The sequence below is a fragment of the Pantherophis guttatus genome, chromosome 2 (assembly GCF_059756535.1).
Source record: "Pantherophis guttatus breed Tessera chromosome 2, ASM5975653v1, whole genome shotgun sequence".
Classification (NCBI taxonomy): domain Eukaryota; kingdom Metazoa; phylum Chordata; class Lepidosauria; order Squamata; family Colubridae; genus Pantherophis; species Pantherophis guttatus.
The window spans coordinates 53,353,308-53,497,486 of record NC_142064.1 but is presented as its reverse complement, the minus strand read 5'-3'; the positions used below and the strand labels follow the sequence as shown (position 1 = coordinate 53,497,486).

The 144,179-nt window shown below is 37.1% G+C and overlaps 2 protein-coding genes across 4 annotated transcripts; both read right to left on the bottom strand.

Moving 5' to 3' along the window:
- Positions 1-37,273: 37,273 nt before the first annotated feature.
- On the bottom strand, positions 37,274-97,899 carry HSD17B4 (hydroxysteroid 17-beta dehydrogenase 4). Its single transcript, XM_034432826.3, has 24 exons — positions 97,578-97,899; positions 94,232-94,285; positions 84,293-84,400; positions 82,915-82,974; positions 81,676-81,697; positions 81,524-81,570; positions 81,316-81,400; positions 79,739-79,926; positions 79,539-79,630; positions 77,676-77,700; positions 76,561-76,689; positions 71,016-71,122; positions 68,970-69,206; positions 67,691-67,742; positions 66,469-66,540; positions 64,365-64,468; positions 63,743-63,808; positions 54,457-54,526; positions 52,841-52,947; positions 51,278-51,364; positions 48,990-49,076; positions 47,437-47,575; positions 39,737-39,864; positions 37,274-37,775 (listed from the first exon to the last, which is right to left on the bottom strand). Exons 1-24 carry the CDS (start codon positions 97,633-97,635, stop codon positions 37,686-37,688), a joined length of 2,214 nt encoding a protein of 737 aa, XP_034288717.1. The 5' UTR covers positions 97,636-97,899; the 3' UTR covers positions 37,274-37,685.
- A 6,865-nt stretch (positions 97,900-104,764) lies between these two features.
- TNFAIP8 (TNF alpha induced protein 8) lies at positions 104,765-143,391 on the bottom strand. Of its 3 annotated transcripts, none has more exons than XM_034432824.3 (2): positions 143,286-143,391; positions 104,765-107,009 (listed from the first exon to the last, which is right to left on the bottom strand). In XM_034432824.3, coding segments are annotated over exons 1-2 (567 nt in total). In that variant the 5' UTR covers positions 143,287-143,391; the 3' UTR covers positions 104,765-106,443. The 3 variants fall into 3 exon arrangements, with proteins under 3 accessions (XP_034288715.1, XP_034288714.1, XP_034288713.2); XM_034432823.3 differs by lacking the exon at positions 143,286-143,391 and adding an exon at positions 124,240-124,453; XM_034432822.3 differs by lacking the exon at positions 143,286-143,391 and adding an exon at positions 124,151-124,363.
- Positions 143,392-144,179: the final 788 nt, after the last annotated feature.

The window sequence follows — 144,179 nt, the reverse complement described above, 5'->3', positions numbered from 1 at the left end:
GTATTAAAAATCCTCAAAGAAACAATAAACTTGACATTTGGCAGCATGTAAAAAGCAAGGAAGCATTTCCATAAAAATGTTTCCTTCATTTAAACTTATTTGGTTCATGCTTTAATTCTAAGTTGTATACTAATACATACAATTACATTTCCTTTGGTTTATCAAAGTGATCTTTCACAATATTGCCAGTGAAGCCAATCAATGAATCAATGACTGGATGGGATAGAAATTTATCATATCAATGAATCAATGATATGAATTATTTGACCTAGTTCTTTTACATTATCCATGTTTAGATATTTGTATGGTATTTTTGATGCATCAAAATAAAATACTAGCTGTTATTAAAATCAAACTAGGCATAAAATTACTTCCAGATTTAGCCTTATCACACTTAAAAACAACTACAACATAGACAACATGGAAAAGCCCAAACCAGATCAGAACTACCACATGAACAGAAAAAGACAGATTATTTTGTGGTGCCAAGGCATCAATTTGGATCTTAGACCTTCATGCTAGCGGGGGGGGGGGGGTTAATGGGAAAATGACTCTAGTTTGCAATCAAAGGGTCATTGGCATTCCATAGCAACTATTTGAGATATTTTTTTCATATAAAAAATAAGACATATAAATATTTTTTAAAAGCATGCATGTCAATGGATAGCACTTTGCCTAATTTGAGTCTTACATCATCATTTTATAATTATGATTTGCTCCATTTCAACCAATACTAAATTGCTTGTCACAACTTCAGGTTTGATAGTGTCTTTAGCTACTGCTTGCAAATAGTCTGTAGCAACAGACACCTAAAATTTATTATTCTCCCCACTTATTAGGTTGCAATATGTTTATCCGGTATCTAGGCAGGCAAAAGATAATATAGACAGGAAGAGAAATCAGAGGAAACTGTAATGGGAAGAGGTAAGGAGGTGGATTCCCAAGAGGGAGGGGGAATTCTAAAGGAATAAATGGAAACTCAGTCACAATATTATGTGTGAGAGAAAGAGGGTGAAGACCAGAGGTGGGTTTCAGCAGGTTCTGACCAGTTCTGGTGGAAATTTTGAGTAGTTCAGAGAACCGGTAGTAAAAATTCTGACTGCCCCCACCCCCATCTATTCTCTGCCTCCCAAGTCCCAACTGATCGGGGGGAAATGGAGATTTTGCAGTAACCTTCCCCTGGATTGGGAAGGGAATGGAGATTTTACAGTATCCTTCTCCTGGAGTGGGGAGGGAATGGAGATTTTACAGTATCCTTTCCCTGCCCCGCCCACCAAGCCACACCCACCAAGCCATGCCACGCCCACCAAGCCACACCCACAGAACTGGTAGTAAAAAATTTTGAAACCTACCACTGGTGAAGACATTTCTGTGATAGTTCACAGAGTATATTATAGAACAGACAGTAGAGTGTTCAGTTTGGAAATATTTTCTCTATAGGTGTGAAACAATAAAGAACTCAGCTTGGAAAGCATCACATGTCTTTCTTGGGTTTGGGTCCAACAGAAAGAAAGACACTGTTTAAATTTCTTGGCCACTGCAACAAATAATAAGTCTATAAGTTTCATTATCTTCACCAAATATTGCTCTGTTGAAGATAATGTGAAGATTTCTACTTTTGAGCATATGATGGTCCTGTTGTAGTATATATAAAAACAAAGTTCTGTGACTTTTTTCCTAATTGCTTGTCCATTAGTCCAAAAGAAAAATCTCACTTGTACTTTAATCTTTAAAAATCTTCTGAATTAATGCATCCATTTGTATCCAAAATATTTTGGCTTTTTACAATCCTTCATGTTATTTGCATTTCCAGCAGTGATTCAAATTACCCTTATGCGTTGTAGAAATTTCTTTTGGACAAATATCAACAATGCAACAATTTATAAAAAGTCTCTTTAAGATTTACATTATAACATAATGTAAATGTCAATCCTTTCAACTACAGAGTTTCCCACTGGTCTATTTGTATATCCAACAGTTTTAGTCCATCTTAAAATACATTCTTTCACTTATTCTTTTTCTGTCTCATATTTCAATAGAAATGTATACATTTTAGATTCATCATTAGTACATAATTCTATTTCAAATTCACTCAAACTCTGTTCAAAATCATACAATCTTTTATCTGATTAAAACCTGTTAATTTTACATAGAAAAACCATTGATACGAATATACTTCTGTTTCATATCTTATCTTGTTTCCATTTTAGAAATTTTCCTTTAGAAAATTCTAGTATGTGTCAGGAGGTTAGCCATTTATGTTGTCTTATCATTTCTCGTCTATAAAAAGCTTCTAGTGCTGAAAGCCATGAAGGTGTTTTCTGGGGAAATCTAAGTTTATATTTATTCCATACTGTTCGGAGTAGCCCATTTGTTTCTTTTTATCCCAGATTACTACTTCTTAAAAAGCTGAAGCCATTTTGGTAAGCCCATTCTCTCATCAGGTTTTCTCCTTCTGCTTCTAAAGAAAGGTGAATTATAAATATAACAAATAAATAAATTTCTTGTCATATATTTTATATTCCTTCTTTACCTAAAAGCACACTGCAATATAAAATTACTAGCATTCTTCCCAAACTGCTACCAGTTTGAGTCAGCTGAATAAAATGAGATCCATTGAGTTATTTCTCTAACCAGAAACAAGCAACTACTTGCTGTATGTCTATAGTATATTGAGTTTTTAAAAATATTTTGAATCATGCTGGGATATTTGTGTACTTTTGCAACTTCCGGTTATAGTATTTGCCTACAACATAAAAGGTAAAGCAAAAAAGAAGAATAGGTAATTGTAAGGTTGAAAATGAATAAATTAAAGATATTCAGAATGAATAAATTAAAGATATTCAGAGATTTCAAGTTCATGAATTCATCTTATCAAACCAATAGGTTATTAAATGCACTCTAATTAATTAATTAATCATTTTTATATGCAGCTGAGGATTTGAGGCAGCTCAAATTCAATAAATAGCATAAATAAATATCCCATCTCATCTAATATAATCTAACATAAGATATCCATACACTTTCCAGAAGGTCTTCAAATGGTTCTTTAAGGCCAGAAGATGGGAAACATATTTTTGCCTCTTGAGGAAAGTGATGTTTCCTCAAGAGGCAAAAATATGTTTGAAAACAGGAACAGCCATTTTATCATATCATTCTATCATAAAGTCCCTTACCTCTCATAGGGTATAAACTCTCAGTTTGTCCTTAGATGGCCATCTCTGCATAAGAAAGATTATGCCAAACCATGTAGGATTTTCCTAGTGATAATCAGCACTTCGAAGAGGATCCAGAAGCAAATTAATAAGCAGTTCAGCAGCTATATGGCAGCATAAAAAGGAATGATCAGATTCATGCCACTCACTCTCTTTAATATTAAAGGTAATCCAGCAGTGAAATGCACTTACCTTCGCTACCGGTTCGGGAATGTGAGCACGCACGCCTCTTCTGCGCATGTGCAGAGCCTTCTGCATATGCAGAGAGGATCAAAAATGGGACGTAATGATGTCCTGGTGGGTGGGCAAAGCCTCCCGCCGCCGGTGCTACCGGTTCGTGCAAGCCAGATAGATCCAGCCAGATAGATTCGGCCAGATCCGCTGAGGTAACCCCCTCACAGGCTACTGCCTGGTGGTTTAATTCTGAATATCAGTTACACCTGAAATGTGCAGTCCCAGCCTATTCTGGCTATGTGGACATGAAGTAAAAGTTAAATAATTCTTTCTCAGGAGAAGATAAGTGTGAGTTTATCCTAAGCAACCTTTCTTGTCCTGCTATCCTCCTATATTAAAATTTACAGCCCATCACTCTAAACTGAATAACATGCTAATCAAAGATTATGGAAAATGTCACATTGGATTCAACCAAATTCTGAAAGGGTGGGCCAGAGATTGAATTTATATATGAGGCTAATGGAGATCTAATTATCAAGTAGATGCAATACTTAAAGGAAACTCACTTAGAAAAAGCACTAGCCACCGGAGAGGTTTGCATATTCCATCACTATATTCCCACCTCCTTTTTTTTTTTTTAAGCTTGACACAAACCTCAAGAGGAAGAGTCTCAGATCAGATGTAGTTCACCTGCAATTTTTTCTTTATAACATTCAAATCTCCAAAGTTCTAACTGGAAAGTTCAGTACCTCAGGATAAAAGTAGACATGGCATGAAAGGACCATGATTAGAACTACTCATGTCTTTTTCTGCTACAAAAAAAGCAGCTGCCAGAAGAGCCCCTGCTCAGTGGCAGCATATGTGACTTACATGCAAACAATCCTATCTCTGGCAACTCCTGAGTGATATCTGGAGAAAATATCAGTGTAGAAAATGAACAAGGCTGTTCCTTGTTCAAATCAGTAAAACTATCACCTTTATTCAGGGCTCGATTAAGATTTTGCAGCAAAGGGGAGTGGAAAAAACCTTTTCCTTTGGGATCTTAGATGAAAATGTTATTATTTCCAAAGCTTTGTTTCTCCCCTGTCAATGTAACTAAAAAAGTACTGCAATTGTTCCAGTCTGTCCAACTGCATTAAATGGCAGTTTGGGGAGAAACAGCATTTTCTATAAGAACATGATACATTTGGAAAAACAAATGTAGCGCCTCTTTCATTCTCTAATCCAGACTAAAATCTCTGAGTATATTTTTTTGCTTCCCCAAAAAATAAGGGTACCTAAAAGCTTCAATCCTAAATTTACAATGTTTCATCTATTTTGATGGCCGAATTACATTCATACAGCCCAATTCTTTTCCAGTATGTCACATACAAAGTAACTTCATCTATCGAATGGTATGGAAAACACAGGTGGGAAATTGCTAGCTATTACATCAGATCAGATCAGAAAATGTTTTGATTACAAATACAAACAGGAAAACTTAGTCACAATAATGTAATGGTTTAAAATTATAATTATATTACACTAGCTGGACGCCCGTGCTTCGCTACAAACCTATGTGATCGGGCGTGATAAATTGACACTTAAAGCCTGAAACTTAATGTAGATTGTGTAACTCCATAGCATCAGAGCATGTTAATATAAAACAACTGGCAGTTGGAACAGAGTTCCTTTCAGGTGGGGAGGGGAGTGGAAAATCTAACTCCTTAGCATCAGAGCATGTGAATATAATACTGTATATGAAATACTAATGATCTGATGGTCATTTTGAAAAATTCTTTCTTAGTGAGCACCTAGAAGCTAATAGGAACATACGTGCCAAATTTCAAGTTTGTAGGCTTTACCGTTCTGGAGATTTCATGATGAGTGAGTGGTATTTCGCTTTTATATATATAAATTCTAGATCTCAACCTGAGATTAAACTCAAATTCATACCCAGTACAAAGAAAAGGCCCTTCATTTTGATCAAATGTTTCAGTTGCAACTCGGTGGTGCCGAGGACCTCAGCTGATGCCTCATTTAATACCACCATCATGCTAAGAATTAAGAAATGCCACGACTAGAGAACAGAGTTAGTAGGAATGTATAACTACCAACCATTCCTGGGTATTCATTCCAGGGATTTAATTTCACATTTTTCTCTGGAACTAAAGTAGATCATTCTAAATTGGTTGGATTGTTCCTGGAGAGCTGCGTCTTTCTTTTTCAGAGTTCTATGTACTGCAAAAACTTTTACTATGCAAAAACTTTTTTGTAACTATTTGCTCTTTCTTACAGCAGTTGTAATTCCTTGATCTGTACAGGAAGCCAATAAGATAAATACCATTCCAAGAAAAAGGAGTAGATCAGATAATCTTCTTGAAACTTTGTAGTTGTAAAGATAAAGTAGTAATTTGTGAAAACTCCATAGGCATTGTATAAATAACATTGATCCAGAAATTAAAAGCCTGGTATTTTGTTCCAAGTTAATAAGCAAAAGAATGCATTCATTTGGGGCGGAGGGAGCTAATTTCATATCTAAGTAAAATTCACATTTTTTAAAGATAGCAAGTGAAGGATTAGGTAAAATCATAGATCAAGGTCATGAAATTTTTACATAGAGGATCATGAAACTAACTATATATGTGAAATCAGAATGCAAATATTAAAATGGTGTTGCCGTTTTCATTTTAACAAATGTCACGGGAAATCAGCCTTCATTACTATGCATTCTTCATCAGCTGGGTCCAAAAGAGTTCAAGACTTATCTCATTTTCATTGCTTTGTAGAGAAAAATTCCCTCTGGCATTTAATAACTGTATAAGATGTGCATCACACTTCATTTCAACTAATTTGATTCCATTACACTCCCCATTCATCTGTCAAATATAAGGAAAGGAATTCTAATTGAGGAAATAAAGTATGTGTGGATATGTATTTATGTGCCTGAAAGGAAGAAAGAAAGATTTTTGATAAAATGAAACCAAGTTTTTTTTTTCCTGTTCTTAGCTGAAGCAGTATCCAGTACTTGTTTTTCACTCAAGTGCTGAGAACTCTTCAGTTTAGGATGTTTTTTTTAAGAGAAGGAGGGAGGCGATGAAACTGTAGGTCTGTCATATTCAGTTGAAAGATAGTGGAGTGTCTATTAATTCAGAAGTCTACTAATTCCAAGCTAAATCAGCTTTGTCTTTTGAGGGTGCTGTGCTCACCAAAGAGAATAGATGTACAACTTGGAAGGTCCTTCTGTTGTTTCCAGAGCAAAAGGGCCTAAATCCCCATTTTTAAGTAAAATGGGGGGAAGGGAAATCACATCTGAAATTCTAGAATTTTCTGTATATAAACAATGCTAAATTAGATGGACCAATAATAGCTTTCAGTAAGGTAGCTAACTTTGTAGAACTCATGATACTCTACCACCACTCTAGCATAAAAGTAATTAGTATTTCTTGGAATGATTTTGAGCATCCACATGGATCAGAGGTGAGGCTGGTGATGATCCATTCCTGGGATCTTCTTACTTATGCAGTTCCACCTGCTACAAGTAATTTTTTGAAAAATTTTCCTGCACCCATTCTGATTTTCAACAATATTTAAATTAGACAACAACTAGTTCTAATGTTAATTTGCAACTGTAAAATTATTAATAAGCAAGCCGTTGCGCTTTTGGATCCAAACTGTACATTAAATGGTAAATTAATATATCACAATATATTAGTAGTAATAGTAGTAAAACCAGTAGCAGTAGTAACCAGAGCAGCAACCATTCTTGTAAAACATCAACAAGACCAAAATCCCAATTGTAATAATGAACTGGACTGATACGTTCACATGTATTGCAGATTCCTATAAGAAATTAAAGGAATTATCTTGTAAAGCATAATCCCACAATTGCTAAATGCATATTCTGAAAGATAATTACATAATGCATAGTATGCAATGTACTAAGCCATTAATGCGACATTGTTTCTGATCAAATCACTAGTTCTTACTCTAACAGATAATGAAATTAGTATCTGAATCTATGAAGGTTGAAAATTAGATATAACTGCTATACTTACTAGATGCATTATAATTAGGCACTCAATATTACTGTCAAAGGACATATCCCATGGACTAAGAAAGTCAGTTCTATGAGCTATAATCTAAGAGCTATGTATTTTTTTAATTATTTTTTGAATATACATCAATATCAATACATGAACAGTGAGGCATTTGGGTATCATTCATTGGAATACAGGTAGTAATGATAGTATTAATATTATCTGTTATTTAAATAATACTTATGTAATTGTAATAATATTTTATACATATTTGTATTAAAATATAAACCTTCATTATTTAATTAAGAAGAGCCTGGTGGCGCAGTGGACTAAGTGCTGTTAAAGTAGCACTTAGTTGCCAGCTGCCTGCAATTACTGCAAGTTCAAATCTCACCAGGCTCAAGGTTGACTCAGCCTTCCATCCTTTCAAGGTAGGTAAAATGAGGACCCAGATTGTGGGGGCAGTAAGCGGACTTTGTATAAAAAAGACCACCGCTTAGGGGGGCCCGAAAGCTCTACTAAGCAGGTATATACAAAAGTATGAAGGCTATTGCTTAACGCATTGTAAGCCGCCCTGAGTCTCCAGAGAAGGGCAGCATATAAATCGAACCAATAAATAAATAAATAAATAAATTGTTGAACATTTTAGTCCCCCATTCTAATAACAATAAGAGTATCATTAGAACATATATAGATCACCATCTTTCAACCTCTAATCTTTGTGTCTAGCTATTACTTTTAATATATTATATTAAAAATGTGCAAAAGAATATTCCCGCTATTTATTGTGTCTGCCTCTATACTAGCCCCTAGTAAAGCCAATCTTGTATTACAAAACATTTCTTCTTTATGTCCCACAATTAGTCAATTTAGCTCTTTTTAGGTAATCCAGGAAAATTTCCAAATGTCTCCTTAAGTCCCCACTATAAGTTCAATCATAACTCCTGATATTTAAAAGTCACTTTACTTAGATGTCTTACGTATTTTCAATGTTAGAACTCCAGTAGTCATAAAATAGATAAGTATAAAGCAATAGGTAACACAGCAGTCCTCCAGGTATTATTTCCACTTTCTCCTCTGTCTTATCAGAATATTTTTCTCAGGGTTGTAGAGATGTAATCAGAGGTGGGCTGCTATCAGTTCGTCCCGGTTCAGGTGAACTGGTAACGACAGTGGCAGGAAGCTCCGCCCACCCGCCCAGACGTCATCACGGATGCTCTGTGCAGAAGCACTGCATACTCGCGCTCCCAATAGTGAACCAGTAGTGAAGGTAAGTGAAACCCACTACTGGATGTAATGTATTCCATTCACCAGTAGATGGCACCTTCCGTTTAACCCTTATGGGGCGCTCCAATGAAGGGATTTGGCATGAGTTTGTGGAGCCCCGCTTTTCGCATCTGATAGCACCGCAATGTCAACTGGAAGTTGTCTAAAAGCTATGTATTGATGGTTGGCTTTTCTCAGCTCCTATATCTTTTGCTATAATTTTATTAAGTGTTTTTATTTTGTTTTTAAGTATTGTTAGCTGCCCAGAATCATGAATTTGAAATGGACATCCATGAAAATTTAATGAATGAATAATGGTTACCACTAGGATTAGACCTATTCCCTGTCCACTTTAAAATCTACATGAAACAATTGTAAGAGGTTATCTAACAGTTTGGGGTGAAATATCATCATTATGCTAAAGTTACCTAACTATATTCACCCCCGATTGAGAAGAAGAAATGGTGGAAGTCCAGATCTGGCACCTGATGATTGTGAAAGACTGGATGGGATAAAAAAAGGGCTTAGAACTGGTATCAGAAAAGTAGAGGTACTGTTTATACATGCACCTTCAATATCTGTAACTCCTCTATGTTTAATTCTATAAAGATTAGCACCTTATCTGGAAGAGCAGCTCTGAAAAGGTTCTCCAGAATAGATATTTTCTTCTGCTGGAACATCATGTGGAAAGCCTGCTAGGATGGCACTTGCTCAACTTTGACTGGTGCGCCTTTTCTGGATCAGAAAACTGTAGCAACAGTTATCTATGTCTTCATCATCTCATGGTTAGCCTTACTGAATTTACTTTAGGGACTACTTGAAAAATATTTTTTATTTTATTTATTAGTTTTATATGCTATCCATCTCACTATCCAAAGTTTGATATTGAATAGCTATTATTCCCAAAAAATATTGAGAGGCTACAGCTGGTTCACAGTGTAGCTGCCTGCATTGGACAGCACCAGCATGGCAAATAACATTAACTGCAAAAACTAAAATGCCTGCCAGCGTAGTCTATTTATGTTGCTAGTTACCAGCTAAAAACCCTTTATGGCCTTTGTCATGGTTAAGACAATAAGTTGAGAATCCCTCTCAAGATGCCATGGAAAGTTGTTCTGAAGCAAGACTTCAGTAGCAATCCCACTTCTGCTAAAATTCAACTAGCCCCTTTTCTGCCATCAATTTGGAAGACAATGAAGACTGTTTTCTTCCAAGAAGTGTCACGTTGGAAGATGAGAACTGCTGAAAGGCTATATAACAAGTAAAGGGCTGCATAATATATTATATTTGTTACACTGCCATAAGTTAGAATGTGTGTTAATTATTTGATATATAAGCTGCTATCTATAGAAGTAGTAACACACATATACATTTTTTTAAAGGCAAATCAGGTCACTACACCTTGTTTAACAAATCAAGCTTAAACTAAATCATGGTTCAGCATAACATGAATGCAACTTCTGCATTTAATCTAACTTGCTTTGATTATTCTATTTATCTTTTCCACTGAAATCAGGTGCGGTTGTAACCTCATTCACTCATTTGCCCAAATGTGAGGAAAATATAAAGGGAGAGGGGATTTGTAAATGTTTCTCCAACCTCTCTATATTGAGATAAATGAATTGAAAAGGAACTGTGCTCAGATTCACTTGAATGTAGGTAGAATGGTCTAGGGCTTTAATGTTAGATCCTGTAGAAAACTATACTCGCATGAAACACAGTGTAATACTCTTCCAGAACATCTGTTTGGTATAGAAAGGTTGGGTAATTGTGGAGATGAGGACTGTGTATATTATTCCCTAATTTTTCTCCAGATATTTAAGAGACTGACTAAATTGACCTTAGGCAGTAACTTAGTGGCAATCTTAGTCTGAATAGGAGTTAAGAAAATGGAGATGCTATGGATTGACAGTTTCCATACCCAGGAATTAGGAAGGCAGCTTGACTTAAGACAATTAGTATTCTTTCTTTAAAAAAAAAAAAAAAAAAAGTAAGTCTTAGACCAGGAAGTCCAAATAATTAAAATAAAGGGAAGATCTTGTTACAGCTTTGGCTATGGACATTCCTAAAAAGGGATAACCTTTCCATAACATTCCATATTCTGGTAATCTTTCAAATACCTTATAAATGAAAGAGAATTCTATTTATTTATTAAACTTCTATGCTACCCACAAAGGATTGTTTAGAACTTCCCAACACACCCCAAAATCTAGTCACAGCCCCATCATCCCAAAAGAATTGGCTCATGTTTACAAATAGACAGAACTCTACATTAAAACTATTATTGGTAGATGTAGGCGCAAATTTCAGGATTATAGCAATTTAAATGGAAATGCAGTGAATATCATTACAAAGGAAGTTTTGATAAGGTATTCAGCTCAGCATGTAATCAGGAATAATTAATGGACAGTTCCAAAGTTCCTAATGTCTGTGGTTACAGATTTTGTCTCTCCTTGAGACCTGGACTATAACAAAGACAAATTCAAATAAAACACTATGTTCGGAAGTAGAACACATGATGATCTTAGATCCCGTCTAAATAAAAATCCTAGGTGATTCAAATGTTAAAGCTTCTCTTAGAAGACTGATTAATGGATCCTTTTTTCTTGTTACAGTTAGTCCTTGAAAAAATATATTGCATGCAAGATTTTAAGTTGACCTTAGAAAAGATATGAAACAGCGGTGAGGAAAGGAAGAAGCATTAAACAGACTTACACAATACAGAGATTGAAGCATGGGTGAGAAGAAAACTCAAAATAACTCTGATTTGATTTTGTTTAGCGTAACGTAAACAAAATAAAACAGTGTTTCAAGATTGTTATTTTACCTTACTGCAATAAATCCCTGCCATTCCCGTTTCTTGACCTGACCTACCTATCTCACAGGGATGAGAGTTATGCTGACTGTTATTCAGAGTTTTCACAAGCTCTGGATGTAGTAATAGACTGCTGAGAATCAGTACAATTTTGTAAGATACTAGTCATTTGCACATAATGCTACAACAGGATTCGTTAAGAATAATTCATGATCAAGTAAAGGACTCTATTTCATTCATAACCTTAAATTAGAGATGTAAAAAAATGTGCAGCTTATTTGTGGACCCCAAAGTAATGGATTTGGCCAACAATTTGGCCCTTAGTTTTTACTTTCTTGGGAGAGGGGAGGGAATTAAGACATGGAATGAGTGCCTTGAGGCTTATAAACTACCTTTAGACATAAGTAGAAAATTTATCTAATGAATATTCTATATTACCATTAAAGCAGTGGTGAAATGTAAAATTTGTTACTACCGGTTCTGTGGGTATGGCTTTGGGGGGGGGGGGGTTAATGTGACTGGGTGGACATGGCTAACTTTTTTTTTTTTTACTTTTAAAACTATTTTTTCTACAACCTCTTCAGCCGAAAAGGTTGTTAAAAAAATGCTTTTAAAAGCCTCTGACAATAAAACAATTCAGCTGGAATTGTTAGAGGCTTTTAAAAGCATTTTTTCTACAACCTCTTTGGCTGAAGAGGTTGTAGAAAAAGTGCTTTTAAAAGCCTCTGATGATCCCAGCTGAGCTGCGCAATCATCAGAGGTGTTTTTTTTTTAACTTTTAAAAGCATTTTTTTGGCCGAAGAGGTTGTAGAAAAAATGCTTTTAAAAATTAAAAAAAGGGTCTGATGATTGTGCAGCTCAGCTGGGCATGTGGGGGGCAGGGATTTTTGCTACCAGTTCTCCAAACCACCCTCCACCATCACTACTGGATCGGGTGAGCCACTCTAAACCCGGAACATTTCAACCCTGCATTAAAGTAGGTCTTCTCATGTATGAGTGGATTTCTCGGCTTGAAAAAAAAATGCAGTCAACCTCTGATGAGCATTGGCTTCCATGAATACCTCTTCTAATTTCAGAGTTCACTTAAGATTTGTTTATGAGAACAAAACCAGAAATACACTGAAATTTATGCAGCTCCAGCCAGCAAATAAGCCAAGCATTCTCCCATGTTTTTGTAGACTATTGTTTATTACATATTTTAGGCCTTACTTACAGATAAGCTTTCCTTCAAATATCAAGTGTATGATCTCATTTATCTTGTAATAAAAGCAGTTTTCCACCAGGCCATAAAAAAATTACTTATTAAATATCAGGTTTTCCTGAAACTTTATCTGAAATAACCAAATAATTTATGGGAAATAGTATCCGCATTTTGTTGTGTTGTGAATGAGAAGATCCTGGAAACTGGATAGTATCCAAAATATTACTTTGATTTAAGTACCCATACACCAAGTAAAGCAACATTTCTACAATGTACTAACTTTGCAACAGATTGCTAGAAAGATCATAATCTGCCTTAACTTTCAATCAGCTCAGGAACATTGTGTTTGACTGTTGTTGTAATTGTCTTTATGTAAAATTGTTGTAGCTTTAGATTTTTAATTTACTTTTAGTCTCCCGTAGTCACATTTCCAAATGAACATCCAAAAAATCATCTAAATGCTAACTTTTTTTAATTCATCAATTCCAATGGCAAATTATGATATCCTACTCCAAGAGTGGAAAGATGCTTACATATAATGAGAACATCTTATATTATCAGTTCTCATTAATTAAATATAAACTGATTTCCATGGACTTTTATTCAGACATTGAGAAGAATGCTTTCTTAAATATCTGTAGAAACAAGGAATGGTTCTGTTAGATGAAACTACAGTATGTATTTAGGAACTAGTGAACAGTCCGTACTTCTTTACCTACAGATGTTTATAAGAGCTTCTTTAAGTGCAAGTTGGAATCCTGGACAAATCAGGATCCCATCTTGCATTGAGGACGACTATATTGAGCTGTAGGGCCAATAGTTATATAACTGGAATGTTCATTAATAGTTAGCCAGAGGCTAACATATTTTTGCATATTTTAACTACTGAAGGGATTTGTAGGTATTCATTAAGTAGTGAATTACTTTCTTCAGTGAGAGAAAATGGTGTCCCACACAGAGCCAAAACCATTCTTGTATGTAATTACACGTTGCTGGTGCCCATAACCATCCAGATAGTTGTCCTTTATGGTGAATATTTTATATTGCCCATTCCCCTGCTAAATGCTCAGTGAAGTATATTATGAGTAGACCTGCCAATATAAGCTCATCTTACATAAAATTAAATTAAAAGGGAAGATCTACATAAAATAGTTGCATGTGGAAAATTCCAAGCACAATTCTTGATAAATTCCATTAATAGGGTCAGATAATAGACCTATTTTTGCCTGAAGTCTAGCACCAAGAGACTCCAATTTTGGAGCTAGTGAGAACATTTGGAATGTGTAGATCATTTTATAGAATTTTCATAAAATTGCCTGTCCACAAAACAACTGTGTGTGGCTAGTTACAAGAGTAAATGAAAGCAAGTGAATGCAGTTACTGCATGGTACTCTTTCTAGTTCCTCGGGCTACTCTGTACCATGCCAGGTTAATTTTTTTTCTTTTTTTCCCCTGAGCAAATAGACCATTTCTTCTAAACATAGCACTGTGTTGAAGCCACCCCATTGGTTTTATTTTCTCAGAATGTGCATTGGAATCAATGTGGAGCTCCTAGAAGATCTTGGAAATAAAGATGATGCTAGAGGCTAGCTCTTGGCTTTACAACTGCCAGCTTCCCATTAAGAATTAGTAGATGTAAACTATAATAAAAGAAGTCAGATGAAATGGAGAGTGTGATGGTAATCATCCAAATATACAAAGGACATATAGTTTAACCTTGGAAATAGCAGTTTTCTAACTTGAAAACTGATCCTGCGATGGGGGAAATGTTTAGGAGGTATCTGAAAACAGATTTGAATAAGGATTTCAAGCTGTCCTAGTTCTGTTAATATTCTAAATGCAGTTACAGAGATTATTTGCCACAAGGGAAGAGCAAGGACCAAGTCCCTTCAGAAATTTTAGGAAACACTAATCGGTCATTCTCACAGAAAACCAATTTTTCACCTTTTGGGAAAGGGCTGGAAATTAATTTCTATGGATGTATCCCTTTTTATTATATTCACAAGCCTCAGAAATAAATCAATATTTTCAAAGTAATTCACTGATTAATTACTCTGATTTCTTAAATAATACTTATTCACTAAATTAGAATTTCCAAATGAATGTTTATTTGCCCCTTTCTTTCTTTCTTTCTTTCTTCCTTCTATCTGGAATGAACCAATTATCTTAAAGAATTCTCAGTTTCAATTAAAAAAATAAATAAAAATCAAAAAGCAGAGATACAATATTTCTCATTAATACAGGAATCATTATTTAAGACATAGAATGTATTAATTACTGATAACATTCACAGTGTTATTCTCAGAAGGATATAACTTAAACAAAATACCTTGTAGAATTATATTTTATCAACTTTATTCTTCTATGCATATGTATATTTATGTTGTTGTTGTTGGTCGCAAAGTCGTGTCCGACCCCATCGTGACCTCATGGACAATGTTTCTCCAGGCTTCCTGTCCTCTACCATCCCCCGGAGTCCATTTAAGCTCACGCCGATTGCCTCCGTAATTCTATCCAGCCACCTCATTCTCTGTCATTCCATTCTTCTTTTGCCCTCAATCAATCCCAGCATTAGGCTCTTCTTCCTTCTCATTAGGTGGCCAAAGTATTTGAGTTTCATCTTCAGGATCTCGTCTTCTAAAGAGCAGTCAGGGTTAATCTCCTCTACGAGTGACCAGTTGGATTGCCTTGCAGTCCAAGAGACTCATAGGAGTCTTCTCCAGCACCATAGTGCAAAGGCTTCAATTCTTTGGCGCTCAGCCTTTCTTATAGTCCAACTTTCACAGCCATACATTGCAACTGGGAAAATCATAGCCTTGACTATTCACACTTTTGTTGGCAGGGTCATGTCTCTGCTTTTTAGTATGCTTGCATATGTATATGTATATGTATATGTATATGTATATGTATATGTATATGTATATGTATATGTGGATGTGTGTTTATCAAAGTAAATGAATGTAATTTTCCCCTACTACATATGCAAAACAACCTGGCAAAAATTGGAGTATTAACTTTGGGTGGCCAGTGGGATTTATTATGGTATTTTCAACAGACCACTTAAACTTTTGCATAGCAATCGTAATTCCATACTTTTTTTTGGCAAACTCATCTTCTGCCTCTGATTGATTGACAGAATTGATTCTGTCTCTGCCTACCTCTTTCAGCACTGTCCATTCTTTAAAATGTGAGGGAGGGGTGGGTTCTGCTTCATCTTCTTTTCTTTCTGCTTTCCTGATTACAAAGGGGACATGAAATAGGAGGTTCTAGAACTTGGCATGGGTTCTTGGCAAGGATTTCATCAACAATTCCAAATCTCCCAATTGCTTCAGTTCCAATCAGTACGTATCATTCCATTACTTAGAAGAATGAAATGAAGAGGATAAAAGAGGGGAAAAAATTAAACAGACTTCACAGCTGCTGTAATTATCCTTTTTAAAGCTGTGATCCATAGGAAGGGAGCCCAGCATTCTTATTGGAATCTGCTTGCGATTTTCCAATATGATTTGCAGCTGCCACACCATACCTTTGATTAAAGAAAATGAGTAACTGTAAACCTGAATAGCATAAAAAAGAACTTTTACAGGGAAGGGTGGAGATATTTGGTACTACGTATTTTCTTACTTTTAGGTGGAAAAGTTATCATAGAACTGATTTGCACACCCCATTTAGTACACAGAAAAGTATTTCAAAACAGTTTGTGTGGATGGTCCTTTCTGAAATTATAGTTATTTCAATTACATTTTAAGCTCTACAAGAAGTAAAGAGAAGAAAATGGCATGGTTCAACTGTAGCTCAAAAGACCTGGATAACCACTTGCATACCTGTTGATGTAAATGAGTGTTATTTCTTTCATGTGTTATGTCTTTGAAACAAGAGAAAAATAGATAGTGTATATTCCAGAAATTATTATGTTACAGTATGTTTAAACCAAACACAAATGAAAGAGACACTGTGCCATGGAATTAATAAGACCAGGGTAGAAATGGGAAAACCCTCTTGGACCTAAACACTCAATGGATTTCTTTTTGCTCTGGTAAAATGAGTTGGGTTACACTTGAGCTCAATGACTGAAATAATAGCAGTAAATGAAATAAATGTATGGTTTTTAAAATGCACACACACACACATACACACACACACACACACACACACACACACACACACACACTGATTCAGTGGACTGTCTCAGCATGGTTTGTTTCATTGCAACATGACTGTTACCTTGCAGAATCCAGTGAATATAGGCTCTTTAGGAATAAATATCAGCCCCTGCCACCTGTTTTAATGGTTGTCCCAATACCCATATAATAGTCTATAATGGCCCTGCTTACCATGAAGTGCTGTCCATGGACTGGTTCATCCTTCGGCAGCTGTGCATACAGTACTAATGGAATCTGTGTCCTGCATTATAACAGGGTTATGTTAATTCAGAAGCTTTCTTAGACTCCTAATTTGAAATCAGATAACATGAGAATGTTGATGGGCAAATCTTACAATGACTAGAAAAAATATGTTAAGTGACTATAAATATAATTAAAATATTATAAGTTTGCACCCAACCCCCAAAGGGCAAAACTGTGAACATTTCTTGACTGGTTTAAAATTGTTATTCTTCCTAGAAGAGAATTAATTCTCATTCAAGAATTTATTAAATCTAGACCAATTGTTTTGTAGTTAGTAAAAAGAACTTGATTGCATTGAAATGTTTGGCTAGGATGATATTAGTTAATATTAATTGGAGAGTGAGCTTAACTCTTGGTTAGTCATGTTTGTTGTTTGGTTTTAGTCCTGTGTTTAAGTGGTTCTATATTTTGCTTCCTATATTGCTTTTCAATCATTATTGTGTGTTAATTTTATTGTAAATATTTAATAAAGATTATTTTTTTTTAAAAAAGAATTTATTAAATCTGAATGGGATTTTTATTCATGCATATATTTTACTTGAAATGTGAATGTGGTTATATGCATCCAAAACATATATTGAATGGAAGTATCTTGTCCATTGCATCCAAAATTTGTTAAAGTTTGCTATACTTTCCTCTAAATTTATCTTTAAATTGTAAATGTTATTGTCATTGTGACCATCCAGTGCACCATCCAGTGCAACAGGCGTACAATCAAACACATGTGCTCTTTTCTACATTTTGGTCTGGACCTAAGCAACAACAACAAAAAAAAGGTTCTTTTTTTTTGCTGTCAAAAGGGAGATGAAGAAATCCCTTTTGTACAAGTTTGTAGCATCAAAAGTTTCCTGCTTTAATATCTGATAAAAATAAAAAGCCTTTGTAATAAATAATGAAGTGTTGGTTTTGTAATGCTGTAATTATGCAAATTACTTCTTAAGTGACACTGTCCCCTATTTGGCTTCACGCAGCAAGATTTCAATGATTGGGTGATAGGAGTCTGTTACTGAGATGGATAACAATGAAAAGGACTCAAAAGAGGCTTTCAATGGAAATTGCAGCCATTTACATAACAAATAAAGTGTGTGTCCCCATACTTTGTATGTATAAACTGTATCCCACTAACCGCTGGGCTTCCTTTGCTTTTCCATGTAATTTTGAGACTTTGGTTGGCTTTAAACAAACTCACATAATCCTTATTTCCACTACCTTAACATGGTTGTTGACCCCTTATTTATCTAGTCTGTTATACAAATATGCATATTCATAAATATGCTGTGATTGGTGCAGCTGGCATGCTGCCATTAACTGTGTCAAGTTTCTTTCCATTCTAGTTCAAGAGGGTGTATGAATAACTCTTCTTCTTGGAAAGTACTCAAAAAAACCTCTGGGCATTGTCAGTATTCATCAGAAGCAACTAAACAAAATTCACAGTCTTAATTTATATCCCATGTTTTCACCAGAAAAGGCAGGGCTAATGGCCTTAATCTCTTTGTGTCTAGAACAGTGGTTTAAAAAGCATGGACTTATATTTTCACTTATATTCTATAAATAAATATACTCTAAAACCTATATAAATAAAAATACCCTAATTTATGGAGTGTAAATATACTCTATAACTACTGATTCTCTACTGGATAATTTTCTCTGCAGAATGAACTACAAATCTATCACCCTGATAGAACATGAAGTTTCTGGGCCTCTTTCAAACTATGTAGAATCAGTTTAATGGGCAGACAGGCAAAAATATGGCCTCCATTGCTTTAAATTTGCTTCCCTTCTTATCACCTAATGTTTAGGTGGGTTGGTATTTTTCTTTGTCCAAACATTTCATTTTTGGAGATCACAATGTCTTATCCTTTGGTCCATAAATTTTCTCATGGATTCTGCTTGTAAATTGTTGGTTCACCATATCTTACTTATCCAATCTCTTCAGTTATTTGCTGTCCTTAGTTCCTAGACTTTTCTGTAACAATATTTGCAATATATATACACAGTTCTATAGTGGCAACATGGAAGACCATTCTTATTCCAAGGAGTTTAGTGACATATTTTGATTTCTCCTTCATATTAAGAAAGGCCTAAAAGTTTAGGGCTCATTCTGAGCTAGCATGCTTGTTTTTCATTCTTGTTTGTCAAATAAAGGAGGAAGGGGAAGGGGGACTCTTCACATAGCTGCAAAGTTTTTTTTATCTGTGAAAGTCTCTGTCTTTCTGTTCCCATTCTTCATTCAAGAGTCACCTGCTCAAGGTCAGTTTTTGTAGTCTCATGAGCATAGAAGCAGGGTCATAAAGTCTTGGTGCCAAGTTTTAATAAAACTTTAGAACTGATCTTGAGGCTGGGAACTTCTGCACAGAATCTAGCATTGGGTACTGTAGAAATTTGCCACTCTTGGGATATGTCTGCTGACGCTATTAAGGAGCTCCTGACCACTTGTGAGAGATTTGGGTATCATCTTGCTTGGTACGTATGCTTTTTATGTTATGCGTTTAGATCTGTTCAATTGAATTAATAATAAAGCTTAAAATTTCTTTATTCGTTGGTGCTCATTGTCTCTGGAACCAAAAGAATAAATTGCCTGGGCACCTGATCACTGCCCTAACACTTGGCAAAATAACACAGTAGGTCAAGGCTGCATTTGACTCTTCTTCTAACTCCTCCAGAAACTGTCACCAAATGATACAAAAGTGGAAAATAATTAAACAGGTGATTAAAGAGTAATCCAATATACAACTTAGATTAACGGCAGGGTTGAAATCCAGCAGGTTCTGACAGGTTCTGGAGAACCGGTAGCAGAAATTTTGAGCAGTTCAGAGAACCGGTAGCGGAACTTTTGAGTAGTTTGGAGAACTGACAAATACCACTTCTGGCTGGCACCAGAGTGCGGTGAGAATGGAGATTTTACAGTATCCTTCCCCTGCCATGCCTACCAAGCCACGTCCACAGAACCGGTAGTAAGAAAAATGGATTTCATCACTGGATTAACATGTTAATAAAATAAGTCAAATGACATTTCTGTCCTATTTATTCCTTTCTAGAACAGAAGAAATGCGGATCTAAACTTTAACCTATTTTTCTACTCAAGAAAAGAATAAACTACGTGCAGAAAATACTGGAATGATTGTGTGAAAAGTGTTTAATGTTGAATGTTTTGGATAATCTCCAGAAAATAATCAAGTTACTCAATCAATGAAAAAAGAGAACAATGTCATATATAAAACTGGAATGTTTTGATCTTGAAAAAAAAGAATAGCCTGCCAAGGACAAAGCAAGGGCAGCACACAAATCCCAGACAGGCAAACATTAAAAAGGGAAGCAATACTCTGCTCTTTCAAAATTTAATTATCTCTGAAATAGCAAGTGACATGCACTGCAATCAAATTCCCTATGCCAAGCTGAAATTGGTTTGGTGTGTACTACTACAGGCAAGTTCTTTTTAAAATAATTCAAAAAATACTAACAAGATTGGGGAACCGAGTATAAAATTAAAACACTGGTGATTCTTCTAAGATTGCATAAATCTGATGGAAAAGATTTTTAAAAAGCAACCAAAGAAAAGAATTTTCTTATATAGCAATTCCTAAACTTCTTTGAAAAAAAGTGCCAGAGAATCTTTCTTTATGTATATATCAAATCTAGTAATTAAGTTAGAAAAGTGTTCTTCAGAGAGAACTCAATTGTTCAATACCAGCATTCATAATAAAATACTAATATACAATCAGTAGGTTGTAGTCTACACTACAACCAGAGTAGTGTAGAATGCAAAGAATGGACCTCATACAACTGGTGCAATAGGATAGAAGTTTCTAAATATAGAGATAGATAGATGAGAGATAGATAGATGAGAGATGAGAGATGAGAGAGGGAGGGAGGAAGGAAGAGAGAGATAATAAGTAGATGCTTGCCTGTTTATTTCCCCTGCAGAATCTAATTTGTTCCACCTATTGTTACAACTGCAAAGCAGAGAGAGTCAGAGGGAGAAATATACAGTAAGAGCTTTCCAAAAGAATCAAAATTATTTTGGCACACATGTAATTAATCCAACACAGACTTGTTTCTGCATTCCATATTCTGTAAACAGTTTGAAAGAAGATTACTAGGAGAGAAAAGAAATAAATATTGAATGATTGGAGACCAGTCAATATAATAAGTAAAATGATTCAGAATAATACATCAATTATTACATGCTATAGAAAAGGAAAAAATTAGAACAGAGTAGGGTGTAAACACACACACACACATATACACACCCCTTCATGAAGAGATTTGTTGAAGCCAAACCGGCTGCAGCCCAACATGTGCACTGTGCAGCTAGTATTGGTTCCCGACAAGAGAAATAAATCTCTTACTGTGATTCAGCATGTGTGATCAGTTTCCTTTCGAGAAAAATGACATAATAATGGCACCCTGGACTTTAAATGCAGTTTCAAGGATCTTATTTTCTATAGTTTAGAATAGTATTTTCATTTATGAAACTACTGTAACTGCTTTACTTTAAAAACTTTTCATTCTCTAAAGCCAGCATTTCTTATTTTTAAGTCCTGGGAAAGTTTGTCACCTATATGACCTGCTAGGATGGAAGAACTTAGGGCATTTAAAAACCTTAGTTATTAGTTTGCAATATTGTAGTAATAGTAGAATGATTTGTTTGACTTATTTGGCCACCAGATTGGAGGAATTCATTGTGGCTTGTATGTTTCAATTTTATAAAAAGAAAAGGAAAAGGAAAAGGAAAAGGAAAAGGAAAAGGAAAAGGAAAAGATACTTTGCCCTAGATTTTTAAAATATCTTTCTATAGGCTATATGGTCCAGGGGACTTGTTTTAGATTCCATATGAATAGTGTTACAGATTTATTTAAGGCTAAGGAGCACTAAATCATCTAGCCATATATCCCAAATTTCTGGGATATTTATTACAGATTTAAAAGTCATATTTTCAGGACTGAAAGTTTTCTGGAAGAAATGGTGGATTAAAGAAGGTTCTTCAAAGAAGATGGTGACCATGGTAAAAAACAAAGAGTCATGAGTATTCCAGCTTTTTGGAACGTCTCTGAACAAGAACAGAATGGGAGATCACCCACATGTGCTCCAAGCAGGCTTTCCTCATAAGGAGATTGTAAGATTACCATCGCCATTGGGTTTTGAGCAGTGGGACATAATGGGAATAGCCATCTTGCTTGCAACAATGGTAGGTATCTTTAAAGGACACCAAGTTTGCAACTTTCTTTTCTAATCATGTTCAGAATTTGAATCATAGGCTTAAAAAAATTTAAATTTTGAAATAAACAGCAAAAAAGCTAAATAAGGCTTTGATCCTAAATATATATATATATAAATGAATTGATAGTCCAGATAAATTTGGAATAAAGTTTCAGATTTAATTATAAAGAATCTTACCCATGGGGAAATTATTTGTTTGGATTTTTTTTTTTTTTTTGCAAGACACAATAAGTAAATTTTGAAAATTGGACATTAGAGGAAACTAAAGATTTTAGTTAAAGGAGAAAAATACCCAAGTTTGATTGACAATTAATTAAGTGGGACTAATTGTCAGAAAACCTTATAACTTTGAAAATACTAAAGAATACTTTTGAAAAATGAAATCAGAAGTTAGTATCAGCAATAGCGATACTTGACCATGTCCAAAACATGTTATGGAAGCAATGGCAGATAAATAACAAGTTTTATTTCATAAGATATATTATTTGTAAAAGCTACAAGAATAATATGAAAGAAGATCCATCACTGAACATATAAAATAACCTGCTTGATGTTTCAAAAATCAAAAAGAAAACACAAATAATAAACCAAGTGAGTGATTGGGATAATTTTTTTACATTGGATTTAGGACAAAGAATAAATGAAAAGAAATCAAATTCTATGACATTTGAATGGACTAAGCCTGTGATGGCGAACCTATGGCACGCATGCCGGAGGTGGCATGCAGAGCCATCTCTCTGGGCATGCGAGCCATCACCCATTGCTTTTCCGGGTATCCGGCGTACCGGCCAGCTGGTCTTTGCGCACGCATGCATGCCAGAAACCGGAAGACCAGGTGGCCAGTGTGCATGCGTGTGCCGGAAACCAGAAGGTCATTTTCCCTGAGCATGCATGCGCACTGGGCAGCTGCTCTTCTGGTTTCCAGCATGCACGCACATGCCCCTGTTTTGGCACTCGGTGCCGAAAAGATTTGCCAACACTGGACTAAGGGTTAATACTTAGAAGTAAAAGAAAGGATCGTAAAATTGGTTTATTTTATCAAGGTTAAAATAAGATATGTTGTTGTTTCTGGTAAACTTTATTGAATTTTCTTGCTGACACGAAGCAGGTCTGAAAAGATGATGACACGCAGGCACACAGCCACACGCACAACCTGGATCTAGATGTCTGTTTCTTTCTTCTTTTTTTAAAAAGTTTTTTATTTTGAATACATTAAAAACAAACACAAAACAAACAACACATATATACAAATTATTTTTCCATTGTTAACAGGTCGTTTAAGGTGATCCATTCTTATTACTTACATATATTCTAACTTTATCTTAATCTACTTAAATAATCTAATTTCCTTTGTGTCGACTTCTCTTTACTTTGATCTTCAGCACATTCAATCCATATTATCACAAAAATAAACAATAGAGTATTATTTCCGTTCCCCCTTTTTTCCTTTATTCCTTTTTTTTTTTTGTTTTTCCTTTTCTCACACCAATCATACCATCTAAACCATACTCTATAGTAATCTCTTTCCTTAAGTTCCTTTGTAAACTTGTCCATCTCTGCGCATTCGAGGATTTTTTTGATTAAATCCTCTTCTGTTGGTGGATATTCCTTCTTCCAGTTTTGCACGTATATTATGTGGGCTGCAGTTAATATATGTAATATTAAATATTGAATTTCTTTTGTATAGTTTTCTGTTTGAATCCCCAATAATAATTGCTCTGGCTCTCCCTTTACTGGTTTCTGTATTATATCCTTTAATAGTTTTTTAACTTTAGTCCAAAATTGTTTTGTCACTGGACACGTCCACCAGAGGTGATAGTATGTTCCATAATTATTCTTGCATTTCCAACATTTTGGTGAATTACCAGGGAACATTTTTGCTATTCTAACTGGCGGAAGCTGTCATCTATGAAACGTTTTCATCGGATTTTCCTTGTATGCCATTGATACTCTCAATTTCATATTTATTTTCCACATCTTTTCCCACTTCTCTAACTCTATCGTGTGATTAACATTTCTTGCCCATTTAATCATTGTGTCCTTCACAGTTTCCTCTTCCATTTTATACCACAATAAAAATTTGTAAATTTTACTAATTAATTTTTGGTCTTTTCCATATATAATCTTGTCTAATTCATTTTGTTCCAATTGTATCTGATTAATCTTTGTATCCTCTGTGTATTTTGATCTGATTTGCAAATACGTCCACCATTTTACTTCCCTATTCAAATCATGCTCTAATTCTTGTTTCGTTTTTAGATTTCCCAATTCGTTAAGTATATCTCTGTACCTAATTATTTTAGTCCAATCTAATAGAGTTGGGAGGGTTAATATTTCATTGGGCAAAATCCAATTTGGCATTCCCATATAATGTTGTTTTTTAATTTTGTTCCAAATTATTAATAGTGAATTCCTGATTATATGTCTTTTGAAATATCCATGTAATTTGTATTTTTCGCCCCATAAAAATGTATGCCATCCAGCCTGTAGGTCATGACCCTCAATTATTAAAGTTCTTTTATTTCCCAACTCAATCCACTCTTTTATCCAGGTCAGGCATGCTGCTTGATAATAAATCCCCCAATCTGGTAGGGCAATTCCTCCTCTGTCCCTCGTGTCCTGTAGAATTTTCAAATAGATGTCTGTTTCAATAGATTCAGTGCAGTGTATCTAAAATGAGTCTAGAAATCGTTTTACAGTTTCTATTAAAATCTCTTTATCTTGTAAATCAAAACATCCATTCAAGTTTTTTTTTTTTTTACTGGACCTTGTATGCCATCCAGGTTTTCTTGGACAGTTATGGCTTGTTAGTTCTTGTTGTCTCATACAATTAAAGATGCATTTAATTTCTCATTTGCTTCAGTCTTACCTTTTTGTTCTTTTAACTGCTTCTTGAACTCATACCTCCTCTCAATCTTAACAACAGGGTAAGCAAATTTTAAGAGTTCACAGAAAACTGTCAATTTAATGAAAACTGTTTTTAAATTGTTTACTTCACAAAAATAACTTCAGACAGAATTGTGGGTGTAAACATTTCTTAATTGAATTGGGATGTCACCCAGAGTTCCCAACTAGATTTGGAAAAAAATTATCTCTTGCATAAAACTTCACTCCATGTAGGAAGCCAGGGAAATGATCTGGGAAATAAAATTCAAACATAGGTAGAGGTAAATCAGTTGCAGAAGATACAGGAGAATATTACAGAGACTTAGAGGTATACACCAAAACACACGAATCCCCTGGGTATAAAAGAGAGAGAAGGCAAACACAAAATATTGGCAAGAAACTGTTACTGTTACTGTAGCTATTTCTATTAAGGACTGTTCTCCATTTCCTGATCTGATCTATTTTGAAGGACTGACTTTCCCTTCTTTTGCAGCTCTATAACATCTCCAAAGCATCCATGTTGTGAGGGAAAAAAGGAGTGAAAAGAAGAAAGACTCTGTTTCCTAGATTTACATGGCATTAATATCTTCTAAAAGTCTAGGATAAGCATAAGGAATTTGATTAACTGTTATACTCTGCAATCTTCAAATGCAGTCTACAAATTTTATTTTGCAGTTGATTGGGTAGAGAGAAATAAACTGGGTCTTAGCATATCTTAGCATTTTCCCATCATATTAGAAGTTACATTTTTTCAGTAAAGATGCTGCAAGGATTAGCATATTTTTCTTGAGGTTTCTTCCAAGACTGAAGTGAACTTTCTTAATCTCACCTGCAATTATTATACCATAGTTGTTGTTCAGAGATAGGGCACTCGAACGGGTTCAGGATACCACCTTAAAAGATGGAAGGCCTGACTTCTTAAGATATGGACTGCCTTGATGGCATTCATTTTCTGCACAGGAACATAGGGTGTCAGCGTTCCAGAAAAAAACCCAAGTAAAAACTCTGAAACAAGAAGTTCTATTTACTAGAATAGGTAAACTGGCACATCTGAGAAAACCCGAATCTGAGAGGTCCGGGTTTTCCCTCAGTAAATCAAAACTCCCCAAACCATCCCCTCACTCCTCAGTCGATCACATGCTCCAATCACCCCCCGTCCCATCTCGTGACAGCACTCCGACCACTCCTTCTCCAGATGCAGGATCGGCCTGACCTTGACCAACAGGAAAAATGCTATTATGTCTATAGACAATCCCTCTACTAAATCCCCCTCCTACTTTCCCACACATGAGAAAGTGGCAGCATGGAAGCTTCCGGCCTAATATGGCTTCCAAAGCTGACACAAGGTTGACATCTTGTTCCACATCTGAAAAGTATTTGTACATGACAAAATTGAACATCTAGAAAGGTGACTTTGCTGGTCTCACACATTCCCATTGAGGAAGCATTTTTGTAGGCATATAACAGATTTTGTCACCATAGATTTTGTAAGTGGGAAAGTTATGGGTGCATGCCAGGGAACCACACTTAAGAATATGGCAGCTATATGATATTTAAAAGAATACCTTTATGTCTATAAAAGGAACAAATTAAGTAAGTGTTTAGAGAGTTCTTGCATTGCTATCTTACATTTACAAATCTGTGGGAATTGCAGCAGGTTACCAAATATGACACCAGGGAAAATACTCACTTTGCATAGTGTATGGAAGTATTTCAAAGGCCCACCCTTTCAAAGCCCGTTGCAGCTCCAGGAGTTCCAAGCTACAAAGTTTTCGTCCTTTTATCATCACATTCATTTTTAAAGTGATTCATTAATATGCAATGCCAATTCCTGAAGACACTTCTTAGGTGCCAGGAAATCTTCCAGAATAACCTAATTAAGAGCCAAACCAATGGCTTGAAGGCATAATAGTCAGCAGCATGGAGCTAGATTAAGCTGAAACAAATGCATTAAAAGCTTTAGTTCTCTTTTGCTTCTCCTATGTTATCTAAAAGCCATTACATGGATTACTTAAGGGAATGGTCCATTGCAATTCTTCTACTGATTTGCCGAAAAGGAGTCACAAAAATCTCTAGAAGTTCATAACATTGGCACAAAAGAAAATACAAAAAAGCCTTGATACAGACAGCAGGGACATTTTCTTTTCTTTTCTTTGAAGCTTATACCTTGGGTCAATTCATATCTTTCCATCTTTCAGAAGAAGAAAATGTGATTTAGCAAAACTCAATGCACTGACTTTATGAATACGTTTGCATTGTTATGTCTTGATACCTAATCAAGCATCACTGGTTCTGGTCCATTTTCAAACTCAAACTTTCTCATTTTAGCTTCTCAACCACACCAGAATTTGTCCCATTCTTTTCTGTTTTCAAAGACTTAACCTGATGATGGCCACACAGATGGTTGGACAGAATCCTGAGACTCTTTGCATAATTCATTTCCAGCATTCTGTTGGATTGCAAAGAATAAAAACAATGCAAAAAAACCTACTCAGATGAACAATGGAAAATTAATGCAAAGCTAGCCACAGAGCAGTAAGCCTGACAGAGAAAAATGCCAGCAATTCTTCTTGGCAACACCATTTCCAGTACATATTGAACAAATAAGAACCCAAATCCTGTGTGTAATGGGTGATTTAAAAGTGCAAGAAACAAATTTGATTGTGACATGCTAAGACAATTGAAACATTTAGTTTTGTTTAGCATATTTTACATCCTGGTTATTTGGGACTCTACAGTGCATACAGCTTCCAACTGAAATACTTTGTACTGTGTTTTATATCCAGAGTCTTAAAGAGACTAGAAGTAAAGTTCTACTTGCAAAAAAGTGGGCATAAACTGATATATTTTCTGTGATGTTTCTGAAATATGAGGGACAATAAAAAGACTATAGCTCATGTAATTTAGTAGGAACATAAAGGAGCAATATTTATTGTATTTATTTATTAAACAAATTTATATAGCCGTCCAACTGACACACTGACTCCAGGCCAGTGGTGGGTTGCCCCTGGTTCGGACCGGTTCGCAAGAACCGGTAGTAAAACCAGTGAGAGGCCCCGCCCACCATCCCAGATGTCATCATCAACAATCTGTGCATGCGCAACATGCAATCCCGTTGCAAACTGGTAGTAAAGGTAAGTAGAACCCACCCCTGCTTCAGGCAGTATACAATATTAAAAATTCACAGTTAAAAAGCCACAGTTTAACTCTCCTCTCCCCTCCCACTCCATGGCAGTGACAAGAGAATTGGACAAACCACTTGATTGGCTCAAAATGGGGTCCCCAAACTAGCTGACAAAATCACATTTTCAAAGCCTGGCAAAGAAGCAAGAAGATGAGGGCCAATCTTATCTCTGGGGAAATGATGTTCCAATATGCTTTTAAACAGCTAAATTGGAAAACAGCTGAATTCTTAGCTGAACACCTAAGAAACTAACACTGTTCTTTAAGCAGTAGAAGAAAAATTATATACTGTATTGTCTCTTTGTCTATTGTCACTTATGAACAACTCACCTTTTTTGAATATAGGAAATTAGGAACTGACAATGTTGTTCTCCATCCAGGGCCAACCCACCATAAATATGTCTCTGATTCTGCTTCAAATGCACATTTACACCCTGGGTTGCCTTAACATTTCCATATTCTTAGACTATTGTACTTCATTCCACTTTAGCGATAACCACAGCATGGACTGTCTGCTGTGATTAGTATGACTTTCTGGATCTGACTGGTGCCTTGTACAGTTATTGCATCGTGGCTACCAACTGCTATACAAGTAATTTTTGAGTTATGACAGTTCACTTAGCGACCATTCGGAGTTATGACATTAACCTTCCCCCCGCCCCAAAGTACTTAAAGTACCAAAGTTATGAATGTTGCAGCACCACGGCAGTCATTCATCCTTACGAACAACCATAGAAACACTGTAACATTTGCCCTGCCTATTTCCCCCACTCCAGCCAGAGACACTGGGAGATCTAATGAGCCTTTGGTTTGCTGCTTCAGGCTTTTGGTGCGTTTGCAGGGAATGGAGGCCTAAAGTACCATGAGATCACACAAGTCCCATGGTGAGTTGACCATGTCAAGTTGGCTGCAGCAAATTGACTGTGGCAAGATGGCCATGGCGAGTTGGCTGCAGCGAGTTGTCCCATAATTTCCTTACAATCTGTGTATTCCATTAAATCTCCTTGCCACCAGTTTTTTCATCTCTTCTCCTAGTACGTCTGTCCTACATTTACACCTCTCGGTGAGCATCCTTTTAACATTTTTCACTCTAAGAGCTGTGGCACACCAAGAAGCCCCTTTGCACTTGCCAGAGCACAGGGTCTTTGTGCCATGCTGGGGTGCAGTGGATTTGTGCTGTGCTACTGGGCCAGATTGGGGTGACTAAGGCTTCTAGGGGTGGCTGCCTCTTTGTACTTCATTGCAAAGCCCCAGAACCACAGCATATGTTTTTCCCCAGCTTCCTATACTTGCATACATGCATGCAAATACCCCTCCATATTTTCTTTCCCTGGCCTCCTTAAAGTCACACTGTAGTAACCCACCCCCAAACTCACACATGCTTTGTGCCAGGCTTTCCAGGGCTCCCTCCGCTGTGGCACTCCACGCTTCTTATCTGGCACTTCCCTCTTCCAGCTTCTGTTTTCCTGCTTCCCATTTAACAACCCGTACATGTGAAGTTACAAAGGCAATTGGGGCATCATGCTTTTTTTTTTTTTTGGTCAAGCATGCATTTTATGACAGATACAAGTGTAAACATAATTATAAATACATTAAAAGGATACGGATAAAAGAAAACATTAAGACAGGGACGGTAGGCACGCTGGTGTGCTTATTCACGCCCCTTACAGACCTCTTAGGAATGGGGTGAAGTCTACAGTAGACAGTCTAAGGTTAAAGTTTTGGGGATTTGGGGAAGAAACCACAGAGTCAGGTAGTGCATTCCAAGCGTTGACAACTGTTACTGAAGTCGTATTTTCTGTAGTCTAGTTTGGATCGGTTTACCATGAGTTTGTATCTATTGTGTGCTCTTCTATTGTTTTGGTTGAAGCTGAAGTATTCATTGGCTGGTAGGACATTGTAACAGATGATTTTATGTACTATGCTTAGATCAGACCGAAGATGGCGAAGTTCTAAGTTGTCTAAGCCCAAAATTTCAAATCCAGTGGCATAAGGTATTTTGTTGTAAGCAGAGGAGTAGAGGACTCTTCTTGTGAAATATATCTGGACTCGTTCGATTCACAACTGCATAACTTAGCAACAAAAATTCCAGTCCCAGTTGTGGCTGTAGTTGAGAGATACTTCATTCAGCCAGTATGAGGAATCTTTTACACAGGATCCAATCTGGGTTGGTCACCAGGAGCAGAGGTTTTGCCTTCAGAGCTTTTGGACTCCTGCTGGAGCCCATCCACAGGGAACTTCTCTGTGTGTGGTATTTATATGGTGGCTGTTGTGTGTAACTTTTTAGAGGTAGATTAGGATGCTTGGAATAACGACTTAATAGCCAGCAACCATACCCCAATCCACGTCTAAAACACAAAACAGCCACCATCTAAACACCACACACAGAACAACCCAGAGCACACAGAGAGATTCCCTGAGGATGGGCTCCAGCACAAGTGTGAAAGCTCAGAAGACAAAACCTCTGGTCCTAGTGCCTGACCCAGATTGGATCCTGCAACACTATCCTTGGACACATATATTCGCCTTCAATCTTTTACACACTTCAACTAGAGCATTGTCACATTGCAGTCTAATGTTCATCATGCAGATGTACAATATATAAAGAGTTTTCTCACATGGGGACACTGAGGAACGTATATAAAAGCAACAGCCACCATGATTCACAGATCCTGGAAAAAGAAAAAAAAAAACCTGAAAAAGTTACAAAATAGTATTCATGGGCTCAAATAAGCAGGAAGTGCTTGGAATGAAAAACTAAATCAACTGTTGCTTTATGCAGCGTTCCCACAAGGCCGCTCCTGTTCATATACCAGATGTTAGAATAAGAAAAGGACATATGGTTTAATTTATCTTGATTATATATTATGTGGTATAAGGATTAAAAGAGAGTCATAAAAAAATCCAGTCAAAAGTTGCCCTCTCATCTACAGGACAATACATATCTGTAGCACAAGTTTGTCAAGAACTAACTTGGCTGTACAAACCGAAATTGCATTTTAAGAAGAGCCAAAGCTCACAATTATGCACAGGGACAATAAAGTTGAATTCCGATTTCCAAAGCAGAGAAAATTATTTCCCGTAGAAAGTACTTTGATATCAAGTATCATTATGTGTGAAGTATATAGCACAATGGGCTGGTTGAGCTGAAGTGCTTTCTTTCTTCCCATAGAAAAGATAGAAGATATACTTTGATTAAACTAATATTCTCAGGGGTTTTCATCACAGCTCCTCTGCCTTGCTCTTCAGATCTGATCTATGCAGTTCAAGTATTTACCCACTAGCTCTCTTTCCATAATAGAGGACAGCACATTTTAGCCGTAGTACTAAAGGTATGTACTCGGGTTTTCCTATCTCTGTATTGTTGCCTAAATCAAACTTATCTTTTTCTTTCACATTACCACCAGCCTCACTAACACTTCATTTAAAAGTTATACACCTAACTTTAGTCTTTCGCCACACATTCCTTCTGCTACATATAATTAATTATCTGCTATCTGAAAAATAGAATTACATATTCTCCGTGACTGTAATTTCATTACTATCCTCGTGTTTTTATGAGGAAAACATGTCTGTTTTTGTTACAGATGGTTAGAATGCAGTACTGCAGGCTATTTCTGGCTGCCAGCAGTTTGGCAGATCGAATCTCACCAGGCTCAAGGTTGACTCAGCCTTTCATCCTTCTGAGGTTGGTAAAATGAGGAACCATTTGTTGGGGGCAATATGCTGACTCTGTAAAAACGTTTAGAGAAGCTGTAAAGCACTATGAAGCGATATATAAGTCTAAGTGCTATTGCTATTGCTATTCTACTGTAATTCATGTAAAACTATGTAAAGTATGTTTTAAGGACCTTAAAACAGAAACCTCTGATCTTAGGCTCAGCTGGATCTACACTGGGGGAAATAAACTTAATTATTACAGATTTTTCAGCAGAAAAAAAAAATCCACGAACCTCCATACAAGAGATTTAGAGAGCTTCCATCAAACAAAAGATATAGTTCAAAAATGATTCCATAATTTTTTTCTGTACTCTTAGCATTCATTTCATTCATCTATTAAAAAATATAATGTATTTGACAGCTATCTTGGAATTGCTACTGTAAGTGGTCAGTAAAAAGACCAGTTTTAAGAACAGTTAATTCTCCTGTGACTGTTGTGTCATCAACCTGCATAACATAACATAGACTTCTTTAAAAGTCATACAAGCTCCTTATTTTTAGCTTTTTAGTTAGGTTAAAGTCCCTTTTGCTTCAAGAAGTAAAGAAAATTGGATATTTGGGGGGAGGGGGTCTTAATAGTTCACTACCAATGTACTTTTGCCTTACAGTTCTTCTATGTTGTTGCATCCTTAAGGCTTGGTGGTGGGGGTGGGGGACTTATGTTTCTCACTACAAAATTCAAAAATCCCAGGGCATTATTGTTAACCTGCAAGATTATTGTATAATTTCCCGCTATAAACAAATAATCTGAAGCCCTCTGTAAATGGCTATTCCCTTTGTCTAAAGTATCAAGGTATCAGAGCTGTGCAAACATTTTGAAAAAGGCTCTTCAGAATATACGGGAGCCTGTATTAAGAAGGACTTCTTTTCAAACGACTGAAGTAGCTACCGTACATATTTTTCCAAGCATCTATGCTGACTCTGAAGGCTGTTCCTGGCTGTTCCAAGGCATGTGGCTTGGAACCGGCTTTGTTAAAAGAATTTGTCATAGAAGACATATACGTTTAAATTGGCTGACTAGAGCTCTGAAATGCCAATGCCTATGGCCATGATGGCGAACCTATGGCATGCATTCCACAGGTGGCACACGGAGCCATATCTGTGGCCATGCGAGTGTTGCCCTAGCTCAGCTCCAGTGCGCATGTGCACACCAGTCAGCTGATTTTCAGGCCTTCCAGTCCCGGAAGTCGGGAAATGGGATGTTTCCAGCCTCTGGAGGGTCTCCGGGGGATGGGGAAGGCTGTTTTCATCCTTCCCAGGCTCCAAGAAAGCCTCTGGAGCATGGGGAGGGCGAAAAAGCGGCCTACCTGGCCCACCATGCCATTGCGTGCCAAAAGCGGGTAGAGCATGGGGGGCGTGCACACATGCACGGGGGGCGGGGCGCATTGAATTGTGGGCAACCACCCCCACTCGTCCGCTTTTGGCATGCGACAGCAAAAAGGTTAGCCATCATTGGCATATGGCATTGCCACTACCATTAAGTACTGTATTTGTATCCTTTTCCCAAGCAGAAAGAAAGGGGGAAAGATGCAAAAACAGATTATAAAACATATAAAAGACAAGCCAGTTTTTAAACATAGCTATAAACTATGAGCATAGGGAATAATATTGATCAAATTTTCTATTACATCAGTAAAGAACAAGTTCATAAGCAGAATCAATCAAAGTTTTAAATCCAGGGCCCAGTAATCCCATCATAATTTTTTTTTTTAAATATCCCATGCTAAATAAATCCAGTCCTTCATATATTGATATATTCCAAAATGTTGGTATACAGTTCAAAAGCATATTCATGACTTTTTATTACTCTTCCTAAAATCATATTAACAAAAAATGTAAAATTATACTTCTATCCCAACAGCTTTCATATATGTCTTGCAGTCTGTAATGCTGGAAATCGAATTCAATTTTGACTAAGAAAAAGAACCAAATCCCTGCCAAGATATAGAAGGTTATGGCACTGCTTTCTAATTATGCCTATTGTGGTTACTGAAGTTGAGCTCTTGGATCTCACAGAGAAACAAAGGTCAAAATGAAGATATTTTCCATATTCAATATTTTCTTTTCCTGTCCAGTGAGACTACCACTGGCAATATTAGTTTTTCTGAATGTATCTTTAAAATATCAATTATTGTGTACTCTAATATATTAGAAATTGGTTACTCTATTGTGAAGCCAAATTGTTTGGGAGGGTCAGTAAAAAAACAGTATCATCTGCCAGGACAATCTACATGTAAGGATAATTATTTAAAAAGAAAAATTTCCATAATCAGCAGTCTTTCCCAGAATTCAAAATTAGTAAACCACATTAAACAAAGCTGGAGAAGCTTTATTAATTCTTTCCAATTCTTTATATTAGCTGTACTCTTGAGTATCAATTTATATGTGCTCAGAAACTTGCTGATTGTTCCATTCCATTCTTATGCGCTGGGATGTACTGGGGGGAGAGAGATTTTGGACACATTCTGTACTTTAGCTCATTTGAAGTACCTTGGTCCAAATTGTTGCCCTAGGATGTATCATTTTGCACAGTTAAAGGTCATGAGGAGAGTTTTAGTAGTATATAGATAAAGACAGCGCTTGCTGAGATCAATGCAGAATAGTAGGGTGTACTATAGATTTTTGAAACGGGGCAAGATTTTTGTATTCAGTGGAAAGGAATAAAATGGATGCCTTTGGAATAAAGTTTCAATTCACACTTGTAATACAACTTTGGTAAATGTAAGTAATAATAACATAGTTGGAAGGGACCTTGGAGGTCATCTAGTCCAACCTCCTGCTCACGCAAGAGACCTGTACTAGGGATTCGAACCACCGACCTTTCTGATTGATAAGCTCAGTGTTTTAGCCACTGAGCCACCTAGTCAAGTACATACACTTCTTCCACAAAGATTGTTAGAGACTTTTTTTAGTTCAATATTGTGAGAAATGCTTAAGAATTACAAGGCGGACTCTGTAATGAAGTCACTTAATCTTGACAACTTTGATTGTAACACAGTTTTAAAATCTCTAGCACTTTAGTAATATTTCTAGTCGGATTATCTCTATTTTCCTGTGAATCAATCACTAAGGATTTTAATTATTTTCTGATTGTTAAATTCAAATCTAAGACTGCAAATGATGGGTACTTTTAAAGTGGTAAGCAACTCTATATAACTCTTTTCCTCAATTACTTTGGACCAGGAATAAATTCAGCAGAAGCTAAAGCTCATAATTGTTCATTTTATTCAAAAACTTTCATTTTCTTTAGATCCATAATTTATCACAACAGAGTAATTTAAACAAAGACAAAATGACTTTTCTGCTAAGTAATTAATAAAAAAAACAAAGATATAAACCCTGGAATAGAACTGAGTTCATTGATTTGTCATCATATCAAGTAAAGTTAATTATTTTTTATCAGTCCCAATAACAAGACCTTCTAGATGGATTACTAAATTATTAACCTAATAAAGTACCAAAATTTGAACAGAGATTTCTTTTTGCACTCTGCACTTTTGCACTATACATTCCTCATTTACAACCATACTATTTTTTTCTGATCCTGGTAGAAAAATCCTTTATCCAATATCTAGTTTTTAAGAATAATGATTTTAAGTCCTTTTCTCCCTCAGATTTGATGTATTGAAGCTGGTTCTTTTCTTAGAATTTATGAATTGCTTTGCAATTTGAAGACTAGCACCTATCTTGTTTTTCTTATGCATCATACCAAATCAAGATCCCTTCCTCCAGCTATTCCCTGTTTGTCTTTCTAGGAGGGTGTGGCTTGAGAATGAGGGCTTAGTATATAGGTCAGACACAATCAAGCAAATTCAAAAATAAACTTCTAGATACCAACAAACAGCTAAGTCTTTTTCCTTAACTTTGTCCATGCAGAACATCCTACTTGGTTTCTACTCCATTAATCCTAACAGTAAACCTAGTTGCCCTTCTCAATTTATTACATATTTGCATTTCATCCTCCATTCTTCTGAAATGAAAGCAACTTGTCCTTTTCACCATCCAAAATCCTGTGCAACTAACCAAAACAGCTGTTTTATGTGCTACACAGATATTTTTTAAAGTATACCATCCATTGTACCTATTGTCTATTGCTTTTCCCAGCTAGAGCAATCTTAATTGTTGCGGCAAACTACTTTTGATTAAAGTTCCAAGTATGTGCCTTTAGATACAGATGCGAGTATGTGCTACAGATACAGAAAGAGTATGTGCTAAACCACTTCAAATAGATGTGATCTGAGCGCATCTGCATATTTTGTTTTATTTGTCAAGACCAATTTTAATTATTATAACATTGAATGGAATAGCAGAATGAAATGCTTGATGCTACAACAGAAGCCAGAAAGAAATGATATGACATCCAGTAACTTCAGATCAATCCAATGGCAGAAATTAATCTCCAAAACTATTGCATGTTTCAAAAATGTACTGTGATTTTTGCTGCTGGATTACTTAAAATTATTTATGACGACTTGTGTTCCCGAGCTATTAAGCTAACAAATGATGGCAGCTTCTCTATTGGCAGGGTTCACACATTTTGCTAATCCATCATTTAATTAACTTTGATTTAATGAACAAAATATTTACCAGAAGTTACGTAATATGCTAAATAAATCGCATTTCAGTTTAGCAATATATGTGAACTAAATCTATGTCTTTTTGACAGAAATATTAGAAACTCAGATTAAGAAATGAGGAGTAACAAAACAGGACATGGCAAACTATAACATGTAGCATGACCAGAAAAAAAATTAATAATCTCAGAATTTCTTCATTTCTTCTATATGACTCAATATTTTAAATTAGAAATCTGTGAGCAGAACCAGTTATATAATTACCTCTTCTGGATAGTATCTAGTCAATCAAGTTAGTTGGTAGTTCCTAGGATCTATCATAGACTAGCACCAATCTCCAAAATTCTTCAGTTTATATAATTTTTTTCTAAATAACAACTTAATTCAGTTTAGTGTTTTTGCAGGTTGCAGACTCACCAAGCGTATCAAAGTAAAATACAATAAAATACAGCCCTCTTATCCCCTTAATATAACCAGTAATCAATCCCCAGTAATTTGCTTTTTAGCAAATGATGAGTTCTATAGGCTAAGGAACTAATTAACTAAGAAATCTGTTTTACATCACTGATAGGAAGAAGAAACAAAATCAGGCGGTTAGTATCAAACAAGGTTTATTTACTTCCATAAGAAATATATTAATTGCATTTTTAATTAAAGAAGAATAAGGAAGAGACATAAATCAAATAGCATCCCCTATAAGATGCTCTCATAATGAATTGTATAATAAAACCCCATCATCTGCAATATTATGGATACTAGCCAGAGGAAGTCTGGTACAAAGCCTCACAATATAGAATAAAAGAGAAGAAACAGTAATAATCGACTGTCTGAATCTGCAAGAATCAAGACTACTTTCATCTTAGCAATAAAGTGTTTTGGAAATCATCTAATACAGAATTAGCATAACATTTCAGGTTGTTCTAAAAATGAAAGAGCTGCTTCTTTCTCCTTCTTGCTGAAATTGTTTCTTTTTTGCTTCAGAAGGTAAATCATTTCAACAGGGAATTCACAGCTTTGCATATTGTTGGAATATCGTCCCCAGTTTCTGGCTCAGCATGATGTTTCCTTTCACTTTTAGCTTACCAGTGAGGAATGCCTATAAGTAGGAAGAGGAAAGAAAAACAATTAAATGTGCCTGAAAGTGGCACCTTAGAAACAGTTAAAACTGACTAAGACCAAATTTGCAATAACCACAATTATGCACATACTTCAACTGCAACCAAAGAAATAAAACCCAATGACCTAATGACTATTTTCAATATCCATTGTGGTCACCTTCATTAGATAATTTGACAAGATTATGGAGAAGACATAAGAAGTAGGAAAAAAAGCAGCAGAGAGGGAAGAGTTGTTCCTTTTCTTCATTGTGCTTAGAACCCTTTATACACAAATAGTTTTTACTGTACCAATAGATCTAGAAATGAGGAACTTGCCTTCATTTTGAAAATATGAGAATAATTTCATTTGGGCTTTAAATATTATGCTTTACAGCCTTATTACCCGGAAAGCCAAATCACTGTCATGAAACTCCTATAATTGTGAACACAACTCCCCCCCCACCCAAGAGGGAAGAATTTGGGGGGAGGGGGGAAAATGAGATTTGTTGCATACTGTATATGGAACACTTGCAAGTTTAGGTTTACCAGATTATATGAGGTTAACAAGAGATTTCCATATATATTCCTTTTTCCACAAAATAGTCCTTTTTCAGTTAAAAGAACATGAATATATTGCTCCCTCCTTCCATTTCCCCCCAAAATAAAAATCCTGGGAGATAGTTTAGGCCAAAAGAAAATGATTTGCCTAAAATTATGTATTTTCTCCCCTACTTATCTTTTTTTTAAAAAAAATTTATTCCCACTTTTCAAGTTGAAGTCATGCAGGCCACATGACTGTGGACCAGGGGTGAAATGCTACCGGTACGGACCAGATCGCCCGATCCGGTAGCGATGGAGGCAGGTGGTTCAGAGAACCAGTAGCAAAAATCCCTGCGTCCACCCCACATGCCCAGCTGAGCCGCACAATCATCAGAGGCTTTTTTTTTTACTTTTAAAAGCATTTTTTCTACAACCTCTTCGGCCGAAAAAATGCTTTTAAAAGTAAAAAAAAAAAGCCTCTGATGATCGCAAGGCTCAGCTGGGATCATCAGAGGCATTTAAAAGAAAAAAAGCCTCTGCTGATCAGGCAACTCAGCTTGGATCGTCAGAGCCTTTTGAAAGCATTTTTTTACAACCTCTTCGCCGAAGAGGTTGTAGAAAAAAATGGTTTTAAAAGTAAAAAAAAAAAAAATGGCCACGCCCACCCAATCACATTAACCCCCCCCCCTCATCAAACCATGCCCACAGAACCAGTAGTAACAAATTTTAGATTTCACCACTGCCGTGGACATGTGCTGGCTCAACAGCCCTTGAAACGAAGATGAGCACCACCTTCTACAGTCGGCAATGACTAGACAACTAAAATCCGACTAGACTCCTTTACTTTTACCACTTTGCAAAAACAGGTAGTCCTCGACTTACAATCATTCATTTAGTGACCATTCAAAGTTACAACGGCACTGAAAAAAGTGACTTATGGCCGTTTTCGTACTTAGGAACATGGCAGCATCCCAGTGGTCACATGATCAAAATTGAGACAGTTGGCAACTGGCATGTATTTATGCCAGTTGCAGTGTCCCTGGGTCATGGGATCCCTTTTGCGATCTTCTGAAAAACAAAGTCAATGGAGAAGCCAGATTCATTTAACAACTGATTTACTTAGAAACTGCAGTGTTTCGCTTAGCAACTGTGGCAAGAAATGCCGTAAAATGAGGCAAAATTCACTTAACAATTGTCTCACTTTTCAACAGAAATGTTGGGCTCAGTTGTGGTCGTAAATTGAGGATTACCTATACATCCAAAGTTGGATCATATAATTTAAAACAGACTTAACATTATCGCAGTATACAACATGACTAATAAAATGTTGGTCTCATAGCAGCAGCTAAGTACAAATGTATTTTAATTCTGATGTTCTAATTAATAAGTCACAGCTTGCTGCAAACATTTGTATGTATACCTTTTGTGGATTGATCTTGCCTAGTATTAAGTTCACAAAGTCTTCATCTGAGGCAGTGAAAATAGTATCAGCTTTTCCACGGGCAGGTCCTTGGTATATCTCTCCAGAGCCATTCTTTAAGTCTATGGCTGGTGGCAAAAAAGATACCAAAAAGAAACATTAAGAGAAGGAAGAAATGTGGACTTAATTATTTAAAACTACCGCATTTTTCTGTGTATAAGATGCACTCTCCCCCCCCCCCAAAAAGTGGGTGGAAATGTCTGTGTGTCTTATACAGTAAATGTTGCCGAAGCCCCGCCCACTCACCTGCCCCCACCCTTTGGCCTCCGCCTGCTAGGAATTTGCCTCCTTGCAGCAAACAGCCTGGTCAGCTTCAACACAGCCTGATTTAGCATGAGCAGATGATTGGCGGTTGGATCGGCCTCCCAAAATACCATATCTATCAGCTGTTCAGGCTGCGGGGATCGTCATTGCCCATCGCCACTGCTGCCTATCGCCGCCTCCACGTGCCCCATTTTCAGCCCATTCCAGGCGGCAGGGATCAGCCACTATATATGCTGCAAGGAGGCAAATTGCTGGGAGGCAGATTTTTTTTTTCTTGTTTTCCTCCCCAAAAGCTAGGTGCGGAGCATCTTATAGTCTGGAACATCTTATAGTCCAAAAAATACGGTATATATAGTAGCATTGGAGGGAAAAAAGTTAATGAAGAAAATTAGAGGACAAACTGCTTGTTTCCTGGGAAACATATTTTTCTACCCAAAAACTTTAGTTCAAAATGGGTGCTACAGTAAATGACAAAATACTAATAACTAAACAAAATGAGTTTAATTTAAACATTGAATTAGTCTTAACAGGGTTTTTAAAAATTAAACATTAAATAGGAAATAATATAGTTACAGAAACTATGAAAACCACTCTCTTACCACTTAGTTTCAAACTTCTAACCATAGACTTCTTAAATTAATTTAATAAAGCACAGAAGTAATAACATATACCTAATTATGTGCATCCTCTGCAATAATTCTAGTCATTAATCATTCTAATTTCTGTATTAATGTGCTAACAGAATGGTTGGAGTTAAAGCTTTCTATATTGACTTTTCCCCAGGTACTCAAGCCCTTTAGTCTCATTCAGATCATGATATGCTGTTTAAATCTCCAATTTCCCAGAGACTACCTTCAATTCAAATATCTTAATAAAAATATTGTACATAAGCTTTAACAGCTATATATTCAAGAAAGCTTTCAGAAAAAGCACTGGCATGTTCTAAACTGATTAAGACAGATATTGGGAACATTTAAGGCATTTTGTTTCCTAACCAATCTGAGATATGGGCTGAGCTGTGATTGGTATCTTTTATCCAACTGGAATCAATTCAAATTGAATTGAATCTTGTCATCTTTCAATATGAATCACAAATTCCAATTGAATCTTAGATCACTTTCTAATTTGAAATTTAAATAGCATCTTTGCTGATTTATCCATTCACGGGGTATGCACCATATTATGACATGAACATACCGTATTTTCCGGCGTATAAGACGACTTTTTAACACATGAAAATCTTCTTAAAAGTTGGGGGTCATCTTATACGCTGGGTGTCGTTCTCCTGTAACCAGGCAGACCAGCCCGAAAGGCTCTGATGATCCTTAAATGGCTCTGACGAGCCAAGCTCTGACCATCCCAGCTGAGTTGCCTGCTAATCAGGCAACTCAGCTGGGATCGCCAAAGCCATTTAAAAGAAAAAAACTTTTTTCCTTTTACATGGCTCTGGCGATCCAAGCTCTGACGATCCCAGCTGAGTTGCCTGCTAATCAGGCAACTCAGTTTGGATCGCCAGAGCCATGTAAAAGGAAAAAAGTTTTCCCCCTCCAGCTTGCTTACCTTAGCTGCTAGTCGCAACGCTTGCCTTGCTTCACTTGCCTGAATCCATTCCATCAGCAAGCAACTCCCTGCCTGCAATCAAGCAGGCAGGGAGTTGTGGACTTCAACTCCCAGAATTCCTCAGCCAGCAAAGCAAAGCTGGCTGAGGAATTCTGGGAGTTGAAGTCTACAAGTCTTAAAGTTGCCAAGGTTGGAGATCCCTGTTCTATTGGGTAAGTTTTTTTCCCCTTTGGGAGCTTTAAAAAAATAGTTAATTGGGGGGTTTTTTTAGTTGTTCTTTTTTATACCTAGCCATTTAAAGTTTAGGAAGTTTTAAATTTAGCTTTCATATAAAAATAAAAATAAAATAAAATAAAATAATATTTGTGCAGCTTTCTGAGATTTAGTGTGTTTCTGTAGTGTTTCACTCTAACTACACAAACACACAAAATCTCACAAAGCTGTATGTGGAATTTTGTGTGTGTAAAGTGTGAAAGTTGGGTTTTTGGGCTTTTTGTGGCTATGTAAGGTTCCTGCTTGTTGCAGGGGCCATTTTGGGTCTAGCACAGCTGCTTTTACATTGTGGGTGAGCCAGTTGATGTTTTTTAATTTTTATTTGGTGTGCATTGGAAGAGGGGTAGTCTTATACGGCAAGTATAGCCCAAACGCTATATTTTAACAGGAAAAGTCGGGGGTTGTCTTATACGCCCAGTCATCTTATACGCCGTAAAATACGGTACTTTTCTCTTCTGTAACCCTCTAACCAGTGAAAGTGACCAAATGGAAATAATAAAGGAACTGGACAGGCTTTTCAGCCTTAAATGTGACTGTTACTCACTGGGTATGCACTGACTACAGTTTCCAATTAAGTAAGTAAATGACAAATGCCTTAAAGAGAGGACCCATGAAATTCATAAAAAAAAGATTGTGTTTTGGTTTATGATTAATAACTGTAATCAAATAAACAGCTAAACAGATCTTCCAGTTCAATATGCCAATATCAACTACTTCAAGAACAATAGTCATGGAAAGTCATCTGACTTGACCTGCAAGGGGAGAACATAGGACAAAGCCCAACCCACACCATAGGTTCTTTGTACCTTCAAGAAGCAAGTGCTTTTATTTAAATTTATTCTATTTAAAAATGTTAATTCTTCTTCATGGACTTTTTTTGCTGGTACTTTTCTAGATTATCTAGAACGTAGTAGGGAAAGTATTATTTCTAGTTAAGAATGGATTTTAGGAGGACCCCTTTTATTCTCTTACCTCTTATTATATTTGACAACACAGTATCAGCAGTAGAGTCCTTCAAGTTTTTGTACTCTATAATCTCCCAGGATTTGAAATGGACACCCAACATTAGAACCATCATTAAAAAGGCACCACAAAGAATGTTCTTTCTGCATCAACTTCAAACTGCCCTAGGAGCTGTTGTTACAGTTTTACAGAGGAATTGTTTAATGAGCCTGTCATTTGTACTTCTGTAACTGACTGGTTTGGTATAGCAACCAAACAGGACAGGTACAGCCTCCAACGGATAGTTAGGACTGCAGAAATAATAATTGCAGTATGTCTTCCATAGTAGATCTGTATATTGCGCAGACCAGAAGAAAGGCTGAGAGAAATAGCTATAGACCCTTCACATCCTGGACATAAATTGTTTCAACTCCTCCCGTCGGGATGCTACTATACAACTGCGACTACAAACAGGGACAGTTTTTTCCTTTGTGCATCACTGCTAAACATCTAACTTTCACAGTACTGTCTAATGTCTATGCATATTTATCCATGTTGTATGACTGTAATATTACTATTATCCTTCTTATCTTCTTTACTACTCCGTCTTATTGGTATTGGTATTGATATTCTGTTGCTTTGCATGTACATTGAGAGTTTCTGCACCAGAGACAAATTCCTGGGGTGTCTAATCACACTTGGCCAAATAAAATATTCTAATTCTAGGTGTGGTTAGAATGCAGTATTGCAGGCTAACTCTGTCCATAGCTAGGAGTTCAATCTTGACCGGCTCAAGGTTGACTCAGCCTTCCCTTCTGCCGATGTCAGTAAAATGAGGAACCAGACAGTTGGGGGTAATATGCTGACACTTTAAACTGCTTAGAGAGGTCTGTAAAGCACTATAAAATGATATATGTCTAAGTGCTATTGCTATTGATAGTCTATTCTAATTGGTGCTCACAAATGCTGTGAAACTGCAGAGTGGAAAAGAAATACACAAAGGCATTTGCTCAGATAGTGGGCATAAACTACTCAATGTTAAATCTTATATTTGAAAAAGAGAGACATGGCTCTACAAATTATTAAATATTTTTTATCATTCAGCCTCACAGAAATGTGCTGGATTTTCTCCACTGAATTCTTACTGAAAAAGACATAACCATCCAAGATTCTAATCAAATAGCATATTGAAAAAGTGTTTTTTCACAGTTGTGATTGGGAAAAACAGAAAGCAGCATACATTCATACTTTTATAAATATTTAAGGAGAAATTATTATTTAATTCTGATTTTCTAAACTCCTGTATATTACAGACTTTCTTTAGTGAACACGCATGCAATATTGCAGTATTTTTTGCTGTTGTTTTTTCTTTAAAACAATCAGTTTCACGAGTATCCTGAATCTCAGCCAAGTATATCTCCTTTCTTCAAGAAATACCACTATTTCTCAAAGTGTCTGATTTTCAAAGTCCTATTTCCTGTACAAGATGCACTGCCAAAATGATCTACTGCAAGGTACCTAAGTTGTCAGGAATCATGATGTTAGCAATGGAGAATGTTATGACAAAATTGTGTTCTGTCAATTCATTTTCATGTCTTGCAGATTTTCAGAGCTATTTTTTTCTCTCACCCCATATAAGGAGTGCAAAACCAAAGACAGTGTCAATTATTATTCTTGTATGGACCTGGCAGATTTATTATGATGTTGTGGGAATCTTGCCATCATAAGGCAACAATTTGGAAGCTGCTTTATTCTCTTCCTACAAGTTATATTTTCATCTAAGCTAATTTTATTTTTTTAAAAAAATTAATATATAATAGTTTTACATTTACCAATGCACATGAAAAATCTGCTTTGACCTGATTGATTAGTTTGTTTAAAAACCTGCTCCACTTTACCATAACAATTTCATAATACATATACTGAAAGGGCTAAATCATGTTACTCATTGTGAAGAACAGAGCTTGATCAAGGTTAATGAAACAGAAAACAATTATTTTCTGATAGAGACATTTTGTTAGAGGATGTATGGGTAGAAATACTGGAACTTAGCTGAATATAAATTGTCTATGACAAGCACATATTGATAATTTAATGTTTTGGACAAGAGTATAAGCAACAGTTAAAACACTATTGGGTAGTATTAAGTTTCAGGATTTAGTGACTGTGGTCCAGACAGACTTTGTGAAGTTTCACCAGCAATTATGACTACGCAGGCCAGACTCAACAGTTTGGTGCCGATTGGTGAGGACTATCTCTGATTGGTTCTTTGTGCCTGATCTTGATTGGTCATTTTAATGGTGTTTATACCTGATTCGTCCATTGTCCATGCTGGTTGGTTAATTTCACCTGCACCAATTGGAAACTAACTCAGCTACAGATCAGTCAAAAGTCAAATCACCTGGCTATAAAGCCCAGTCAGTTTCTGCTCAGTTGCCTGTGGTCTATGTAGAGACCACCTTGCCTCTGAAAAGGCCAGCCACCCTTGCCTGTGAAAAATCAGAAAAAAACTACTGTCCAGATAAACCTGGAAGTTCAACACTGCCCAACAGATACCAGCCATGAAAGTCTACACCAGTACATACTCAGGAAATCCTAGATTCACATTTCACTTTACCCACAAAAACACTAGGTGACTTGCTCTCTGCTAAACTATAGTCTCTGCTTATCATCAGCAGTATGGGATCATATACTAGCACAGGCCAACTATACATAGTTTCTGTTTAATTGAATTTACAGTGCATATGCACAGTACTGGTTTATTGGTGTTCATGTACACAAAGTTCTGGACACTTCAAAGATGCTGCGTAAATATAAATGCTAAAGAGCCTCACAAAGCTAGTCCATCAGGGGAGGAAAATGGTCCTGATTTAAACAGGGTATGCCTGTTTGGGAGAGGAGGGAGTGGAGACAACGAATTGTCCTGATATATCAAACACATTTCTGTGCAGCCTGCAAATAAAATCTTGTTATTATTAAAATAAGCTGCTAAAAGTTTTACGGTGAAGAATTCCCACTCCCATTGCAAATATTAATTCTAGTTCACATACTCCAGCCGCTAAGGGACACTAATGAAATGAAGAGGTTGGCGTGATACGAGGGAGGAGGCTACAGACAATTGCACAAAGCAATAAAAGCTTTTTTGGCAGTCATGAATTTGGGAAGAATAAAATATTGGCCATGTCAACCGGAACTGCAAATCATTTCCTTAAGGGCTTTCTCTCCCCCATCCCCTTCCTGATATGCAGCCCAAGGACATCAGGCAAAGTTGCCAGAGTTTCAATCACCGCCCACAACAGCTACAAACTGCAGGGTCTCTGGAGGTAGCCAGAGCTGTCAGCAGCCACACGGTCCAGAACAGCAGAAGGCCAGGCGCAACGGTGGCAAGGCAAAGCCAAGGTAGGCTGCAACACATGGTTAACGATACAAACAAACCTATCAGAGCAGGCAGGAAAAGAGAAAGTGCCAGAAGCTAATATATGTAGTTAAAATTCAGTTTTACTAGCTATTAACAACAGAGGAACCAAGAAGAAAGGTTGTGGGGAATGACAAAGATTCTGGGAAGTAAAAACAAGCAAGCAAGCATTAACCAAAGTTAACGAACAAAAATGAGAGGGGGGGTGGAAATTACACTCAGGTTTGTTATCATAAAAATGCCACTCTGAAAGGGTAAATTATAGCTAAAAATTAAGCTTAGCCAACTGCCTTTTCCAATTGCTGCATAAATTCTCTGTGGATATTCAGTATGAAAGAAAGGCAGAATTTAGGACACAATAATGTTTGGGTCAATCTATCTCATGTCTGAATTGAAATATAAACTAGCCAGAACCTATGCAGTTGTTTTTTTTCCCATCTTCCTCAGACAGATGCTGACCTAGAGGTTTGGCATTCGAAGCTTTGCCTTTTAAAATGGAATGGGACTGCTCAAAAGCCAAGGGTGGTTCCAGAAACATTTCTGCTTTGGGCCTAAAGACAAGGGAGCTCAATTCCCTATGCACTTACTATTTTTGCTCACATAGAATATTCTATAGAGACTGTTTTAGGTTTCTTCTTAAAGGTAACTTCTGAATTTAAATCTTGGCCGCATATAAAATATATCATAATAATATTAAATGTTTATGATCTTGTGGCGCCACATTACTAGCTGTCCAGGGCCACATCAATCAATATTATTATACCTTGGTTAAAAGCAGGTTTTAAGCAAGTCAGAATCTACTTAATGTGAGGACTGCCAGTATACAATTTAGCCCTGGAAAACAAATTATGATAACAGCAACACAAAACATGGCATTCATTCAATTATTAGATTGAAATGCTGCCTTTCCTTCATAAGTTCAAGGTTGCATAAACCTTGTCATATGCCCCCCTTTTTTTCCCTGCAACAAATCTATGTGACAAGTTGAGCCAAGAGATAACAACTGGCTCAAACTTATGAATGTCCGTGGCCGACAAAGGCACAATTACAATTACAATTGTCAGTTCTAGGAGAAGTGAACATTATGTCGCTGCTTTTCAAATAGCGGGATTTAGAAACAAGATTCGCTAATTCTATTAGAGGACATAATAAGACACTCCATAAATTAATTAATCTTGCAACTTACTCCACTGCACTGCAGGCTTGTTATCCTTATTGATGTTCCACTGAAATACAGCATTTATTTTCTTCACCAGCTCATTTCCAACTTCTTTGATACGGCGACCAATTTCTTCAAAAATAAGATTGCTCTGCAACTCTGTTGCCTAGCATATAAATTGAATGTTCTCTGAGAGATATTGCAGTTACCAAACCACCCAAGCCCCCCTCACGTCCATATTATTTAAATCAGCCACTTTTATATAACATTATAGCACCCTACCCCACTAATAGAGAATAACTAAACTGAAAGAGAAAAGAGATCAATATGCTGCTATTCACTAAACAGTTCAAGTCATTCACAACCTGGTCATCTTGTGGCATTATCTATAAAGCCTTATATGGCATAGGATACAGCTACTTTGTGGCACTGCCTATCTTCCCTAATATGTGCCTGTCTACTGGGGGGCAACAGGGTTTCTGTACTCTTTCCTTCAATTGAACATCTGGAAGTGTGCCTTCTCTGTCGCAGTTCCTGTCCTATGAAATGAGGTTCCTCCTGAGTTCCAGGTAACTCTCATAGTACTAATACCTTGGAGGGCCTTGAAGACTTGGCTATTTACGCAGGACTTTGGTTAGGAAGGGCATAGTCACTTTTGAGGAGTAAGTGTGTAATTTGTTGCTGTCTAGTTTTTTCATCCATGTTGTTTCCATTTTCTCATCTTTTGCTGTATTGTTTTATAATTTTAATATTTTCTTATGATCAGCTCAACATTGGCAGTTGAGCAATGTATGAAATAGAAAGATGTAAGAGAATAGTAGAAACATACCAGATTTTAAGCTAAATCATTATGGAAGACTATTGGGTAGATAAACTTTTTACCTATCGTACAGTCTAAAGACAGAGTATTTTTGAACGTTGTAGCAACCAAATATATTGGTCGACTTACAGAATGGCATCTATCAATAGAATGCACTCTTCATATTTTTGTCATGACTCTATAAACCTCTAGGATTGAGGAATATGCAGGGTGTAGATATCTGAGTCTATTTCATTAATTGTAATGCTCTGATACACTTTGGGATATAGCCCATTTAAGTAATATGGAAAATTTTTGAAGTCTTTTTTTAAAACCTGAAATATTCAGATTATCCTCCCTTTCAATTTACGTTCACCAAAGAAAATGCCAAGTGAATGCCAATACTATTGGATTAAGAATGCACCGTTCTGATATGTTTGAATATTGTTAATAAGCCTTGATGCTCAGATGTAGAAAGGGTTCAATTCAGAGAACACAAGAGTTGACTACATAACTAGAAAGAAGAATATGAGTGGCTAAATGAAAGTGGCCTCAACAGTTTAAATAAATCTCTTTTTTGTCTAATGCAGAGGCAGAATTCTCACAGAGCAAATAAACAGATATTGACTACATGAAAACAGGCAATACAATTTGGCTTTTTTGTGAAAGAGTAAATGCTATATACAAAAGTTATTGCTATTGCTATTTCTGACAGAAAGCAGACATAAGAAAACATAAATCTGGAGGCCATCATACCAGAGGCTACTCGTGTTTTTCCTACCTTAGGCTCTTTAGCTGAAGGCTGCATAGAAGATGACACTAGATCCACATAAGCTCCTACGATTGCAACATTCCCAGTTTCTTTGACCTGTAGAAGGAAAAAAATGGAAGTGGGTTTTTCATCTCCATGACATCACAATTATAAACAGGGTTAATTGTTATGCTTTAAGTCAATTGAGAAATCCTCTCCATTCCTTTCATTGCACAATTTAGGTCAAGAAACAAAGCAACAGTATGAGGGGAATGAAAAAGTGAAGTAATTAGAAATCATAAAAAGCAAACCTTCCTAAACATAAAACAATTGTTCTTGCAACTATTCATTATGATAATTCAAATATCAGTTAATGAAAGAAAATCTACAACTCCTGACACAATTACAGATAAAACCCGCATGCACAGAAAAGAATTTCTAGTATTAAATGTAAATTTATAAAGAGCAGGCTGCATATTTTAAGCAAACTGCAAATGGAACAACAAGCTTCTAGCATTTAATAAACTGCAGCCATTTAACTTGGAATCTGTTTTTGTTTGTTTCAATAAAATACACTTTACGTTTTTCAAAATCTTTATTTACTTCAACAGCTCCACAGCAATAGCTCTTCTCAGTTTGCTGTGGGCTTTTTACGAAAATACAGGAAGGAAATGTGTTTTAGAAAAATTGAGATGAATGAAAAATAAAAGTTGGAGGGGGTGGGTGATGCCAAGAGACTCCAAGCCAGGGGCAATATCAACAAAGCCTATTTACATGATTTTTTTTTTTAAGGCCAACAAAGTCTGAGTGCGGCTTTTAAGAGAAAAGAGATTCAAGCACATGAAACAGGAGCTTTTAAAAGCTATTCTAATTCTCTCCCCCACCTTACCCCCATTTTTAATGTAAGTTTAAAATACAAGATAAACTTTTCAAAGCAACGGCACTTCAATTGTTATATCAAGTCCTATGAAGAGAAAAAGAGAAGTGAAGGAGATTATCTAGCAATATGGCAGAACACTTAAGGGTTTCCATGGCCAAAATCCTAGTTTCTGGTATCTCTGCTTAAGGTAGGTAAATTGAGGACCCAGTTTGTGGGGGCAATAAACTGACTTTGTATAAATATACAAAAGTATGAAGACTATTGCTTAACACATTGTAAGCCGCCTTCAGTCTCCGGAGAAGGGCGGCATATCAATCAAATTAAAAAAAAAAATAAATAAATTGGGGAAGTGATCAGAAAAACTTTCTTTAAACCTCAGATTGCCCCCACCGGTTAGTGAAGTAAGGTCAAGTATCTTATGATATAAAGTAACTCTAAATTCTCGATTCCTTTTATTTATTTATTTATTTAATTAATTAATTAATTAAAAAAAAACATTCATTGGTGGGAAGACAGCAGCATTGACCAATCAGTCAGTTTGGAGGACATAACAGAACGTCGAGTGGAATTTCCTCCAGGGCTTTACTTAGTGGCAAGTCGGTCAGGAAGCTGGAGAACTAGTTAGAAGACATGCAGAGAAGGCCACCATGAACCAGAGTTCCATCCCACATTGACTTGTGCTGCCCTTGTCTTCATTCCTATGTTTGCCCATGGCCTAACACAAATCATGCCTAAGAATAAATGTCATTATGCCTCCAACCCAATTTTATCAATGGCCATACATGCATCTAGACACAAACAGGAATAGAGAGGATTGTCCAGAATGCCAGAGATAAGAAACTATTCACTTTTGAAACTGAAAAAAATAAATATTGGTGCAAGCAAGCCACCTCAACCTAATACATATACTGGGCAACTTGCACTGTTCTTGGTCATGATGACTGGAATTGTAGCACAGCATACCCAGAAGACACAGTGTATGGTTAAAACAGGTTTCAAAATGGAAAAATGGAAAAGGAGTTATTGTAGGATACACCATGTACAGTAAATGCTGGTAATTAAAAGAGAATGTTCAGGGAATAAGAAATCTTCATTATATTCTAAAAGTGTTTTCTACTTATATTTCTACGTATATTCTAATTATGTTAGTATTAATTATCTAAAAACAAGATATGAATAATATGAATGTATCAAGATAGATAGGCTGAATTTAGATACATGGCTACATGATTTTTCCTTCCACTTTTCATCACAATATTCCTTATGCGGTATCTAAAATTCTCCACATGCAGTTTTAAACAGTTTTAGACACTAAAAGAAGTTTAAGTTTATATGTTTAGGAAGTCTGCATACAAAAAGAAGCATGTTAGTTTCTTCTGTTTATTCCCCAATGAAATCAGTGAGATTTGTACAAAGGCTATACTTTTGAGACTCTGACCTTGGTTTGAATGTGAATTCTATTTCCTTCCTTCCACATTTCTGTTTGCAAAGTTTGCCCTGGGAAAACTGGTTTTGCAAAACGAATCTGTCATAAGAAAAAAAAAATCAAAGAAATCAAATATAGATAAAACATAATTGCGTAACACAAACATTAACATTTGCAACTTCCCCTATTTTTGCTACAAGAAGTCACATGTAAGAAAGAAAGAAAATGCAGACAACTTTGTTGTGAAGATCCTGCATAACTTCATCAAGCCAGTAGTATGGGCATCTAAGGTATTTTAGGTTAGGCGTTATCTGTGCCATGGAGATATGGCTAGGACAATTGGCAGAGACTATCCTACTGCTATGACCTTCTCTTTTTTATATAATAACCAAATATCAGCATGCAGAAGATAAAAACTGAAACCAGTTTTATGGAAACTGTTCATAAGGTACTCTGGAGTATGTAAACTGTATTTTAAGAGTTAATGAAGGGCAAAAAAACCATCAACAGTTCTAAAAACATGATTGATGCATATGTATACATTTGAGGCAGGTTTGAAAATTTAATATTAAGAAAAGTGTATAAAAGTTGTGAAGCTACTATCAAAATTGTCTCACTGTGTAATAATTGTCATGATTGGATATTATACTAAACTAGAATTGTCAAGTCTTGAATTATCAAGAAATCCAGGAGAAGCTTAGAAGTCATTACAGTTTGATTCTTGCTTTATCACCTAGGAGTGGAAAATCTATGGTCCCAGAGTCTGCTGAATGACATCTCAATAATGGATCAGCCAGCGTGGCCCATGATAAAGGGTGCTGGCAATGATAAGTCAGAAACATTTTAGGAGCCCTAGGTTTCCCCATAGCAGGGGTGAAATGCTCCCAGTTCGGACTGGATCGCCTGATCCGGAAGTGATGGCAGTGGGTGGTTCGGAGAAACGATAGCAAAAATCTCTGGGCTCCCCATGCCCAGCTGAGTGGCTCAATAATCAGAGACTGTTTTTTTTTACTTTTAAAAGCATTTTTTCTATATCATCTTTGGCCAAAAAAATGCTTTTAAAAGTAAAAAAAAACAGTCTCTGATGGTCGCGCTCAGCTGGGATCGTCAGAGGCTTTTAAAAGCATTTTTTTCTGCAACCTCTTTGGCCGAAGAGGTTGAAGAAAAAATGCCTTTAAAAGCCTCTGACAATCCCAGCTGAGTTGCCTGATCGTCAGAGGCTTTTAAAAGCATTTTTTTCTGCAACCTCTTTGGCCGAAGAGGTTGTAGAAAAAATGCTTTTAAAAGTTAAAAAAAAAAGTTGGCCACGCCTACCCAGTCACATTACACCCCCCCCAAGCCATGCCCACAGAACCTGTAGTAACAAATTTTAATTTCACCCCTGCCTCATAGGATGTACCAAATTGGAAATTGAGCCTTGTTTGTTTGTTTGTTTTTAAAGTAACTTAAAAACCAAACAATAGTTTACAATTCTGGCTTGTTCAAACAACATAGCATACCATTTTTGTAATTTTAAGAACTGTATTTAAGAAAAGTAATCTTCTATACTTAATGAAAACACGAACACGTACAGACCTTAATTGCCTTGAATTTGGTCACATCGTTATTAGCAAAGTGTTTCAAAACATGCCTTCCAGCAAATCCCAAAGTACAAAGTCCATGCAATATGGGCTTCTGAAATCCTATTAGGAGAACACAATTTTTTCTAAGAGTTTATTTCTTATTTTACATTCCTCGGTTTAAACACAGACTCTACGGATCATGACTATTTATTGTTTTGCAAACCTACTCATATGCACACACGCACACAGAGTTAGAATCTGTCTGCCAGGAAAAATCCTGAAATTTGTACAGATGGCTACATGAAATCATTTCAATATAACACATTGCTGGCTAAAGGACTGTAATCCAGTCACTCTCCAAAGCCTCAACTGGTGCATAACACAGCAGCCAATTTGCTAACCAGGATTCACAGTGTGGAACTGGAGAGAACAAAGGATATATATCATCAGATCAAAGCCTGCCTTATATAGTTTTTCGATCCATGAAGATACCAACAGAAATCCAATAAACAGGCCATAACTATAATAGCACTGCTTGTGGTTTCCAACAGTTGCCTATATTGTAATATATAGCCTTGTAACTAGGGCTTAGAAACAGCTTTATCCTCTATGAATGAATTTGCTCAATCTCCTTTAAAGCCATCTGAGGTTAAAGCTGGCAATATATCTTGCAGTAGTAAATTTCCTTTATTTTTTTGAGAAATAAAAGGTACTGTGCAGAGTTAATTCTGGTTGTATTTAAATGCTGTGATCTATAAATGTCTTGACCTCCAGTGTATGAAAGACAATATTCTCTTTTAGGAAATTTCCTCTTTATTACATTCTACTTCCACGGTGTTCCCATCTAGTAGAGAAGCCGAAAAAGTATCTAAAAAATCTGCTTGGTAACTCCCTGTTCATGGACCATCTTTTCCACGAATGCAGCGTTCCTTTTTTTGTTCTTTTGGTATTAGATAAAATAGTCATTTCTCCACCCTTCAACGTTTCATTGTTTTAATCACTACGAGTTAATTGAAGATAAATTTATTTTCTCAATGTACTCAATATTTCTTTTGATGACTGTCTCTAATCTTGAAGAACAATAAAAATATATCTTTTTCAAACGGTTATTACTGTTATACATTTGAAACATTCTTTCTTTTTCTTTTTCTTTTTATTGCATTTTTACCATTAAACAAATCTTACATCTTATGCATAACTGCGACCATTTACATACCATAACATTCCAATTCAAATGCACTCTATACATTTTTACTATACATTTTAATTTTACTTCTATTTTGTCTATTTCTTTTCCATGTTTCTGTTCTCAATCCAGCTGTACCACTTATCCCATATTGCGTATATTCCAAAACTATTTGTCCTTTCTGTTCAATTGTTAAGAAACATTCTTTCATGCCTCTAAAAACACCACCGTATTTTACATAAGGGAAAAACAAAAGTAAATTACATTTTATACCAGGGAAAGAACACTGTTTGCAACAATTCAAACATTCTTACACTTAATTATATATATATATATATATATATATATATATATATATATATATATATATATATATATTAAAAATGACTTTAAAAAAAAAAGCAATAGTCATTCATTTTCTTAGAGAAGCTACTCAAACTTACCTCCAAGGGCTGCAAACCCAGGCTCAATGTGCAAAGGATTCCAATCGCCACTAAGCCGATACAAGGCAGCCTACATAACAAAAATCGTTTGAAAAACATGATCAACAAATAAATTAAAAGTTTACTTTTCTTTCTTGTGACTGAGAGCAGAATCTGCTCCAAAATGCATTCATTTGCAAAGCAGTCTACAGTTTTCATTTCCATACTGATAGAAAATAAAGCAACTAACATCATAAAACAAAAGTTGTTAAAAACACACAACAACAAATTTCAAGAAACAGAAGCTGAGCAGGAGGTGTCTGCCACAAGCCACATCACTGGTGCTGTAATGTAACCAAACAGGCTCAATTCAGTTGCATTTCTTGGCACGACAATCAAGCCAGAATGAACACAGAATGGAAAGTCTTCTGTGTTTTCATCCTCCAGAACAGATTGATGCAGTGTGTCGAGTGCATGTCTCCTGATTTGGCTCAATGGGCTGGGATGGTACATAGAATGAGAGATGGAGAAGGTTTCTATACAACTTTATTTTGAATCAACTACCCAACCACAACAATTTGTAAACAAACAAACAAACAAACAAACTGAAGCATGTCATTTGAGGTACCAATTACAGTGTCAAAATCTGAGAGGAAGTTAATTCCAGTTCTGTTTTAATACTATTTAATACTATTACTTCTACCTCTCTCTCTCTCCCTCTCCCTCTCTCTCTCTTCACAATGTTCAGCAAAGTAATAGTATCTTATCTAACCTGAACTGGGGTCAGGAAAAAAGAAAAGCAGCCAAGAAAAGTAGAATCAGTTAATAGAGTAATTAGATGATCGTGCCCAAATCCTAGGATTTCAGGCTACACAAAGAAGTTCCAAATCTTGGAACAAGGCAACATCAAGCCACTTCTGCATTATTGCAATGAAACCACATAAACATCATGAGATTGCTAACCGTGAAACCCTGTTTGAAATAATCTTTGCTTTTGGATTCATAATAATCAGGAACCATCTCCTGTCCAAGGAGAATGATTAGTATTCATTGAATTTAGATTTGAAGAAGAGACCAAATGTTATTTGGAGTATGACAAATCTTAAGATTTCCTAAACCTTCAGATATATGAGTAATTTGTTTTTGTTTTTTGCTATAGGGGCTGGCACCTGGAAAATGAGTTTGCTATTGTTGCACACACAAACGTGTGTGTGTGTGTGTGTGTGTGTGTGTGTGTGTGTGGTGTTTATGTGGGTGGAGGTATATAGTTGTACTAAATCCATATTTAAAAAGACACTTCAAAATCAAGAGGGATGCTCTAAATATCACCAACAGCAACATTTTGGATTCTTTTTCTTCTATGAAAACCTTTAGCATTTATGCCAATTTCTTTTCCACCTTCAGACTGCCCCTTTGGGCAGAGAATATTCTTTAGGCACATATTAATATTCTTTTTCCATAAGCTATATGTGCAACAAAACAAAACTTAAATTTATGCATCATGTTTCTTCCTGATAATCCAAATGCTGTTTGTTACTGCATATTTATATCTTTTCAGCTTAAGAATTGCTATTAATTTTGGAAAGCTAAGATTTTGGTTTTGCTGTATAAATTTTTGACAAGATGACTGACACATGAAAGAACTCAATAGGATCAAATCTGCAATGCTGTTAAGCTGTGAGGATCCAGAAGAATCACTTAAGTTCTTGCATGTGATTCTCCACAGTTCATTAAAAAAAATTCATATTACAGTACAGTAAGGTCAACGGCATCAGGATATATATTTACTAAATTCCACATCTGAATAAAAGAATTAATTGTAAATATAGTGACATAGTAACTTGGTCCAAAGAGACATATTCGGGCTATGTCTTTGATCTACGAACTGCACTGCCATTCAATGGAGGAAAATGGCAGTCCACCATATCTGGAGGTTGGCGAAGGCTGATGTACAGCTGTAGTGAACCTGCTCATCTGTTAGTATATGTTACTTTGCCATATAACTGAGACATTTGGGACTGATGGGTAGCAGGCAGCAACCAGATGTTTCTTAAGGTAGAACTAGAGTTTATAAGAATGCAAGCGCACACACACTGATCATTTTGGGGAGAATGCTGAGCTCCTTTTTGGGGGTCACAGTTCATGGCCACTGCTTTGGCCTCCATGTCCCAGTCAGCACTTTCAAGTTGCTCACAGCAACAGATGGATATCTTCACCTAAGTGCCAATTTTTAATATTCGTTGTACCGGGGTGCCGACATTACCTCCCTCTTCCTAACAATTAATACCCGAAAACTCTCTCTTTGTAAGGTGTATTTGGGGGGATTAAACAAAGATGCAGGACTGTTTTAGAAATTCTGGTTTTAAAACCCTAAGTAAAATGCAAATATTCTGTCAAAAGAAAAAAGAAAAGAATGCAGAACTATTCCAGAAGCACACAAGTCACTTTTTATAAATTGCTATGTACAACTTGGGTTCATTCGCTTGTTTATATCCTGCCTTTATTATTTTTGTAAATAACTCAACATACTGGTACCTAATACTCAGGGGTGGGTTGTACTTACCTTTACTACCGGTTCGCAATGGGGCCACGCGCATGCATGCGCAGAAGCTTCCTGATGACATCGGGAGCCTCCTGTCGGTTTTACTACCGGTTCTTGCGAACTGGTCCAAACCGGGACCAACCCACCACTGGTAATACTCCTCCCTTCTGGTAGTTTCCCCACTAAAGCAACTGTCAAAAGTCACCCAGCGGGCTTTCATGCCTAAGGTAGGACTAAAAATCACAGTCTCTGGGTATCTTAACCACTGGACCAAACTGACTTTCAAATTTGCAGCTTGCTTAGTTAATGTTCATACTTCCAAAAATCACTTTGCCATGGCGAATGAGCCTTTCAAATTCTTAGTTAAAAGTAATTTAAAGCACAGATAAAATTGGTGAAAGAGAACTGAAAAACAAAAGAAAGAAAACCCCCAGCAACTTTTGCATGTCTGCAACAATGGTATTTCCTTTCATTTTCAATATCATGTAAAAATGGATCTCTCTCTCTGGACCATGACAAAAATCAAATCATTAGGAGCAATAGACTGAAGTCAGTTGTGGTATGGTTGGATTGTTCTCCAATTAATAACAGAAACAGTCAAATTTTATTTCCTAACAATTTAGACGTTCTGCCAGATCAAAAATGGAAAAACAATATCCAGCCTGTCTGTAGCAATTTTTCAGTATTGCTAGCTGTCAACAATAAAGGTTACATGCAAAACTAACATAAATTGAAGCCAACAATACCATCATGCATTATTTTATGAATGAGAGAAAATGAACCAGTCTCTCTCTTAAGTAAAAATTGCTCTAATCAAATATATTTTCAAATCTGGAATAAAGCAAACATCGTAGTGGAATAGTATAGATAAATAATTAACAAAGCTAAATTGGAAGATTATGTAGATCCACAACTGAATTCTTATCCCATTTCACTTTGTTAAAGAGCCATTCTGCCCTATCTGGTGGAGGATTACAGTTCTCAAAAGAAGAAAACAGTGAACACTTTTTCTTGCAGTGTTTTTTTTTTTACAAAAGCACTGAAAATTCTTCTCTTCCCTTAATTACAAAATATAACACATTATAGCAATGCAAGTGTACACGTGGCATTTTATAGAGCTCTTGATAATAAAAACTGAAAGAAGCTCTGTGGATGGGAGTATCAAGTGCACATTTTTCCCATTTATCTATTCTTGTGTGAACACCTGCGCAGAACTAGGTTCTCATTAACCTCTTGCTATCAATCTAAAACATACCTATGAAAAGCTACATTTACTGTAGCCAAATTCAAGTTAGTCTTGAATAAAATGATTAGGACTGTTATTTGACTTTCTGCTTCAGCACCAAATAGATTCAAAAAATATTTATAGTAAAGAAGAAAATGTGTGAAAACTGATCTTTCTACTACAATCATAAAATAATACATATAAATGTCTTGAAGGTATCAAATATTTAAAGTTTAAAATAAAGCTCTTTAAAGTTTGGTATATATGGAGAGAAAAACTATCAGTAACTTCACACACACACACATATAAAAGGGAATGTTTGCTCTGAAAATTGATATAACAAGGGATGCTATAAAGATAAATTCTGTTGTCAAATATTAAACATTTGTGTAAGGGGGAAAAAAACAATGGTCTGACAAATCCCTTAAGCTACAGTTTTATCCTCTATCATCTAGAAATCAACACACTGACCAAAGGACACTTTAAAAAAATCTCCAAGCTAGAATTAGGTCTGCCCTTCTGCAAGATTAATCCCTTACAAGATTATTTTCTATAATAACAAACAGCAGCACTGTGAATTAAGGCCAGCCCTCTTGTTTAACTCCATAACCCTATCAAAGAGCAGCTGAAATAGCAAGGGAAGAAAAACAGAAATAAAAGAACACCGAAGCATCCAAGGATGTGTAATTTGTGGAGGAAAAATCAATCTATGGCAGAAACAATATACACACATTTGCGGCATGTCATGTTACCAAATTAAAAGCAAATATTAAAACCCACAGGTTTCACTTTGACAATGAATCTCCCTCCCCTTCCTTGAAGTTCAGCAAAACCTTGAGATATGGAAGAATAAGGAAGAAGAGAATTAAACTAAAGATGAGGTAATGAAATGATGTTCAAAGCACATACATCCATGTTCTGAAAGTGCTTTTGTTTCCCTGAATCACAGAATCACAAGTATCCTTTTAAAATATTTAACAGGCACATATTTCTATTCATAAATTTCTGCTGTAAGATATATAGTCTTGGGATGCAGCTGCTGCTGCTATTGAGTTGGCAAAAGATCCGTTTGGTCTGTTAAGTCCTTTGAAATCTCCCTTCCTTTTATGTGACTAGGCTGCTGTCTGGATTCTTGGCTTTGCTGTTTGTTGCTATGCTATTCCACTGCTTGTTTATGCTTACTATAAGAACTGAAAACAAAGAGGCCACCATATGTAGAGCTGCTGAAGTGTCTCACCTCGTCCAATCTTTAATAATATACTTTATGCAGTATTTTAATATCCAGCACAATTCAATGCAATTACAGTAAGAGACGTAATAACAGAGACCAAACTGACCCCAGATTAGGAATAGTATGAATTGTACAGGTCACCAATGAATAAAGCCTAGAGGTAGGAACATTTAACTGGCTGAAAAATGGTACCTACTAATGGAACCTCCTATACAAGTATCTCCTGGTTCTTTTCTAAGCATGGGTTCAGTGGCAGTGCAAAGGTGTTCATGTGTTTCTAAAACAGAGAAATTCTCTGTATGTACCTTTGTCTCAGTAAAGGTGTTGTGGCCACCAGCGGCCAGCAGAGCTGGCAGCAGATTTGGACAGTGAGAAAGTTGGGGAGGAATGTGGGGCAGTCCTGGAGTCTGGGGAAGGCTCAGACGAGGGCCCTGAGTCGGAGGCAGAGAGGGGGCCAAGGCCATCCGATAGTTCTTTGCTGCCTCCGGAGTCCGACATCAGCGAGGCAGAAGAACAGTGTGAGCCTGTTCCCAGTGTGCATGTGCAATTAAGAAAACAGGGTCGACTTGGGAGTAAGGCTTGGAGATGATTCGCCCCTCTCATAAGACATAAAAGAGAAGCGAACAGGACATGAGCTTTTACAGGAAGCAATTAGTTCATCTGGCCGATTCAAGATTTGAAACTTCCGTTTGTGACTCTGTGCCAAGTTTGGCCTTGCTCTGTGTCTAGAAATTAGCTTTTTGACAGCGTTCCATGTGAGATAGGTGGGTGTTAATAACCTTCCTCTGAAAGACTGCAGGCTCAAAATTGCAGGCTGTAAATTACTTTCATTTATGAATTAAAGAAGTTTGCCAGGACTAAGTTTGTGCTGTTTAATTTCTAAGGAAGCCTAAGTCAAGACAAAAGGTCCTTTCACATTGACACAAAGATGTAGTTCTGTATGTCCGTCCTGTTTAATATATAGAGGTGCAGCTATTGATAGATCCTTTCAATCTCTTTCATAATCTTCTCCACCAAGAATCATTTAAAAACTATTGCAATGCTGAGTTTGAATTGCTCTATTGTAGAGTAAAGAAGATGGCATTGAAGAAGAGGCGGGAAAACCATTCCCAAGAGCCCGAGAAGGAAAATTTAGATTGAATCTATCACATGTAGAAAGTGTACTCAAACTTCTCAGCCACCTTCCCTATTTACCCTGTTATTAAAAAAGGAAGAAGGAGAAGCTCAATCAACTTGCAAGATGATTTTACTATACCCATTCTAAATAAAAATAGTTTTTAGCTTTGTGTGAAGTTTATTTCTTGATATTGTCTGCCTTGTAGCATTGACATCTATGTTGTATTATTATACAAATCTGTATTCAATCTTAAGAAGAGCATCCAATATGACAGGATATTTGGACCATCCTGATGGGGGAGGTGCTCCACCTTTAGACCTGAGGGGGGGTTGAACTGCCCTCTTTAGGGCTGGTGCATAATTTGAGGAATCTTGTCAGATTTATAGTTCCAGCTCAAGGAGGAGGTGAGTGGGGGCAGCTGGCTGAAACCAATTTAGGAGATAGTGTTTGTTTTCTCTGGACATTGTTTTTGTACTGTGTGGAATTGTTTTATTTAAATGCTATATATTGTATCCTGCCCAGAGTCATATTGGAGTTGAACAGTTCCTACATTTAATAAATAAATAAACTTCTAACAAAGACTTAAAAAACTCTATTCTTAAATAGCAGTATGACAAAAGATGGAAGCTGAACAGTGAAAGTGTTACACAACAAATTTAAGGGCAAAACTGTTGAAAATTCAGTATTTAATGGAATCTTGGATGTGCTTTATAACAAAGTCCTTGGTGCTTTCTTCTCCTAGGCTGAAGTTGTTACCTAGTTGGCTAATGAAATGTCTAGAGGAAAACAACCAAACTCAGAAAACACCAAGCACCCCAAAGCTCAATTCTGAGCTATACATATTCTTTTCTAGTGGTTTATAGTACATATTGAGAAAACACTGCAATCCTAATAAAAATGCCTTTTTAGGTACTAGCTTCAACCAGCTTTAGGAATGTTGTGTATATTCCAATATATTTGTATAACTACAACAGCTGAAATATAATTAATTCTTAAACATGGATAGAGATATTTTATCAATCAACACTTACTAGGTCAATTTACAATATTTGCACAATAAATGGTGAAAGAATCAAACAGAAAGGAATTAATATATATATATATAAAAACTGAGAATATATCATTGTTATATCCGTCATTAATACCGATATATTTTGTATTCTGAGGAAAAAAATGGAATTAAAATTCCATTAGATTAACCTTGGAGGAATACAGAACATTACATTACCAATAACACAACTGTTGTCTCAAATGGCTGCCTGTGGTCCTTGCTGTTATTCTTTGCCACCATTTATTTTCTCCTAACTGACTTCCAGTGATAGGAGTTTCTGAAAATTGATTTCTTATTAACCCTTTTCCAAAAGTGATCACGTACAGATAAAGAGATAACTCCCAATAGCAAAATGAATCCCTTGACAAAATATTTATCTTTTTGTTGATTTAAAACGTCATTCTGATCAGTGGCAGTATTGAGAAGCAGCTTTTAAATTCTGTAGTCAGAGCATCCCCTTGTGGGACTGAAATGGGTATGTTCATCGGTTCACAAATTGTTAACAATTAAATGCTTTTAGATTTAGTTTAATCTTCTGTCAACACTTTTGCTTGATGCAAAGATTAAACAGAAGAAAACACACTTGAAAGAAGTTCACTTTACAAAGAAACAATGGGAAGAGTAGGAAAAAAAAGGCAGCATCTTCGTGGCTGAAAAAAAAATCTCTTTTAAAATGAGAGAGAGAGGGGGGGAGAGGGAGAGGGAGAGAGAGAGAGCGAGAGGGAGGGAGGGAGAGATATAAAGAAAAGGACCTCAGGCTTCTGATGTGACAGCAATCCCTGCTACCTCCATCACTCTCTCTTCATGCTTTTCATGCTTATGCCAGTTGTGACAGATGATGGGGATTTTCAGTATAGAGTGAATGCAAGAAAGGTTTTGACAATGACACAAACATCTGCCTAAGAACATTTCCTTCATCCTCTGACTCCTTCTGTGTCTCTGGGTATGACTGAGGCAAAGAGAGAAAGACTAATTCCTGCCAATAGTTATTCAGCCATATATTAGAAAAGTGCACTGTGAATAGTTAAAGTCTCTGCTGTTAATATCAATGCCATGGATAAAATATGGTGCAGATGAAATCCTAGATTTTCCTAATTCAGAGAGTTGTTGACATGAACTGGTATCTTTTCTCATTCCTGGGGGAAACCCTGGATTCAAATTTGCTTTCCTTCATGGAAGATCGCTCTGTGACTTTGGGCCTGGCCTACCCTAGAGGGTTGTTTCTGAGGCACTTATTAAACAAAGGAGATTGTTAGAACTGTATCTGACATCCAGCTTCTGGGGAAAGGTGGTGTACTAATCTAAAAAAATAAATAAACAATACAACCATATTGTCCTTGAAAATGAGCAAGTCCTTAAATAACACACTGCAGTACATCAACAAAAATGTCTGGATATACAGGTAGTTCTCAACTAACAACAGTTAATTTAGTGACTGTTCAAAATTATAATGGCACTGAAAAATGTGACTAATGACTATTTTTCACAGTTACGAAGTTTTGCAGCATCCCCATGAACATGTGATCAAGGTTCAGCTGCTTGGCAAGTGGTTCATGTTTATGACCGTTGCTATGTTCCAAGGTCATGTGATCCCCTTTTGTGACCTTCTGACAAGCAAAGCCAATGGGGAAGCCAGATTCACTTAACAACCAGATTACTAATTTATCAACTGCAGTGATTCACTTAACAACTGTGGCAAGAAAGGTCGTAAAATGGGGCAAAACTCACTTAACTAATGTCTGATTTAACAACAGAAATTTTGGGCTCAATCATGGTCATAAGTTGAGGACTACTGTACTTCATATATGGACATACCCTAAATAGGACTCTCTTAGATGTGAATATTTTTATTTAAAGAACAAAGTTCTATTAATGGATGTTTAAGGCATGTTTTAAAAAGCATTGGGGAAGGGGGATGTTTGCAGTAGAATACAAGACCTAAGTTAGTCCAAGATCCTAATGGATTCAAGCAGTTAGCTACCAGCTGGTACTGCTCATAAACTCTGTATTGCAAAATTATAAAAATCATTAATTGACTCCACTAAATTAGTAGTAACTTAGTATTTCTAAAAAATACGAACTGAGACTCGTCATAAGAAATTGTACAGAAGAAACTTTTCTCTAAGAAGTAAAGTATTTACCTGATCTACTGTAGTGGCATCAGTGATTACAACATCTGGTGGCCTCTTGGGGGCCTCCACTGTGACCTAAAAGAGAGGAATGAATAAATGAATATAGAAGAAAGAAAGAAAGAAAAAGATTCTTTTTCTTTATGAAATGTTGGATGTTTGATAATTTTACACAAATTGCTGAACTCTGAAGTTTTAACTAGAGTGGACAGTTTCTCAGGTAGAGTTGTACAGTTGTACAGAAAATGACAAGAGGTAGTACTTAGGATATAGATTCCAGAGGGCAACCAATTGGTCATTAGGTACACTGCAAAATCTTAAACTGAGGTAATAATATATCAAAGTAAAATCAATTCAAAGATCAGCAACCTGACCACCCTCCCTAAATAGCAAATGTTGCCAGGGAGTTTACTTGCAGTGCCTACCATCAGCCCGACTTAGCACAACCAATGAAATAGATATGTTTTGAGAGACTGATGGTAGGGAGCATATTACAAGCTGAACAGAACTTAGTGTTGAAAAAAAACCAACTTCCAAGTGAGTGAACTGAATTCAGGGAGTAATTACTTTTATGACTGTTAAGTAATTGGCAGTACATTTGAAATTCAGTAGCCTAACACAAAACTCATATTACCTTGGCTTTCTCAGATGATCGCTTTCCACCAAATCCTCCAGCTCCAATAGCAAAGACAGAGAACTGATTATAGCACAAAAGATCCTTTCCATGGTATGTGTGTACTAGAGAGGATGAGAAAGCCAAAAAAGATACCTTTTTAAAATTTAATTTTAACCTTGTTTTTTTTTTAAAAAAAAATGAATAGAGTGGCTTGGGTGTAATAGACTTTTCAAAGGTAGAAACCTAAAATCATTGCGAGACCATTAACTTTGCTGAAGGTTCAATCTGGAAACTGAAATATTCACGTGCTTTGAGCTTGTATTATTTTTCTATATTGTTTTGAAACTGATATAACTATGACACTAAAATGATTGATGATTCTTAGAGATGCGTTTGCTATCTTGGATTCTATCATTGGCATATGGAATATATCATCATGACTAGAGCTATGAATGAACTGAGTATTGGGTGAGCTAGTTATAAAACACTAGAAGGGGAAGACTGGCTTTTATTTTACAACACTGATAGGCATAAATCTGGCTTATGGCTCAGGAATTCTGGGAGTTGAAGTTCATAAGTCATAAAAGGACCATCATTCCCCACCCCTGGCATAAGTAATGTGTATAGCAGATGCTGGTTCATTATAGTATTGAGTTATATTGTATTATATACATGAGTTCAGGGTTTTTTTTAGTTCAGTGAAGGGGAGAAGAATGAACTAGAGTTATTTCTCTGTCCTCAGAGGGAAGATAAGGAGGACATGACTGTTCTGGCAATGTCCAGTACAAGGACTGGACTAGGATAAATCAGAATTATTATAGGTTTAGTTTAAATTTAAAAGGATTTTTAACCAAAGTCACTTTGTTTTTCTAATACTCCCAGGATCTTACTTATTGATTCCATTGAGCTAGAAATGATAAATTTCACCCCATTCATTTCAGATGACAACCTCAACTTAAAACCACAATTGAGCCCAAATTTTTTTTGCTAAGCAAGACATTTTTCAAGTGAGCATTGCCTTATTTTATCACCTTTCTTGCCACATTTGTTAAGTGAATCACTGCAGCTGTTAAGTTAGCAACAATAAGTGAATCTGGTTTCCCTATTGACTTTGCTTGTCAAAAGGTCGCCAACGATGATCACATGACCCTGGGACACTGCAACCATCGTAAATATGAGACAGTTGCCAACCATCTGAATTTTTAACATGTGACCACAGGGATGTTGCAATGGTTGTGTAAAAACTGGTCATAAGTCACTTTTTTTAGTGCTGTTGTAACTTTGAACAGTCACTAAATGAACTGTTGTAAGTCAAGGACTACCTTTATTACTCTATTTCTAGCTCTTACGTCAAGGGTTGGCATGTTCAATTAAAGCCCTACAGAGCTAATATTTTGGGACAGCTGAACATCCCTAGCACATCTAGAGGAATTTAAGTTACATAAGGCTTTTCTATATGCGCTATCACTCCTCCCTCTGAGATCGGGAAACTAGCTACTGGTGAATATACAATTTTGTTTCTATAACATTTTTGGTTTTGAATTTTTTTATTTTATTCTGGCCAGACTATTTATATCAACTGGATTAAGACTTTATTCTACCCATTTGTTAAAATTTGTAGTTTGTTTTCATTGCTCATTTTAAGATTGCAACAAGCTATTGTAGGAACAACTGAAAGGAATTGTAAAGGTATTTTAAAATAGTACAGTAGATGACTTTTAAAATATATCTACAAATATATAGGGTTATGAGTGAAAACAAGAAGAATGTTTAGGTGAGGTAAGAGGAGCTAGGCTTCAAGATGCCTTCTAAAATTTTGGACTTCATAACTGTAAGTTTTCCAGTTTTATATAAACACGCACATCACTACTTTTTCAGATTATTACCTAGAATTGTAAAATTGAAAGAGCCACAATATTACATTGTGGAAATGAAATACTATGGTTTGGAAAAGCCAGGCAAAACTGAAGCTTCTGATAAAACTGAGTGTTTCCAATTCATTTTATACAACTTTCCCCTGAGATGACTTCCGGGCTTCCAAGTTATCATCAATGAGTTTTCAGGGCAGTTTCTATCCCAACCCCTCCAGCTATTTATCCATCACAAAATCCAAGAAAATTACCATCTAAGAGTATAAGAGCTCCTGAGCCTTTATCAAGAATGTCAGCAATAGTGGCTTGTGAAGTCAGTTTTCCTAAAATGTAAAACAAAATAATAATTAATTTAACAATAATTTAGCAATAATTTAACAAAATTGGATGACAAATAAAGTTGGATGACAAATAATGATAAATAAATACTCAAAAAAAAAAAAACCCCAACCATATATTTTTCTATTTTCTTCACAGAGTATCAATGATTATTATTAATACAGCACAGAGGCCGAAAATGTGACGCTTGGAGGCAAAAGTTCAATGTGCGGAGGCCAAAAATGTGACGCACGAAAGCCAAAAATGTGACGCATAGAGGCCAAAAACACAACACGTAGAGGTGGCGATGGACTGTGGTGAATCCTGCAGCCTGGAACAGTTGATTGGCAGTATTCTGGGAGGCTGATCTAACTGCCAATCAGCTGCTCATGCTGAATCAGGTTGCGATAACGTGCTGAAGCTGACCAGGCTGTTTGCTGTTTGCTGCAAGGACGCTAGCCAGATGAATACTGATGGATGCTGGTAGGCAGAGACAGAATTTTTTTTCTTGTTTTCCTCCTTAAAAACTAATGTACATCTTTTACTCTGGAGCGTCTTATACTCCGAAAAATACAGTAACTTTATTTGAACCAAGGACATTTGAGGACAACAACCAAGTACAGTCAAGAGGACAAGTGCAACCATGTGATTGAAGCCCCAATACTTTTTCACTTCCATTGTGATACATATAAAAAGAAGGCAGGGTTTCAACTGGAGAGTGGTGGCAATCATTTGAACAGTTTGGCCCCCTTGCATGCAAAAGGAGTATCCTTCTGCACAAAAACACTAACTCATCCTACAAAAACCTAGTCTTCAGAAACATTGGGAGTTTTCACTTCCATTATTTCTAGGTGGCACCGATTATTTGAACCTTAACCAATTTGGAGACACTAAATTGAAGAAGATTATATTGAATACTTGCTCTGCTCTTTGAGGCATGATAGAACATCTCCCCTTAAGGGCAGGAAGAAAAGATATATCTTAGATATAGCTTTATAGTATTCAGAAGTGGTTCTATTCCAGTGAAACTACTATTCATATAACTACAGAGAGAGAAAAACAATAACTAGAAGAGAAGAAGAGAAATAGTGCGATACATTTATGGGAATACAATATATTTCCTAATGGAGCTAATTAGATATGTAAAAGTCCAACCTGATGTAGGAAATGGTTTGTACAACTCCAAATATTGTTCACCGTGTAAAACCTAAAAGGGAAAAAAAATATTTTTCACAGAATATAGAACTATTTCACTGAAATATCTATCAAACTATTTTCTTAAATACATTACCAGTTTAATTTGGCAAAGGGGGAGGGGCAGGATTAAAGTTCACATTGAGGATTTTCCCAATAAAAGGCATTACTTTTTTATCTGTTGAAAAGTAATGAAAGTAATGAGGCATTACTGTTTTATGGCCTTGTAAATCTTCAGTGTCTGGAAGTGAATATGCCATTAGATGCAAAATATCCTTATCTCTTCCAAGGGTCCAATTTAAAAAGTAGTTTTCATTTAATTCACTTCCTTTTTTTCCCTTTCACTAAACTTTCAGTGACTTGGGTATTTTTTTTTTTAAATCATATCAGTATCCCTCGTAGTTTGTTTATTTTTTTCTTTCTTCTGAAAGTAGAAATTAAAGTGTAAAATACCTCAAGCTCATTAGTACTTCAGTCTGGCTTCAAAGAAGTATTGAAAAAATGCCTACATGAAATGTCTAGCAAAGCATATCCAATTACTTTGTTATTCCATCCCATTAAAATTATTGTGACGGCTATTAGACTGCTGTGATATTGATATCAATCCTACAAAATTGAGTACATCTGACTCCCAAATTTCCATGTTATCTTGGATACTGAGGAAAAATGGGAAGCCAAACTATGGATTTGGTACTTAGATTTTAAAGTTTATATATATATATATTTGTTTGTATGTAAGTCTTTGGTTATTCGGGTCTTCTCCCAAGTAAAATTGGAAGTGTCTTGGCGACGTTTCGACGAAGTCTCATTCATCATCTTCAGGCTGGTGTTCTCGGCTTCGTGCTTCCAGGAGCAATGTGAGATCGCAGCTGTCTCTTCCTTTTAACTGCTAGTGGGGGTGTGAGCTGATTGGGTGGGAAGCCGAAAACACCAGCCTGAAGATGATGAATGAGACTTCGTCGAAACGTCGCCAAGACACTTCCAATTTTACGTGGGAGAAGACCCGAATAACCAAAGACCTACATATATATACATATATACATATATACATACATACATACATATATACATACATACATACATATATATACACACACACACACACACACACACACACACACACATACATACATACATGTATATATTTAACACTCTATTTCCTCATTTTGTACTGGTAATGAGCACGGTTTTCTAATAGGTTGTAACATAAAACAAATTAGTTGCTATAATGCATCCTTACTCTTGCTACATCAATATTGAGTCCTGGAATACTGAATATGCCACCATCAATCATGGAAGCTTGAGCTGGTATGACTGCAAAAGTAGGAAGGCAGCAAAACTCTTCACTCCCTTCAAACAGGAATTTCAGATTGTCCGGATCCTTGGTGGACATACCCACTCCAAGCGCATACAAAATGGGCTGCAAATGAGTGTATTCATACGCATACTCAGGGAGCTTCTGGCCAATGCACTTTGCCTGTGGGTATTAAATGCACATGTTACTTGTTGATTTAGACGTTCAGCTAATAATATTTGCCATTAGTTCAAGGAACCTAAAGTGATTAAAGTTTGTAAATAAATACTTGCCATAAGTGATTATAATCATCTCTAGTTCTTTCAATGTATGCATACTTACAGGAAAACACTTGGTTCACATTTCTCAGACAAGGATTTTACATATTTTAATAACTCCTATTTTATTTATATAAATAACATCACACTAAGCATTTTATTGACTAATAGGTTTTGCCAACTAATTATAGGGCAACATTGTCGCTGAAACCCCACTGCCAGTAATTCTAGTCAGTGTAAGAGTGAAACACTTCTAACGTAAATGAAGGTATGAATGAATTATAAAAATCATTTTAGAAATTAGCGCATAATCCTAATAAATTCTATCAAGACTTAAATCATTCCAAACATAACAAATTATTTCTTTGATTCTAAGCATTAAAATCCAGACTGATGGAAAAGATGTTATGGGTTAATTATAACCCCAAAGCCAAATGCACCCTTATTTCAATATCTCTATGTAAGGTATCAGTTCAGACCTCTGTTAAAAACCATCTGTAGAAGATGCTGTCAGATAAATAACAGAATAACAGAGTTGGAAGGGACTTTGTCCAACCCCTGCTCATGCAGGAGATCCTATATCAGTCCAGACAAGTAGCTGTCTAGTATCTTCTTAAAAGCCTCCATGGATGGAGCACCCACAAATTCTGAAGGCAAGCTGTTCCATTGGTTAATTGTTCTCACTGTTAGGAAGTTTCTCCTTATTTCTAGGTTGCTTCTCTCTTTGATTAGTTTCTATCCATTGTTTCTTAACTTGCCTTTTGGTGTTTTGGAAAATAGATTGACCCCCTTTTATTTGTGACAGCCCCTCAAATATTAAAAATAAAGGATAGAGGACCTCAGTGCATCCACATTCTTTTTTATCTGGCTCATTACTTAACCCACATTTGCTCCCTGCCTGTTTATCTCTAACTAGATCTGGCCATTTTCAAAATCTAGTGTTCTCCTTCCCCAGTCTCTCAACTGAGAAACATTTACCAAAATAGATATCTCCAATTAACAATGCTTGTTATAGGAATTATTTTATTCAGCAGAATGGTCAAATATTTCCCAAAGTGATGATATTTGATTGTGGAAGTCTGGGTGGGTGGGGGATGTCTATAGAAGTGGGGAAAGCAGGGGAAAGTCCATTTGTCAAAATAAAAGGCAGCTAATGTGTTGGGATTCAGCCATATTTCTACCATGTCTTCTTTAACTCAGTTTTTGTATGATTAAACAAGGGGTTCCACTTTCCTGTTTGCTAGGTCCATTTTTCAAAATTATCATATTCTGCAAAATGAAAATTGTACAAGGTACAAATAACCCTAGGATAATAAATGTTCTCTCTATTCTTTAATTGTTTAAAAGACATTGCTACATTATATTGCCTGGAATATTAAGTCACAATATTAGAATTATAAATTAGAATACTTTTATTTTGGGCAGAAACCATACTTTGTATTAAGAGAAATTAAATCTATTTAACAAAACAAACATTAAGAGTCAGAATTTTCCAGAGCAAAACCAATTCATTGCTCACCTAATCAATGTAATGGTTCTTATAAATGCTATTTAAAGAATAAAACAGTTAAGAGTGACAAAGAGTGTTGTTTTAAAATTGAACTTTTAAGACTATACACTGCATCTTCTGATTCACATCTGTAACAAGTTTCTCGTGGTTTGAGGCAAGTGGAATGACTTCAAGTACAATAATGAACATATGCATTTTACTTACAGGGTCAATGCCTGAAGACGATGTAGGCGCACTGTGGCTTATGGGATTTGGAGAGACATTCTGAGACTCTATTTGATTCAGCACTTCATTCAGCATAACAAGAGATTCTGGAAATAGAAAAAATAGTGGTTTCAAAACTATAAAAAAAGAAAATAGTCTTTCCAGAGCTATCTCTGGAACTGTAACACAACCAACACAAAATGTTAACATGGCATTTGATTTCACACGCAGAGGTGTGTTTTTTTTTAAAACTGCGTCATACTTGGAATGTCAGATACATTTTGTAAATTGCAGAAGTGTTACTTGATTCGAATGAATAAGCAACTGTCTACAGTTAAGCAGGGATGGTGTAGGAGAGTCTGCTATTCCTGTATGTTGTGTTATTACAACATAAATGAATGGCTAATGTTCACATGGGTGCTTTGGAAATTGTTTCTGTCTCCACAAAGGAGGACAGCTGGAAGCAGATTCCGAAGAATCACACTGAGGCTAAAAATAATTTGGAAAAAAGGGACTCTGTATTCCTAAACATTGTAAAACATCTTTCAATACTTTTACAGGCGTGGTGGGAAGCAAAATCATTCTTTTTTAAATGAGAGTGGTGTAAGAATATTTAGCTGTAGATTGTACATATATATTGTATTTCTTAGCCAACGCTATCACAATGAGTGACAGGTTGTACTTCAGTTTGGTTTAATTCTATACCTTGTTGTTCATATTGTTTGTGTGAAGTGAAACAAAATAGGGGTTCAGTGTGATCAATAAAAAGATCTGTTTCAGAGCCCTATCCTGCTTATTTCTTTAAATACAATTGGACAAAATTTACCTTGCGCAAATGGTTATGGTGAGATTTTGTATTAAAAGTTTTTGAAGTGTGTAACACTGCCTCTTAACTTTACAAATCTTCAATTAATAGCCCCATCTGGCCCAAAATGTTTGATACCAGAGAAGAGAATGCCATGCAGGGGGGAAAAAAACCTTCTCAACTGTGTCTGGCTACCCTATTTGAAAAGCTATCCAGCTTCATATGTGATGTCTTTACGGTGTTATTATTACCTCTGTATCTCATCTTAATTCAAAAGTTCAGCATGACCTTCTAACCGAACACAATACTTAAGACACGGCAACTTGACAAATGAACTAAGAGCTAAGAATATTTCATTCCCAAGCATGAGCCAACACAATATAATTGGCTAGTTTTAAGATATGGCAGGCCTCCATATAAGCATATATCCAAATGGAACATTATAGTAACTTATTACATCATTGATTATTTACTTCTTTAATAGTATTTTTTTGACAAAGATGCTATAATTATCTAGCAAGGAAACATACATAACATTGACCTATTATTAAGGCTTATAATCATTTTAATAAGATCCTTACAAAAAGAAATTACTTTTGAAACGATACAGCACTCAACGTTTCACAGTTGTTAATCTCAGGAAAACAAAAGTTTAGATTATGCATTCAGAGACTAAATATCTGCATATCATTTTGAGCCACAATTTATAATTCTATAAACTACGGTTAGTACGGCCTATGCTTAGCATCTTTCTGGGAGAAAACAGTATCACAGTTGATATGAGGCACCAATTTGGAGATTTAGTAAAAGAGAAGAATGAGAAGTGGTCCAAAGTAAATGCATAAATTCAATATTAGCCTTATCCCCATGTATACCAATAGCAATGTTGGGATTACAAGTGGGCCTTCTATCAATAAATGTAAGGGAAAGAAAGCAATAATTTTATATTATAGGAATATGCCTGATGCTTATTTGGCACAACAATGCTTCACAAACAATTTAATGGTAACAGATGGATGAATTAATGTCTAAAACTACTGTCACAATTCTCACTAGATCAGGAACGTCTGAGTGATATAAATTAGCATACATTATTTAAGAACTATTTATTTTTTTAAAGTTTTTAGACAAGATATAAAGAGAGTATGAAAGCTTAAGTTAGCTAAATGGTATCTTTTTTTTTTTAGAAAAGGACATGGAATGTCATACTATTTAGTCTCTTATATCTCTGAGAGAAGCCTTCACAGAGTTCTGTTTTCAAAGAATGCCTACAGTTTATTTGGATGGAAGATAAAAAGGATTACCAATTATACATCACTTATACGTGGTGGCTCAGTGGCTAAGACACTGAGCTTGTTGCTCGAAAGTTCGGTAGTTCAGTGGTTCAAATCCCTAGTGCAATGTAATGGGGTGAGCTCCCGTTACTTGTCCCAGCTTCTGCCAACCTAGCAATTCAAAAGCACGTAAAAAATGCAAGTAGAAAAATAGGGACCCCCTTTGGTACAAAGGTAACAGCGTTTCGTGTGCCTTTGGCGTTTAGTCATGCCAGTCACATGACCACAGAAACGTCTTTGGAAAGTGCTGGCTCTTCGGCTTTGAAATGGAGATGAGCACCACCCCCTGGAGTCGGGAACGAATAGCACATATGTGCGAGGGGAACTTTTACCTTTTTATGCATTTGTAATAATTTACAGGTTGGAGATTTGATCTACTGTGCAAACTTTATCAGGAACCTAGAGCTAGATTCACCCTTGTTAATCCAAGTGAATCAGTCTAGTTTAGAAGAAAAAAAAATCTGATGGAGACAAATGTAACAAAGCAAATTGCTTTGTTTACAATGGTTGCAAGGAACATTGCACACCTTGGCAAATAGTACTGTTAATATTAGAGAGCATGTATTGAACGGCTGAAATTTTATATGCATTTTGCAAATAAATACAACTCTAGATAATCCTTACAAATGATAGGTAAAAGCTTATGCTAATTGATATTTTTGTATAATTTTGTATATTAGCTGTTAGTGTATAACAGCTTTTCACAACATTAATTTACTTACATTAATGCTGTAATAGTTTTTAATGAAATCTAGGATAGCTTAAATTTGCAGATATAAAGAATATAGACTTCAATTTTAATGTTAATACTCTAATTAGTTTTCCTTACTTCAGTGTCTTCAGGCATTAAGGGAGAAAGTTTTTTTTAATTGTCTTATTTTCTAATGCTCTAATACAGAAAAATTAAATAATCTCTCAGGTATGTACAGCGTTTTTCTCTTCCTCTTTTTTCTTATTCTCACAGGTGAAGATTCAGAAGTTTGGTTGTCACCCAAAAACCATGCAGAATGCCTTATTTAGTAGAAAACTAAAACTCACACTATATATAACAAGCTACTGTTTCCCCCAAAATAAGACATCACCTGATAATAAGCCCAATCGGGCTTTTGAGTGCATGGCAATAAGGCCAAGCGCTTATTTCAGGGTTCAAAAAAATATAAGACAGGGTCTTATTTTTAGGGAAACACAGTATATTCTTATTGATGTGTCAAAATCAAAATGAATAATGCAAAGCAGGACTAATAATTTTTGTATCAAATAGCATACATATCAGACTTTCAAAGTTGATTATATGCCATGAAGTCAGTTTTACCAATCTGGCCCTACTCTTAAAACATTTGCATATTTACTTAAGATACCTATTTATCATACCTAGGTAGCAATGGCCTGTGACAGATTGACCTATCTGGAGTCCACCTGGATTTGCTAGAAAGGACACGAAGATGGGGGGAAAGTGCTTGAAATTGTTCTTTTCTGCATTAAGTAATCAGAGCTTAAAAACATAGGAAGCAATCTTACATTAACTCAGATCATTCATAAATTTAACCCAATACTGCCCACACAGACAGTAAGGATTTTTAAGGATTTGGGGGACATCCAGATCCAATTCTTGAGCTTACCAAGAGGACTTAATGCATGCAAACATGTGTTGTATTCCTGAACTATCGATCAACTATTTAGAAATAAATTATATTTTGTTAATGAAACAAATTAATACCCAAGGTGTTTATTTGAAATGAAGATATGGAGATAAAAGAGAGTGCCATCATCTTTGCACCTCGATATGCCTTTCTCCCCTAATTCTTCCAAAAAATTAGTACCTGTAGTATGTGCTTAAGCTTATTTGTTCAAATTGTCCCAGAAACCTGGGCCTAATTCCCAGCATTCAGTCCCCAATTAGGTGCATAATAAATGCCAAATGATCAGCCCTAAAATAAGGTTGTAGGTAGGTGGCTTTTTTTTAATTCAATCAATTAGAAGTCTCTTCATGGCCATTCCCAATCACAGTAAAAATGATTTTCACTGTTAAATAAGGAAGGTAGGATTATTGAATTGACAGGCAATGATTTATCAGCAATTTCTTAGTTGTCATTTGATACTGGCTGCAATTCTGAAAAAGGATGAGTAGGTGATCCTTTTGGATAATGTATATGCTTGCTATCATTTTATTGATCTATTGTTGGAATTATACACAGTAAATTGTACATCAGTCTATATGAATTGATAAATGATTAAGCATATATTTACACATAGACCCATCTGATTAGCTTGTTGCCAACAATTTATTTAGCATCAATACAAATTAACTCCCAAGAGTCTTACCTACTACCTACTTACTACTATCATTCCTCAGGAAACAAACTTTAAAAAATTGCTTTATACCTTGCTGTTTAAGTCAGTAAACTCCTGTGACAGAATTAAATTTCACCTCTTTTGTAATGTAATATATTTGTATACAGGATGATGGGAAATATTTGGGTTACATGCAGTTCTCTAATTTTAAAATTTCCTTTCAAACCTGCTATTTTTAAAATAAAATGCTACTAAATCTTACATTCCCACAAGGTATATCGAACTAGTTTTGTACACTGCAATCACAGCAAGGATATTTTACTTTTGTTATTGGAAAGTATATGTAGCTACTTATGCAGAAGAATGTTTAAATAGGCTGTGAGAATATGCCTCAATGTTTAAAGTAACCCTGCATTTGAACAATAATTTTTCCTAAAATTTAATTTAATTTGTAAATGATTTATGGATTATAATTCCCTGTATGAGATTATACCATTTCTTAAATTTAGGCTCCCTTAACATAAAACATTAATATTACAATTTTCAGTTATCTGATAATTCAAGTTACAACTCACAAAGATCTATGCTACTTAATAGCTGTTGTTAGTCAGAAAATGTGTTACCAAACTCTTCCTAATTTTGGCCACCATAAATTAACATCGTTCTCCCTTTTTCACTATTAAATATAGATCTGTGTTTTTCTTAACAGCAACAAGTTATAGTTCAGACCTGGAACTACATCAAAGTAGACTGAAGGTTTGGGATGAAACTTTGGACTTTAGCCTTTATGGAAAAGGTAATTTATAAATTAATAACATTAAGGAAAGAAAATGGAAACGTTTTGTGCAAACTGGTATGACTTTATCTACTTATATTATAAAAAATTTATGACATCTTGAAAAATTCAAAAACTTTGGGAAAAATGAAATATTATGGAAAAAAATTACTCTCTAAAGCTATACGGAGGACATTAGTAGATGAATACACACACATAAACACACACACACATATATTAAAATAAAAATAAATCATTATGCACTTTTATTTTTACATACTGTAATATTAAGAGTTTTTAACTTTACAAAATATGTAATGAATTTAAAGTTGCTTTTACCTCCAATTTCTTGAGGTGCTTGGGCATTATCAAAATTACAAATCTTTTCCCAATTATGTTCCACAGCTTCTGGTGTCATTAGGTGGTTCTTATGCCTAACAACAGCTCCCAGGGATCGTTCCCAGCGTACTAAGCAAATAGCAATTAGAAAGGGTATTAAACACCAATTAAAAATAGCCATTCAGCTGTAGCTGCATCACTAGTTCCTTTTATAAATGTAAATTTTTTTCTGATCAAAACAAAGTATGGATTACTGCTGATAGCAAATTGGAATTTAGCAAACTGTGCATATTCTTGAGGACTATGAATAGAATATGTATTCCAATCTGAATATGAAACTGTGGCAGGTTTTCTTGATTTGTCATCAACACATTGTTTGTTTGTGTTGGACACCAGAACTATTTTGACAGCTAAGAATAGATAACAGTAGAATTTTTTAAAAAACTAACTGTGGGCCCTAATATAACTCCAATAGAAAAGAAAGGAAATAATAATAAAAACAGAGGTATGAAAGACCAACTTCTGATTGATAAAACAGTTCTGTAGAATTGAAAAAGCAAATAATAATAATAATAATCATCATCATCATAGAGTTGCGGTGGCACAGTGGTTAGAGTGCAGTACTGCAGGCTATTTCTACTGACTGCCGGCTGACTGCAATTTGGCAGTTCAAATCTCACCAGGCTCAAGGTTGACTCAGCCTCCCATCCTTTCAAGGTAGTTAAAATGAGGACCCAGATTGTTTTGGGGGCAATATGCTGACTCGGTAAACTGCTTAGAGAGGGCTGTAAAGCACTGTAAAGCGGTATATAAGTCTAAGTGCTATTGCTATTGCTATTGCCATTAAAGCAAACTGCATTTACCAACTATCTATGATTAATCTCTTTTAACCAAACCAAATAAATAAACAAATGAACAAAATCAAATCCTAATATAGTAAGAAAGAGAGCAAGGGCAGGAGGCTCAGATGGAGAGTCAGTGAAATTATCTTCAAATTCTACCACTCTTAAAATGAAATGACTTAATGTTATTATATACTAGTTTAACACATTAGTTTGGATTTTGTGTCAAATTCAGATACTTTCTCACTAGATCAAATGAGCAAGAAGACTTACATTTTCCAATCCAGCCAGCTCCAACCTGCAACATAGTTTTAAAAATCAATATAATTTACAAAGAAAACTGAAAATGAAGTGTGAAGCAAATCAAATAGGAGTGGCTCCCATTTAATCACAACAGATTAGTTCCAATAGATCAAAATATGCATTTACTTTTTACCTCCATATGAAGTTGATTCTTACAAAAGGCACTATGATTAGATTAAGTTCAAATCAATCAATACATGAGCAGCTTTAAACAAGGCAGGGTGTTAGCTTCTTATATTACAAAGCATTGATCTTATTTTTGTGTCCTGTTTCCTCAGTTTCTTCTACTCAACAGTCAGTCAGCTTTACGTTCTGAGCATGTTCATTCTCAGGGTTTTAGTCAGGGGTGAAATGTTCCCGGTTTGGACCAGGTCACCCGATCCGGTAGTGATCTGGGCGATCCGGTAGCGATGGCGGCGGGTGGTTTGGCCCTGCGCCACCCCCTATGCCCAGCTGAGCCACGCAATCATCAGAGGGTTTTTTTTAAACTTTTAAAAGCATTTTTTCTACCAACTCTTTGGCCGAAAAAATGCTTTTAAAAGTAAAAAGAAAAGTAGTTGGCCATGCCCACCCAATCATATTAGCCCACACCATCAAGCCACACCCACAGAACCGGTAGTAACAAATTTTACATTTCACCAGTGGTTTTAGTGTTTCCTATTTAAAATTATTTTCTAAAGTTTTTCATATTTCTGCAAAAAGTGAGTTTATTGCAGGTCTAGTAATATTTTTCTCTTCCCCATGGTCCTTGACGTTTTGGATGTAGTGTTATCTGGCGTATGGAATTTAGAATATAAGGTGATCATGTAGGATGAAGCCATCAACGGATTCCTTCTTCTTATAGCAATTATTGCCCCTAAGGTTCAACATATGTTGCAATCTTTTTAATAAATATTCTTTTCACCATTTTGTTTCAAATATTTGATTTCAAATCATTCCTGTTTTTCAGCATGATATTGACATGTGTTCAACTTATCCTATACAGGTAGTCCTTGACTTACAACTACAACTCAGCCCAAAATTTATGTTGTTAAGTAACAGTTGTCAAGTGGGTTTTGTCTCATTTTATCACTTTTCTTGCCACATTTGTTAAGTGAATCACTGCAGTTATTAAGTTAGTAACATGGTTACTAAGTGAATCTGGCTTCCCCATTGACTGTGCTTGTCAGACCAGAACCACATGACCCCAGGACACTGCAACCATCAAAAATATGAAGCAGTTGTCAAGCATCTGAATGTAAATCACATAACCATGGAAATGCTGCAAAGGTAAAGATTCCCCTCACACATATGTGCTATTCATTCCTGACTCTAGGGGGCAGTGCTCATCTCTGTTTCAGAGCTGAAGAGCCAGTGCTATCCGAAGACGTCTCTGTAGTCATGTGGCCGGTATGACTAAACACCAAAGGTGCATGGAACACTTTTACCTTCCCACCAAAGGGGGTCCCTATTTTTCTACTTGCATTTTTTACGTGCTTTTCTACTGTTAGGTTGGCAGAAGCTGGGACAGGTAACAGGAGCTCACCCCGTTACGCGGCACCAGGGATTACGCTGTTACGCTGAACTGCCAATCTTTTGATCGACAAACTCAACGTCTTAGCCATTGAGCCACCGCGTCCCACTCTGCAATGGTGCCATTGTAATTTCGAAAGATCACTAAATGAACTGTTGTAAGTCGAGGACCATCTGTAATGCGAGAACAGATTTCTGCACAGATTTGAATTGTGAAGAGAGGGAGTGAGAGAGGGAAAGAGAGAGGGAGAGGGACTGGGAGAAAGAAAACATGATGGATGCAAGGCCCATTGCTGGGAAAGCACAATACATGATTATTACCTCAAACAATCCACTGTTCTCTTGACATCTTTCATGACAAAGCCAAAGGACAAGAGGGGCCACATATTCCGGTTTTAAGGCATCCACCAGAGCTAGGGAAAATGAAATTTAAACAAAAACAAGCCTCAGGAGTAGAGAACAGAAGAGATATTTTATCATTCACTCAGGTTAATTTGTTGCGAATATTTACAATCATTTACCTGGAGGCATAACAGTCTGTGTTAACCTGGAGCCTGCTGTGGGAGCAATAGTGTTGCAGTGGATGTTGTACTTCTTGCCTTCAACTGCAAGTGTGTTTGCCAGACCCAAAAGACCAAGTTTGGCAGCACTGTAATTAGCCTGGCCAAAGTTCCCATATATTCCAGCAGATGAGGAAGTCATGATTATTCTTGAAAACAAACAGTAGGAAATTCTGACATTAGAATACAGGAAAAAGCCTGATGGAAGATTGAAGGGGAATGCATCAGTGGTGGGTTGACCCCGGTTTGGACCAGTTCAGACGAACCGGTAGTAAAACCAGTGGAAGGTCCCGCCCACCGCCCCAGATATCATCACTGGCAATCTGCACATGCGCAGAAGCAAGGCGCGTGCGTGAGCGAAGTGAGCGTGCGTGCGAGATCCCATTGCGAACCGGTAGTAAAGGTAAGTAGAACCCACCCCTGGAATGCATCAGTAAAAGCAATAGAATTGTGCTAATTAGACAACATTGCCATTTAACAAAGTTTTAAAGTGCCAATGAACATCTATTAAATAGAAAATATAGGAAAAAAATGTTTTCAATATCTTGTCTTATTCTGCCATAGGGTCCATAAAAAATATTGAAGTAGCTGTATTTAAAGGACCCATTTAGCATGTTACCATGACTACCATCAGACGACATTTAATCCAATGTCTTTGAAGAGCTGACATGCATGGAGTGATTACAAAGGTTATATTTCATAAGTAGTGAATACAGAGATAGGCCCCAGTTAACTCACAGAGCTTTATTGCAAATAAATTTGCTTTCAGAATGTGCTATTGGTAATGAAAACTAGTTTAATGTACATCAAAATAGCATCAAAGAGTTGCAAGAAAAAAAGTCACACTTCTTATTTAGGGACAACTTATAGAAAAGAGTTTACAAACTGAAAAAGTGAATGCAGACAAAATAAAAACAGAGTAAGCAACTCAGTTGCCATAATCTCCAACTTTCAGAGGATTTCAGACTGGCTAATCATAATTTGCATAATGTCATAAAAGATCAGAAAAGGTTGTACTCTGGGCTTCTAATTAAACCCTATTGTGAATTATACCGCTCTAGCAGAACTCATGCTGGTTTTTCAAGCTACTGCAGTATCCATTAAGAAACCATCCATGGTAGTTTCTCCTCCACTACCACAACTTTAGGATGCAGTTGGAAATCTTAGGTAAGATTTCCAGGTTCAGTCGCAGCAGCTACAACATGACAAATGAAGTTTATATGGCCATGGGAAAGATTAGAGATAAAAATGCAGATTTTTTCCAGCAGTTTAAACACTACCTTGATTGATATTATCAACTATACTGTTGCTTTTTTTAAAAAAAAAATCTAATAACATTCTGATATATGAACATTCCTATTACTGTTTGGTTGCTTGTAGAGATGAGGATTCTACTTTAGATGTAGTTTTGCATGCTGAACTTTTTATGAGAAATAGATGTTGGTACAGTATAATCACAAACCACTTTCTCTGTGTCTAATCTAGATGGTTTTGGTCTGATCAGTATATATATTTGGTGACCAATCATGTCTACTTACCTTCCAAATTTCTGATTTTTCATATGGTTCCATGCAGCTCGGGTTACGAGAAAGGATCCCCTCAAATGAACTTTGTGAATTATATCTAGAAACAATTGAAGCCATTAAATATATCTATACTTTGAAAAGGCATTAAGTACATTAAGTACGTAATATGTTCATTTTAAAAATGGATTATGGTACATAATCATAATATGGTACAACTTACCCCAGTCTTCGTCACTGATCCTAGCAAATGAACGGTCCCTCAAGATCCTAAATGTCAAAGAAGTAAAAAAGAAGAGGAAAATTATCATAAATTGAATAAAAAATATTCTAGTGTAATGGAAAAAGAAGAAAATAACACTCAGATCAACTTACCCAGCATTATTGATCAGAATATCTGTAAATTAAATCCATACAAAATTATTAAGAAACAAATCTAGCTATTCTTGCTTCTGACGTGAAGGATAACATTTATTAACATCCTATTTACGTTTAATTTTGTCCTTACCAAAATTGATAAAGGAAAACAGACTTTCAGAGTTATTGTGGTTGTCAAAGACTGGCAAACACTTTTGACACCGCATGTAGGTCTGAACTATGATCATCTCTTAAGCAGTAAAAATGAACCCAGACATAGAAAGGGACACTCTGCATTTTTTGTAGAATGAATTTAATGGTTTCAGAATTCTGGGCAAGTGCAGCAAACAGCCATTTGCTTGCTTTCTGCAATAAGTTAAACAGACTTAACAGCCTCATTGTAATTCAAATGCATTTCCGTATCTCTATGAAGTAACATTTATAAAATAAAGAAAAAAGAACATGCTGATGCATGCTATCGTAATTATTTGCTGGTACAGCAAGTCCAAGTTTCAGGCCACCATTCAATTTAGCATTAATATGCAGTGTACTGCTAGTGGGAAAAAGATCTTATCTAAAAGAATAACCATAACAGTTTTTGCATATGTATAGTTTAGAGGGAAAAAGTGAAAATTCTTCTGAGGATTCTTTATTGTCGCTTTGTTTCCATCAATGGAATGTGGCTTTAAACAAAAAGGATTTTTTAAAATTTTGCTCATGACTCGACTTCAGGGCTGTCAAACTCCTGGCCCACGGGCCTGATGTTTCACATGCTGGTCATGCCCACCCCCGGTTTAGCGAAGGGGAAAAAAGTCCCAATAGATCACATGACGCCGCCATGACGACGTGAGTTTGACACCCCAGCTCTACTTGATGGAGAGGTCTTTTCATGATCAAACCTACTTTGCTTTATTTAAAGGAACTTTGATTTCTTCTAAGACAGAACTTTGTGTTGACCATGATAAAGCTTTAATGATATCAACAATTATAACTTAAAATTTACAGATGGAAGAGAAAGCCACCTTGAAAAAAATTAAAGAGAACTCATCTTGAAGAAAATGTCTTGATTACTAGTAGTACAAGTAATTACAGCTTTCATCAAAAAGTAAGGTAATTTGTTGAAGAGCTTAATGAAGCCATTTCTTTGTTCTGGAAGAGTTTCTCCTGAATAATAGATAGCTCCATTTTTTTCATGAAATAATACAGAATAATAGTAAGGAGATTTCAGCACAAACTATGCTTCTATTTGAAATGTACCTATTTTTCCAAAAGCATCCAGAGCAGTTTGCACAAGCTTCTCACCAGCTTCCACTGAATCTGAGGGAAAAAACCAACAGGAAAGAAAGAAACACAGATCAGAATCTATTGAAATGATGGAGATCCTAGTACAATGGTAGGGGAACACAAAATGGTAATAGAATGTAATCTTGAGGGAATATTTTCTTTCATAAGCAAGTTATTCATTGGTATGCACTTACCAATGATAGCAAGTTCATGACAGAAAAAAAAAGACAGAAGTTGTTCCTATGACTGCAGCTAGTGAAATCTTTCAGCTGTATTCATAATTCCCTGAGGTGCTACTAACAAAAGTGGATAGCTATGGTTAAGAAGACAGGTAGCACAGGCGAAAGAAATGTTGATTTGGATTCTAAATGTTCTTCTTTATGAGTGGTAAAATTTAGGTTTAGGCACAAAGGCCAATATCCTCATTTCCCAGTTATGTCGCAATCTCCCCAAAATATGCTATTCCAAAGTGATGCCTTTCAGGAGTTCTACAAAAATAGGTACACGGGTCTGCTTGTGGTAGCACTAGATACAGTAAATCGGCAAATGATTGTTTGTATCCAAGCTTTCTTATGCTCAGAAAAATAAGGACTGTTAATGACACATGGATAAGCTTGAATATGAAATTAGGAGAATGCAGTTGCCTTCAAATGACCAAATAACTTTTTCAGATACAAGAATGCATCAACAACATCACACATTATACAGTGGCACATGGTATTTGCTATATCACTCACTTGCATAGTATATGTGCTACGTTTAAGTGTGCACTAATATATCTTTAAGTGAACATAAAACTCTGTGAAGCACAATGAGTATATCAAGCTGAAGAATACACATCGTTTATCCCCAAATATCCTAAAGCTTTTAAAATAGGGGTATTCTACCTGGATTTTTTTCATGTAATGCATCTATATAATATATATTTCTAAACCAAACAACCACAACATAACAAAGAATAAGAATCTAATGGACAGTGAACCTCACTTTAAAATGAATCACATTTTGGAATTACGGATCATGGCTCAATACTTAGCAGTATGAATCTAACATGGATTTGCAATCACAAACAATCCATGAGTTCATTAACAATCATGCAATTCAAGGCACATTAGATCTCTCTCTCATCAGTGGCATGACCACTTTCTATTGACTGAAATAATTTATCATGGAACAGTCATTTAAATCTTCAAGAAACTTGCTGATTTCATTTTGATTATCATTTACAACAATCATCTCAATGATAGAATGGCAGATGATTTTCTCCAGATCTGTAGCATTCACTATTGTAGAATTACAGCTGTAATTTAACTGTAGATATTTTCACTGGAATAGAGTGGGAGAAACATACCATAATTAGCTACTGCTTTTCCACCTTTGGCTCGTATTTCTTGAACCACTCTGTCAGCAGCTGAGGAACTCTTTCCATGTCCCTTGAAGTCACCTCCAAGATCATTCACTGTGACAGATATAAAAAAGACAAAGAGAGACAGAGAAATTGAGTCCAACTAGTACTTAGATAAAATAGCTGTCATTTTCTGCAGTCTTCAGTGATCATTCAGGCATTGCCTCACTGGTATAGTGAAGATTTCATGCTGTAATGTATGTCGATGAAGATTGTCAGTTATCCAGGTAGAGTTGTCTGAAAGTTGAGTGATCGCAACTGGATTTCTTGTTGATTTGAAACATTTCAATGCTTATTCAAGACTTATCTTCCAGATTGAAGAAGCTATTTGGATAAGCAACAAAACGTTTCAAATCAACAACAACAAAAGATATCTAATTGCTATAACTCAACTTCCAGATGCTGTAATGCATGTGTAAATTTCAGACTTCCAAACTTCAGGCATGTTAGCATCTCCTATGAAGGTTGACAATAATATAAGTAGTTGCCATCCTGCAGTCTTTCTGTTAAGAAAGAGTTTATATTGAACATACTGTTAATATTTGGGTCTCTTTCTATAAACTGCTATCTGAAGAGGTCTATAAATTGCTATCTGAAGAGGTCTTTTAAAGACCTCTTTATTCTTGCAGCAGCTTTGCAGATATTTGTTGTGACCCAGGCCCACGTAGTTGATATTAAATGCAAAACAGTTCCAAAAAACAAACAGATTTTATTAAAACATCTGAGAATTAACTCATTCTCAGCGTATTCTAAATGAAATGAAAGCAAAGTCCTTAAAACACCAGTCTTTAGTTTATCTCTGACCTTGGGATAATTAGGCAATCTGCCAAAGGCTTTTCTTGGCAACAATTCAGGAACAGAAGAAATAACTACAGCCAAACAAGAAACAATTCTCTCAACGGTTGTTTTCCAGCAAAGAGGCCAAGAGCTGTTGCTAGTCTTTTAAGCCTAATGGAAGGGGCCAATCATCTCTTGGCCCTACTCCCGAATCATGCTCTCTGCTTTAGCTGCTCCTGCCTTCTGGCAGCTCTTCTCATATGTGCACTAGGAACAGGCTCCTCCTGTTCCTCTGCCTCTCTGTCAGCCTCTGGAAGCTCCCAAGTCCGCACACCAGTCCCTGATGGCCCTGGCCCTATCTCTGCCTCCGATGCAGAGCCCTCATCTGGGCCTTCCCCAGCCTCCAGGACTGGCCAATGTTCTTCCTCAGCCTCATCGCTGTCCGACTCCACTGCCAGCTCCGCAGGCTGCTGGCGGACCACAACAATATTAAGCAATTTGGCGTATCCAATCAACTGTCCTAAGTACTAAATATCATTTCCTGTATTCAAAGTGATTTATCAGTTTCATTAATTTTAATCAGCGGCTTCTTCAAAATAGCATTATTTTTAAGATTCGCATGGAAGCCTTAAAAAAGTCTGACTATTTTGATGAGTATCAGAGTTCAGGTAGCCCTCAACTTACAATTGGTCGCCTAGTAACCATTTAAAGTTATGACATACTTCTCCAGGATTACTTATGATGATCCAGGTTCATAATTCAATGGTTGGAAAGCCTTCCTCTCAGTCTCCTGATCTCATTTTGGGTGCTCAGCAACCAGCCACCATTTAAGGCCATTTGCAGGATCCAGATATATATATATATGGCATGCATATCTATCTATCTATCTATCTATCTATCTATCTATCTATCTATCTATCTATCTATCATCTATCTATCATCTATCTATCTATATGCCAGAAACTGGCATTTACGTCCAATTCCTGGCAAAAAAATACCCATTGTGGACAATTCACTTAATGACCATGGTGATTCACTTCATAACCCACAAAAAGGTCGTAAAATTTGGTGCAGGCATATGGTGATCCACTTGATGACCAGGATAACTTACAACTGTAATTCCAAGCTTAATTACACTCATACATTAAGTAGTGCTACACATTTATTTATTTTCTTTGCTAACAGGTCAAAATCCATGAGGTCAAAGAAATCATTCTTTTCAACCAGGGCTCAATTCTAATTTACTTTTATACAGATAACCCTTACTGATTTATTTTTACTGTACATTCAGATCAAAAGGTCTGAAGGGATAAAATAAATTATACATTTTAAAAAGGTTTTCAGAAAGAATATATAAACATTTTCCCATACAACATGAAAAAGTCCAATCTTTCTTTCGTGAAATAGGTAAAAATACTTTGGTTAAAGAATCTTGACAAATCATCAAGTAATCCATATTTCTGATAAGCAAAAACAATTGTGAAAACAATTGTGTGTTTGATGTACAAGCTGAATATAAAAATATGTGTTTTAAACCCTGGACAAACTTTTTGTGGCAATAAGCACAAAAGACTGATTTTTTTGAAAGTGCATCAACCTTTGACAGATCCAATAATTTATTACTCCTTCACAAACTATTTTTAATCCAAAGGGCAATTCCAAAACATTGCATTTTTTCATGATGAATGGACTGCTATCTATCTAAATAATACAGAAAATTCCAAATTAAGCAATAATGTTAGAAAATAATTCATCTAGAAGAATAAAATAGATATATATATATCTGTTTTTATGAAGCAGCATCTCCCCCATGTGGTCAAACCTAAAATGTTTTAACCAGAAAAATATATTTAATCATTTATTTGGCTCCACGGAATATATTCAAAATAGACAGAATACATTTAGTCACAAGGAGTTGAGCTTGAGTCAATTGAGTCTTTATGTTTTAATTGGCAGTATATTTGAAAGGAACTGGTTTTGGGGGGGAAATGACTTAAAAATCAGCAATTTTAAATTTCCAGCATTACCTTTTTATTTCAACTAGATCTTGCATTTTTTTAAAAAAATGCCTTCATTTTCTTTGCTAGTTATTCTACCTTTTGCTTCCATTTACGTACAGACTATCCATGACATGAGAGCTAGTTTGGTAAAGTGATTAAAGCATCAGACTAGAACTCAGGATACTCTGAGTTCTAGTTCTGCCTAAACACAAAGCCAATTGGGTGACCTTGGGCCAGTCACTAACTTTCTTTTACCCCTAGAAAGCAGGCAATGGCAAGCTACCTGTGTTTGCCCTAAAATAAAACCGGGTCTTATTTTCTTTTGGACACCAAAATAAGCACAAGGGCTTATTTTGTGGTGTGTCTTTTATTCCATGTATGAGAGGCCCACTTCTTCTACTTGCTCGCGATGGGGCAGGAGGCAGCACGGTGTGCCAGTGCCACCACTGTGTGGCAGGGCGTGGTGGAGCTGCACCATGCATACTGCACCGGCTTACCTCAGGGCTCCCGCAGCCAGGCCACCCATACCCCGACACCTGCCTCACCTCACAGCTGTGGCACTAGCACACTGCTCAGTCTCCTGCTCTCCTGTTGCAACCACAAGCAAGCAGAAGAAGTGGGCTGGCAGCCACATGGGCTCCTGCTGCACATGGCTGCTGGTGCTGCTGCCATGAGACAGTATCAGGGTGTGGATGGCATGGCTACGGGGGCCCTGAGGTAAGCTCTACCATCCTCTTGGCTATGGCACCACAAACAACCAGACGGAATGGGCGAGTGAATGGGCTCTTAAATAGGGCTTATTTGGGGATAGGGTTTATATTAGGTGCACACATAAAAACCATGCTAGGTCTTATTTTTGGGATAGGTCTTATTTTCAGGGAAACAGGGTATTTCTTAAATATTGCCAAGAAAACTGCAGGAATATGTTCAGGAAGTTACCAGGAATCAGCACTGACTACAAACACCAAATATAGCCATGAAATAGAGAGATATATACAATACTTGTTCTTCTATTTTATACTTTTGTCTCTTTTTTTATTATTCATTCTGCTTTGGTTTATGTTTATATTGGGGCATTATCAAGATGCAGGTAGGTCCAGCAGCTCCTCTGAAGAGACAAGCCTTTCACTTTTCACTAAAGGGATGGGGGGGAGGCAAAACAGTGAACAGTGAACTGAACTATCCATATATAACAAGTTTCCCGTTTAAACCAAAGGTATTCATCCAGGTGCTTATATTTTACTTTAGTGGATTTCTTAACTAATCTTGTTAATGAAAACTCAGAAAACCTCATTCCACAAAAGTTCACTTTCACTCTTGCTCATTCTAAAGAGGCCTGATTGTCACAAAAGTAAAATAGTAAACAAAGTTGCTCATAGGCCAACAGAAAATTCATGAAAGCTATTGAGGAAAAAAAAATAGCTTCATACAAATTGGATTTTTATTCAAAAAGGCTGTTTGCATTCAGTGTTTCCGGCAAGGATTCTGATTCCACTTAGCATTTATCTGTAAAATTATCCTGCTTATATTTATAGTCATATGCTGAATACAGCAGCTATATACAACATTCATAAATATTAATCATAATAATCATAAGCAATCATAAATATTTAATGTTATGGTTATTTCAATAACAGAAATGGAAAAATTCTTTTTCCCATTATTTAAAATATGGTTTTAAATTCTAAATACTTCTAAATAATTATTACGCTACCCAATTCCTATTAACTCCCGATAATTCTGGACATTTTACGGATTGTTAAAAACATCTAAAAAGAAGGAAACAACAAAATCTACCCAACTTGGAGTTTTGTTGCTATAAAACACTTGTTTTTGCATGTAACCTATTTTGAGTACAAAATGATAAAGGCTTGTTCCAGCCCCTTTTAATAATTTTCTGTAGAGCAATGTCGGCAACGCTGCTGACTGGAGAATTCTGGGAGTTGAAGTCCACACACCTTATGCTTGCTGAGGTTGATAAATACAGACTTAAAGGGAAAAAATCAAAAATTTGAAACACCTGTTAACACAAATCAAAACTTAGCGTAAAGAGGTGATTCAGTCAAAATTGCTAAGACAACCAAGACTGGATCATACAGATTTGCAAGCTGAAACTGGGGGCACAAAGGCCAAGTCAAGATTTTAGCATAATTCAGCGTGTTCGTTGCCTGCACCCATCAGCAAAAGAATATTGTAAAACAGTGTTTCCTAATCTTGATCACCTTAAGATGCGTTGACTTCAATTCCCAGAATTCCCCAGAAAACCGTGTTGGGCTCTGTACATCTTCAGACAGCTAAGATAAGGAAACGCTGTTCTAAAAGATGGTACAGGTCTGGTAAATTCAAAAACTCCTTTCCTGTTTATACAGGTAGTCCTTGACTTACGACCACAATTTGAGCCCAAAATTTCTGTTGCTAAGCAAGACAGGTGTTAAATGAGTTTTGCCCCATTCTATGATCTTTCTTGCCAAAGTTGTTAAGTAAATCACTGCAGATGTTAAATTAGTAACACGGCTGTTAAGCGAATCTGGCTTTCCCATTGATTTTGCTTGTCAAATGGTCACAAAAGGTGATTACTGGAATTATCATGAATATGAGTCAGTTATCAAGCGTCCAAATTTTAATCATGTGACAATGGGGATCCTGCAATAGTCATAAGGGTGAAAAACGGTCATAACTCATTTTTTTTTTCATTTCATTTTTTGAACGGTTGCTAAGTGAACTGTTGTAAGTTGAGGACTACTTGTAATTGTATCAAGAAATATGAAATCTCCTGGTTCGGAGGTGATTAAAAATTTGGAAAACTTCAACTCCATATATTAATTCAACTCATTAACCAAGACATTTAAAGTCATGGCAAAATTACCATCCCCTCATATTTCCTAGCCTAATATCCTATCCTTTGATTTAATAGCTCAGTAGGTCTCTTTTAGACAGTCGTTCAAACATAAAATAGAATTAGAAATAGAAAATAGAATAGAACTCCAAATAGAACTGAATTTGGCTGAAATCTAAAGCCTTGGAAAAACAAAAAGGAAACTTAAGAGTTTGCGTGAGTATGTGGATGTGGCAAAACATCCCCCCCCATCCACAAGTCTTGTTTCTATCTCATTGCAGGGTTGTGTTGGGAAAAAAACAAACAAAACAAGCAAAATCAATTCCTCACTTTTCTCCCTCTGATCCCCCTTCCCTGCCAACCACACAAGTCAGGATATTTGGGAATGGCTGCTTTGGGAAAAAAGGGCAGAGGTGGGAAGAAGGATCAATGTGCCTCAGCCAACTGACTCCCATCAGATGAGTGTTACCCTGTCCAAAATCTGAAAAGGATCCCTACCCTTTAAGCTTCTGGAGGATTGTGAAGCTAAATTGGGAGTTGAGTGGTAGGCTGTTTGGTGTGGCATCTGTAAGGAGGGGGGGTGGTATTCTAATTTTTATAGTTTTTAATGAATTGTTGTGAGCTGCCTAGATCGTGATGTGAGATAAGCAGCAATATAAATCCTGCAAATACATAAGTAAATACGGACCTGGAAGACCCACAACTGCCAAAAATATTTTTTCTACATCACAAGGGTGTGCTTATTTGCTTGTTTGTATTTTCATGCTTTTCATCTACAATAATCTGACATTTAGCTAAATTGGCAGAAGTGATAACTTCTTACTAGAGGGTGAGACAATGCATGCCAAATGGAAGACAAAACATGATTTCCTCTTTCCTTTGAGAACTGCCAATGCCATTTCTATAACTGGGCACAACTGGAAATAATTTTCAGGCATAACATAATTGCTTCTTATGAGAAGAATCCTGCCAAGGGATTTAACATTTTAAACTTATTCAACAACCAAACCAAATAGTCTTGTAAATAATGAAAAAAGCTGTCAGATAGGCAGCCAAAATAAAATGGTGAAAAAGCAGTTCTTTTGCAGAAAGAGGTTATTTTATTTAGTTAGTTAACTGGTTAGCTAAGCTATCTTAATGACATGCCATGAAAATACTTTTTCATTTTTCATTCACTGGAGACTTTTGTATCGAAGAATGAAAAACCTTTAAAGTTGAAGTCCTTGGGCTAATAAAGTAATCCTCTGAGAACCCTCGTAATAATTGGAGTTTCAGTTTGGCAATATTGCTCTAAATAACAAAATGTATAAATGTACTTTTTTCACATTGATATCTCAATGACCTTCTGAAGATCAACTACATATTCTCTGCATTCCTCACTTTCTGCTCTTTAAAAGGGTGCAGGAGGAAATAATCAGAAACTGGTCAAATAACTTTCCAGGCACACTTATAAAGTAATCCCCCTGTAAGTTTGGGTTCATTTTTGCAACCTCTCTATTTCTATATGGGAACAACAATACATTCTTCCAATCAGAGCCACGTAAGTGAAACACATACATTTTTAATATTTTTCCCATTTAATACCTTCAAAATCTGATTTAATTTGTGTGTGTGTGTGTGTGTGTGTGTGTGTAAATATACATGATTTACTTTTCATTAGTATTTGGAAATTTAAAACCTCTATTACCAACAAATTTGGTCCCAAATTATTTTTAAATGAACCAAGGTATACAGTCTTGCAAATCAGCAACTAAGCAGGGGTGCTTAATTTAATTTCCGTTATTAGGTTATATATATATATATATCCGTGAATTAGGTTCATCATCGCATTCTGTGGTAAGCACATTGGGCTAAATTAGGTTGCCAGTCTAATAATCTTTTCCATTACTGCTAAACTGAAGTTCAAAAGATAACCCTATTAGTTAGTGGCTGAACTATCCAGCCAGAATGTAATGGTTTGCCATTCATTCAAAGTACCAGGTAATCTCAAGATATCTAATAATTATTTTTTAAGTGGAAGCTGGAATCAGACATTGCTAAATCCAGATGGTCAAAGTGCCTACTAATCCCAGATCTCTTTATTCAGAAACAATTCTCCCTGAGTTCAGTAACACATATTTCCCAGTTAGAACATTAGTGTTAATGTTGAAAAAGTACAGGAATTACAAACACATCACTAAAAGCAGGTTTATGTATTTGTAGGAATTTTAATAAACTGAGGGTTACTGACATTCTTTTATAAAAAAAATTTTTTAAATCATTAATAATACAACTCAGATAGTTGTCATCAACAATTCTACTCTGTCAGATGAGTAGAAGCTAAAAACTAAAAGATTACTCCCTATAGCGCAGCCTGGGAGAAAAAGTTAAAAGATACTTTGGATTTTCTTGATCGAAGTCCAGAAATACTTGTTAAAAATTCAAAGATCACAAATAATACCTGTGAAACTATATAGCCTACATTGGACAAAGACCTTAGTGATATATTCTTTTTTCAAAATAACACAACTAAGTGTAAAACTTTTTTTTAAAATCAGAGTTATTATTCAACTCTTGCTGAATTCAACTATTCTTCAAGAGTTATTATTTAAACACACAATTCTAAATTGAAATCAAAGAAGAAAAATCTAATTATCTACTTGAACAGGACCAGGCTTGAAAGATTATGAATGTGGAGAACAGATAATAATCTGAAAATGCTTTGTCCCACTCAAAAGCATTCAGATTGAAAGCAATACTAGTTTTTCACAGACTAATAATGAATATGAGAAAGTCAAAAACTGACAGTTATTTTATTCCAAAGTATAATATTCTCTGTGGCTAGTTTGTGTCTGGGATCTAGCCGGCAAGTTGGAATGTTACCTAAATTTCTTAAAACTGTATGTTTGCATTATAAAATGTCTTGCCAGCTCCAGCTGAATAAACTATTATACAAGAGATTTTGTTCTTTGTTCCCAAAATGAGTATAATTTTTAAGATTTGGCTTTGCCAGATTTTCCGACATGATTCCAATTTACTAGACACTCTAACTCATTATTGAGTTACATCAGAAAATGGACTTTGTAACATTTGCTGTTGTAACAGTTAACATCTATTAACTCTTCAGTGGACAAAACTAACATAATCAGTGTACAAATATCTATCTGCAGTAATTCATTCCTTAATTTCTTAATAAACTTTGAAGTACTTGTTGCAAAAGAGAGCTACCAATAAAAATGAATGCCAAATATCCAAATTAATCTCTTAAATTTCACAATGTTATCTGTGTAGGCTAGTGTTGTACACATGATTTAGAAATGGTCATCTAAGGCATTTCAGAAAGCATAATAATACTAAATTAACTTGTTCTTATGGAACTATACATTCCCTAACCACTAGCTACCAGTATAACTTAGCATTATGTTCCCCATAAATAAATAGCTGTACTGGGTAAAATGGCATATCAATAGTATCCTAATGTGCTAAGTGTTGTGACACTCACTGACAAACCTCGTGTTGTGGCCCGTCAGCAGCCTGTAGAGATTGTAGCTGATTCCGACAATGAGAAGGCTGATGTGGTGCTGCACCAGCAGCCTGTGCAGCTGGCACTTGAGTTGGACAGTGAGGAGGCTGGTGAAGATGTGGTGCCAGAGGCAGGCATTCAGCCAGGGCCTTCAGAACCTCCAGAAGCTCCTTTAAGTGAAGAGGATGAAGAGGAGGAGCCTCTTCTCAATGCATGGTTGCGCAGAGCTGCCAAAAGGCAGGAGTGGCTCCTCAGGAGGAGGTCTCCTCGAGAGTAAGGCTTGGGGCTAATTGGCCACTCCCTTAGCCTATTTAAGGAGAAACGCCGATTGCAGCAAGCTGTAGGGAACAACTTTAGTTCACTCTCCTTCACGTCTGGATTCTCTGCAAAATTGCTTCTGGGCTTTCTGCCAACCCTAGTAAGACTGTGATTACCTTATCTTAGAATTCTTGTAGGCTGTTAAGACAGTTTATTAACAGCCTTTGGTTGAAAAAGACTGAGTTATTTGAGTAAAATAAGCTTTGTATAGATTTTGTGTGTGCTGCATTCTTTGGGGTCCGTAGCTAGGGCAGAACACCTTGGATCTTCATTACCATGGCACATAATTTTTTTTAGAAGGAATTTCAGTGGAAAAGCAAAAAAGAAGAAGAAGAAATTGAAGAGTAAAGAAAATAATTTTATTTTTAAAAAGGTGAAGACTAAAACAAGTTTCACTTTAAAACACAATTATGGATTCAACAGTTACTGGCAAAAGAAAAAAAAATACTTACCAACCACAGCAGCTCCTCTTTCAGCAAAAGCCAATGCATATGCTCTGCCCAGTCCTAGCATAAAGAAAAAAATAAGTAAAGTCTTTTATAACCTGACAGTTTAAAAAAAAACACACAACAGGACGTCAACGTCAAAGAAGACAATTATATATTGTATTTCCCCCAAAATAAGATGCAGTCTTACATTTTTTTGCCAACAAAAAAGGCATCAGGTCTTGTTTTGGGGGGGAAGGGGGGGTCTTACACTGACTCATCTTGAAGCGGCAGCACCAACACCCCCGCAGAGCAGGAGCCTGCAGCCGGCCCACTTCTTCTGCGGCTGCTTGCCGCCGCTTGCATGCATCACCACTGGCTTCAGTTTCGCTGTCAGAGGCCTTCTGCAGCCGATAAAAGAGCTCTTGATTGATCTGGAGCTCTGTTATCAGCTGCAGAGGGCTTTCCAGAAGGGCCTCTGACAGTAAAATGTAGCCCTGGGAGAGACACTCAATCTGGACCTCATTTCTTGGCTGCAGAGGGCTTTCTGGAAGGGCCTCTGACAGTGAAACAGAGGCCGGGGGCGATGTGCACAAGCAGTGGCAAACAGTTACAGAAGAAGTGGGCTGGCAAGGCAAAGCAGGTATTGGGGTATGCGAGGCTGGTAAGTAGGGTAGCTCCACCCCCCTCATACTTTAATTTTTACCCATACACCTCGTCCCACCCACTGCACCTCAGAATGGGCAGGGTCTTAATTATGGCTTATTTGGGGGGGGGTAGGGTTTATATTGGGTGTATGTGTAAAAATCAAGCTAGGACTTACTTTTGGGGTAGGTCGTATTTTCGGGGAAACACGATACTTAAAAGCAAAATGTTGTATTGTTCTTAGATATCTGAGTATCTGATGCATCAGGTTAAATCGAAGCAGAAAAATACTCAGTCCTGATGACATGTGATCTAGACCAGTGTGGTTCAATCTTGGCAACTTTAAGATGCATAGACTTCAATTCCCACAATTTTCCAGCAGCATTTCTTAAAAGTTATCAAGGTTAAGAAACATTGTTGTAGAATCAATTGGGAATTCCAAATAGGCCACTAGAGAAGAAACTTTTTGAAAAGGCAACAAACTGCTCAGAATGCAGCAGATTAGTACAATTCAATTAAGCCACCAAACTTTAGAAGGTATTCTCCCCTTTATATGTCCAAAGACATATAAATTTTCCACTAAAGAAAAGAAAATTGTTTTGCTGCATGAGCTGCATGATACTACTGTAATTTTGTAAGGTTTTTTTTTTAAAAAAGTTTGACACTTGAGAAAATTACTTGAAGTTCTTTTCAGTACAAGTGAAATACTTTAAAATACATCTTGACTAAACAGAAAAAGATACATATGAACTGAAATATTTTCACATAGTGTCTTTTCTTGAATTTCCTCCTGAGATCGTTCTTGAGGCTGTCTTCTCCACTCAGATAAAATTATTGTGAAGATAAACTGGCTACGCAGTTCTTATATCCACAGCATTTAGAAACTAAAATCACATTTTCAAACTGAAGCAAGATTAATAATTAAGTTTCTTTACATAGGCAATTTCTGATCTGAATATATCGAAGAATATATCATTTTTAAGCAGAATGATTCAATGTCCTTTTTAATGAAAAATGCAAAATAATTACGCTGACAAGGTATCAATTCATCTTTGATTATTGTATTTCTTTAGCAAACTTCAGCTGAGAACTTGATTGTTCCAACTTAAAAGAAAAGTAGAGGGGTTGTACTTTTTATCATAGCTACAGAAATACACAATTAAGTAGCCTCTTTCCTCTCCTTAATTGTAGTTAAGGCCACTGATGGATTCTGTTTCTAAATGTGAGCAAAGTTAACAACTCAATGAATTAATTATCTGATGATTTCATAATCAAAACAAGTTTGTTTTGGACAGAATGACTCTAACCTTGTACTATGAACAGTTTCAGTGTATTATATCTGTCAGTGCAATTCTCTACATATTGCTCAAAAGTCCCATTAAATTTTCTGTCGCTCCCTCAATTCACTATATTTAGAATTGTAATTTCATTTTGTTTTATATACAATATGCATTAACTATACTTAACAACCTACAAGTAGAACAGATTTTCCTTTTATTCCAGCCCTCCAAAGATCTTAAATTTTCTCCGGAGACCTGAAAGAGCTGGTTTGGGGTATTTGGGCATGTGTAGAGATTGAAGTCCAAAATCCTTACTAAAATCCTTACTAACCTGGACATCTGATATTGTGTGGATCAAACAGCCTGCCAATCTCACCCAGTTCCCCCCACCCCTAATTTCAGTAATGTTTCCATATTCTTGGCTAAATTTCCATCAAATTCAAATATGTAGTGGTATTTCTTCCATTTAATTTTAAAATACTTTCCACTGTTCAGTGGGGAAAGAAAATCCGATGGGTGATTATATTATACTGAACATCAACACCAACAATCAGAATCCACCTTATGCTAAAGTATTAATAGATTGTTAATTAGCCTCTGTCTCCTAAAGTCTGTTTTCCATAACTTAAAAGACAAAATGTGTATAAGTAATGCCATTAAAACAAAAAATCACAATCAGCAAATGAATTGCTAATGGAGAAAGACTGCTACAAAAAATATCTTATTCGGCAAAACTAGTTTGACAAGTCAATGGTGAGTAAAAATTATCACATAATTTATCTTTGTTATACCTGTTTGGTATCAAGCTTCTTTATCTCTGAATAGCCAGTAAAGCTTTAAAACTAACTATCCAATCTCTGCCTAGCTAAAACTAGGAATATTTTACAGACATTTTAAAAAATGGAGAGGATTTTTTTTTACTATTCTTGAATCAGTTCTAATATTATATGTACATATGGTTTTTAGAGTTAGTACAGAAATAATCACTAAAGAAAAATGGATTCAAAGGGACCAGATCGTGTCATTTTGAATTATGATTTGAGTGCATGAATTATTAGAGTTAGTTCACAGAATTCAGGTGGTTACGTGGGAAATATCCCAACTTCCAGGCTCAACCCAGAAAGTAAAAACAATTATGTGAACAGGTATTATTAGGTTGAAGATTTAAACAAAGAATCGTCACCACTAAATAAACGACTTTCTTTCTGGAGAGAAAACAGGCTGCACTTACAAAGGTCTATCATTGGATCTACTTAAAAGTAAATTCCGGAGTGGCATGGACAAAATTATAAACTCGGCTTCATTTAAAAGGGCGGTTTCGTCCTTAAGGAGAAATGCAAACAAGAATACAAGAAAGCTGCAAAGATCTTCTTGCAGCCTATTTACAATCAAGCACCCTAGCAAGGAAACCTCCGGACAATCAACAGTCATCGTGATCCACCACTTACCTCCCCCAGCACCGGTCACCAGAACTACCCGCCCGTCAAATCTCAAGGGAGAAGACATCCTGCGTCCGATCCACGCAAAATGAGCCTTTCGTGGAGTCCTGCCGGACTAAAGGGATAGAATACGGGCAAAGGGCACGGGGGAATGCGCACGCGCGCAATGGCTTGCTGCATCCTGGGAAACGTAGTTTTCTTATTCACTCTCGGCTGCTGTGTTAGGTGGATTTAATTTAATAATTATTGCGGTACATGATCCCACTCCCGCCCACCTCCCAATAGTTTCACCATAGCAGCCTCCCCAATCGGAGTAGAGCCGTTGTGTAATGGCAATAAGGATAATTACAGGGCGTGTTACGGGTAGTTAAATTGTTAGAAGAAATATGCTTCTGGGTTCAGCTCCAACTGGGGAAAAAGACACTGGAAACATGGAGACTGCTTGGAAAGATGGTTTAATGGTGGACAGGATCACTTGGCTTGAGTTCCTGAACAGAAAAGGGAGGAGATACAGCGAGTCCCCGGGTTTTATGCTTTCTCTGGCTTTGAACTTCCTGGGGCCCCGAAAGAGTATCCATGTCTCAACCAGGGAAATATAATATTCTGACTTTTTAATATTTCCTAAAATATTTCATTCTTCTAGGAAAGGGGTGGGTGCTAACTTCCTACAAAATTAACTTGGCATATTCAACCCCATTCCTCAACGTACGTTCAACCACAGAGATTAAATACTGTTCAGAACACGCTAAGCAAAACGTGGAGGGCTCATTTATAACTCAAACTGTCATGAGATGAGGCCGAGGATTGACTAGATCTGGAGAGTAACCAAGGCAAAGAATCCTCCTTGCCTTGAACTGAGCCCTAGTACTAAAAGCAGCTCCAAGATCCTGATTGTGGTAGTAGGAAGTTAGCACCCCCCTTTCCTAGAAGAATTAAATATTTTAGGAAATATTAAAAAGGCAGAATATTACTTCCTGGATGAGAAATGGAGAAGCATGTTTTAAAGACGAAGCAGCTCCCACCTTCTTGCTCCCCGCCACCCTTTGTCAATGGGCCAGAGGCAGAAACTCAATTCCCTTCCCTCTTTGTCAATGGACCATCGTCTGCAATCCAATAGGACCCTAGCAACAGAAACTAACACAATAGGACCCATCTAGAAACAGAAACTCAGCACATGGCACCTGGGAAGATTACATCAGCCAGCAAGGCTAACTAAGACCCCCGCCCCTGCCCCCTGGGAGTCTGACAACCAATCAGGATATTCTTTCGGGGCCCCAGGAAGTTCAAAGCCAGAGAGGGCATAAAACCCAGGGACTCGCAGCATCTCGGGCCCCTTTTCTGTTCAGGGACTCAAACCATGTGATTCTGTCCACCGTTAAACCATCTTTCCAGCAGTCTCCATGTTTCCAGTGCCTTTTTCCCCACTTGGAGCTGAACCCAGAAGGATATTTCTTCCTACATGGTTATGCAAGGCACTTCAGTAAATCCCATTGACTTCGGGAACAATCCTCCTCTCTTTAAGCCAGTGTTTCTCAATTTGCTGGCTGTGAGATTCTGTGACTTGAAATCCGCCTACCTTTCAATTGCCAAGGTTGAGAACTTAGAACAACTTTACTGACACTTTAAATGTACATTAATCGGCATACATTAAAATGAAATTTCGTTGCATATAGTCTCTCAAAGGCTCCCCACCTCCAATATACACTATATAAATATGACAAATAAATACAAAATTATGCATATATTATGTGGGGGAACGCCACTTTAAGCCTTCCTTTGCATCAGAACTACATGCCCACATCTAATGCATAAAAGTGAAAGGTACTCACTTCTCTAAAAGAGGCTTTTAAAAAATGTTTCTCCTGGAGAACCGTCTTTGCGGAGGCCATCGGCCCAGTCCTAGACTCGCTTCTCTTTTTTCCCTGCATCCGCGAACCACAATCAGACTTCTGAGTGGGGAGTCCGTGGTGGGAGAAAAAAGACATTTTCCTTTTTTCGCATCTGTATTTTAAAGATCTTAAGCTCTGGCAGAATCCTAAAAGGAGGAAAGATGTTGGGGAACAGGGGGTTGGATTTACTGAAGGCCGGGGCCATTAAAAAGGATAGAAACATCTGTTCCGTCCCGAATCCTCCGGCAGGAGCAAACTCACCAAACTACTTCAAGACGCTTCAGATACATCTTTAAAAAAAAAAAAAAAAAAAACCAGTAGGGGGAGTATTGCCATGGTTTCATTATATCCAATCTCCTTTCGTTTGATATTTTGAGAGCCTGCTCTATGACTTTGGCAATCTACTCATATGCTTAAAAAGTCAGAAAATGTAAGAAGCAGGATGATAACAATATATTTATTCTTTGCTTTCAGTGGGCAAAGCTCAATCAAATAGCAGGCTCGAACTGCTTCCATAGCAGTTGGGTGAAAATAACTATTCAGCAATTTTAACCAAATTCACAGAGGTAAGAATGGGCGGCACAAACCCTCAAGATTTTGAGAGAGAGATGGAGCACATAAACATCATTTTTAGAAGAGAACCAAGCTCATCCATAGTAGCATAGTGTACAGCAGTGGCCATAATGTTTTGTTATTCACCAGTGAGAGAAACCTATTACATATAAAGAAATACCATCTTTGATGTTCCCAGACTCAAGCCTTAAAAATTGTTTCGTAAGACCCATGTATAACACTTGACTTCATAATTACTTTTCTTTCTGTCTTTACCTTGATTGCTATGCTAAGCTTGAAATCAGGAGATCAGGGGTTCTAGTTCTGCCTTTGACACAAAATCAACTGAGCCAATTACTCATCCTCAGCCCCAAGAAGGAGAAAATGGCAAACCACTTCCCAAAATCTTGCCAAGGGACTACTCCATGCAGTCGTGAAGAATCATCACAGACTGACAGGTAATACACACAATGTATTGACCTAAGCCATTTACGAATGTTGGTTAGCATTTTCTGTTTAACACAATGAATCTGTTTTCAAGAATAATTGTTAATATAAATTCTAACAAAATAGTTTTATCAACATTCAGAAAGTTTTGAGCAGCTCATATGCAAAGAGTTTTACTTCAGTTATAATTGCTTTCTTATCACAATAGGTGACACTACCTATCTAATTTTGATTTTTTTTAAACTAAGCAGGATCATATGGAAGACTATGGTTATTGGCTGGACTAAATAGTAAAAGAACAAGTACTGATAGAAAGCAGTAGCAAATCTCTGTCATCTTGTTGCAAAAGAAATCTAGATGGACTAATCCATACAGACATCTTTAGTTGAGCTTAAGTCAAGAAACTATTTTTAATTGCTTATTTGCAGTAAAAAGGCCTATGAAAAATAAAGGAATTATATTGGCCAGAAATTATAGGCTTCCAAAAGCCCAGACCACACATCATTCTTTCATTAAGGGATCAGGTGCCTTCTTTTGCTAACAGCAAAAAGGCAATTTTGGAAGCTTTTAGAAGTATATACGTTCACTCTCAGAACTTCTAGCAATTAGCATGCAGTATTTGCTGAGAATCTGGGGAGATGGATCATACATCTGAAGAATACCAAGATGGAGAAATCTGATTCAAAGTATAACTTTTTATAATTTCCAGCAGTTTAGAACATATTTTTGGAGTTTCTGTGGCAATAATATTTCCTGCAATGCGTGACAAGTTGCTAATTTAGTACAGATGCATTAGAATAACTTGCAGTTTCTTATTGTTTGCTTCAAAAATAGTAAAGTCGTAGATTTGTCAGACCTATGCAGTTGACCATCTGTCATCAACATGAGTTAAAAAAAACTAATTAAAAAAAACCTTCTGCCTGGATGTGTTGGCAAGCAAGAAGTATTGTGCAATGACATAGTTCAAAACAATTTGGCAAATGCAAACATTTTGAGAAGCACTTCACTTTCCTTTTTCTTAAGAATGATCTGTTCTGTTTAGCTGTAAGTACTGAGCTTTGTACTTGTAGTGCATAATAAATGAATTTTTAAAATAACTAGCACCTAAGGTACAAGTCTAACATACTGGTTTCTCTTGTTAGACTGGTCCTAGGGAACACACAAACACACACACACACACAAACACAGCAACTTGACTGCTTGTAATTAAATTATAAAGAATTCAAGAAAGGAAGAATGCATAATGTTAATGCCTTCTATTAATACCATGTGCTTTTCTTGAGTGAATTAATCTGTAGAATTGTCAGTGTTCCATATATTCTAGGAAACAGAAATATACATATAAATATCTCTCACTATAGCGAAAGTTATATGCAGTGTTGCAACTTTTTGACTATTAAAAAGTATGATCAACAGATTAACATGGGTAACCTCTCAGGGATAAGAGTTAACCATAGTCCCTTGCTTGCTCTGTTGGGCAGGAGGTTTCTGTACTTTAATATGTAACTGATGAAGATGTTTAACAAAAATGTGAAATGAAGGTACACGGCTAAAAGTAGAGCAATGGCTATCCTTTACTCTGAAGTGATTATCACTTACCTTTTTAAAAAATGAATGCAAAGAATTGAACTTCACACACTATTCTAATGACTGGAGGAGGAGGGAGTAACAAGAACCACAAATTAAAAATCAATCTACTTTAAAGACAAGACACTATCAATCAATCCATGAAGAAACAGAATCAGAATAGAGCTGGAAGGGACCTTGAAGGCAGGGGTGAAATCCAGCAAGTTCTGACAGGTTCTGGAGAACTGGTAGCGGAAATTTTGAGTAGTTTGGAGAACTGGCAAATAGCACCTCTGGCTCGCCCCAGAGTGGGGTGGGAATGGTAATTTTGCAGAATTCTTCCCCTGGAGTGGGCTGGGAATGGAGATTTTGTAGTATCCTTCTCCTGCCATGCCCACCAAGCCACACCACACCCACCAAGCCACGTCCACAGAACCTAAGTAAAAAAAAATTCAGACAAGAGATTGTCGTTTCTTTTTTAAAATCTCGTGATGAAGCACCCACAACTTCTGAAGGCAAGCTGTTCCACTGGTTAATTGCCCTTACTGTCCTTAATTCCAGGTTGCTTCTCTCCTTAGTTTCCATCCATTGTTTCTTGTCCTGTCCATTGGTGCTTTAGAAAATAAACTGACCCCCTCCTTTGTGGCAGCCTCTCAAAATACTGGAATACTGCTACGATGTCTCCCCTAGTCCTTCTTTTCTCTAGACTAGCCAAACCCAAATCATGCAACCATTCTTCATATGTTTTAGTCTCCAGGTCTTTTATCATTTTAGTTGCTCTTCTTTGTACTTTTTCCAAAGGCTCAACGTATTTTTTGTCATGTGGTGGCCAAAACTGGATGCAGTATTCCAGGTGCAGTCTTACTAAGGCTTTATAAAGCGGTACTAATACTAATACAACCAAGGATTGTATTAGTTTTTTTGGCTGCTGCTGCACACTGCTGGCTCATGTTTAAGTGATCATCCCTTAGGACTCCAAAGTCCCTCTCACAGTTATTGTTATTGAGCCAGGTTTTGCCTAATCTGTACTGAAAAAATACACTGAAAAAAGTGTTCAATAAGAGAGTGTGCTGCTGGGTCAATACAAGGTCCTTATTTAGATTTTCTGTGGAAATGCCATACCTTTAACGAAGGAAAAGTGAAGAAATCATGCTAGAATGAATGTTTTTAATACAGGATAATCACACTAAGATCAACTGAATTTGAATACACTCAATTAGTTTATTCAGGGCAATAGCATCTGGTAATAAAGAGAAGCATAGAGATCCTGGTTTTAAATTTATGGCTCTAAAATGTAGTAATTACTGTAGTTAAAGTGTAAGTAAAATAAAAATGTCTTGTGCTATTTTGAAGATTAGCAAAGGCATTATTGTGAATGGTGCATGAAACGTACAACTTTCAAACGTACAATTGTGCACAAAATATTTTAACTCAAAACAGTTTGCATGCATCTAATTGTGGTAGAAGCCTTTATATAGTGTATAATATTGCACTGAAATGTTCTCCTGATAAATAACTGTACCATAACCATGGTACATTGATGGGGAAGGAAATGAAATGAAGAATTAGAGCAATGTTTCTCAACCTCAGCAATTTTAAAACAGTGAACTGCAGCTGCCAGAATTGGGAGTTGGCTGGGGAATTCTGGGGACGTCCACCCCTCTTAAAATTGCTGAGAAGAAAAAGTGAATTAGAGGGAAATGATATCAAATTCATATAAACAAAGAGAACAGTAGAAGAGTGATGATGTATATTAAGTCCTGGCATTTTTTAAGCCCATCTGAGGTAATGTGATTGACATGATCCTATTTCATCCCGTTAAAGGTTACGGACACTAACGTTTTAGTAGCATGTACATTGTTATATTATTACCAGTTATATTTTGCTTAAATATCAAAATACGTTTGTGAGATAAAATGCACAAACCTACAAAAAACTGACCAGATAGAGTCCTGACAGATAGATTCCTGCCATTTTGAGGCAAAAAAACCCCCCCAAACCTAACCCAGTTCTTTTTTATTAAAGAGGGAAATGTAGAACTTGCTTTGAAAGGGATTAAAAAAAGAGAATTACCTATCCCAGACATGCATAGTGCCACTCTATCCATTTCAGTTCTTGGCCCATCTAAAAAGTTATTTATTAAATATGGGCCTTAAAATAATATATACTCCCAAAAGTTAAAGCAGCTACACTTCAGTAACATCTGAATTTCTAGATTATTTTTACTTGGAGATTTCTTTGCTTGGAACTATAGCCATCTCAGTTAATGTAACAGATTGTTATCTAACAATGCTAAAAGCACATAACTTGCAGAAAGAAAGGAGGAGGAAGGGAAAATGTCATAGCAGAAGAGGAATAATTTACAGTAATCAACAGAAAATTGTAAAGCCAAGTTAAAAATTGATCTGGATGTTATTAAATTGCCAATGTTTGCAATGACAGAGAAAATCATGCATAAAACTTAAGAGCCTTGGTAGTACAGTGCTCTAAAGCACCCTGTTATTAAGACCAGCTGCCTGCAATTACTGCAGGTTCGAATCTCGCCAGGCTCAAGGTTGACTCAGCCTTCCATCCTTTCTAAGGTAGGTAAATTGAGGACCCAGTTGTGGGGGCAATAAGCTGACTTTGTATAAATATACAAAAGGATGAAGGCTATTGCTTAGCGCATTGTAAGCCGCCCTGAGTCTCCGGAGAAGGGCGGCATATAAATTAAATTTAAAAAAAAAAATAAATAAAAAAAAAGAGAGTGCAAATGTTTGTTTACTCAGAAAATATAAAAAACATATGACAAAGAAAAAGTAAAAAAAATCAACCACTTGCTTGAAGTGTAAAGCATTATATGTTCAGCATTTTTTCAACAGTACAAAGATTAAACAAATTTATTCAAGCTGCTGCAATATATTTTTCAATATTTGCTATATATTCAACCTACATGACATATACATTGATTTCTGAATAAAACAAAAATACACAAATATTACAAATTTGGTTCACAGACTTGTAGTTTTTACATCCAGACTACTACCCACATCTTTCTCTAAGAATCACTACATTCTCTAACCTTGTCCTAAAAATGTACATACAGGTAATCCTCAATTTACAATTATTTGTTTAGCAACCATTGGGAATTACAGTAGCACTGAAAAAAATGACTTAAAACTGGTTTTCACACATCAACCATCACAGCATCCCCATGGTCAGGTGATCTAAATTCGGGCCCTTGGCTACCAGCATGTATTTACAATAGTTGCAGTGGCCTGGGGTCATGTGATTGTCATTTGTGACATTTCCAGCCAGCATCAAAAAAGCAAATCACGAAGCTAGATTTGCTTAACAACTGTGGCAAAGAAGTTCACAAAATTGGGTATGACTCACTCAACTGCCTTGCTTTAGAATGGAAATTGTGGTCCCAATTGAGGTTGTAAATTAAGGATTATCTGTACATGTAGAAGACACACATATTCCAGTTTCATCTTTCTTGAACAATTGCATCTGAAATGACATTTTTCTACAAAATATAACTGGAAACTATTATATTTTTAACTATATATGACATGGTGCTATTAAGCATGTTTAGGATGTAGAGAATGTCTGTAAATTTTCAGTGATTGTCAAATACATACACATTGATAAATAATACAAAATTATTCCAGAACAGATAAAGAAATCAAACCATAAAGCTGATTAAAGAAAGGTTCACGTAAAAAAAGCCCAGTGTTATTGCCCTGGAAGTATAGATTAAGTTCAGGGCTTTTCAGAAGCACATTATGTGAAATGCAATCCCTTCTGGGAAGCTTACTACAAGAATAGCTAGAGGACAGCAACTTAAAGACTCTATTATAATATGGGATAGAACAGTGATGGAAATAGCAATTCACGCCACTTAAATTATTTTCTAGTGGAAGCCCTGAACATTTAAAAAAAGATGAAGATCTAGACCTCAAAGAATCACTTAAATTTTTCAATAGTATAATTATGGCAATGTAACTTAAACATTTAAATGAATTTAAAAAAAGGTTTTGTTAAATCTGTTCAATCTTAACTTCATTCAACATAGGTAGCACAGCTCTCTGCAAGTATGCATAGATAGAATCTGTAAATTGTGAATTATTAAAATTCTTATACTTTTAGAATATGACATTTCATTATCCCTGCCTATTTCATTAAGTCCTATTTATTCTGAGTAGTCTTATTTTATGGCTTTATAAATCCATATTTTAAAGCATAGTATTATCAAAAAAATTGAAACAGCAAAAAGGTAATTCCAAATAAATAAATAAATCTGCTGAAGAATTTTCAATTGATATTAAATTCTTCTTTGCCACCAATACTATGAAGCCTTTCTTCATTCTTTCATTGGCTCCCTAAGACTACCAACAATACTTAGCCTTTGATTATATGAGCAATTGATAATGATACTACTAAATATTGCCTTCATCTAGCATTTTGTTGACACCATCGCAAAGCCTCTGGAGGTGAGTCTTGTAAGATCCAAATGGATTGTATAAGACAGCCAAAAATTCACAGTCCGAGAAATGATCAAACACATGGTTGACACGTCCATGAGATTTTGCAGTCAGATGACGGTGAATTATTTGATGAAGTAGATCTCTACAATCATTCAACAGTTTTGATAAAAAATTCCTGTCAAAGGTATAGTCCACTTGATAGAAGCTCACCACAGTTTTAGCCAATTGGTGAACCTTCTTTTTGAACTTCTCCATAAGTACAGTCTCTTCCTGATTAAACTGGTTATTCCGGTGGAGGACTGCTAATTTGATAACAGTCTTAATGAGATTTTTAATTATCTTCTCAGCTTCCTTCTTGTTTTGTATGTATTCCTTTGTCACTCGGTAGAGTTCATCCAAAACATCACTGCTGGTATCATCTATCAGAGCAGTTGCTATTGATTTGGAAGCCATTTTGCATAGAATTTTCTTTTGGGCCTGAATGGCCAAACTTTTGGAATTAAAGACATCTGTTGCCACTAGAAGAAAGCAAACAAATACAAATCAGAAATTTCAGTCATTTCCATGTGAGTTACAATTGAAGCATTTTAAGAATGCTACAAGGAATAAAAGCAAAGTAACTATTTTAAAGTATTTTTATAATATACGTATATTTAAACAGTTTGATTCCCCCCCATATAACAGCTAAAATATATTGATTACAAGGAGCTATAGGACTATGAGTATTGCTTTATTTAATGCATATGTAAACAAAGATTATCACAGGAATATAAATTAACTAAGTTCTATATATCTGTTTTACAAAACAAATATTTATTGAGATGCATTAAGACTTAACACTATCATCTAAGGCTCCCTCTGAAAGACTCCTAAAGATCAAATCCTGGAACTTGGAATATGTCTATAAAGTCCTAATACTACTCATCACAAAACTATGCACAGACTAAACAATTTATTTTAATGCTCAATGATTTCCCCAAGTTTATATACCAGTGGAAGTGTTACAATCTATTGTAAATATACATAAGATAGAAATATATTCACGTGTCCTAAATCGGGGATCCCCAACCACTGGGCCATGGACTGGTAGTGATCCGAGGCCTGTTAGGGACTAGTGTCTACAGATGGAGGTAAGTGGCAGGTGAGCAAAACTCTGCATATGTGCAATCTAGATTCTGCGCTCCCCCCTCCCAGTCTATAGAAAAATTGTCCCACAAAACCGATCCCTGATTTCAAAAATATTTGGGATTGCTGCCCTAAATCACAGGTTTTCAAAGATAGCTAGTTCCTATAAAGAATATCAGTTTTATGATTAATCAAATGATTAACAGGCATTTATGTTCCCATTTAATTCAAATGTTTCATCCATATGATTAAAATTAGTTATTCTAAAATATCTGACATTTTTCAAAAGGCAATTCTCGCATTTTAAATTATTGCTTTTTCTTCACATACTCTATGTATACATACATAACTTACTTAAAATACTTCTGTACTTTTCACTATTTTGAAATTTTTTCCCCACTATAATACAATTCTTATAAAATTACCTTCAAATGATTGGTACTCTAGTTGAGGAACCAACTAGGAAATCCACTTTGGGTGGCAACAGCTACATATTACTCTCCTTTACACTATATGCCTGAGCATTTCACTGAAGCTCAATATTATATTTTAGTTGGTCTTTCTAAATCTCTGCAGCATGTTGATATAACATTTTCACTTCCTTGAAGAAAACAGCCAAAGGAAGTACCTCTACTGAATAAAATACTGCAGATATAAAGCAACAGTTGAAAAAAAATAACAGCTTGGCACTGACACATCAGATTTAACTAATTATTTTTATAAGTTTTCTTGAATTAATAAAATATTTCTGTTTTCACATTTGTTTTTAATCCTCCATTTTTGTTTTAATGGATTTATTTCACTGTAATTTTTTATTTATGAATGGCACATTAGGTAGAGGTACAAACTAATATATTATACAATGTATAGCAAATATTTAGAGGTCTGGTGGCAAACACTTATTGGTATATCAACAGCTCTGCAAACCAGAATCAGGCATTAAATTAAACTGATAGTAATTACCGAAAGCCAAAGATTCAGCGCACCAAGTTTAATACTTTAATTTTGCTGGAAAGCCTCAGGGGTTTGAATATGCAGCAGGTCCTTGCAGCAGGCAATGATTATTGTCCTGCTTATGTTAATGCACAGTAGGATTTATTGCTTTTAATTCTGAGATGTAGTTACATTTTCATTTTACTTTTATATTATTTATAAGCCATTTAAAGGCTTGTTGGAATTGCAGTAATCAACAGATAATTTTAAAAAGTTTAAATGCCATAAGCAGTTTTAAAAAAAAGTTTTACCAAAAGTTTAGTGGTTTTGTTACACAATTTTACTGGCCTGATCTCAGAGCTGTAAAAGATGCAATCCACAACCCACAATTGCCTAACTCCACACAGAGAGCAACTGCATTGTCAATAGCTGTATTTTTTTAGGTTTCCCCCTTTTTGCTACTCTATACTTCTCCTCCTCAAACTATGGATATATCTATACTCCCTCTTTCAACACGATGAAGTATTCCAAGAAATGCATACTGAAGCTATCAAGTTTGTCTTTGAAATAATGATTTTCCTTTTTTACTGGAACAGCCTGAAATGTCTGATCTTTTCAGGACTGGCAGCAGCTCTCCAATTACTTCATAGAGAAAAGCTGATGATTCAAAGCAAGAAGTGTGAATTTAGGTTTGTATTATAAGAATAAGTATTTGACATGTCATTTATCTGAACAGTTTCAACCTCTCAAGATAATTCATCTGGATTATGCCTGCTGCTTGTAAGTCAGTCTCCCCCACACCAAAAAAATCAAACATTTATCCCAAAAATGTTCATAGTTTTATAAGAATTGGAACACTTATAATTATTTGCAACTTTTTGGTACTGTGAAGAACTAATTCAGGGTTGTCAAACTCGCGTCGTCACAGCAGCGTCACGTGACGTAGCGGGACTTTCCCCCCTTTGCTAAATCGGGGGGGCGGGGGTGGGGGCGGAGCCAGCATGTGACGCATCTGGCCTGTGGGCCGCGAATTTGACACCCCTGAATTAATTCATTCTTATTTCACCTAACTGCTTCCATTTACTTTACCACAAGCAATTCAGCAAGCAACTGTTAAGAAGATTAAGCTAAATGTTTTATCCAGCTGCAAGCAGATACACTGAGTGGGAGCTTCAGACTTTGCATATGACTTACTGTTTCTCAAACTTTAATACTAATATTGCTTCAGAATACATATGGGAAAAAATGGGAATGCATAGGCAGAACTTTATAGAAATAAATCTTCATTCAGGAAAAGAAGTGAGAACAGGAAGGAGAATACAGACAAATCAAGATTTGCTGTTTGATTCTTTTCTTCTGGCAACTCTGTTGAAGTCTTACCTTTATTTCTCCACTTGAAAACCAAAGGAGATTGTGAAAGAAAATTGTGACAGAGTATGGAGTAAAACTAACTGGAGAAGAAGAACTAAAGAAGGAAGTTCTATTATAGAAACTGATCATTATTGTTATTTTTTTCAAAGACCATTTTATGGGTATTACCAAAGCCAAACAGTGTCCACAATAAACTATCAACAGTTTTGGAAGAACCCACAATGGTATTACCGGTACCAAATGATGCTATTGGCAAATTATGATGCTAAGGGCACATACAACTTAAAACAGTTCATGGATGCAGACAAAATAAAAGATAACAAGAAAGGCAAATAGAACATGTTGAAAGAGGACATAGCTCTTTGACCATGTAGAACCTTTCTTCAAGTTATTTTTGTACCTACTTGTCAAAAGTCCAATGGGCTAAAGATGTATCATATTTTTAAATACGTAGCTGCTACAGCAGATGTTATATAAATTTACTTCTCAAATACTTTTTCTGAACATATACAACAGATGAACAAATAATGCAATTCTGAATGCATTTATTTAACTGTAGGATACACAGCTTGTCCTATTATATGACATAAGATGTTCTAAAAAATTAGTAGTCTTATATAATCTGGGCCTAATGGTAACAAGTCAACTGGAATTTGTTATTAAGGTGAATATTTATGACCCACTGAGAAAGAACTTACTATATCTGGATATCTAGTTTATACAGAATTTCATTTTTACCACTTGGCTGTTTATTTGCAAGATTTTACAAACATTACAATTATTGCTGCTGACAATAAATCACAAGATGGTAGCTATAAATGTGCTTGTTACTCTGAAACACACTAATTCTGCTAAGTGAAGGGAGACATGGACTATTAATAAAATGAATACATCAGAAAACATTAGTTACAATTAGTTTCCAATCTAGTAGCAAGGCTGGCCCTGTTAATAGAATTACATATTTATGTAATATATAATTCTATTACATATTACATAAATATGTAATCTTTTAAAACTTATATACAGGTAGTCCTCAACTTATGACCACAATTGAGCCCAAAATTTCTGTTGCTAAGTGAGACATTTGTTAAGAGAGTTTTGCCCCACTTTACGACCTTCCGAGTCACGTTGTTAAGTGAATCACTGCAGATCTTAAGTTAGTAAACACATTTTAAATTGAACTGGCTTCCCCATTGATTCTGCTTGTCACAAGGTTGCAAAAGGTGATCAAATGACACACACACCCCCGACATTGCAACGGTCATAAATATGAATCAGTTGCCAGGCGTCTGAATTTTGATCACGTGATCATGGGGATGCTGCAATGATGGTAAGTGTGAAAAACAGTCATAAGTCACTTTTTTCAGTGCCATTGTAACGTCAAACAGTCACTAAATAAACTGTTGTAAGTCAAGGACAACCTGTATATCGTCATTTATTTGCGGTTTTAATGTCTGGCAGACTCTGTGTAACTCACATGCAAGGTGTAGGGGTTCTAATCTGTTCTGGGGGTACAGTATGTATATTCTAGTTGAAACAAGTGTAGTATAAAGAAAAGAATGGCATTCCTACTGCACAAGGAATCTGAACAATCAGTTATTCAAAACAGTGGTGAAACTATTTCCTTCCTGTTTACCTTCCTGAAAGAAGTTCTTTTAAAACATGATCTGTAAATACACTAAAACTACATTAACCTGTCAGAGGGAGGAGACATATTGGTTGGTTTGTGTTTGTGTGGGTGTATGTGTTGGTAAAACTAAAAGAAAAATAAGGAAAAAGTCATAAAGTGAACAGTAATAATTTGAATAAACTAAACTAGTAATCAGAATTGATTCTGCAAGCCACAATTACATTCAATAATAACTGCACTTTCTCAAATTTCTGATATCAAGGCAAACTGTATTCTGAATAAAATTAAAACACACACATTCTTCATTTATGTTTTTGAAAAGAATATAAACTCAGACATAATGATTACTCCAAAATCTGTCAACCTCTACTGAATTTAAGACTCCCTGATTCCAATGCAATATTTTGACTACTACATCAATTGGCTTTCCTTAGACTCAGTAGACTAGACTTACTTCATCTTTTTAAACATATTGTTCTCATTATGTTATATCCTGCTGTCCTTTCCAAGTGTTAAAGTTAAGTAGACATGTGGTGGTTTTCAGGCCAGAGTTGACAAATACAGAAAATCGTAATATAGTAATCACTTAGATTCAAGGCCAAGCACTAAGTATATGTTAATGGAAAGAACAGTAGGAAAAGGTTAAGGGTTTGAGCTACAATAGCTGTAAGAAGCATTGGCACATTCACACTAGTGGAGACAATAAGATTTTTTGTAAGGTTTCACTTTTGTCTGTTCTTATTTAGATGAATCGCACCTAAACTGTCATTTAAGTTTCCTTATATAATTAAATATTCTAACACACGTTTCTAAAGGCTTGTGGCCTCCAATGAATGAAATTGGGCCACAAATCCTTTAAACATGACCACTGTAACCGTAACTATACAATGCTAAGTAAGTAAGAGGATAATTCTTACACATCACAATCAATTAATTTGATATCAGTCCAAAACTGAAACAAGAGGCAGGGGGGAAAATGTTTCTTTTACTCAAAATAGAGTAGTTTCTAGTGCAGTGATGGCTAACATTTTTGGCACACCACCTAAAGTGCGCACACGAATGTGTGCGAACGCATACCCACAATGCAATGCACACACGACCCCCCATGCGCCCCACCCTCACACATGCACAGACTTCCCTGTGTGCGCCCCATGCATGCACATACATCTTCCGCATTCACCCCACCCCCGCACATGCACGGCAGAGACCCAAAAACCAGCTGGCTGGAGGGAGGTGCACGCTCTTGCACGGTGGAGCTGAGTTGGGGTAACGGCTCGAGTGTCTCAGAGAGGGCTCTGCGTACCACCTGTGGCATGCGTGCCATAGGTTCGCCATCATGGTTCTAGTGTATTACATTGTCCAGGAGAAAGAAAGGGGTATAAGAATTTGAACCATGATTTTATTGTAGTCAATCCATGTTCTAGCTACTAGTCTCATACTTTCAAGATCTTTCACATATGCCTCCTCTTTTGATTTCTCTCCCTTGGCACCAAAACTGCATGTGAATTAGTATGAACTTTGATTTCATACGGATAGGCATCATTTAGTGACTGCCTCATTTAGCAACTGTTTCCAGTTACAACAGTGATGAAAAGTAATTTTATGATTAATCCTCATATTTATGACCTTTGCTGGTCTGTAAAGCAAAGAAGTGCTAAAGTAAGATTGTAAGTACAGTCACAGTTACACTTACAAACTGCTTTGCTTAATATCCAAGTTATTGGTTTTAAATTGTGGTCACTAAACAAGGACATCCTATGTATTATTTTTTCAGCTGAATGTTGGAACAACACTCAGCCTTGTTTTCCAAAAATATGAACTGGAGCTTCATCTTTTTTACAGCTAAGCAACAAGATATAGTAGTTTATTGCAGAGTTTTGTTCTTGAAATGCTTCTTTATAACATGCAGCCTTCAAGAACTATTTTTATGACATACAGACTTCAAGGACTATCAGATAAACATGTAACATAAAAATGATAACTTGTGACAGATATTTTATTAAGACTCTAAAGTTGGGGCTCAAGCATCCTGCAGAATACTGGTTTATGAAGAATACCAGTAGTGTTTTATTCACTTTTAGTTAACATTTATTTAGAAGACAGTGGCCCAATATAAGATGATAATTCAAATCATTTTTATTCAGTTAGTGAGTCCAAGCCTTGCCCCGATTTTTGCGGTTTATAAACATGACTTATTTTTGTAGATTATTAACTAATTTTAAGTGAAAGGTTTAAGGCTGGAAATACTGTAATGAGAAGAGCACAAGGCATTGGTACTTATCCACACATTCATAAACCATCAGCTAATGCTGAGAACGAACATTGTCTTACCTGAATGTTCCTTTTCGGAATACTGCGACTGCAGTCCATAGCTGGGTTTCTTCATCATCAGTTCCTTTTGACTGGGTGATCTTTAAGAATATCTCTCTCTTCGACCTGTGGCCACGCCCCCTGCTCCCATAATGCACCAGTCTTTGAACGAAGGCGCAACCACGAAGATAGTCCAAGAAGGCCAACGGGCCGGCAACAACAACAAGATCAGACCTGCTCAGAGACCAGCAGTCCATTAATATAAAGAAGACAAAAAAACAAGGGAGGGGATGGACTGCAGTCGCAGTACTCCGAAAAGGAACATTCAGGTAAGACAATGTTCGTTTTCCAGAGTACTGCTCCTGCAGTCCATAGCTGGGATATACCCAAGCTCAGAAAAAAACAAGGGTGGGAAACTAAAGGCCCCTGGAGTCCTGCGTTACTAGAACACTCTGCAGGACACGACGGCCAAAGGAAGCCTCAGCCGAGGCAAATGAATCCACCCTATAGTGTCTGATAAAAGGTGTCACCGAGGACCAGGTGGCAGCCCGGCAGATGTCAGAAACAGATGCCTGAGTGGCCCAGGCAGCTGACGTTGCCGCACTACGAGTAGAGTGAGGCAAAATCCCAGCTGGAACCTGCCTGGCCTGGCGTTCATAAGCCGTAGAGATGCACGCCTTGATCCACCTGCCCACCATCGATGGAGATATTTTCTGGCCCAAGGATCTTGGATGGAAAGAAATCAAAAGGGCCTCAGTTTTCCGGAACGACTCAGTTCTGCGAATATAACGCCGGAGGGCCCTGCGCACATCCAGAGTGTGCCAATCCCTCTCGCGTTGGTGTTTGGGCGACGGACAGAAATCCGGAAGAATCAATTCCTGAGCGCGATGAAAATATGAATTCACCTTCGGCAAAAAAGCTGGGTCCAGGCGAAGGACAACAGTATTAGGGTGGAAAATACACAAGTCGTTCCGGATTGACAGAGCTGACAGTTCGGATATCCGTCTGGCCGATGTGATCGCTAAGAGGAAGGTGACCTTATAGGACAAGTACTTGAGAGACACAGAGCCCAACGGTTCGAAAGGGGGGCCCATAAGCGCCTGAAGGACCAGGGAAAGGTCCCAAGTTGGATACCGACGAACTGGAGGTGGACGTAAGTTCACAGCCCCATGTAAGAATTCTCTGAGTTGGGGGTGCTGAGACAGAGACGAGTAAGGTGGACAGCGAACGACAGTGGACAAGGCAGCAGTCTGACGACGAAAGGTAGACGGCGACAAGCCCTTGTCCAGGCCAGATTGTAAGAAGCAGAGGATGTCAACGACCTGAGCCGAAGTAGGGTCCACCAAATTATCCGCACACCAGGCGCAGAAAGCCCGCCACAAGGCCTCGTATATGCGTGATGTCGAAGGTCTGCGAGACGCCTGTATAGTGGTTATGACAGAGTCGGGTAGACGGTCCTTGCGCAGGATGACCCGCTCAAACGCCAAACGGCCAATTGGAGCCATTCTGGATCTGGGTGGAACACTGCTCCTTGGCCTAGCGAGAGACGGGTCGGTGGAATCTCCCACGGGGGAAGTACGGACAGAGCCACCAGGTCGGCATACCACCGCCGACGAGGCCAATTGGGAGCCACCAGCAGAAGTTCCGCACGTTCCTCCAACAACTTTCGAATGACTTGAGGAATCAACGGAAGTGGAGGAAAGGCGTACAGGAGGCCGCGAGGCCAGCGGCACCGTAGAGCATTGTGGTCCTCCGCCATCTGAGATGGGTAATGCGTCACAAACCTGGGCAGTTGGGCGTTCGCCGGACTGGCGAATAAGTCCACCACAGGCCGGCCGAAGATGGTGACCGCCTCCTGGAAAATCTCGGGATCCAGTTGCCACTCTGACTGATCTATGAGTTGTCTGCTGAGCCAGTCTGCTCTGACATTGTCCACGCCGGAGATGTGATCGGCCTTCAGAGACAGAACGTGACCCTCGGCCCAAGAAAACAGCTTCTCTGCTTCCAGCATCAGATCCCTCGACCTCGTGCCCCCTTCCTTGTTTATATGGGCCTTGGCGGAGATATTGTCCGTGAGGACGAGAACGTGCTGGCCCTGCAACAGGGGCTGAAAGTGACAGAGAGCTAGGCGAATCGCTCTCAACTCCAAGATGTTGATGCTCAACGTCTGTTCTGAAGATGACCAGCGGCCCTGCACCATCTGATCGTTGAGATGGGCTCCCCAGCCAAGGAGACTGGCATCCGAGGTCAATGTCAGCCGGTCCGGGAGCAGGAAATGTGAGCTGAGAAGAAGGTTGGGACCCGTCCACCAGTTGAGGGACATGGAAATTTGAGGGGGAAGAGAGACCTTGTGGAGAGAATCGCTGCGACCCGTGCTTTGAAAGGGTAGCAGGAACCACTGCAACGGCCTCGTGTGTCTGCGTGCCCATGGGACTATCGAGAAGCACGAGACCATTTTCCCTAATAACTGGGATAGCTGTAGCAGAGGAACAGTCTGCTTGGAATGAATGAGCCGAATCAGATTGCGAATGCTTTCCGCCCTGTCTGGGGATAGTGATACCTGGCCCCGAACGGAGTCGATTACCGCCCCCAAGTGTTGGAGAACAGTGGTCGGGTACAGATGGCTCTTTGGGAAATTGATCGAAAACCCGTGGTCCTGAAAAGAGCCTATGACATGGGCCAAGTCCTGAGATGCTTGGCTTCTGGAGGAGGACAGGACCAGAACGTCGTCCAGATAGCACAAGACTCTCACAGGGAACATTCGGAGAGCAGCTGCCACCACCGCCACCAGTTTTGTGAAAGTCCTTGGAGCAGAGGACAATCCGAAGGGCATTGCACAGTATTGATAATGGTCCTCCCCAAGTTGGAAACGTAGGTACTGGCGATGGGCCGGGAGGACCGGAACGTGCAGATACGCCTCCCTGAGATCGACAGACTGGAGGAAATCGCCCCGTCGCACTCCAGCGAGGATGGATCCCAGGGAGTGCATCTTGAACCTGCGGTAGCGGACCGACAGATTCAGCTGCTTCAAGTTCAAAATGGCTCTCCAGCCCCCGGAATGTTTGGGGACCAAAAAGAGAGTTGAGTAGAAGCCCTTGCCCCGTTGATCCAGTGGAACAGGTTCTACTGCTCGGATAAGGAGTAGGTGGAGGACCTCCTTCCGCAAGAGAGCCGCCTTGTCGGGGGACAGGTGGGTCGGACAGCAGGCGTAGCGAACCGGAGGGTGTCCCAGAAATTCGATGGCAAGGCCCTGAGATACCGTCCGAAGAATCCAGGCATCCTTGGTTGAGCGTTCCCATTGGTGGCTGAAAAGTTGAAGCCGCCCGCCAATGGGGTCCTGGAGACTGTAGTCATTTGCCTCGACGGGACTGGCGGAAGCCGGCTCCACGGTAGGGGCGTCTGGAATTACTGGCTCTGGACCTGTCCCTAAAACGCTGTCTGTCCGAATATCGGTCGGCCCCAGGAAAGACACTGCGCTGTGAGTAGGGGCCCCCGGACCCCGACGAGGCCCGAAAGGGCTGACGCTGAGAATAGGGTGCGTAGCGCCTCTCCGGTCTGCGGTACGAAGACGTGGGCATCACTTTTCTTTTATCCTTGTCCTCGACCAAGACAGGATCCAGGGCAGGACCAAAGAGGTTCGGGGCCTTGAAAGGGGCCGCCGCCAACTTCCACTTTGCTTTGGCATCAGCTCTCCAATTTCGGAGCCAAAACAATCTGCGAGATGTAACAGATGAGGCCAAGGCCCTCGAGGCAAACTTCACGGAGTTTAACGAGGCATCCGCCGAATATTCGGTTGCAGCCACAATTTTATTTATATCTTGAAGAAGACGTGTGTCTTCCGGCGGTAATTTCTCTTGAAGTTGCCTCAACCAAAGTAATGTAGCTCTATTAAAGAACGACGTAGCGGTCGCCGTCCTAATTGTCCAAGCAAGAGATTGATGCTCCTTACGAAAGGAGAGTTCAGTCTTTCTGTCCTCTGATTTAAGAACGTCCAAAGCGTCCGAAGACAAGAGCGAAGAAGAGGAAAGGCTTGCAATCGGAGGGTCAACCACAGGCAAGGATAACAAGGAGTCCAATTCTGGAGCCCCACAATATAGCTTTTTGTCTAGGCTGGTAGGACCCATCAGAGAGCCCGGTTGAGACCAGGGGGACTGTAGAACATCAGCAAAAAGTTGAGGGCAAGGGATAAAATCCTTCCCCGGCTTGGATGACGAAAACAAGGCCTCATGAGGCGCTGAAGAAGTAGAAGGTTCAGCAGACGGGACACCCATATTAGTGATCTCTTTAGCTTTATGCAGCAGTGATTTGAACAGCGAGGGCTGAAACAAACCAGAAAAGGCAGGGGTGTCCGGAGCCAGGCCCTCATCCTCCGAGAATTCCAATTCCTCAGGAAGCACCTCCTCCTGCTCAGAGTCCTCAGAGGAGATGTGAGCCATCCGGGATGGAGACTTGGAATGACCAGGAGCAGCCGAGGGAGAAGTATAGGACGGAGGTGGAAGAGGTTGCTGAAGGACAGACTGTTGAAGACCGGCGGCCAAAATGGAGGAAAGAGCGTTGGACAACGCTGCCTGGAGGTCCACTTGGGGAGTCAGCATCTGCCCGTCTGGACCCCGAAGTCCGGCAGCGGTAGGGGTAAACGTCGCCTCAGCCCGACGCGAAGATTGGGCAAGAGGTCCAGCAAGTCCCACAGCCGAAACATCTGGCAAGGACATAGAGGTTCTTTTGGATAGGCCGCAAGACGTCCCAGGCGAGACCTGAGAAGCGGAGACGTCACGATCCGGGACGAGCGCTGTATCCAGGTCAGGAGCAGCTTCAGGGGCCAAAGATGAGTGACCTTGAGGGGGTAGCTGCTGGCTGGATGCGAAAACGGAAGCAGAGGCCAGCCTGGCCCTATCATATTGCCTCTCAAGTGCCCTATGCCGGCGCAGCGCGTCTTTCTCAGCCGCTGATGAGAGTCTATGCTGGTGAGACTCAGTAGAAGCGGAAGCAGACCGTCCTTGTGACTTTGATTTGTGCTTGGACGGGGCCCTGGGTGGACTGGGCTCCCGCTCTGAGTCAGAGGACAAATAGGAATCCGCCATAACTGGGGGAAAACAGTATAACTGCAAAAGGACTTTGTATTTTTTTTTTTAAAGGAAAAGAACTATCCCCTCCGTTTTCTGTCCTTAAGCTTTTTTTTTTTTTTTTTATGTGTAACAACAATGAGAACTATATACAAAAGTCACAGGCCGCCTCGTATGAAGGAGGGGGCAGCAGACAACAATGAGGCGTGGTGGAGAGAAACTTAGGAGCCCAAAACTGACCGGGCTTATAACCAGGCAAGGTCAGCCTCTGATCCCAGCACACAGGGATAGCAGTGAGGCAATCAAGAGGCTAAGTGTGCTCAAAAAAACTCCCACAAGGGAGAAAAGAACATCCAGCACTTATAGCAATTGGAACGACTAGCCGGAGAATCGAGGCAAAATGGCCGACGCCACGAGGATGGACACAAAATGGCGCCCGCAGCGCTCCGACACGCAAGGGCCAGCAGCGTTGAAAACAGGGCGAGCTTGGAGTACAATTCGAATCTACCCAAGAGAGCGCCCTCAGTCCAGTCACACGCCCCAAGGGCGCCGCCCGAAGGTCGGCCGCCCAGCACTCTCACCGCCGGCCGCTCGGGACGTGCGAGGCTCCGCGATCTCCTGCCGATCAAAGGCGCCGTCAGTAGAAGAAAGGCAAGCCGGCTGAGCTAATTAGGCCACGCTCTAGCAGGTGAGGTCGCACGCACACATCAGAGCTTGCAGGGCAAACCTTGCAAGGCTCCGGAGCCGCCCCTACGAGAGCCGATGTCAGGGTCACAATTGAAAGGTGTGGGGGGTGCCTATGGCGATCCGCAACGCCTGCACTCACCCTGGCAGCTGTAATAGAGGGCAGGGGACCGCCCCGAAGGGTCGGAAACCCCCGCTGCGGTCTGACGGCCGTCAGATCCCTGGGAAGAAACGGACTGGAGCCCCAGCGCCGGTTTCTAATCCCTGCAGCTTTCTCCTCTATAGGCTCTCACCGAAGAAAATAACTAATAAAAATAAATAAAAAAACCTAACGCCAGAACACTAAGAAGAAAGGTTAATCACGAAGAGAGGAGAAAAACACACCAGTCTTCAGTGACTGAGTGAAAAGACTGGTACATTATGGGAGCAGGGGGCGTGGCCACAGGTCGAAGAGAGAGATATTCTTAAAGATCACCCAGTCAAAAGGAACTGATGATGAAGAAACCCAGCTATGGACTGCAGGAGCAGTACTCTGGAAAAGAAACAATAATTTGTGGTTGGTAAATACAACTGTGATTCCAGACAATTTACAAGATCATTTGTTCTCACTATTTCTTTTCTTTTATTTATTTATTTATTATTCGAATTTCTATACCGCCCTTCTCCTTTCGGACTCTAGGTGTAAGTAATCAGAATCTTTTTTGACTACCATTTCTTACCATTGTAAGAAATCAGAACCATTTAAATTACCATAACCATTGCTTAACGCATCTTTCAACTCTTCAACTATAGTCACAGTTATTCTTCACAATTAACTTCATTCATAGCTTTCAAACTAGTGAGTAAATCAATTTTCATATTGAATTCTCTGTCTAGTTTTATACTGTATATATACTTTTAATATGAGATTGAGAATATCACTTGCAAGATATTAAGTAATCAATTAAGCCAATATCTTAGTCACACCTCCAACATTTATATTTGCTTTACATTGCATTTGCTATAATCAAGCCTTATCATGGTACCTAAGAGTTAACCTGTATAGGTGTGCTAGTAGTTTTAGCTTATCTTGAATATAAGTAAGCAATGTTTATCAGGCCATGGGTCAAAAATAATATGTATTTTATACACTAGAAATATGTGATGTAACTTCCATCAAAACATAAGAAAGTTGTAGCTGTGCAAAATAGCCGGCATTGAATCCTTCTGCAGCAACAATAAAGCAACCTAGTCTGCTTTAATTTGAAGATTGGCCCACAATAGTAGAAAAAATTGAAATAAGTTTACTAACATCAACTCTTTGAGAAAAAGACTGGGACTGGCAAGAGATTTCTTTGTGCTGTCAGTTTGGATCACTACAAGCCAAATTTCAAGTCCGCTCTTGTGCTGGGCAGTTATGTGATGGCTGGACAGAATGATGTTTTTCAATGGCATTGAGTGGGTTCAGGAACAACAATTGTACCTAACCTTTGGATAGATGTGGAAGGACATCTCCCGATGGGCCGAGGTGTGTTTTTCAGCATGGAACTGAGAATAAATGGCCTCCAGGAGACAAATTGCTTCTTTTGTCATTCTTAAAACCCAGAAAAGGCCTCCAAATATCCATGTTGAGGCTAATTTCAGTTGATGAGGGTGGGGGGGAGGGTGAGGAGGAAAAGGAATCAACAAGAAGCATTATACCCTTATATTACATAAAGGTTTTGAAATATATCAATTCTATAACTGAACTAGAAAGATGAAGAAGCTACAAAGCTTACAAGGTAAGCTCAGACAATTGGATCGTTTTAGAGAGAAATGAAATCACCAAGTCAGAATAATACCAAGGACTGATACTACAACTCTATGTATGTTTCTCAGACTTAGATCCCACTTGATGGTTTGGCAAGATAGCTTGTTACCAATACTTTCCACAATCCAGGAATAGTGGAGGACAGTTCAAGCATAATCAACTTTCAAATTGATCGTCCACCAACAACTGTTGTTACTTTATCACAAAATATAGGATAACTAAAGCATTTCATGCTGCTGGAGTCATAAACTAAAGTAGGGCTGACCTAGCAGGCCAGATTAGGCCCAAGAACTGAAAGCTATAAATCCCGGATATATAACCGTTAGAAAGCATTTCTCAACTTTTCATTCTGTTGGCTATTTCAGCTATTCCAAATGGAAGGAAGTAGATGAGATAGTTATAGGCGTTCATTTCGACCAGTCCCAAATATGTCGTAAGCTAGTGTGTTTTGCACAAAGGAGAAGTGCAACCAAAGAGAGGAAAATATTTGTTCAAAATGAACTAGAAAACAAATGTCCTGATCAGGATATTTTCCATCTCTAAAAGACAAGAATTTGTGTTATAGTACATTATATGGTATTTCACTTAGGCTGTACGTTTGATCAATACAAAGGTTCTATTAATATTTCATCAACTAAAATGCAATGGAAAATAATGATAAAAACACATCTCTGGCAGAGCACTGTGGTTTAATTATAAAGATCCAGTATAATTGCTCCTTAGCTGTAGAATCAGCAGTGTGTTACTCAATGCTGTTTTTACTCATTAAAAGTTTAATATCTAAGTATAATTCTTCTGGAAGTTATACAAAAATGCATAAAATGTAACTTAATGATATTTACAGTTTTATCACTTCGGAAGATAGTTTATATGTATATTTAAAGTCCTCATCCCATATATTCCATGAGTTCTCCAGACTATGAAACAATTAAAATAAAAAACAGATGCATGTAACAGTCATACAGCTGAAATAGAATTAGGAGCAGCAGCCATTAACTAAATACTATCTAAACCCAACTGGTTTAGACAAAGAATAAAAGGTACAGAGTAATGGCTAATGGGATTGATGGTCTCCTTAGAAGTATACATCTACCAACCATCCACTGTTACTACCTATTCAAGTCAGTAATCCTATAGAGATTTACCTAGAAATAAATTTTCCTTAATCCAGTGAAATTTAAAGACAAATAAAATGCATTGAATGCTTTGTAATGGAAGGAATATAATTCTAAAGATATCCATGAGAAACATACAGAATATTACCATTAGATACATATATATCCAAAACCTTTTTGTGGTGTAAAGCGAGATTACGATTATGTCCCATCAAGTCAGTCTTAGTAACCACATAGTTTTTTCCATGAAGTGTAAAACAATACAGCAACTCAACTGGGAAATACCCTAGAAATTAATTTAGAGCTGAACTGGAATTTCAGAATTACTGCCTTTATTAAAATATCACAATCTAATGTTTCATATTTTTAAAAAAGCAAAATACAAATGTAACAAATTTAATTTTCATTGGAGTCAAAGCCACCACTAGTTTTTCTACCCTAGATAGATAGCCTACCCTGTGTTAATTTCAGCTGTTTTTCAAAAACAGAAACAATGAACTGTTTCTTATAGGTATTGATAGGACTATAATTCTTCTGAACACAGATAGCTGTGCTAATTTAGTTAACTGCATTTGCAGGTAAAGTTAGATTACTTTTAAGTTTTCTTCCTACTCCTTGTCTTGTTATGACATGCATGCTGCTTACTCATCTACTACACAAAAGTGAAATGAGCATGTTGGAATGCTAGATTCTAAAGCAGATACAGGAAAAGGGTTTAGCATAGTTATCTGGATTTAGATTCAGTTATTCCCTTCCCTGAACAGAAAGCACTAGCATATGGGAGCATTTGAATAAATTTGTTCCACCAGTTATACTAAATTTAGTAACTTTTGCGCAGCCAAATGGCTTGAATCAGAAAGAAACACACTTTTAACTCACATTAGATATATGTGGAAAATGTTACTATTGTGGGGATTGTCAGATTAGAAGAAAGCAGCTCTCTGCAATATTTTGAAGTTCTCTAGCTCACTATCAAACTGACAATCTGATTAGTGTGGTTTATACCAGCAGTTTATCTGGCTTTTTAGCAAAATCAGGAAATATGAGCTGTTTAAAATATGCCCACATTTTCAGAAGTATTTACCCTCTCTTTGGACTTAAGTAGGCTATTGCATTAAATTTTCAGGGAGGGGGGGAATCGTCTTCTCTCACCAGTCATTTCCCAACCCAACCCACATTTACACTGCTAAATATTCAGTTTTCTTGGAACGTTTCCAGCTCTTCCACATGCTCATCATACCATGGAAAGAAAGGAAGGCTATTTCCCTTTTGACAAACTTTGCCACAGACATACTGTTATTCAATTCAACATGCATCAACCAGTAAAACTGTTTCTCCAAAGCTCTTTCTTAAAATAACGATCTTTCAGTTCTCTGAATTACACAACTTCCTTTTAGAAAAGTCGGAGGGTGTTCAGACTAACATATATATTTTCCCTTTTCAAGCCATTGTTGCCTGTGAGTACAAAGCTTCTAAGTCATACACTTTGTGTATGCTTGTCATTCTACAAAGAACAAAACATCCTTGGTGTCAACGGCTTAGTTGCTGCATTTTCAGTGAAATGCTGATAGTTGTCTACGGATTCCTTTGCTTTCTTTCCCCTCCCTTAAAACAGTTCAGTATTACAGCAAATACAAACCTCTAGTCATCATCTCCCAGAAGCAGCCTCGGAAAGCAACCATTAAAAAAAAAAATCTCCTTGGGAGAAAAAATAAATAAAAAGCATACCTTCTTTGGAATCATCTGCTTCGGAACCCATGATATCAACCTAAATCTTTGAAGATTTAGATGACGTGCCTGTTTGAAAAGCAGCAAAATGAACTTCTCAAAAGAAGAAAAGGGGGCTGGGACTAAGAGAGGAAAAGTTTTGTGAAATCAACCAATGAGAGCTCAGCGGTGCTCCAAAGTCCCACCTCTTGGAGAATGCATCTGAGAACCGTCTGAAAAAGAGCACCTTCAGACACCCCTTTTATTTGCCAGAAATGGCTGCCTGTTCAGCTCAATGTGTGTGATGCAGTGTGAAACCACTGCAAGCCAAGCAGCAGAAAAAGAATATCCAGTTTTTAAGTATTGTTTTATGGACTGACAAGCAGTGTGAGTCCATATCACACAAACAATAGAAATTGGATTTGTTTCTTCCGTCTCTGCTGTAAAAATCAGCCCATATTTTTTTAAAAATCAACCCATAATTTTTGCTATAATTTTAGTACAATAAAGAGGGTTTTGTCCCCATCTTACTTGTCATACATTATTGCTTTGTGCTTTCATTTCTAGGCTATCACACTAAATCATGACTGATGATCAGCAGTCTATCCAAACACATACAAAAACATACTGGGAAAATTTGTTTGTTTTCACAGTTCACTCTATCAACACACTGATTTGTCAAATTCCAGGGGAGCAGCCTATGGGGACAGACTGATACATTAACTATGATTTGTCAAACACTGCAACAAACCTTCTGACTTACACGGATGATACTTTATGCACCTAATTTGAAGACTATATTAAGGTCTCCATTAAACAGACAAGTCCAGCTCCACTAACCATACTATAATAAAATTTGTGACTGAAGCCAATACTGATCATATGTTCAAAGTGAATGATAATGCTTAATAACCACATAGAACAGGGGTGTCAAACTCTCGGCATCACATTGTCGTCATGTGATGTATCGGGATTTTTTCCCTTTGCCAAAATGAGGATGGGCGTGGTGAGCACGTGATGCATCTAGCCCGCGAGGCACGAGTTTGACACCCCGGCATAGAAAGATCTTCAGGATGATGCCAACCTATACAAGCTAAAATGTCAAGGTTTATCAGATTCTGATCACACATCATTCCAAATTATATATTTGCTTCAAGCAACGTGTTTAGCCTACATTAAACAAGAGTTACAATTCAGCATGATTTGTAAACCAATTTCTTTTCTTCTTCTTTACTTCCTCTTTTACTGCTTTGGATTTCAAGGGAACCAAATTTTATTAAGGATGTCAAGTTAATTGATTGTTGTTTTCGCAGATTCAGAGACAACATCCCATGGGATGGCATGGGAAGGGGCAACTACTTCCCTTCTCCCTGATGGCCAAATTATAAGGAGAGGGAACTCTACTAGGTAAACCAGACCAGAAAAGTAACTCTACAGAAAGGCTAAAACTACTTTTATTAAGATTGGCTATAATAAAGAGAATCTTTATATCTCTATAAGAGGTATTTCAAGGAAGCCAGTGGCATCCACAAACATCCCAATGGCAAACCATAATTTGTAAATTCGGATATTACAAAAAATATAAAGGTTTACGGATTATAGCTTGCCATAGTGTGTCTACTGTATTCAACAAGACTGGGCAGCATTTCAGATTTAAAGAGGAAACTGTGATCTGGAGGGCAGGGCAGGGCAGGACTCCTGGAAGATCTGTTTGCAACGCCTGGAAGCAGCTGTGTCATTCCCAAGAATCCTATAGCTATAGCAGGATCCTGGGAAAAGGTAAAAGTTAAGAGTTGGTGATGGATTTATTTGCTTTCACTTGCATGCTCTGAAGTATATTTCGTTTTTCAAATCTACAGCGCTGAGTAGTCTTAATGTTAAAGAACCTATTCCCATATGTATTTCTTTAATTTTGGCTTAATGCAACATGCAATCCCATCCAACATAGTCTTTGTTAAGTTGTTCAACAAATCATGCTTTCAAAAAGTTTGGAATAACATTATTTACAGTACTTAGTCCTGGATTAGTTTAGTAGGTTTCATATACCTGAGTGTTTGTTCTGTCGTGTGAGGCATGGGTGTTTCTTTGTGCACTATCTCCACCAATTGCTTTACTAGTGACATGTCTAATGTGCTTTCTTCACGAGTTCTCAATAGGTATTACTAGGTTTTTGTAAAGACTTTGAAATGAGAATCTGAGGCTAAAATTGAGCCTGGAATAACTTCTATATAGCCATGGTACAACTGACAAATAAGTGTAACTCAGCAACTTAAGACTAATGACTTTTTATGCAACAATATACCTTGACAAACAAGTGACTATTATGGCTCCAAGGATTGCTGCAGCCTCTAAGGCAGGGGTCTCCAAACTTGGCAACTTTAAGACTTGTGGACTTCAACTCCCAGAATTCTGGGAGTTGAGATCCACAAGTCTTAAAGTTGCCAAGTTTGGAGACCCCTACTCTAAGGGCTTCTGCTGTTGTCACAATGATGGTAATTGCTATTGAATTTATATTTGCCTTATGTGGAGACTCTGCAAACTGTGTGAGAAATGGCCATTATGTAATTTTTAAAAAGTTTTTCCGATGACTCAATTTAAACAGCTTCCAACTATTTTGACAATCTTTTGAGCAAGAGATTGGAAACTGGTACCAGTAGTTGGATGACATATATTTGCTTGTGATCTTATAAGCTGCTTTGGAAGGTGATATTTGTTGACACGTTTATGCAAATATGTACCAGTGAATTTGGAATTCTATTCACTCATTGTCTTCTTGATAATTACGGTAACTATAGTTTCATGACATTCCTGTATTATCAATATGGTAATGGATACAGAACAATTCAATTGAGATTCAATCTTAACAAGCTGTAGATACTGTTATTGTTAAATTTCAAAATGGTGAAAAAATGATCTACTCTGGATGGAGTTGCATTCCTCTTTGAAAGCATGCAAATGCGAGTAGGTAAATAAGTACCATTTTGCTGGGTAACAGTGTTCTGTTCACTTCAGCATACAGTCATGCTGGCTACATGACTACGGAAATGTCTTTGAATAATGCTGGTGCCCTCGGTTAAGAAACAGAGATGAGCACCATCCCCTAGAGCTGTGATGGCGAACCTATGGTACGCGTGCCACAGGTGGCACGCTGAGCCATATCGGTGGGCACGCGAGCATTGTCCTAGCTCAGCTCCAGCACACATGCATGCGCTGGGTAGCTGATTTTGGGGCCTTCTGGTCCCACCGGAAGCCAGGAAACAGGCCTTTTCTGGCCTCCGGAGGCCTCCGGGGGGGAAGGCCATTTTTGTTCTCCCTAAGCTCCAAGAAAGCCTCTGGAGCCTGGGGAATGAGAAAAAGAGGCCTACCATGCCACCGCGTGCCAAAAGTGGGGGTCGCGCGGGGAGGGGGTCGCGCGCACATGCACAGAGTGCAATGAATTATAGGTGTGAGCACGCACATGCATGACCACCCTGTGTTCCCCTCTCTTTTGGTATGAGACGGCAAAAAGGTTAGCCATCACTGCCCTAGAGTAACAGACAACTGAATGGGGAAAACCTTTACTGTCTTTAAAAAGTAGGTATGAAACTAAAGGATATACACTAATCAAATTTTGCCACCATAGGTTCAGATTTTTATAAGAACTAGCTCCATTCACTAGCTGCTTGAACAAAAATAACCTTGCTTGGTAATTCTACATTTAGATTGCTGTAATAAGCACTTTATGGGATTATCTAACCTTCAGGAAGTGCAGAATGTTAATGCTTGACTATGGAGCAGTATGTAAGACTAGTATCATACATATTATACATAGTCTCCACAATCTGCTCAGGTTGTTCAAAGTTCAAGGTTTTGTCAGCTTTTTAAAGTATGTTAATTTTAAATTTAAATGTAGTCATTCTTGCCTTCTCCTACTGTTTTTAAACTTTTATATACAGCAATAGCACTTAGATTTATATACCGCTTCACAGTGCTTTACAGCCCTCTCTAAGCGGTTTACAGACTCAGCATATTGCCCCCAACAACCTGTGTCCTCATATACTATTTTATATTTTAGCATTTTATTGTATATCAGCCAGGCTCCACTTTGAGGGAGATAGGCAGTTCAGAAATGAGAATAAATTTACAGAATTATTTGCTGCTGGATCCATTTTATTAAATTTTGCCTAGGACCATTTTTGCTTTTACAAGCCTGTGGTTTTTTCCTCCCCCAACTTGCACTTCTGAAATGCAAGAGATGGACAGTCATAGATCCAACTGTAACCTCCAACTTCTCATGGCTGGATGAGAAACTCAGAATCGTAAGAGGACTTAATGGAAAATAATGCCTCCAATATTATAAGCCACCAATAGATGGCAATGCTGATACGGTACACTTGAAACTTTGGCATGTGCTTTAACATCTGTTCTTTTACTCCAGTTAGTGGGAAGATGCTGGGAGAAAAGTTGTGTTACTATTGTTCATGAAATTGAAGCCTGACACAAGTACTCATCAGTACACTTTAAGCAACATGCCATGATTGAATCCTGTGTAATTATCAGAGATTTAGTTAGTTTGATGTCAAGCTATTCATATTTACTGAAGAATTAGCCTTTTCCCAACATTTACTTCCTAATCGTGATTTGCCTTAACTGATTTGCCTTACTCTTTCTCTTTTGAGGCATTGTTGTTGAACGTGTTACTGTGTTGAGAAACGCAGAAAAGTTTAGAATTCCTGCAGCTTCCCTGGGGACATTGCAAGTCCAAAGCCAACAGGCAGGTAAGCAGTTGCTGTCGGATAGGGATGGGTGTGTGTGAGTGTGGCCAATGCAGTATAAGCACTGTGAGACTGGGGGAGACTGTGTAGGTGGGATAGACTTTCCTGAGGAACTTGTTACCTTCCCTGCTGGCTTCTTTGTTGACTTTCTCCCTGCAATCACAAACAACTTTACAATTTCTGCTGGCTTTCCAATTAATTTCTGGGAAGCTATCAGGGAGCACTGGAAATGAGGGTCACACGATTGTGACTGATTTTGGCAGCCCAAAAGCAATGCTAATGTAGCAACAATGCAGTAGTACTGAATTGGCCACAACTTTTCCAAATGTCATTCCCACAGAAGTCATGGATTCGGTAAGTTAGTCCATTTGAATTATCTTGATTCAAAATCGTTGCCCTATACCAGGGCAAACTGGTGGCCCACGGTCCGGATGCATCATACGTAGGCCACACCCACCCTGGCTCCGCAAAGTCAACAAACGTTGTGGTACATCACGATATGTCATGTGATGTGATCGAGTTTGACACACGTGCCCTATACCTTCCAAATTCACCCAATTGAAGATTACAGACATGAGAGTTTTAATAATATATATGTTTCCAAATACATTAAAATAAACTTAACTGATTCTCATCTTCCTAAGACAGAGAAATAAATTGTGTCTGTGATACCAATACCAGCAAATAAGTCAGCTTACTTAATTGGGTAATTAAACAATGAAGGCAGGCACCTAATTTTGGCTATTTAAAAGCTTGCATTCACTTTGATATTAAAAGCATATATCCACAGACACAAAAGAGAGCACGTTAAGCCAACAGGCTAGAAACTGGGAGATTGTGAGTTCTAATCACACCATAAGCACAAAGCCAGCTGGATTTGCTTGAGCCAATGTCTCTCTCTCAGCCCTAGGAAACAGACAATGGCAAATCACTTTTGAAAAACCTTGGCAAGAAAACTGCAGGAACTAGTCCAGGCAGTCACCAGAAGTAAAAAAAAACAAAAAAAAAACGACTCAGAGGCATGAACACACACGCACACACACAAACAAACAAACAATTGGGCTCAGCTGTCCTCCTGAAAATTGCCTTTAACACTGAATGATTTCTATTTTCTGTAAAGCAACATCAGACTATGAATGGATCCTAGTTAAATGATTCTAATTGCAGCATTGCTGTTTGGATCTAGCTATCTTTATAAGTGGCTGATATAAAAAGCTTAGCAGGAATTGGATCTGGGGGGTACTTTACCAAGAATCCAAGGGAGGTAGATAGATTCAGAAGTAAAAAATGCCCAGAAATAATCTAGTAGCAAACTTCTCTCATGCTGCTGGGAAGATGCCATGGCAATTATCAGGAGTTAAGCTCACTTTGAGGCTTCATCTTTTTACTTCTACTTGTAGATAAATTGGTATCGTTCAATATATAGCTAAAATACGGGAGGTAGCATGCAGAAATAAGATTCTAAGTTCAGCCGGTAATTCAGAAGATCCAGCTTTAAAAGCTGTTCATTAAAATAAGGCTCTGCCATATTAAAAGTTCACTGAAACAGCTGCATTACCATCTTTGGAGGAGCATGAACAATATAATACACTCAACTTGAGGGCAAGGGGAACAAAGAATTTCATTACTGAGTCTTCAAAAAAAGACAAATTGATAGAGTAATACTGTGCCATACTCACTAAGTTGAATTCATGTATTAACAATCAGCTCTTGGCTCTAGTGAGAACTACACAAATTCTATACTCAAGTATACAGAAATGCTAAGAAAAAATGAATCATTATTTTACTTTTCAGTATGCATTTTCATGTATGACAAACTTAATTTGAAAGTAAGAGTAGTAGAATATCATGGTGTGCAGGCAGGCAATCTGCTGTCCTCAAAAAGTTTTCAACTCTTAACTCACCAAATCCCTTGTTGTGCAATCTGTGACTAAACATTCAAGGAAAAGGACAAGATTGTCCTTTGAAAACAAGGACAAGATTGTCTTCCATAGATATTCTGAACATCTTTTTTTTTTTCCTAGACTAGTTGTAATTTATACTGCTTTAACACATACACCTCCAAAGATCAGAACAGTGTGATCAACAGTATTTTCTCTCTATGGAAGCAAGAGCTGGACTTCAAAGAAGTAAGATAGAAAGTATTGATGCTTTTGAACTTGAAAAAGATTTCTGAGAATACTGTGGGAAGCCAAGAAAACAAAAATGGATCATCAAACAAATCAGGCCAGAGTTCTCTCAAGGCACAAATGATCAATCTCAAATTATCCTTCTTTAGACATATTATGCTAAGACCTAGTTCTCTAGAGGAGGCTGTAAAGCTGGGAAGGGTAGAAAGAACGAGAAGAAAAGGAAGACCATCAGCAGACCGTCAGATGGACTTAGTTACGATGGTGATGAGCGCACTCTTGGAAGACCTGAAGGACCAATTAAGGGATGGATTGCCATAGAGAAAATCTATCTATGTGATCGCTAAGAGTCAACACCAAAGTGATGACATATAATCAATTTCTTTCATTGTATGTTGCAAGGCAATGTTATCTCCCACATAAACTATCTAGCCTTAAATCGAATACCCCACCCTCATTTGATAAGTAATCATTTCATGGAAGCAAAAAGATACTTGGCACAAAATTAAGGTCATTTCTTACTAACATCATTGCGATTATATGTCACTGTAACAATTTATTCCAATTAATACTTGTGAAGGTTTATTAAGACATTTGATTTTTAGAATAAGCATACAGGTGCAGTAAAAACCTTGATTTAATAGACATTCCTCTCCCTCTTACTTAGCAGACTTGGGATGCAACGGAAAAAAATTTCACCTGGGAATTGTCTCCAAATCCCCCTCGTACACACACAACTTTTAATTCTATTATATTTGTAGAGGTTTGACAAGCCCTTCACATGTAAGGTTGGTACTCTCTGAACTTGGCTGTTTTCTTGCAGATATTTCATTACCATTTTCAGTGCTAGAAGGAAGTGGGAATTTGTTCTCTGTTTATATACAGTGGGCTGCCCTATCAGTCTTGGAAGGAATGTTGACACTTTCAGTGCAAGCCACAGAGAGCAAATCCCACTCTCTTCTAGCACCTTACCCAGCTGACTAATGAAACATCTGCAAGAAATCCACCAAGCTCAAAGATAACAAGGACTCCGAAGTTCAACCCTAACTACAAAATCCTCTTTTAAAGGCCCTTAAATTTATTTTTGTTGTCCAACAATGTAATATAATGTCAATTATATTATCTGTGCACATTATATACTTTTAGGTTACTTTTAGATTTTATGGGCTTTTAGAACTAACAAAGGCATCCTTTCTGCAACTGATCCATTAATTGAGAATTTACCTTGGGAGTAAACTACTTTCCTATAAAATATTGAAAAGTACCATCATATTCAAGAACTGAAAATTGAAAAGTGAATAGTAAACTCATATTAAATTGATGAGTTACACAGATGGGGGAAAAAAGAATTAAGATATGGAACATGTCCTGTATGTTGGTCCTTAAAACGTAGATACTGTAGTAAGTAAATTCTCCATTTAAACAATGGATGGGAAGCATTACACTATTTTAACCTATTATTCATGCTTAAAGTAGTGATGGGATTTTATGTATGTATAAAATAAAATGATTTTATGCAGACAATGGAAAATACAATTTCATGCATGTGCAAAGCATATAGGATACAGACAGATGTCAACTTCAAGTAAGATTGATCTACAATTATGTCTTTAAAGGTATTTAAAAAGACCTGGGTTCTGACAGATGAGCACAATTCAAAACACACTGACGATGTCTCCTTGAATGGTGATAAAACATTTTCAACCAAATTGCCAAACTCAAAGCTCAAACCAACAGCCTAACGGTTATGTCTGTCTGAAATCTGCTAAACAGCATCTTAAATCAAGGGTTTTCTGAGGGTTCAAGATGATTTCTCCAATTCTTTGGTGGCATGTACTAACCCTATCTTATATTAAAGTGAAACTCAAAAGTTCAACATATGCAAAGGAGGTGAGTCATGCACAGGGTCTGAGCTGGTCTTTGTATCCTGATCTTATTATGTTGAACTCAAGAGCTAATAAACCAGCAAGCCCATGTACGGTTGATGTAACTGATAAAAGATTATTAGAATGGAGAACAAAAAGGAGCGTCATATTCTCTCCACATAAATCTCCTATATACCTTCTGTACCAATACCAATCAGTACATTATTGTATCAATATTGTAGAATACTGCCAATACTGTACCAAAAGGATATTATGCAGCAGGAGAAGCAGAAAGAAAAACAGGTAATCACATTTATTACTTAAATTGGAATTGGGTAATTTCTAATCTAAGAGTTTTATACAAAGAGTCCTGAATTTATGAAGGCGATCATTTGAAGTTATAACAGACTCCCCAAAAACTACTAATAATTTGGTTTCAAGTGTCAATGGCTTCTCCTCCTACACTCATGTGACCATATTTTGGGCACTTGGAAACTGGTTCACATTTATAGGTGTTTGCAAAATCCTGCGGCCATGTGATCACGACTTTTGAGGTTTTTGCCAGAAACCGGCATTTACTTCTGGTTTTTCATACAAAGCGGCCCATAGCAAACAATGAGTTCACTTAACAACTATGGGGTTCGCTTAACGACCACAGCATTGTCTTTATGACCCTTGCCACCTGTACACGTAGACATAGATATATAACACTTACTCTTTCACAGAACTTCATATAACCAAGGTTGTTGTGGAGGAAAGTCAGGATAGCTTGAGAACTCTGACTCCAAGCTATCCTGACTTTCTATTATCATAGCTGCTTGTTTGTTTGTTTGTTTGTTTGTTTAATGTATATGCCGCCTATTTTTCTATTAAGCGACTCTGAGCAGATTTACAAGATGAAAATGACAATATAACAGATTAAACAATAAAATGATATTTGCTAATTTTAATGTTAATATTTATGTAAAGAAGGAACTAATGCAATGGGGTGGAGGAGGAGTTTTCTTTTAGTAAGTACTGTTTCTGCAAAGCTCCGTGATCATAAAACCACCTAAATCAGAAACGAGAGTATCAGATGTTCTAGTTTCTGTATTTAGAAGTTTCCATAGTTACTCGACCTTGCAGAAACAGGGCTTAAAAAAAAACAACCCAGCATTAAGAACCATGAGTTGCTCAGCCTTGATTGATAGCATAACACCAGACACTGATTTGTTTATGTTTGAAACAAGAATTATACTGTTCCTTGTGCTCTTTACTACAGGGTGTATTTGATTTAAATCGAGTTGATTTAAATCACAATTTAAATCATGATTTAAATCACTAGTAAAAAGGCTTGATTTAAATCAACTCGATTTAAATAATAATTTTTAAAGAGCAACTGTCATCTCTGCTACTCCTTTGACCCACTGTTGACTCCCCGATAGTCCCAGTGTTGCAGAATATACAGCCTCATGCTACATAACTAAGCTCCATTTCATGCTGAATAAACTAAATTATTTATGTATCTTAAATAGAAAACTATTTTACGATAGATTTTTACCCCAAAAGTGTTAAAATAAATTTATTAAAATAAATTCGATAAAAATCAAAAAAATCCGATTTAAATCAAAAAAATCCGATTTAAATAAAAAAAACTGATTTTTTTTATTTTTTAAAAAAAATCATTGATTTTTATCCACCCTGCTTTACTAGGATGAGGCAACTACCATTGCAAAGGTCCTGCATCTGTTCCAAAGTCAATATATAAGCTACCAGCAGTTTACAATTGAGCTACATTCAAGGAATCTATAATGCCATATTTAGATACATAACTAAAGATATACTTGCTTCTTTGCATATCAGCCAAACAACTAAAATTTGCTTTTCAGGACATTACATAGGCCGGTGACTTTTTACCTCCAACCTGAGAAAGAAAGTTCATTCTTGATACAGTTCCCAAGCTATAGAATTCACATTCCATGTTGTTACTGCCTTGCAAAAATTCAATATATGGTCATCTTTTCATTGAGTTAAATATGTTAATTAATTAATTGGGATTTTAAATTTTATGGACTTGGGGGTTTTAAATTGGGAAGCTAATGATTTAATTCTTTTTAATTATCTTAACGTTTGTATTTGTATGTTTTTTAATTTTGACTGTTCACCGCCCTGAGTCCCCTCTGGGAGAAGGGCGGTATACAAATTAAATTAATAAAATAAATAAATAAATGTGTTTTCTGATATTTTCTATCCTATTCTATCTTATTATAAATGTGCAATACTGATTTGTTTTAATTGTTTAATATTTGTAATTTTTTTAGAAGGTCTTGCTGCCAGCTTTTTTGTTTCTAATTCACTGTAAATTAGTGGCTTTTTAAAAATGTCAATTGTTCTTGTATGGCTAAATGGATTAAAATGTTTGGTTATAATACTATGCTTGATCAGTAGGAATATACATAGACATAAGGGTTAAAATTTATGCTGAATTATAATTTGAAAGAAATTTTTTATTGAATGTTATATCGATGGTATCACCTGGAACAGCTGATCTGCGGTATTCTGGGAAGCTGATCCAACCACTGATAGGCGGCGGTGACGAATAGTGATGGCGGCAAGTGGTAGCGATAGGAATCCTGTGGGGAGCCCAAATACAGCCAAAGGGTGGGACTGGTGGGTGGGTGGGGCTTTGGCAATATTCGCTCTATAAGACCCACAGACATTTCCACCCACTTTTTTGGGGGGGAAAAGTACGTCTTATAGTGCAAAAAATATGGGTAATTAGATACTCTATTATGGTTGTTTAGATTGATCTGGTTCTTGTTCATGTTTTACATAGAAATTTACTGCATTGTTTTAATATTCTGTAAGTCATTCAGTCTTTAATGAGAGATAATTGGCTAAATAAATAAAGGTTGTAGAATACTTTTAAGACAAATTATTTGGTCAGAATTCTAGAATAGGTTATAAAAACCTAACAAAAATGGTCACCTTATATTTCTTAGAGCTCATCGGTTGAGTTGGACCTTGACTTAATCATCCATTGTTGATTACATTTCAATGATGCCATGGGATAAGAGTTAATATATTTCCACATTTAACTTAACTACATGACGAACATAAGCTGCTCACTAATAGCACCCAACTTTATTGCTGTCAGGTTGGCCACATGTACAAAATCTATTTTTCATCTATTGACTGTATTCTCATGATACACAGGAGCATGAACCAGCCAAAACCTTTTTTTTACATATTATGCAAAATCAGTCTTTATGATCAGTTTACAATTTAGTGAACTCTGCATACCTTCCTGGATAATTTATGATTCAGTATGTCTTGCACATCAGGAAAAAAAAAACCCTGGTTTGAGTAAATCACATGTTAGTGTGTCATTCAAATACAGACATTTGAGGAAGTTATGATGAATCCTTCCCCAAATCTACACTGTGCCTCTTGTTGACACTATCTGAATCTTGGAACAGGGCCAGATGGACTACTGAAAAAGTAAGGATGTATCTCAGAATGCTTCTCTCCGGTCTCTTCCACATCTTTCCCTACCTGTAGGTTGCTGTGCTTGATATTCCATCTTTTTCCCATTCCTTCCACTGGTTGATTGAGAAATGGGATAATTTTTAAGCCATTGAGAGGGAGGAAGTTTTTCAACTGAATGTAAGAAAACATGGAGGAGGAAAAGCTTCTTCAGTGATTATCCTTAATGATTATTTGGAAACCTCCATAGTGCAGTGCATCTACTTAAGCTGAATCAAGAGGTACTTAAAATAGTGCCAGCTACACTACTTAATCTTTTGTTTCCAGGCCATATTTAAAGTTGGAAGTATATTTGTATGGATATATTTAAAAGCTTCAAAAGTAGTTTGTATTAGGAACAAGACTTCAACAGTGGCCCTCCACTTTTGGAACTAGTTTTCAACAGGTCTATAAGTGGAGACTAAAAATTCAAAAGTTTAATTTAGCTCATAACTGAATTGGAACTCTAATGAGTCCTTTGGCACAAAATGTATTTGAATCTTGTCCTCTGACCTTTTAAATCAAGTAAACAAATATTGATTTAAAATAATTTGGTCAAGTTACCTTAAAAGGTTTAAACCATATTTTTTTGATTAATTTATCGTTATTTTTCTAATGAGTTTATTTATGTTCTAACTAATATGACTTCTTAATAAAACAAACATTTTACTTGTTTCTAACCAATTTCAAAAGTTGAAAACTGGCTGTTTGTGGCAAAGTCAACCTTAGCAATACTACTCCTCATTCTCAGAGGAGTCATCCCCCCCCCCGGTTTTTTTTTTCTTTCATTTACCACATGAAGTTTTCTTGTAATTTTTCTCCACACTTAGAATAAAAATGCTACACTGATGATTTTTATGACATACTAATCAGAGGTGGTATTCAGCAGGTTCTGACAAGTTCTGGAGAACCGGTAGTGAAAATTTTGAGTAGTTCGGAGAACCAGTAAATATCACCTCTGACTAGCCCCATCCCCATCTATTCTTTGCCTTCTGAGTCCCAGCTGGAAATGGGGATTTTGCAGTAACCTTCCCTTGGAGTGGGGAGGGAATGGAGATTTTACAGTATCTTTCCCCTGCCATGCCCACCAAGCCACGCCCACAGAACCGGTAGTAAAAAAATTTGAATCCCACCACTGAAACTAATTGAATTAAACATTTAGTCTACTTGCACAATCATCAGCAAACTAATTCCAAAACCTGCTGTATGAATTCAACCAAGGAGCTAAATAAATAAATTTATATTTACAGTGGACAGAGAAGAAATAAAACAGCAGGGTAAATGAAGACTACATACACAAACCCTAGAAAAAGATTTTCTTCTCTGTTGGGATAATTTTTCTTCTCAGATTTATAATGCTTTTCATTTTAATTAAAATCCTACTGTACAGGAATTATTATTAGTGCTGACACCATTAAAAAAAGAGGAAATGCCAAAGCAAGTCTATAAATGTATCATAATCCATAGACTCACACTGAGGGCCTACCTAATTTCAGCAGGACAATTGTTCTACAAAAGAGAACATCACACATATCTTCTGCTTGTTGTGTTTGTAAAAACTGAAACACTGGCTAGCAGAGCCATCTCATACAAATCTCATATATGAATGAGTAATGGTTCATTGTATTGTAACACAGATTACAATAAAGACTAGTGTGAGTAAATGAGTAATTTCCTTTACCAGAGTAGCTTCTTCTCAACACAAATAAAGAGACTAGAATCTTTTTAGGATCTGGGTGTAACGCTAGGGTTATAGTGGCCCTTAGTTTATCTTTATGTATCTCTCAGGTTAATTGCTCTGTAGGCAATTTCATATATAAGAAGTATAGGACTCTTTTCCTCACACAAATAAGTCAGTATTTCTATGCTGGTTGGCATTTATAAGCACTGAAGTTCAATACACTAGGATAGAAGCATATTGGGGACGATTATTAGTTCACCTCATTCGCATACATGATTTAATGATTCAAGTGAATTATATGAAAAAACAGAACTTCTGTTATACCCGGTTCATATTTAGCTTTTAAAATATGTTTTCTCCAACTGGTTCAGCTAATGAACTTGCTTACCTAAGATCTTCCTTTTCATTTGTGTCAGGAAAATAGATGCATTTGGGGCTCATCATTTTTCAAGGTCTTCATGAAAACTAAACTTATCACATGAAACCTGTCCATTTTAATGCGAAGTATCTATTACTTCACAACTTGTGTAGCATCTAGAAAAATGTAAACTTTTGATGATATTGCCCAGAATTAGGTGGAGTTTTAAAAAATCCACAAAACAAACTTGTAAAAACCCTACACTTAAGGGCAGGCCACTGGAAATAATAGTGTGCTACCCCCTTTAAATAACTTAAAATATTCAAAGCAATATCTTTGACTGGATTCCAAAGCAGTTGTCTAGTTTAAATTGACAGTAAATTAATATATATATATATTTCAAATTACTCCTCATAATATATACTGAAGCATTCAGCCAATTAACAAAAAAGCTATGCACGTTAGGGAAAATATAATTAAGACATGTTGCTTATTGCTAAAAGTTAATATATTAACAAATTTTCTAATCATTTCAATTGTAGCCTATTTTTATGTAGCCCTAAAAATGAGCCCTAGAGCTCCTCTTCATAATCTGCATGTGTTTGCGTTCATTTTATCTCCCAACTGAACAAATCAAAGTCAAGAAGAGTAGAATTTTATGCTACTTTGAATAGTAATGGAGTTTTTAAAAATATGGAATCAATTGTTTAGAGAATCAATTGTTCCAGATTTTCTAATGTAACTTACGGTTTACATTATCTATTTTTGTTTTCTCATCTCATCTTAAAATATACTTTGGCATTATTATTTGGCATCATAATAAAAAGTACACTTATGAAACTTTTCACTTCATTTATTGAGAACAGAGATCCAAAATAGATATTCATGTACTTAACTATTTTACAAATGAATATAAAAAGTTGTACTTTTACATGGCATTAGGTGCTATAGTTACATAACAGGAACAAAGCTCTATGGTAATAAATAAACATTAGGCATTAAAGAGAAGGCAAAAGTTGCCAAATTAATTTCTTTTCAACAATGACAGTGTCTCTCCAAGCAAGCCCTGATGTGGAATATATGGTACTTGTTTCCATCAACAATCTATAAACCAGATTTCTAGACGATTTCTGGTAAAATAGAAAAAGAAACAGACTTGAATAGCTTGAGGACTTGAGGATACAAAAGAGCAAAAGCAGATCTTCAAAGGAAAGGAAATCTCCAATCACAACAATCTTAGTGGATGCTGAGCTCATATCTGAGACAAAGTTGTTTAACCTCTGCTTTCTATCTAGTGAAGCAATTCATTTTATCTAACCTATTTTGAGTTGGGATTTTAGGGCTTGTTTACTTTACGCCATCCCAACAACTTTGCAAGCATTTCTCTCTCTACTCCCACCTCACTCCAGCAATAGCTCAGAGACTCATCAGGCTGCTGTAGTATTAGAATCCTTTCTTGTCCAGGAAGAATACTGGAAAAATCCTTTCTTTAACGATTACACAAATCATAGCCTCCAGAGCAGTGGTGAAATCTTCCCTGGTTTGCTACCAGTTTGCTGACTGCACATGTGCGGTGCGCTCCAAATGTATGCTACACATGCATGTGCAGTGCACACCAAATGCACGCTGTGCACACATGCACAGTATGCACCAAACATGTGCTGTGTGTGGAAAAAGGAGGCTTGGGAAGGTAAGTAGAACAGCGGGGGGAGGGAACAACTGTGCCACGGGATTTAGATTCACTAGAAAGCAGGATTTCCTGCTTTCTAGCAATTTTAAATCATATGACACAGCTGATTGGCGGAAATACTGGTTCAGACCAACTGGTAGCTTTTTTTTACTACTGGTTCGCCGAACTGGTAGCTTTTATTACTACTGGTTCGCCTGAACCAGTGCAAACTGGAAGGATTTCACCACTCCTCCAGAGCAAAATAATGATCCCTACACAAACCCACCCAAAACTTTAGAAAAAAGGGAAAATCCAGGGCACTTGTGTCTTTTTTGAGGCTTCCTGATTCTATTGCAGCAGAAAACCATTAAACCACAGATTATAGGCATGTTTCTACCTCCAAAGTCTGTCAAATGATATACTTGGATCTTTAAGATACCATTAGACACATCAAGCACTAAAAACATGATTCATTCACTATTTAATAATGCTTTAGTTTGAATAATTACAACTCTCAGGAGATTCATTAATAAACTTAGCATTTTTTTCTTTCCAAAATTGAAAGGATACTTTTCCCACACTTTAATTTGTTTTAAATTAAAATGTTCTAACAACTTTTTAGACACAAGGTTGTAAATCTGTCAGAGATCTCAAAAAGGGAAAACAAGAATTGTTTAGGACTTCAAATATAGGGTAGAATATAACTTATTGTACTGTACTTTACTGCAACTTTAGTGTTTTTACAACTACCTGTAAAACACAGACACAGCCAAAAGTAACCTGTCTGATATTTTAAATCAGATCCAGATCCAAACAGACCGAGTATGTTATGGGTTCCGTCTAGAAAACTATATCTGACAAGTTCTAGGCAGTGGGCCTTTTCTGCCATGGCACAGCATTGTAGAGTCACCTCATCGCCTAAGGCAGGGGTCCCCAAACTTGGCAGCTTTAAGACTTGTGGACTTGAACTCCCAGAATTCTCCAGCCAGCATAACTGGCTGAAGAATATTAGGAGTTCAAGTCCACAAGTCTTAAAGCTGCCAAGCATAGCTGGCTGAAGAATTTTAGGAGTTCAAGTCCACAAATTTTAAAGCTGCCAAGTTTGAAGACCTCTGACCTAAGGTGAGGTTGGCTTCATCATTTGTGTTTTATCCCCCAAGGTGAGGGAGATCACTCAAGACATGAATATGTCAGCAAGCCTGGGAACTCCAGGGGACAGATGATCTAATGAGGTGGCGTCATCACTGTTAACTTCCCTTCATCTATTATTTTTAATTTCAGTTCTTATAGTTTTTAAATAAAGGTAATGATTTTTGATGTTTTAGTTTTGTATGCCACCAAGTTACTTGCAATATAAGACGGACCACTAAATAAATTAGGCAAATAAATAAATAAAAGTTTTAATCACAACACAATCAGCTGGTATCTAACAATCCTATGCAGTTATACGGCTTAGATCCTATTGATCTCTTTAAAAGGAATTTTTAAAAATAGAATTAAAAACTACAATTCAGCTGTTAAACTGTTGATTGCCATGGTACACATGAATAGGTCTTCACAATGATAAAAGCCAATCTAGATTTCTACAACCAGGTGTCCATCCAATTATGAGGAACTACAATTTCAGTCAGTAGCTGCCTTCCTGATTGATTGTGGTATTTGCAGCTTCCTGATGCTAAAAATCACCAGACTGGGGAAGCTCCACATTCAACAGGTTGCCTTGAACAATGTAACAGTAACAAAATTGGAAGGGACCTTGGAGGTCATCTAGTCCAACCTCCTGCTCACATAGTAGACCTATACTAGGGATTCGAACTGCCAAACTTTAGCTCAGTGCCTTAGCCACTGTTAGTTGTGAAGTCATGTCTGACCCATTGTGACCCCATGGACAACTTTCCTCCTGGCCTTCCTGTCCTCTATCATCCCCCAGAGACCATTTAAGCTCACGCCAACTGCTTTAGTGATTCCATCCAGCCACCTCATTCTCTGCCATCCCCTTCTTCTTTTGCCCTCAGTTGTTCCCAGCACTAGGCTCTTCTCCAGGCTTTAAACAATAAGATGTCAAATTTAAAAATGAGCTGTTCTCCCCTTTTTCTGAAAATCCTACTAGCTTCTGGGGAAAAAAGGCATGCTGCCTGCCTCACAGAGGTGGATTTCAGCAGGTTCTGACCAGTTCGGGAGAACCGGTAGCGGAAATTTTGAGTAGTTCGGAGAACCGGTAGTAAAAATTCGGACTGACCCCACCCCCATCTATTCTCTGCTTCCCAAGTCCCAGCTGATGGGGAGAAAATGGGGATTTTGCAGAACCTTCCCCTGGAGTGGGATGGGAATGGAGATTTTACAGTATCCTTCTCCTGCAACGCCCACCAAGCCACGCCCACCAAGCCACACCCAAAGAACTGGTAGTAACATTTTTTGAAACCCACCACTGCTGCCTCGGTTGATATTTCTATTAACAGCAGAATCTCTATTTAAAACAAAGATATTTGATTAGATTTTTATCCTGCTTTCATACACAATAATTCCTCCTCCTATTTACCGACAACAACAACAACCCTGTGAGGTGAGTGGTCTGGGTGAAAGTGACTGGCTCAAAGTCGGGACTAGAACTCAGTCTCGAGGTTTCTAGGCCAGCACTTCAACCACTACATCACACTGATTCTCCATATTGGCAGCATTTGGTTTTGAAGATATAGCCCGGAATGTACTTCTACATAGGAGGAGCTTTCTGCTCCTTCCCCACGTTCTAAGTCCTATTCTTAGTTCCAGTGAAAAAGCTCATTATGCAATATGCAACGTGGGAAACGCTAATAACGTATAACGAATTGTAATTAATCCCAAAGCTAAGAACCAGAGACTTAAAACAAGAATTTAGCTTGAAAACGGAGACTTGACTGCTTATGAAAAGTCGCACCCTCAGCCAGCCAAAGCTTTGGGCGAGGACCACCCACTCGTCTCCGCCTTAGTGCAAACATCAAACATTGCTAAACCCGAGGCATTCGCTCACCCTCCCACTCCACCAATTCCTGCTGTGCCCCCAGCGCGCCAGGCATAGATAACCCCACCCCATCACTCCCCACCAGCCGTAGCATCCCAACGTAGCTTACTGTGTGCTCCGCGGACAACGGCGATCCCAACGCATAAACCAACAATTTAAGTTAGTTCCAAGTCTCTCCGAGGCACTGGAGAGAGGAGGGAAGGGGAGAGAGGCGGGGCATCAGAAGAAAAGGAGGCGGCGCTGGAGACTTCGGGCCAATCGCTGTCTGGAAAAGGATCAAAGAGGCGGGCGGTGAGCGGGGGCAGCAGGAGGAGGAGTTCGCGTGGTGGTTTGCCAGGTGTGCTGGGCTGGTTCCGTCCGCTTTTGCTCTCCCGCGCAAACCAGGATGAGAGGAGCAGGGATCGGGGTCGGCGCTGCAGCTTTCCCAGAGCACAGCCCCGCTTCGTCCCCCGAAGGCCTGAAAAGATTCCGATTTGATCTGGTCAACGGGTTCGTCGTTAAGGGCTCTGCAAGACTGTTTTTCGCTTTTGCTAGAGAGCGAGCACGATGAGCAATGTTAGATTGAGTAACCATCCCAAAAGGATTTCTCAATGGTTTGTTTTGTAAAAGGAGTTGAAAACGTGGGTGTTAATGCTTACAGGACATTCCGCCCATTCTTGTTTTTATCAGTTCCGTATCAGTTGGGAGTGAGTCACGATTACTCGTTTTGAGCAATCTGACAATGCGAAGCACTCCTTATTTGCTCTTCTGGGCCTTTTGAATTAATGTTGTAGTCAGTTCTTTCTTTTCTGTTTGCATAGTCTTGTTTATGTGTCAGCTGCTAGATGTGTAGTACCTCTCACTATGTATACAAAGGTATGTTTGATTTGTAGGGTGCATATGTGTTTAAAAATGGTATCAGTGAACTGAATAGTAAATAGAGGATTCTGCCCATCCACAACTTGTTCTATACAGCACATTTTTCATATTTATATCAATAAATGTAAGCTATTCTCACGACAAG

What these genes read in the sequence shown, in the direction of transcription:
- HSD17B4 (XM_034432826.3), bottom strand. Translation starts at nt 97,635, where the DNA reads ATGTCTTCTCCCTTGAGATTTGACGGGCGGGTAGTTCTGGTGACCGGT. An exon ending in GGATGCTTTTGGAAAAATAG is followed by an intron (nt 81,698 to 82,914) that starts GTACATTTCAAA and finishes TTTAATTTACAG; the next exon opens with ATATTCTGATCAATAATGCT. An exon ending in AGCTGGCTGGATTGGAAAAT is followed by an intron (nt 76,690 to 77,675) that starts GTAAGTCTTCTT and finishes CTATTTGCTTAG; the next exon opens with TACGCTGGGAACGATCCCTG.
- TNFAIP8 (XM_034432822.3), bottom strand. Translation starts at nt 124,193, where the DNA reads ATGGTTGCTTTCCGAGGCTGCTTCTGGGAGATGATGACTAGAG. An exon ending in CTGGGAGATGATGACTAGAG is followed by an intron (nt 107,010 to 124,150) that starts GTTTGTATTTGC and finishes GCTTTCTTCTAG; the next exon opens with TGGCAACAGATGTCTTTAAT.